This window comes from Scyliorhinus canicula, chromosome 15 (assembly GCF_902713615.1).
Source record: "Scyliorhinus canicula chromosome 15, sScyCan1.1, whole genome shotgun sequence".
Lineage (NCBI taxonomy): Eukaryota > Metazoa > Chordata > Chondrichthyes > Carcharhiniformes > Scyliorhinidae > Scyliorhinus > Scyliorhinus canicula.
In genome coordinates, this window is record NC_052160.1 from 113,167,379 (window position 1) to 113,311,557 (window position 144,179).

General features: G+C 43.7%; 1 protein-coding gene across 4 annotated transcripts; it reads left to right on the forward strand.

Moving 5' to 3' along the window:
• Window positions 1-21,571: 21,571 nt before the first annotated feature.
• On the forward strand, window positions 21,572-110,607 carry brpf3b (bromodomain and PHD finger containing, 3b). Of its 4 annotated transcripts, none has more exons than XM_038819442.1 (14): window positions 21,572-22,165; window positions 29,905-29,969; window positions 30,514-31,909; window positions 68,933-69,089; window positions 71,213-71,344; window positions 74,613-74,741; window positions 78,439-78,751; window positions 86,406-86,672; window positions 96,048-96,578; window positions 96,814-96,922; window positions 103,993-104,099; window positions 105,511-105,608; window positions 106,578-106,732; window positions 107,547-110,607. In XM_038819442.1, exons 3-14 carry the CDS (start codon window positions 30,525-30,527, stop codon window positions 107,728-107,730), a joined length of 3,567 nt encoding a protein of 1,188 aa, XP_038675370.1. In that variant the 5' UTR covers window positions 21,572-22,165; window positions 29,905-29,969; window positions 30,514-30,524; the 3' UTR covers window positions 107,731-110,607. The 4 variants fall into 4 exon arrangements, with proteins under 4 accessions (XP_038675370.1, XP_038675368.1, XP_038675371.1 ...); XM_038819443.1 differs by lacking the exon at window positions 21,572-22,165 and adding an exon at window positions 22,738-22,896; XM_038819440.1 differs by lacking the exon at window positions 29,905-29,969 and having other exon boundaries at window positions 21,573-22,165.
• The last annotated feature ends 33,572 nt before the right edge of the window (window positions 110,608-144,179 follow it).

Sequence of the window (144,179 nt, forward strand, 5' to 3'; positions counted from 1 at the left end):
GAATCTTGTGGTGTGGGAGAGCAATAAATTGATGTCCATGCCTTTACCTTATGTGGTTGAAGGTCCAGGTGCCATATATAACATGTACCCGGACAACCTGCACTGTTCCACCTTTTCCTGGCCACTGATCCATCCTTCCATGCTAACCCTTCCTCCCTTGGTCATCCTCCATGTAACTTGCACTGCCACCACCAAGCATAGGCTTATATTTCCTGTCCTCAAAGAGGACAATGCAGTGGCAACTCACTATATAGAATTTACAGTGCAGAAGGAGGCCATTCGGCCCATCGAGTCTGCACCGGCTCCTGGAAAGAGCACTCTACCCAAGGTTAACACCTCCACCCTATCCCCATAACCCAGTAACCCCACCCAACACTAAGGGCAATTTTGGACACTAAGGGCAATTTATCATGGCCAATCCACCTAACCTGCACATCTTTGGACTGTGGTAGGAAACCGGAGCACCCGGAGGAAACCCACGCACACACAGGGAGGATGTGCAGACTCCGCACAGACAGTGACCCAAGCCGGAATCGAACCTGGGACCCTGGAACTGTGAAGTGATTGTGCTATCCACAATGTCTACCTTGCCAGCTGCACACCACATATGTACAGTCATAACAGTGAATATTTTAATATCATCATGCTGGCTTGGAACTTAATTTGGTGAGGGAGCGTAATTCCGATGAGGTCGCCTATTAATAAGCATGCCTGACTTGCAAATGTGTGCAAAAGGCCTTCCCGACATTGTTTGCCATTAAAGTCCCAAAATCATATTGCTAAAGTTCAATCTGCTGTCGGGGACTGTTTTACTTTTTTATTTTTATTTTTTAAGAAATTCAGAGTACCCAATTAATTTTTCCAATTCAGGGGCAATTTAGTGAGGCCAATCCACCTATCCTGCACATATTTTTGGGTTGTGGGGGCGAAACCCACGCAAACACGGGCAGAATGTGCAAACTCCACACGGCCAGTGACCCAGAGCCGGAATCGAACCTGGGACTTCAGCGCCGTGAGACTGCAGTGCTACTCACTGCGCCACCATGCTGCCCTCGGCGGGGTGTTGGGAAGGGGGGGGGGGACTGTTTTATTGGCCTCACAACAAATTAAGTACCTCTGTCCAGCAAGCTTCTCATTGCTGATGATGAAGATTTTATCTATCATATGTGTCGCTTATGCTAAGGAAGTAGTAGTGAATTCTGTGAACCATGTGATCCTTCTACCCTCGATCTCCTTCCCCCATTCTACAGCATAACACAAACGGTCAAGGTTCAATGAATGTAGTAATTTCCTATCCAATTTTTGACATTGCCTTCTCTAATCTCTGCTACTGTCATAAAACGACAGCTACTCCATTGAATCCCTAAGGATATGATCAAGTTCTGAAGTTTGATCATTAGTTTCAGCCATGTATTTTCAATTCAGTCCTCAAAACAAAAATATAGCTCTTCATCGTTGGATAGAAATACCTGGAACACACAACACAGAAATAGACCCTTTGACCCAACTGATTTGTGCTGGTGTTTGTGCTCCACATGAATCTCCTCACATTCTGTCTGCCACTTGCAGCATATCTTCCTATACTCTTTATTCTCATGTACTTGTCTTGTTTCCTATTGAAACATCAAGCCAGGGGCAGCGGCGTGCAGAGGTCTGGTGATGCCCGGGGCAAATCTTGATTATATGCCCCAAAGACTCAAGAATAAGGCCTAATATACTGAGAAATATTATGAGAAAGGAAAACATTTTGAATATATAAACACAGATGAAACATGAAATAAACGCTTTATTCGATTTTAATATTAATCAATCAAATTTATTACGTTCTTTTCCCCAAATGATACCTCCTGTCACAAAACACCTGAACTACTTCACTTTTTACATCAGCTGTGAGAAATTTTTTTTCAATGCTTATTAAAGCCAGGTTGGTCAGTCGCTCCTGTGACATAGAAGACCTCAGATATGTTTTTATTAATTTCAGTTTTGAAAATGACCTTTCACAGCTTGCGACTGAAAATGCGATTGTAAGCAGTAATCTGTATGAAGCACACAGTGTCGGAAAGATATCCCTCCCATACTGCAGTAAACACTCCAGAGCATCTTTAGGATCAGGGGGAACTCTATTCCCTCCAGCTCGAAGGAGCATTACAAAATCAATAATTTCATCATATAACTGAATTGCAACCACATCATTGTCATAATAATTTGCAAAGTCTGAACATTCCTTTTTTAATTTCTCTCTTTCTTGTTCATCTTCAATCACTACTGAATTCAAGTTCAGAAGAAAAGAAAATCGGTCACTGAGTCTTTGAAGACGGACACTGCGGTCTTCAATTTCAGTTTTTAATCTGTTCACAATCTCTACCATTACTCTATTCATTTCTTCTTGTGCCGTCAGTCCACTATCTCTTGCTGACTCTCCAGGCATTCTTCTTCTTCTCCTTGTTCGTGCAATTGGTATTCCCCAATTATCACAATATTCATTGGCTAAATCTATTGCATTGTGGATAATTTCGTCATTCTTCAAATTCAAGATATGAATAAGTCCTCTCAGATCACAAGAAGCTTCATGGAACCCCATTTTCGGATCCTGCAAACGTTTTGAGACTTTCTCCACTGATGATAAAACTGAGTACCAAAAATTTAATAAAGCTATAAACGGGAACTGTTGAATAGAGTTAAGTAGCGATCCTGCATCAGATTTAGTTTCCCTTGAAAATTCTCCTTCCAGCAGGTGTTGAAGGCTTGCAATAACATTGTCACATTCTTCGTGGATTACTTGCACAGCATCATGGCTGGAACTCCATCTTGTGTCACACTGTCTTTTCACAGTCCGAGTGACAAATGATTTTAACACTTCCCAACGAGAAGTAGATGAAGAAAAAAAAGTAAAGAGTTTTTCTAGAATGCCAAAAAATGTAATAACAACAGGTTGCACCTCACTTGCATGGACACAGGCCAAATTGAGGCTGTGGTTCTCGCAGTTTACAAACACAGCTTTTGGGTTAACTTCAAGAATTTTTTGTTGAACACCTCCTCTCAATCCAGCCATAACTGCTGCATTATCATATGCTTGACCACGACAGTCATTCATGGAAATTTTGTCTTCTTCCAATTTTTCCTGAATTTTATTTACCAGGCTGACTGCATCTTTCTTGTTGACTTGAAAAAATCCCAGAAATGTCTCCTTTATTTCTACTTTTCTGTTTTCATCAATATGAACGTAACGCAGAATTTCAGAAACCTGATCTTCATGGGCAATATCTGGAGTTGAATCCAGCATTATGCTAAACTATTTTGCGTCCTTAATTTCAGAAATTATATTTTTCTTGACAGTTTCACCAAGAAGATTGATTATTTTGTTTTGAATTCTGTTGGACAAGTACGTGACACTTTTTGGTTTCTCTTTCCCTCTCTGCAAGTGTTTTGCTAAGATGTCATCATATTTGGCCAAAAGTCTGATTGTTGCTAGAAAGTTTCCTGTATTTTCACTGACTGTCTCCCCTGGCTCTGATTACCCAGATATTCCTTCTCCTCGATGTCCACGATAGGCCAGATTCTGTTTTGCCAGAAAGGATATAACCTCGACAATCCGTTCAGTTATAGCTTTCCATCTTTTCTTTTCAGCAGACATTTGCTGTTGAAGTTCAGCATCTATCATAGTTGAATGATGGAGTCGAACTACAAGGTTCAGGTATTCCCTCATGTGAGCTCTATGAGAAGGGCTTTTCTCATGGTCAGGTATTGTTGGATTTAATTTTCTCCAAGTGGAGAAACCGTCTTCCTTTCCAAAGTTTGACACAGACGACAAATGCTCCTTTGAAAACAAAAAGCAAACAAAACAGTAGCATGCTTTCCGATATGGAGAGTATAACAACCATTTTCTCTCCACAATTTCTCCGTTTGTGGAAACTTTATCAAACCACTGTTTGGAAAATGATCTCCCATCCTTCTCAGCAAATGGACCACTTTTATTCTGATATCTTTCAGGGCCATGTTGTAATATTGTCATCTTCAAATGATCTGGAATCGGTTTCTTCAAACAGCCAAAATCGCTTCTTTGCAAAAATATGCAAATATCTTCTTTATTTTCTTCACATGGATCATCATCCTGACAACGAGACTGAGGAGAGAGAGTATTATGTTCTGACCGAGCTGAATCCGTATCAGAAAAATCCTTCTCTGCACCCACATCATCTTTTACTTCTCCAGGTTCTCCTACTTCTTCTTTACTTCTTTTTATCCATGCATCTAATGCCCCTCTTTAATGGGACTCTTCTTCGACTCTGGCCCTCTTTTTTTTCCTGTTCTGTGCTCCACTCGGTTGTACACGAAATACTCGTAACATTTCATTTTCTATCTCAAAAACCGTAAGATGCATGAGAAAATGGGAAGAAAATGGTAAACAATCGGTCAGTTGCAGACGGATAAACCATATTTCATTTCTTTGTTCCTTCGTATCAAATTATTTCACACTGATTCTCCACTGATAATTTTGTGCAATTTATATCATAGACTTGCAAATTAGTGGTATCTGTATTCGAATATTAGCATGTTAAGGAATAAATGTCATAGCAGTCCTCTGATCATCCAGGCTTCACTCTTACTACATCCCACGTAAATATTTCATTAAATATCGCCAAAAAACCTATACAAAATCGTAGTTGCACCTGTTCTAGAGCTATTCACTGACCTGAGTAGGTAAAAGAACTAATCTAGATGCACAAAAAGCTGAAGAAGAGACGAGTTATGACTCGAGGAAACACAGGAACGAACAGCCACGTCTGCTTGTTGTTTTTGATGGTTGCACCACGTACATCATCCGCATGCGTGTGGGGGGATGAGGAGAAGGACCATTTTCTCTAGACAGAAAGGGTACACCATGTTAAAGGAATAAAGGGCTAACAACTGTCTCTGCAGTGTGGTGAGCCTCCAAAAATTGATTTATCACCGCTGAAATTTTAAAATTACTATCTTATTTCCTTCTCTGGGGCAGCACGGTGGCCTAGTGGTTAGCACAACCGCCTCACGGAACTGAGGTCCCAGGTTCGATCCCGGCTCTGGGTCAATGTCCGTGTGGAGTTTGCACATTCTCCCTGTGTCTGCGTTGGTTTCGCCCCCACAACCCAAAAAATGTGCAGAGTAGGTGGATTGGCCACGCTAAATTGCCCCTTAATTGAAAAAAATAATTGGGTAATCTAAATTTAAAAAAAACATTTAAAAAAAAAAACAAAAATTTTTTTTTCCTTCTCTGATTGGATGCCCCCATCCAATGGATGCCCGGGGCCAATGCACCATCGCCCCCCCCCCCCCCCCCCCCCCCCCCCTCTGCACGCCACTGGCCAGGGGTGCATAAACTTTAATGAAGATCTACTTTTTCGACAGTCACCCTAACACTATCTAGAACAGAGAACAATACAGCACAGGAATCTATCTGTCATGATATTCAGACATGCAGATAATACACACAGGCACAGACAGGCAGCTAATGAACACAGAGAACAGGAGATGACCAATGAGGAGGCAGGACACTCAGGGATGGTATCTCACTATAAAAGGCACGAGGTTCTCACACTCCGCCTCTTTACACTGATAAACATCTACAGAGAGAGTCAGGGTGTATGTACAGTATCACACCTCCAGCACGTGGCTAAGAGCTAGTCTGGTTCAGTCAGACAGAGTAACCACACTTAGGTTAACAGAGAGTCGAACTCATAGAGAACTGTCCTAACTGCGCAACTGGTTCAATAAATCAGATTGAACTAACTTCAAGGTCTGGAGCATCTTTTGGTTAAAGCTGCATCCAGTTGCAGCCTGTGTTGTCCCAGAGTACATAACACGTCATGCTACCAGGAAACTGCTTCATCTAGGTGGTTTACCTCAGTCCGTTCCGTGACGACCAGCAAATGTATCCCGGCACCATGGAGAAGATTCAGGCTCCTCACCAGCTCAGGACCTCCGGCAATCTCAGTGCCAACTGGCGGACATTCAAGCAAAAGTTTCTGCTGTACATCGAAGCTTCAGGGTGCATCTGATGCAAGGAAGATCGCGCTTCTCCTCTCAACAGCAGGTGATCAAGCCATCGAACGCTTCAACTCTTTTCACTTCACCGAAGGCCAGGAAAAGACAAAGTTTCAGACCATCCTGGACAAGTTTGAAGTGGACACCAATGAAATCTTCGAGCACTACATATTCAAACAGCGTCTACAAGGTAAAAATTAATCGTTCAACTCCTTCTTAACTAACCTCTGCCTGCTAGCGCTGTCCTGCAACTTTGGTGATATTACTGACTCCATGATCAGAGACCAAATCGTTTTTGGAGTTCACTCTGATCCTTTGAGAGAGCAGCTACTGAAAATCAAGCTTATGACCCTGTCATCGCGATAGAAACATGCACAGTGCATGAGCACACCAAAAATCGCTATGCCCAGTACAAATCGGCTGAAAATGAGAAACTTGCCTCCCACGAGGCAGAGAGTGTGCAGGCCATCTCCCGGATGCAGCGCCTCAGCATTGATGAAAGCGGCCATTTCGCGCGCTTTTCCCAGGGCCCATGCAAGCGTGATGCGAACGGATAACAAAGCGACCGACACCTGTACTGCGCGTGTACGATGATGCGCGGAGCGTCAGGACGCCGATGTCATGATGTGCTCAAACTGCGGCAACACCCACTTAAAGAAATACTGCCCTGCAAGAGGCAGGCGATGTTTAAACTGGGGAAGCCTGGGCAACATGCAGCCTTGTGCAGGTCTGCACCACCAGTCAGGGGCCAGCGCTCCCAATTCCGACGACGGCACGTTCAGAGTGTGCAACAACGATTACAGGATTCTGATCCTGGCAGCACAACGGCTCCAGAGGAAGAATGCCTGGACTCCGCTTAACGTGTGGGCATCATTACCAAATGTGAATATGCCACATCCAACTCATCACAAATTCAATCCATCCTCGCTGTGGATTCTGCGGACGAATGGCGTGCGGTGATGTAGGTCAACCACTGCTCCATCCATTTTAAGCTGGACACAGGTGCTTCTGCCAACCTCCTCTCACAGGCAGATTTCAAACGCATCAAGAAGCCCTCCAAGGTCCTTCCAGCAACCTGCAGGCACCTGGACTACAACGGAAATGCCATCACGGCACTGGGATCCTGCCATCGACTCGTCTCCAATCGGAGCACCCATGCACGGTTATGTTTTGAAATTGTCAAGCCAGGCAGGGCATCCCTACTTGGCGCACATGCCTGCAAGCAGCTGAACCTCGTGCAGCGGGTTTACACAACGACATTCTCCAATGTGGATCTTCAGGCCGGCATTGACGACATCCTCGCTCAGTATCTGGATGTGTTCGACGGGATGGACACGCTGCCATATCGATACAAGATTCTGCTACGACCTGATGCCAAGCCAGTGGTCCACGCACCACGCCGGGTCCCGGCTCCGCTGAGGGAGCGCCTGAAGGCACAGCTCAAGGATCTTCAGCAACAGGGCATCATTTCCAAGGTAACCGAACCAACTGACTGGGTCAGCTCGATGGTATGTGTTAGAAGGCCTTCGGGAGACCTGCGCATCTGCATTGATCCCAAGGATCTTAATAAGAATATAATGCATGAACACTACCCCATCCCGAAGCAGGAGGAACTCACCAGTGAGATGGCACACTCACGTTTTTTCACCAAGTTAGATGCGTCACATGGATTTTGGCAAATCCAGCTGAATGAGTCCAGCAGAAGGCTCTGCACCTTCAACACACCATTTGGCAGATACTGCTGTAATCGCATGCCATTTTGCATTGTCTCGGCATCGGAGATCTTCCATCGCATCATGGAGCAGATGATGGAGGGCATTGAAAGGGTTCGTGTGTACGTGGATGACATCATCATATGGTCCACGATCCCTGAAAAGCATGTTCCTGTCTCCAGCAGGTATTCCGTCGTGTCCATGCCAATGGCCTGAAGCTGAACAGATCCTAATGTTGCTTTGGCATGTCGACACTCAAGTTCCGAGGTGACCAGATCTCTCAGCAGGGCGTGTGCCCAGACACAGACAAGGTCAAGGCCATCAAAGCCATGAAGGTCCCTGAAGACAAGAAGGTGGTGTTGTGCTTCCTGGGCATGGTCAATTTTCTGGGCAAGTTCATCCCACACCTGGCCTCACACACCACGGCCCTATGAAACCTGGTAAAAAAGTCCACTGCCTTCGAGTGGAAGGCGGCCCATCAGGCAGAGTGGTTTGAGCTGAAAGCCAAGCTCACCACTGCACCCCTCTTGGCATTTTTTGACCCAGACAGGGTTCGAAGATCTCAACAGATGGGAGCCAGGGTGGCATTAATGCTGTGCTGCTTCAATGCGATGACACTTCATCCTGGGCACCGGTAGCCTACGCATCGAGGGCCATGATGCCCACCGAAACAAGGTATGCATAAATAGAGAAGGAATGCCTGGGTCTTCTCACTGGCATTCTCAAGTTTCACGACTATGTCTACAGCCTGCCGACATTCACTGTCGAGACGGATCATAGGCCTCTGGTCCACATTATCCACAAGGATCTGAACGACATGACGCCTCAGTTGCAGCGCATCCTCCTTAAACTCAGAAGGTACGATTTTGACTTAGTGCGCATGCCTGGCAAGCTGCTCATCATCGCTGATGCATCGTCCTGCTCCATCCGGCAAATTGAATCACAGGTTCAGCTGTGTGCTAGCACCCTCCCGGCGTCTGATGAGAAGGTGGTTCGTATCCGTGAGGAGACAGCCAAAGACCCCCTCTTGCAGCATGTCATGCACCACCTCGCCAATGGCTGGCAGAAAGGGCAGTGCCCTGAATTTTACAATGTAAAGGACGACCTGAGTGTAATTGATGGTATCCTCCTCAAGCTGGACCGGATTGTCATTCCACTCAGTCTCCAGAGCTTGGTGCTCTGCCAAATCCATGAGGGACACCTGGGCGTCGAGAAGTGCAGACGCAGAGCCAGGCAGGCTGTCTACTGGCCCGGTATTAGCCAAGACATCTCGAACATGGTCCTTAACTGTGCGGCCTCGTGAAGCTCTCAGACCTCACATCTCGGACCGTCATCAAGGTCTGTAAGGAGACGTTCTCCAGGCATGGTATCCCATTCACTGTCATGAGTGATGATGGCCCGTGCTTCAACAGCGAGTGGTCTATGTTTGCCAAGTCATACCATTTCAAACATGTTACTTCCAGCCCACACTATCCGAAGTCCAATGGGAAGATTGAAAAAGGGGTGCACGTTGTGAAACAGCTCATTTGCAAGGCCGCGGATTCTGCTTCTGACATCTACCTCACGCTGCTTGCGTACAGGGCGACCTCACTGTCCACTGGCATGTCACCGGCTCAACTCCTGATGAACAGGGACCTGCGGATGACACTTCCAGCCTTACACTTGCCCAACCTGGATCACCCCCCAGTGCTACAGAAGGTGCAGCAGCTCCGAAACCAGCAAAAGCAGGGCTATGATGCTCGTGCCACCGATTTGCCCGCGTTATTCCCAGCAGACACTGTCAGGATCAAAATACCGGATGGAGGCTGGTCTGCTCCAGCTGTCGCTGTTCGATAGGTTGCGCCCCGCTCGTATGTTGTACGTATGGCTGATGGTTCTGTTGTGCGACCAAGCAGACGGGCACTGCGTAAAGTTGCCTGCCCGCAACCGCTTTCTTCTCCGTTTCCATCCGTCGTTTTGCCACCTCCTGATACCTCGATCAATGAGGCCACCAGTCAGGCTTCCATCCCGACTGTCAAGGCGCTGTCATCCCCACCACCACGTCTCCGGCAGTCGGCAAGGATCAGACGCAAGCCCCAGAGACTGGACTTATGAACATTTGTTTTGTCTGCTATGTTCTGTTTTCTCACATTAGACAGCTGTGTCTTCACATATAAATACGTTCACATATGCCACTACTTGTAAATATGTTAATATATGCCATCATATGTGCCAAAAAAATTTTTTTTTAAGGGAGATGTCATGATACGCAGACATGCAGATAATGATATACAGACAGGCAGCTAATGAACACAGAGAACAGGACATGACCAATGAGCAGGCATGACACTCAGGGGTGGTATCACACTATAAAAGCCACGAGGCACTCACACTCCGCCTTTTTCCACTGATGAACATCTACAGAGTGAGTCAGGGTGTATGTACAGTATCACACCTCCAGCACGTGGCTAAGAGCTAGTCTGGTTCAGTCAGACAGAGTAACCACACTTAGGTTACTCTGATAGGTTGATCTGAGGAAGGAGCAGTGCTCCAAAAGCTAGTGTTTGAAACAAACATGTTGGACTTTAACCTGGTGTTGGAAGACTTCTTACTGTGCTCACCCCAGTCCGCCAGCATCTCCACATCACACTTAGGTTAGCAGAAAGTTGAACTCATAGAGAACTGTGCTAACTGTGCTCCTGGTTCAATAAATCAGATTGAACTAACTTCAAGGTCTGGAGTATCTTTTGGTTAAAGCTGCATCCAGTTGCAGCCTGTGTTATCCCAGAGTACATAACACATCACTATCAGCGTGGTATTCCCAGCCCCTCCCACGCGAACATTCAAACATGTTGCACAATATATGGTGTGATCCAATGGCCGTGCTGAGCCGGAAAAGCAGCTCGCTGTGGTGCAATGTGGCTGATAAAAGTTGGGTGACCCCACTCCTGGGATCTACCTGGCTAACAATGCCTTGCGAGATCCAATGTGATCTTGCGACATGTTGCGATGTAAATCCCACCCAATGTGGGAGGGATCACTTTTTGGCAAATCTGCATATTAGAGCGAGACAGCTAGCCTCACTGTAATGTACAGATTGACGAGGTACCTGAGGCTTTGGGATTTATCCCCTTCACCTCAGAGACCTCGGGTGACCTTCAGATGGGAGAGCATTCATGGGGGTCTTTCAGGGGATCGGAGACCCCCATCTGCACTGCTGGCACCACCTGGACACCCTGACTGTGCCAGCCAGGTACATTGGCAGTACCACCTGGGGATCAGCCTTGCACTATCCAGGTGGCACTGCCAGTTAGCATAGGCCAAGATGCCAAGCTGGCATTTTGTACATGTGTGTGATTGGGCCAGGGGTGCCCTATTTGGGTGCAGGGGATCGCTTTGGGGGCCTTTGAGATCTCTCGCTACATGGGAGTTTCGGCGAGCGGAGCTCCCCACTGTACAAAACGGGGTTATGTGCGGCCTCAGCTGCGTGTTCCCTGTTCAGGCCCCTTATACAACACGAGTTGCATTGAATAGCCATGTGTTTCTTGGCACTGCGAGCGCTGGGAAACACATGGCTTAACACGCTCTCTATGAGACGTTGTCCCCTTTTGGGAAGATACTGCCTATTGTCTTATACTGCCTCTCTATGGATAAAAAGCACCAACACTCTTTGCACACTATTATGCAAAGACATCCTCCCCTAAAGGGCATTAGAGAAACTTGTTCTGCCATTCAGAGAGATCATGGCTGACCTTCTATTTCTTTTTTTAAAAAATATTTTTATTCTCCTTTTTCACATTTTCTCCCAAATTTATATGCACCAATAATAAACAATAAGGAGTAACGAATATAATGTTAATCCCCATATCAATAACAACGATCCCATCCTCCCACCAAACCCCCAAACATTAGCCCGCATGTTAGCATAAACAAATGACAAAAAGGAATCAGAAATCACTCATAGTCACCGTTAACATATACAGTCCCCCTCCCCCCAAACCCCCCCCCCCCCCCCCCCCCCAAACTAATGTTCGCTGTTAGCCAGTTCTTGAAAGTGCATAATGAATAATGGCCATGATTGTAGAACCCTTCCATCCTTCCCCTCAGTTCAAATTTAACCTTCTCAAGAATCAAGAATTCCAGTAGGTCCCCCCGCCACGCCAGGGCAAAGGGTGGAGAGGTTGCTCTCCATCTCATCAGGATCCGGCTTGGGGCGATCAATGAGGCGAAGGCTACAACATCTGCCTCTGCACCTGTTTCCAACCCCGGCTGGTCTGACACCCTGAAAATGGCCTCCCGAGGGTCCGGGTCCAGTTTCAAGTGCACCACTTCAGAGATTACCCTAAAAACTTACTTCCGTAATCCTCCAGCTATGGACAGAACTTAAACATATGAACATGATTTGCGGGCCCCGCCTGCAATGTTCACACGCATCATCTACCCCTTCAAAGAGCTGGCTCATCCTTGCCCTTGTGAGGTGTGCTCGATATACCACCTTCAGCTGTATCAGTCCCAACCTCGCGCACGAGGTGGTGGCGTTCACTCTCTGGAGCACCTCTGGAGTCCCTCCTCCATACCCTCTCCCAACTCTTCCTCCCACATTGCTTTGATCCCTTCCAGTGTTGCCTTCTCTTCTTCCAAAATAGCCCCGTAAACTGCCGACACTACCCCCTGTCGTCAGCACCTCCTCCAGCAATGTGGAGGCCGGCTCCACCGGAAAGCTCTGTACCTCCTTTCTGGCAAAATCTCGAACCTGTATGTACCCAAACATTTCCCCCTGCTCCAGCCCATACTTCGCTTCCAGCTCCTTCAATCCTGCAAACTGACCCCCAAGAAACAAATCTTTTAGTTTCTTAGTCCCCCTTCTCCTCCCATTTCCGAAAGTTTCCATCCCACTTCCCTGGCTCAAATCTGTGGTTCCCCTGAATCGGCATGTTAGTGAAACTGCCTCCAAATTCTCAATGAAGCTATTATTACCAGACTCCCTGAGTACTTCCCCGGGGCCATCGGGAGCAGCACTGTTGCTAGGGCCTTCAATCCCGACCCCCTGCACAAACTCTCCTCCATTTTGACCCACTGGGAATCAACCCCTCTGACCCAGCTCCGCACCTTCTCCACATTTGCCGCCCAGTAATAATACATCAGGTTCCGAAGACCCAAACCCCCTGCCTGCCTTCCCCTCTGTAACAGCACCTCTCTAACTCTGGCCACCTTCCCTCCGCACATGAACGAGCTAATCATTCCTTCAATCTCTCTGAAAAATGTCTTTGGCAGGAAAATCGGCAGGCATTGGAAAATAAACAGAAATCGCGGCAACACATTCATTTTAACCGCCTGTTACCGACCCGCCAGTGACAGAGGGAGGACCTTCTATTTCAATGCCATTTCCTCTCTCTCTCTCTCACAACTCTACTCCCACCTTAGAACTCAATAGACTAAGGTCAATTTTATATCTCTTACCACTACCCTGGTTGAAACTCTCTAAGTCAGCACAGCTCCTGATATTTCCTCCTTGGTTTGTTTATTTTTGTCTGATTAATTTGATATCTTAAATATGCTACCTAAATTAAAGTTGTTGAGTGTTTTCTGTATGTTGTACTTCATACATTGGATCTGGTTGTTAACCATTACTCCGTTTTCCACATTTAATAATTCTCTCATATTTGAAGGACAAACTGTACATGCTTGGAGTTCGCGGTGCACAGAAAGTGCGTTTCGACTGGAAACTAATTCCTGATCCATCGGTCGACCGCGATCGACATTTTGGCCTCAACCATTACCTGTGAGAATGAATTCCACATTCTAACCACACTGTACAAATAAATTTCTCCTTATTTCCTTACTGGATTTGTTAGTAACTATCTTACAATAGTTATTAACTATCTGTTAATAACCATCTTGTGATCATGGTTAGAGTACTTCCTTTTGTTTTCTCTTTGTTCCCATTCTGTTTGTTTTATTTTAATACTTTTGGTCCATGAACGCATAATCGGAATGCGCCTTTAATCAGTGGACTTAAGCTGAGGCAACCTGCTGGTCAAGACAGTGTGTTCCAAGATTTGTTTTTGGATAGTACAGACTCGTTGGTGCCGAGGGAATCTTAAGAACCAGCTTTGAAGAAAGTTGGTTCTATTGGTTGATTGTCAACCTGTGGGTTGGCCAGGGACAGTGTTCTGGCTGACGACAGTCAGTGATTGGCTCCTGCTGGATGCTTCTGAGAGAGCTGGTGAGAAGTGATTAGACCTCGCAGAAGAAGGAACTCTCTGCTGAAGTAATTCATGGCTTTATTGTTCGTCAGAATCATAGAATACCTACAGTGCAGAAGGGGGCCATTCGGCACCAACCCTCTGAAAGAGCACCCTAACCAGGCTCACTACCCCACCTTATCCCCATAATGCTATATAACCATTAGATAATTTATCATGGCCAATCCACCTAACCTGCACATCTTTGGACTGTGGAAGGAAACCGGAGCACCCGGAGGAAACCCATGCAGACACAGGGAGAATGTGCTAATTCCACACTGTCACCTAAGTCCGGAATTGAATCTGGATCATTAGCACTGTGAGGCAGCAGTGCTAACCACTGTGCCACCATGCCACCACAATAACCATGACCAGTGTGCCGCCCCAATAACTATAACAAGTGAGTGCCTGGCACATCCTTACAAAAAGTTGAAATAATCTTGAGTCTACAAAGAAAGTAGACAGTTTTGCCAGAGAAAACGCTATCAAGCTAGGAAGGAAGAAGCATTGAAGCGAAAGCTTGAACTCCTGAAAGACATTAACTGACAGCTATCATGCTGCATCAGAGATCTTTTATCGTTTTTACCTTATGATTTTTCAACCCACTTCACCATCCTTTCTGTCTGTGTTGTCTGTGTGTGCGTGTGTGTGCGCGCAGAGTGGGGCAGGTTGGAACGGGGTGGTTTGGGGAAGGGACATTAGATAGTCAGTTACTATTTAGTCAGTTTAATTATATTACTATTAAATAATAAAAGGTTATTGTGTTAAATTTACCAACCTGGTTTATTGGGCTCAGCCAAGGTCTTCAGGTATTTTTAAAATAACATCAAATTTCACTTGTGTTATGACTCCGGGTCAAGTGGGGCTGGAATTGACCATGCATTAGCCCAGGGGGCTGTGACATGGCCCTTAGTTTTGGATTCTCCCACACGTGAAAACATTCTCCACACATCTACCCTGCTAGATGATCGCCTTTAAATAGTCTCTTTTCTAAAATAAAATTGACAAATCTGTTTAATCTTTCCCAATAGCTGCAATCTCACAGTTCTCGGGTCACCTTTGTGAATTTTTGTTAACCTTCTCCAGTGCTTCCAGGGGCTGGATTTATCAAGATGGCTAAAAGGCTGGGGAGATGGAGCCTGCCCGGGGCAGTCCTGGTCACCATACTATTAAAAAAAGACATAAAGCTGGATCTAACATCCAACATCTGTTTAACGGCCATTTGGCCATTAATAGACTGGAGGTGAAACTTCCATTGTCAAGAAGAGGAGGTCGCGCCTCAGGAAACTGCTGGCCAATCACAGGCCGTTAAGGTGCCCTCCAACCACCAGTACCCGACAAAATGTTCCCCCCGTGTGAGGCAATCTAGAGTGAGAGGTCACAGATATAAGTTGAGAGGCGGTAGATTTAGAACTGAGATTTTTGTTTTAAATTTTAAAGTAGCCAATTTTTTTTTTCCAATTAAGGGGCAATTTAACATGGCTAATCCACCTACCCTGCACATCTTTGGGTTGTGGGGGTAAGATCCACGCAGACATGGGCAGAATGTGCAAACTCCACACGGACAGTGACCCGGGGCTGGAATCGAACCCAGGTCCTCGGTGCCATGAGGCAGCAGTGCTAACCATCGCACCACCGTGCCGCCCTCAATTTAGAACTGAGATGAGGAGGAACTCATCTGCTGGCCAATCACAGGCCGTAATGGCTTTGCCACCAATATTGGTGGAGGGGACATGTTGTGCTGGATCCTTTCGAGGTGAGTGCTGGGAATCTCGCCAGTCCAAGCTAGCAGGGCTTAGAAAGGGGTGGGTGGAGCTGGCAGGTGGGTGTAGGGAGCCTGGTGGATGGGAGGTGTCTGTGTTACAGTTTGGCAGGGTCAGCCACTAGCACAAGAGACTCATTAAGGAGGGGTGCCCCACTTGCCACCAGCCTGCACAGGAAAACCTGCCTGGCTGAGAACTTGGCATGCATCTTTCCTGCCACCAATCAAATCCCAGCAATGGTGGGATGACGCCCTTAACTGGAATTAAGTTTAGAATATAGATTCAGTATGAAGACAAAAGCGAAAAACAATAGCAGTTAGAAATAATACATTAGACAAAACTAGATGGAAGATTAAAATGAATGATGATACACTGGTACAAGTAGATACGTTTGTCTACTTTGGACATCATCTGCCCCCCAGTGGGAATTCACACCGGTCCAAATCACGGCCAGACCAAATTGGTGTAGAGGACTTCCTGCTCCACATGAAGCAAAGGTATGCAATGACCAAGATGTTGGGGAGGAGTGTGTGTGTGTGTGTGTGTGTGTGTGTGTGGGGGGGGGGGGGGGGGGGGGGAGAGAAGAGGAGAAGACAAAACATAACTTGCTGGAATACAAGAGAAGGTTGGAAGACAAAACTGAGGGGGTGCAGGAACACAGGGGTGGGGTGGGAAGGCAAAAAATGGAGTGGAGAAGAAACCATGGAGACATGTCGGGGGCTGGTGGGGATGAGAAAATTAGGGAGCAGTGCGGAGGCTGTGGGAAACGAGGGAGCATTGAAGGTAGGGGAAGTTCAAAGGGAGGGGTCTGTGATGTAGAATCTTGTCAGATAAACCAAGGGTAGGAACATAGGAATTAGGAGAAATAGGCAATTTAGCCCTTTGAGCTTGCTCCGTCATTCAATCAGATCATGGATGATCTTTTCCTGGTCTCAAAACCACATCCCTGCCTTATCCCCATGTCCCTTTAACCCATTTTAAAATCAGAAATATATTTATCTCCTTCTTAAAACCATTTAATGACTCAGAATCTAATGCACTATGGGGCAGCGACTTCCACAAATTCACCATCCTCTGCTCCCCACACCCACCTGCCAGCTCCTGGATATAGCTTTCATCTTCTTCGGTCAGCCTGTACTACACCACTGGGATCTGCAATCTAAGCTTGGATGGCTCTATGTCCTTTTATTTGCTGTCAACCAGTTTCAGTTCACAAGAGGTTTTGGTTTCCAATCCCAGTTTCAGTCTTATTTTGGTCAGAAACAAAAAAGTTTAGTTTCACTTTTCAAATTTCCATTGTTTAGTTAGGGTCTGTCTCAAAAAATGCAAGTTTTGAAGCTATGGATTCCATCAAAGGTTGTATAATTGTTGTGCATTCAATTGATAGTCATTACCGTAATGGATATGTTATCATGTTGATGTTTGTTAATTTACTTTTAAAATGTATTCATTCATGAGTGGTCATCATTGGCAAGGCCAAAATTTATTACTCATCCCCGACTGCCCTTGAGAAGGTGGTGGTAGTCATACAGCTGTAAATACTGTGCATCCAGAAATTTGAAATAAGGAAATCTTGGAAATATGCAGCAGGACTCCGTGGAGAGAGAGACAGAATTAATGTTTCAGGTCCAGGCTGGAGAGCCATCTTCTTGAACCTCTGAAGACTGTGCGGTGAAAGTACTCCAACAGCATTGTTGGAAAGTCCAGGATTTGGACCTAGTGATGATGAAGAAATGGCCATGTACTTCCAAGTTAGGATGTTGTATGGCTTGGAGAAGAACGTGCAGGTGATGGTGTTCCCATGCACCTAATGTCAAACTTTGCAATGTGTTAGAGGTCACAGACTTAGGAGATTCTGTCAAAGAAGCATTGGTGAGTTGCCATAATGCATTATGTAGATGGCACACTGCAGGCACATTGTCCTGATGTTGGATAGGGTACTGATCAAACAGGCTGTTTTGTCCTGGATAATGCCAGTTTTTTTTCAGTATTGTGAGAGTTGTATTTATTAAGGCAAGTAGAAAGTATTCCATCAAACATGTGCCTTGTGCCCAGTTGGTGGGATGGGGAAGTTTTGGGGAGTCACGAAATGAGTAATTTTTGACAAAACACCCAGCCTCTGACCTGCTCTTGCAGTCACAGTATTTAAAGTTCTGGTCAATAGTGAACCCCAGTATGTTGTCGTCACACTCAAAGCGTTAGCTCTTTTCTCTCCCTACAGATGCTGCCAGACCTGCTGAGATTTTCCAGCATTTTCTCTTTTGTATCAGATTCCAGCATCCGCAGTAATTTGCTTTTACCCAGTATGTTGCTGATGGGGAATTTGATGATGGTCAAGCTGTTGAACGCTAAGTAGTTTAGAATCTCTCATTGGAGATAATCATTACCTGTCACTTGCGTGGCATAAATGTTACTTATCACTTAGCAGCCCAAGCCTGACTGTTGTTCAAATTTTGCCGCATGTGGACACAGACGGCTTCATTATTTGAGGAGCACCAAATGGTACACTGTGCAATCATCAGCAAACATCCCGAGTTAATGAAGCAGTTGAGGGTGATTGAGCCTAGGACACTGCTCTAAGAAACTCCTACAATGATCACCTGGCCTGAGGTCATTAGCCTTTGCCAACTACAGCTATCTTTCTTCATGTTAGGTATGACTTCAGCTTGTGGAGAATCTTTCCCCTGATTTTATTAGGGCTCCTTGATTCCACAATCAAATGCTACCTTTATGTTAAGGGCAGTCACCCCTACCTCTGGAATGCAGCTTTTTATCCATTTGTGAAACATGGGGGAATATTGATTAGAGGATGAGAAGGGAGATTTAATAATGGGAGATGAGGAAATGGCTGAGGAACTGAACAGGTTTTTTGGGTCGGTCTTCACAGTGGAAGACACAAATAACATGCCAGTGACTGATAGAAATGAGGCTATGACAGGTGAGGACCTTGAGATGATTGCTATCACTAAGGAGGTAGTGATGGGCAAGCTAATGGGGCTAAAAGTAGACAAGTCTCCTGGCCCTGATGGAATGCATCCCAGAGTACTAAAAGAGATTGCTAGGGAAATTGCAAATGCACTAGTGATAATTTACCAAATTTCACGAGACTCTGGGGTGGTCCCGGCGGATTGGAAATTGGCAAACGTGACACCACTGTTTAAAAAAGGAGGTAGGCAGAAAGCGGGTAATTATAGGCCAGTGAGCTTAACTTCGGTAGTAGGGAAGATGCTGGAATCTATCATCAAGGAAGAACTGGCGCGGCATCTGGATGGAAATTGTCCCATTGGGCAGACGCAGCATGGGTTCACAAAGGGCAGGTCGTGCCTAACTAATTTAGTGAATTTTTGGGGGACATTACCAGTGCGGTAGATAATGGGGAGCCAATGGATGTGGTATATCTGGATTTCCAGAAAGCTTGTTTCAAGGTAACACACAAAAGGTTTCTGCATAAGATAAAGATGCATGGCATTAAGGGTAAAGTAGTAGCATGGATAGAGGATTGGTTAATTAATAGAAAGCAAAGAGTGGGGATTAATAGGTGTTTCTCTGTTTGGCATTCAGTAGCTAGTGGTGTCCCTCAGGGATCAGTGTTGGGCTCACAATTGTTCACAATTTACAGAGATGATTTGGAGTTGGGGACCAAGTGCAATGTGTCCAAGTTTGCAGACGACACTAAGATGAGTGGTAAAGCGAAAAGTGCAGAGGATACTGGAAGTCTGCAGGGGGATTTGGATAGGTTAAGTGAATGGGCTAGGGTCTGGCAGATGGAATACAATGTTGACAAATGTGAGGTTATCCATTTTGGTAGGAATAACAGCAAAAGAGATTATTATTTAAATGATAAAATATTAAAACATGCTGCTGTGCAGAGACCTGGGTGTGCTAGTGCATGAGTTGCAAAACTTTGGTTTACAGGTGCAACAGGTGATTAAGAAGGCAAATTGAATTTTGTCCTTCATTGCTAGAGGGATGGAGTTTAAGACTAGGGAGGTTATGCTGCAATTGTATAAATGTTAGTGAGGCCACACCTGGAGTATTGTGTTCAGTTTTGGTCTCCTTACTTGAGAAAGGACGTACTGGAGCTGGAGGGTGTGCAGAGGAGATTCACTAGGTTAATCCCAGACCTGAAGGGGTTGGATTACGGGGAGAGGTTGAGTAGACTGGGACTGTACTCATTGGAATTTAGAAGGATGAGGGGGGATCTTATAGAAACATATAAAATTATGAAGGGAATAGATATGATAGATGCGGGCAGGTTGTTTCCACTGGCGGGTGAAACCAGAACTAGGGGACATAGCCTGAAAATAAGGGGAAGGAGATTTAGGAGAGTTTAGGAGGAACTTCTTCGCCCAAAGGGTTGTGAATCTATGGAATTCCTTGCCCAATGAAGCAGTTGAGGCGCCTTCATTAAATGTTTTCAAGATAGAGATAGATAGTTTTTTGAAGAATAACAGGATTAAGGGTAATGGTGTTCGGGCCGAAAAGTGGAGCTGAGTCCACAAAAGATCAGCCATGATCTCATTGAATGGCAGAGCAGGCACAAGGGGCCAGATGGCCTACTCCTGCTCCTAGTTCTTATGTTCTAAAGTGCCTGAGGCTAAGTGTAGTAAATGTCAAATGAATTCTAAAGGATTGCATATATCAAATTTTTATTGAAAATGAATAAGATTGAGAAGCAAAAAAAATTGAAAGTACACATCTGAACTCCAGTCTGTACTTTGTGCATGCAAATCTAAGTGTACTGAAATTAGGTGGATTAACTGTGAACTGTATCTTCAATAACATGGCAGCTAGGAAGAGTGGCCTGGGCCCTCGTCAATAACATGGCAGCTTGATAGGAAGACTAATCAGTTTTCAGGTTATATACAGCAACGCTCGATGTAGGTGTAGTCGGGTCTGTTTCAACTAACAAAGCAATATTTCTTTTATCATTCACATAATTTTGATAGAGACAAAAGTTTAATCAGGCAGTTGCATTAATGCACTGAACACAGACCCTGCAAATGTCAATTTGAAAAGCTAAAAGTTTCTGAAATAGTGTTCTATACCTAGGTATAGTCGACGTCTATAGACTGGTTCTTTTTTACACCTTCAAAGAGCCAATGGGATTTTTTGTCCGCTCATTGGACAATAGGAATCACATGTTCACTGACAATACTCTCATTGGCCAATTGTAATCATGTAGCTGATTATCCCGCGTCTTATTCATCATGATCGTTGCCCAGTCAACAGCATGCCGTGAAGTGAGACTGAGAACCTGCGAGGCCGGTTACCAACTGCAGCATTTTTTTCCCCACCCCGTTGCTACCACAATGCACTCCCGCCAAGAGCAATTTTGACGGGGACCAGGCAAGACTCACTCCCTGCCCTCCACAGCTACTAGTTTGCACTGCAGCAAATTGCTGGTTCTCGAGCACGCTTCAAATGGCAAAACAACGACTGGATTGATTCAACGTTGATCTTCAAACGGAAAAAAAAACCAAGGGCGAGGATAAAATATATAAACCATGGTTAATGCATCTTGCTGGATGTCCCGGGGGCGGGGGCTTTGCTAAAACCCCAGTCTGGGGAGGGGGCAGCTTGGCTAAATCCTGTCTCCGCGGGGGGCGGTCAGCTTGGCTAAATCCTCAGTCGGGGGTGGCTAAAACCCCCGTCTTGGGTTGGTATTTGGGGGGGGGGGGGACGGGTCAAAAAAGTAACTTATTTTCCAGGGACGTGAGAAAACGGCTCCTTGGTTTTAAACTTGGGGGATCCTTATTGCTGACATGAGTTAATTACGAAGACCAGTCGGGAGAAGAGATTGAAGACTTCTTTTGCAAAAGCGGGTTTGTGCAGTAAAGTTGCCGACGGCCAGCCCGTTACTCGAAGCCTCGCACAAGGATTCCACCGGCGGCTCCTTCTGCGGCAGAGGTGCCGCGGCGGTGCTTGCTGGCCGGGGATGTTGGCGCTTTGTAAAGGGGGGTGGGGGCGGCGAATGCGAATGCAGCCTGTGGGCTCTGCCGGCCGGCCCCCCACTCACGCACGGGCTCTCTGGCTGCCGCTCCTGCCGCACGGGATTTCCGCCATCGCTCGGGTCATGCGCAGGGGCGTGTCCGGCCTGTGATTGAAAAGAGCATTTTTTTTCTCTCACTTCTTACCCCCTTCCCCCTCCTCCTTCCCCTCCCCCACCAGCGGCAAAGGGTTCGCGTTCCTACCGCTATCTTACGTACTCTCCCTCGCACTAAAATCTCCATTAAAAGTCCGCCTTTTGTCGCCCCGCGACATCCACGGGCGCACCATGAAGCCCTCCGAACCGACAGGACGACCTATTAAGCGTTGAACGACAGCAGATACCGGGCGGCTCCGGGTGCCATTTAGCAATTGCCGTGTCCCGGAGGGTGTTTTTTAAACCCCCCCCGCCTCCCCTTCCCTGTTCTCTCCGACTTGGCTCGGATTTACATACAAGGTAAATGGCGGGGTTCTCTTTTTTAAAAAAATAACGCGTTTGTCTGTTTTTTTTTCTTCCCGGCCCCGCGGAAAGTGAAGCCGTGAAGGTTTTGGTGCTGCGCTGGCCGCCGGCGAGTGAAAGGCACTCCGCCATTTATCCGTCGGAGGGCTGTAATTAATATGCGTTGGGGGGGTCGCTTGTTGTGGAAATAGCCGCCATCTTGTTCTACAGTAAATTCTCTCCGTCCGGCCGGACCTATTGGAGGGGGAGGGGCGGAAGCTGCAGGGCCCGCCCTCGCGCCGTACCTATTGGTCAGCGGAGAGAATACGCTCCCCTGATTGGCGCCTGGCCGATACGATGGCCGCCGTCCATTGGCCGGCGCTCCTGTCCATCAGCCGATCGGCCGCTGTGGGCGTCCGTTAACAGGGTCGGTCGAGACGTTGCCCGGTGTTGTTTTTGTGGGAGTAAGGGGGGTGGTGGGGAAAGGTGTTCGAGGGGAAAATTCTGGAAAGTTCTTGGTTAAAGAAAACGGGCTCAGTAATGGTGGACGTAGGAGTGGAGACGGTGATTTGTCAATCATGATTTCAGTTGGGTGAGGGAGGGGGGTGGGACGTTCTATGGTGGCCTGGGTGGGCGGCTCGTGCCGACAGGAGGTAGATTCAAACGCGCCGGGAAAATGATTTGCTGCAGTGACGTCAGCCACCTTTTGACCCCCGGTGTCCGCGACGTCATCGAACAGCTGAGCTGGCGTGAGTATCCAGTTGTTTTTCGGGCGGTGTGTGGGGGTGGGGGTCAGTCAGAGCCGAGTCCGTGCGGCGGGAGGGGGGGGGGGGGTCAGTCCGAGCCCGTGCAGCGGGAGGACAAAGGACTGAGCCCGGGACCTCGGGCCACGTCAACAATGTCCGGCACTTAGTAATATGACAACGGGGTGGAACCTTTTGGAATAAAGTACACCATTATTATATAATGTGCACACACCGGTCGCCCTCTGTGGCTAAACTGCCTAAAATCGCTTCCCTGCCGTGTCTCGCTCCGAAGGACTTGTTGTGGTGTTTGGCTTGAGCGCTTGGGGCATTGGCCCATCTCTGTTCGTCGCCTTTTCATTGATTTATTTTTCTTATTGAACGCTGTTGACGAGGTAAACCAGCATTCTTGTTGGCGAGTTTAGAACATACACAAGGCTCGTATCTATGTGGAAGTCACCTGTGTCCCGGGTGATACAGTTAGAGTTAGTCACCTAAAGTAAATTTGAAGTCGTAAATCGAAATAGAACCCTACTATTACGAATGTCACAAACAATTGGATCTTACTAGTGATTTGTATTGACGGAAACCAATGTATTGTGGAAGGTATTCCAAATGATATAAAGTCATTCCAAGTGCTCTAAACTGGAGCCTTCCCTTTTGCCCGTTGCTTTTAATGAAAGCATCTATGTTATTACCATGTACATAATTATATTTCAAATAATTTATTTTGATCTGATTAAAATTTGTGTCTTGGTTATTAAATGCTGATTTGGCACTTAACTGTATTGTGTAGACATCCTGTATATTTAGGAGCCTACGTTTTTCTTCGACATTTTTGGTAGGAAGTAAAACCTTTGCATTTGAATAGTGGATCCAATGATAGGACAAGGGGTGTGAGCTGAGGTGCAATTACTTCCCAAATTATAAAAAAAAATCCCATAAGTGACCTACTGGGATGCATTGTCTGTTTTAAATGTAACATTGAACATTTGTATTTCTCACGGATTATGGGTGAAAAATAAACTTTTTGTTTAAATGGCCTCTGCCAAATTATTCATGTAATCCGTATGGCTTTCCGCATGTTTCCGACATCAACAAATTATCTCTAGTATTCCAGAACTAGTTGTTCTTATTTTGAAAAAATAGGGGACATTTGTGGAAATAAATGTGCAAAAATTCACAATTCAATAATTGATTTATGGTGTTAGTGATATCAGTATGTTCTTACCAGATCATAAATGCCAGGACAGGTACAGTACAGTTGGTGCAACAACAAAAACATTCCCCTCTTTGCTTTCCTGCTCAGGGAACTATTTGGTTCCGATTATTAGAAATGTAAAGGTACAGTTGGAATTTCTGCTTGTCTTTTCAGTCTGACCTATGACATGTTCAGCTTCTTTGGGATAGGAAGAAGCAGAAAGATTTAATTAAAAATTGATTTGATTTGTTTATAAAACAGTAATTAGCTGTTGTACTGATACGTTTGCTTATGATAGAGAAGTGGAAACCTTCGTTCAATTTGAAATTTTCAGTTTAAACAAGAAAAATGTGATAACTTTGTTAACTTAGTGATTTGCGATACAATATGTTTTAGCATACAATATGAAGTCATATTAATAGGAATTTTGCATTCTTGTAACAACTATTCAAAAAACTTTTGATAGCAAGTCAATGAACACTTTACATATGTGTTGAGAGCTTTGAAAGCAGTTGCATGTGGCAACTCCTCATTTATTTCTCATTCTCACAAATGCTGAAGACATTTTATTTTCAATTCAAAGTATTTTTCAATGAACAGAAGGGGGAAAGCACTCTAGAGCATTATTATTACCTAATGCTGAAGTTTCAAACTTTAGAAGCTGTGAGCTGTGCTAAGGATTGTGTGCACCAATGCAGCATTCTAGTTGCTGGAATGCTTTTTGCCTTTACGATAAACAGAAATCACTACTTCTGTTATTTATTATAGGATTTAAAAAAAAGTTTGGAACCATTTTTAAATGTAGGATAGATGCAAGAAAGCTTGATCTGGATACCTTATCAGATAGGTCTGGGAGGTGAAGAGTAATGGGGCAGGTACTCCTTTTGTGTTGCTGGGATGGTGGTGAGAGGTATTGAGGAGAGGGGCTCGCCTGTAGGCTTCTCTGAAGGGGTTTGAAGTTGAGGTGTAAATCAGGTGTGTTAAATTATTCATGCAATTTCCATAGATCAACAAAGATGCCTGGAAAACAGAGGTTTTCAAGTATCTATATACTTTTCAGGTCCAGGAAAAAAGTTAAAGATAATTCTGCATTTCTATCGGGTGAATGGATTATATGCGTCACATTGCCAGAGGGATGGACTGTGAGGGTTAGGAAGATTTTTATTGTTTTGGTATATCTCTACATTTTGCACTGTCTGTGAGGCAGTTGGTCTGGGACCACTTTTGAGACAGGCAGAGAGAGGGATTCTGTCAGTAACTGGAACAAATATGAGAGAACTATAAGGGACTAAGGATGTTTCTGATTTGCAGCCACTACGCAAGGGTGCAAGTCACTCCCATGCTCAGTCTGGGGAAATCCAAATTTGTGAGGTATTGAAGTAGTGCTAGAGGATTCATCTAGCTGGATGCTAGTGAGAGAATCTCCATGAAATCATCGTAGAATCCATACAGTGCAGAAGGAGACCATTTGGCCCATCGAGTAAGCACCGACTCTTCGAAAGACCCCCTTACTTAGGTCCAAATTCCCCGCCCTATTTCTGCAACCACAACCTAAGGGGCAATTTAGCATGAAATTAAAGGAAAATGAAATGAAAATGGCTTATTGTCACGAGTAGGTTTCCATGAAGTTACTGTGAACAGCCCACTTAACCTGCACATCTTTCGACTGGGAGAAAACCGGAGCACCAGGAGGAAATCCACGCAGACACTGGGAGAAAGTGCAAACTCCACACATGGTCATCCGAGGCCGGAATTGAACCCGGGTCCCTGGCGATGTGAGGCAGCAGTGCTAACGAATGTGTCATCCTAAACTCCTCACCTTGGAAGATAACTAGGGAAAGGAGAAAAACCACAGTAAATCTATTGGGAGCTAACAAGCACGTTAATTTATTTCTGGGATATTGGAATTGACACTCAACACTTTTGTTTTTTTAAAAAAAAAGGGATTTTTAGTTTAAAAAGTGGAATGGGGAGAGCCCTGTTAGAAATTTTGAAATTAAAATATAAATGCTTACGAGATGCACTTTATGCTTTGTCAGTAAAACCTTTTCCTTTAAAACTTACTTTACAAAGTGAAATCTTGTTGCATGTTTTTTTTAGTGAATTATTTGAGAATTCAAAGTTTTTGTTCAATATTTACTGGTCTCTACTGAGGTCATAATACTTTATTGAACTAAGGTTTAATTTCCAGTTTAAAAAAAAATCTTGAGAGCATTTCACTTCATTCTCTTTTCTGTTGTCTGGGCCTTTTGTACTTTCCTTTTCATCTCTATCTTGATTCATTGCAACCTAGATATTATACCATATAAAGTCCTTGCCTGAAGTGGACGGGCAATGACCAAAAATATTTCTTTCTTCAGTAACTTATGTGTTAATTTTACAGATTTGTTCAGCTTGTGTGCTCGTAACATGCCTACAATTGGACAAATGTGAAAGCTCTGATTTTAGTGTGTCCCAGTTTGTTTAGTAAAAATAAAATCCCTAAACTCTCATTGATGTATTCTGGGAAGGCTCCCTGATGCTGAATGAGTTTATTGAATGAGTAACTGAGTTATACAGATGAGTCTGTGCAGAATTATTTGATTGCAAGTTTTAAGTGCACATGTTGACTTCAGTCCCCTGGGTTCGTCACAAGAAAATTGGTCAGAATTCTAGTTTTTGATTGCTATCTGAAGGAAGATCAGATATGGCCCTTTGTGGAATTCCTTAGGTTGAATTGTCTGTTGACACTGTTGCGGCACATGCACACTTCATGGATTTTTGATCAAGGAGCAAAGTGGGTGCTCGTATCTTTGCAATAATTGATGCCTACAGGGAAGGAGGCACTATTGACTAGAAAAAAAGTAAAGAACTTTGGTATTGATGTAATTTTGTCCCCATTGCATAAATCTTTAGTTTTGGGATATGATAATGTAAGATTGAAACATTATGTTTAGGAGTACAATAAATTGGTAAATATGAGGTCATCCATTTTGGTAGGAATAACAGCAAAATGGACTATTATTTAAATGGTAAAAAATTGCAGCATGCTGCTGAGCAGAGGGACCTGGGTGTCCTTGTGCATGAACCGCAAAACGTTGGTTTGCAGGTGCAGCAGGTAATCATGAAGGCAAATGGAATTTTGTCCTTCGTTGCTAGAGGGATGGAGTTCAAAAACAGGGAGGTTATGTTGCAGCTGCATAGAGTGCTGGTAAAGCTACACCTGGAATACTGTACAGTTTCGTTCTCCTTACTCGAGAAAGGATGTACTGGAGGGGGTGCAGAGGAGATTCACTAGGTTGATTTCAGAGCTGAGAGAATTGGCTTATGAGGAGAGACTGAATAAACTGGGACTATACTCATTGAAATTTAGAAGAATGAGGGGTGATCTTCTAGAAACGTATAAAATTATAAAGGGAATAGTTAAGATAGAAGCAGGGAGGTTGTTTCCACTGGCTGATGAAACTGGAACTAGAGGGCAAGGGGGAGGAGATTTAAGGACTGAGTTGAGGAGGAACTTCTTCACCCAAAGTGTTGTAAATCTGTGCAATTCCCTGCCCAGTGAAGCAGTCGAGGCTACCTCATTGAATGTTTTTAAGGAAAAGATAAAGGTTTGAACAGTACAGGAATTAAGGGTTATGGTGAGCAGGTGGATAAGTGGAGCTGAGTCCACAAGAGAGTCAGCCATGATCTTGTTGAATGGTGGAGCAGGCTCGAGGGGAATGATGGCCTATACCTGCTCCTGGTTCTTATGTTCTTGTGCAAACAGAACTTTACTGGCATTTGGTATGAAATATCTTACTAACGCTAATCACAGGTCCGGATATGACAGAATATTTAACAGTCGATGCATAGTACGCAGACCTCATTTATTAAAGCCGATATCCTATTGCGCGACAGACCTCTGTGCAGAAAGTTTTCATTAATTGTCTCTGGTAGGCTTAAATTGAGTGCGTGTATTGTGATCCTGAATTAAAGGCTAACATCACACCAAAAAGCTACCCATTGGCAGAAAATGCTTTTAAGAACTCTGTTAATTATCGTAAATGTGATTTTTAAATCCTTTTTGTGCTACTCTGCTTGATTTTAAGTTTCCTTTTCCTTTTATTTAATGTCTTTTTTTTTGCATCTTTAAGGGCTAATGGAAAAAAAATGTGTTTTAAAAAAAGCTAAACCTTGATTGGCTTGGAAAAGCATTCAAAGGTTATTTTTAAAGAAAATTTGAAATTGTGAATAGTTAAAATTGCATCAGAGGTTTTTGTTTGCATTCTTATGCATTGTAATAGAAAGGGGTGATGATAAGGCACACCTGCTTGTTAGAAGTTTATAGGAGTGAGCACAATACTTATTTGATGAATATTCAAGTAAATATTTATAATATTTATCTATACTTTGCAGCAATTTTTTCAACACCTAAGCTGTTGATTGCTGCTGAGAGTTCCACAGACCTTGGCAAGGGTCCAGAGGAGGTTCACAAGAATGACCCCTGGAATGAAGAGCTTGTCGTATGAGGAACGGTTGAGGACTCTGGGTCGAGAGAACATAGAACAGCACAGTACAGGCCCTTCGGCCCACGATGTTGTGCCACCCATTTATCCTAATCTAAGATCAACCTAACCTACACCCCTTCAATTTACTGCTGTCCATGTGCCTGTCCAGGAGTCGCTTAAAGTCCCTAATTGACTTTACCACCTTAGAAGAATGAGGGGGTATCTTATTGAAACTTACAGGATACTGCGTGGCCTGGATAGACTGGACGTGGAGAGAACGTTTCCACTTGTAGGAAAAACTCATTGTATTTTGATGTAGGATTTTAATCAGTTAAAGGGCTACTTTGAAACATAGTCATTTCTAAATCTCTACATCCACAAAATCTAAACCTGTCAAATCAACAAAAAGTGCAAATAGAGCACAAGTGTTTTGATGACAGATAAGGGCATGGAAACTGGATATCTTTGTAGTTTTGATCTTATTGATGTGGTACAGTTACATACTAGACCCTTAATTTACCAATGAAAACGGAAAATGCAGGACATACTCAGAAGGTCATCAACCTGAAACATTCCCTGTTTCTCTTTCCATATATGGTGCCTGATCTCAGAATTTCCAGCATTTTCTGTTTTTATTTCAGATATCTAGCATCTGCAGTATTTTGCTTAGAGTTAATTGGGCAATTAGCTTACTGAGGGAGTTTTATCCATACTTTCAAATAGACTTATCTGAAATTTTGCTCTTGGTGTTTTTCTAATTTGGAACTTTTTTCTGTGGAGGTAGTAAATAGAAAATAATATGGCTTTATAATTTATGATAAACTGAACACCATCCATTGTGTATGGTTCTAAAGCATCAGTTTCACCAAACACGTCATGTTCTGCTGCTGACCTTAAAAAAAATAAAAAAATAAAAAAAATAATCTTGGGCTTCCGTGAAGATCAGTAGAAGTTCTTCTGCCAAGTTTGAAAAGCTTGAGGCAAGGAGTCCAGACTGTCATTGCCTCCCCCCAGCGTTCCCAATTTCATGGGGAATGCAAGAGTTACCAGACATAGGAAAGGCAATAATAGCCAAAAGGCTACATTTGTTCCAAAGTGTCTTCTGAACGATGAGGAACATCTTTTTGAGGTAAACGAATCAATACACTTGATTGTAAGCCTCTATATAACAATGACTGCTTGGCTTCTGACATTAAATTTTAAATTGGCTTATTCCAAATATATTGAATGATACCACACTTTAGACATCCAGGGTGACGGGTCTTGATACTAGGATCATGAGGTAATGCTGAAGTGTTTCTATAAACTATTATTTTGAAATTGGAAGTCCCTTTGTGTTTTCAGATTTGGATGTCTGCAAATGATTGAAACAAGATGTTTTGGCAAATAATCATACGTTCCTTTTACCAGTAAGTGAAGTTTGTCGATGACAATGCTGCAGAAGTTTGCCATTTAGATTGTTATGGTATTCCTTTTTAATATCTCATAATATGTAAAGACATAAAAATTAAGAAGAAAATATTATGGCGCTGGAGATCTGTCCTCTACCAGTTTCTAACAACATTATGGGTCAGTTTTGAAAAGACTGGAGGTGTATGCATTCAATGTTGCCTGTTATAAAACACAATACAAAAAAGTATGCAGAAAATTATCTCCTGAGATTCTCTCACACTGCTCAAAATTCCAGTTAAGTTGCCCTTCAATTATTTCTAGTTGTGTTTAAAGTGACTTAATTTAATTTTCTAATTTCAGTACAGGATGGTGGAAGTGAAATATACTATGGTCACACAAAATAATAAAAAAATAAAAAATTTAATTGTAATTTCTTGGGAATGGTTTGCTTTGTACACAGCTGCAGAAGATCATATTGTGCATTCAGAATTTAAAAAAAATGTTACGGTGATATCTCTAAATGAAAATTTCTGTTCTGATACAGTTGTTACTCCTTCACAGATTGCCAGTAGATGATGCGAAAACCACAAAGGAAGATGAGAAATAGCTGTGGAGGTCGTCGTTCCCCATCTCCCTATGGACTTAAATGCTCACCAAGCAGAGAGACATTGACGTATGCTCAAGCGCAGCGGATGGTTGAGGTAGACATTGATGGGAGACTGCACAGATTTAGCATATTTGATACGTTAAAGATTATCACTGAAGATGACTTGACTGCCCAAGAGATTACAGAATGTAATAGTAACAAAGAAAACAGTGAACAACCTCTCTTTCCATCAAAATCAAAAAAAACAATTTGCAAAGACAAAAGGAAAGAGTCAGCCTCTAAACATGCCGCTGGGGGATCTGTTGAATTACCTCAACCTTCTTTTAGAATTATTGACTATAATCCGCCTGATGCCCCACCCCTACCATCAGCATATTACAGATATATTGAAAAATCAGTGGAAGAACTGGATGTTGAAGTTGAATACGATATGGATGAGGAGGATTATGCATGGCTAGAAATGATCAATGAAAAGCGCAAGGGTGACATGCTTGGTATAGTCTCCCAAGAGACATTTGAGTGCCTCATGGACAAATTGGAAAAGGAGTCTTACTTTGAAAGTCGGAATAAAGGTGATCCTCAGTCACTAATTGATGAAGATGCTGTTTGTTGTATTTGTATGGATGGTGAATGTCAGAATAGCAATGTGATCTTATTTTGTGATATCTGCAATCTTGCTGTACATCAGGAGTGCTACGGAGTGCCATATATTCCAGAGGGACAATGGCTTTGCCGGTGCTGCCTACAATCTCCTTCCAGGCCTGTTGATTGCGCTTTGTGTCCAAATAATGGTGGTGCTTTTAAACAAACAGATGATGGCCGATGGGCGCATGTAGTGTGTGCTCTGTGGATACCAGAGGTCTGCTTTGCTAATACTGTGTTCTTGGAGCCAATAGACAGCATAGAGAACATTCCTTCTGCTAGGTGGAAGTTAATATGCTATATTTGCAAACAGAAAGGTGCTGGAGCATCTATCCAGTGTCATAAAGCTAATTGCTACACGGCATTCCATGTGACCTGTGCTCAGAGGACTGGTTTGTACATGAAGATGGAACCGGTACGAGAAACTAGTGCCAATGGGACAACTTTCAGTGTCCGAAAAACAGCATATTGTGATATCCACTCCCCACCAGGGTCAGTGAAAAAAATTCTTGCATTGGGTGATAATGAGGCTGAGGAAGATGAAGAGGACCAAGAAAAAGATGTTGGGGATGGTGAGAGTCCGAAGAAAGTATCACCTAAAAAGACCAAAGTCAAATGTAAACAAAAAAATAAAAAGATTAGAAATTTTCTGGAAGAGCGGCGCGCAACAGTACCAGTGGTTACTGTGCCACAGATACCTACTCACAGGTGAGTTCTTAAAAAATGAGATGGCTAAGATACGTCATTAGCTTCTGCAAAATGTATGAGAGAAATGCCGAATTTAATTATATTCTTTTAAGATTTTTAGCAACAACTTCCAACCTAGTTCTAGAGCTGCAACATATTTTTGTATTGTGGCTCACATGTGTTCATAGTTTCTTTCACTATAGAAACCTTTTGTGGATATGTGTAATAAACAGTTGGGGGGAAAAAGCTTCTTCATGAAAGCTCCTATATAACTGGTAAAACACCATGATTGTCTTTAGCACATCAGTTTATTTTCTTTCAAACTTGTAAAAGAAAGATTGTAAAACCAGTACAACACAAGTCTGTTACAGAGTATCTTTCAAAACTCACCTTAAAGTATTTCTGATATTTTGTAGTCAGTTTTCTATTGCAGTTTACAGTTATCAAATATGAAGCGAAACTGTTATTTTAAAGAAATATTGGTTTGGCAATTTGCATTGGTCTACCATGATCATGGAAGAATTTGGAAGCTAAACTACCTCCGTGAGTTCCCTCAACGGTAAGTTCCTGGTCTTATTTGGGTCATTGATGGAAAGTGAAGATAAAATCCCTTCACACAGGATAAGTGAAACTGAATGGTAAGTCAGACTGGACTGCAGCTATGCAAATCTGCTGACTTAATATGATATTGACACCGGCCAGCAAAATCACTTATGGGAGCAGTGGGGAATAGCGTGGAAAAGAGGAAAATCTGACTTTTTAAGGTAAATAGATGGACCTCCTGCACTGTATAAACCACTTTCTAGCTTCTGCAAGTCTCTGAAAAGTGATTTGAATAAGACCAGATTTCAGATAGTTGTAGACACCATCGGAGCAGTGTTATTTATTCTGCAGTCTCCAGAACTGATCAAGTTGACTCTAATTTAAAAAAAAAAGAAATACTGGGACTGGCCCTTATTTGTGTTGGGCGGGGTTACTGGGTGACGGGGACAGGGTGGAGGTGTGGACATGGGTCGGGTGCTCTTTCCAAGAGCTGGTGCAGACTCGATGGGCCGAATGGCCTCCTTCTGCACTGTAAATTCTATGAATCTCTATGATCTATGGTCCTCTGTCTCTGTTATCAGTGTCTGGATACTTGAGGGAAGTTTCCATCTGTGAACAGTGATCGTTTTTAAGGACCTACTTTGACGAGCACCTCTTTTGCTGAGCATTGAATTTAAGAATGCATTTGACTGAAAAATCTTCTGGAAAGAAACAAAATAGGTTAAAATTCACTGCACTCGTTGGGGAGATGATAGACTGCAGTTGTGTTCAATATGTATAATGTTGTTAGTATAGATAGCTGCAGGTATTACAATCCGTGTCAGGACCATGATCTCTACCAATAGCCATGTTCACTGTCATACCAGTTAATTTTGCAGCTGACAAAAACCTAAAACACTTGTACCTAAGTATTAAGCATGGTGCTTTACTTAAGATGATACTAATTGGCAACATCAGACCAGCTGAGCCTTCTTAAATGGTTCAGTTAATTTCCAGAAAGATGAACTTACACTTTTCCTAATCCCTCCAACTGAATATGAGCTAGATTGGGACCATATTCTTGGATAAGCAAAGATGTCACCTGTTTCTATAAGGTCCAGTTTCCAGATATCTGATGTAACATGACTTCACTGCTTCATATCTACTACAAAAACAATTGGCATTCATACACAACTATGCCATAATAAAACGTTCCAAGGTATTGTTAAACCAAATTTGACACTGAGTGACATACCCAGAACAAATGACAGCTAAGATTCTTACAAATGTCAGTCAAAATATTTGTAGAAGAACAGCAGGACTACCTCTCCCATCCATTATATAAGAACAAAAGAACTAGGAGCAGGAGTAGGCCATCTGGCCCTTCGAGCCTGCTCCGCCATTCAGTGAGATCATGGCTGATCTTTTGTGAATTCAGCTCCACTTTCCCGCCCGAACACCATAACCCTTTATTCTTCAAGAAACATCTTTATCTTGAAAACATGTAATGAAAGTGCCCCAACTGTTTGACTGCGCAGGCAATTCCATAGATTCACAATCCTTTGGCTAAAGATGTTCCTCCTAAGCTCGGACCTAAATCCACTTCCCCTTATTTTGAGGCTATGCCCCCGAGTTATTCTTTCACCTGCAAGTGGAAACAACCTCCCCACATCTATCCTATCTATTCCCTTCATAATTTTATCTGTTTCTATAAGATCCCCCCTCATCCTTCTAAATTCCAACGTGTACAGTCCCAGTCTACTTGACCTCTCCTTGTAATCCAACCCCTTCAACTCTGGGATTAACCTAGTGAATCTCCTCTGCACTCCCTTCAGCCCCAGTACTTCCTTTCTCTGGTAAGGAGACCAAAACTGAACACAATACTCCAGATGTGGCCTCACTAACACCTTATACAGTTGCAGCATAACCTCCATACTCTTAAACTCCATCCCTCTAACAATGAAGGAAAAAACTCAAATCGCCGCCTTAATCACCTGTTGCACCTGTAAACCAACTTTTTGTGACTCCTGCACTAGCACACCCAGGCCCCTCTGCACAGCAGCATGTTTTAATATTTTATCATTTACATAATCCCTTTTGCTGTTATTCCTACCAAAATGGATAACCTCACATTTGTCAACATTGCCAGACCCGAGCCCATTCACTTAGACTATCCAAATCCCACTGCAAACTACCAGTATCCTCTGCACTTTTTGCTTTACCACTCATCTTTAGTGTCGTCTGCAAACTTGGACACATTGCACTTGGTCCCCAACTCCAAATCATCTATGTAATTTGTGAACAAATGTGGGTCCACCACTAAGCCCTGAGGGACACCACTAACTACTGATTGCCAACCAGAGAAACACCCATTAATCCCTACTCTTTGCTTTCTATTAATTAACCAATACTCTATCCATGCTACTACTTTACCCTTAAGGCCATGCATCTTTATCTTATGCAGCAACCTTTTGTGTGTCACCTTGAAACAAGCTTTCTGGAAATCCAGATATACCACATCCATTGGCTCCCTGTTGTCTATCGCACTGGTAATGTCCTCAAAAAATTCCACTAAATTAGTTAGGCACGACCTGCCCTTTATATGAACCCATGCTGCGTCTGTCCAATGGGACAATTTCTGTCCAGATGCCTCGCTATTTCTTTCTTGATGATAGATTCCCGCATCTTCCCTACTACCAATGTTGAGCTAACTGGCCTATAATTACCCACTTTCTGACTACGTCCTTTCTTAAACAGTGATGTCACATAAGCTAATTTCCAATCCACTGGGACCACCCCGGAGTCTAGTGAATTTTGGTAAATTATCACGAGTGCATTTGCAATTTCCTGAGCCATCACTTTTAGTACCCTGGGATGCATTCCATCAGGGCCAGGAGACTTGTCTCCCTTTAGCCCCATTAGCTTTCCCATCACTACCTCCTTAGTGATAACAATCGTCTCCAGGTCCTCAACGGTGATAGCTTCATTTTATCAGGGCTGGTTTAGCTCAGTGGGCTAGATAGCTGGTTTGTGATGCAGAACAAGGCCAGCAGCGCGGGTTCAATTCCTGTACCAGCTTACCCGAACAGGTGCTGGAATGTGGCGACTAAGGGCTTTTCACAGTAACTTCATACTTGTGACAATAAAGGTTATTATTATTCCATCAGTGACTGGCATGTTATTTGTGTCTTCCAGTGTGAAGACCAACTCAAAAAACCTGTTCCGTTCCTCAGCCTACCATTATTAAATCTCCCTTCTCATCCTCTAAAGGACCAATATTTACCTTGGCCACTATCTTTTGTTTCATATAATTGTAGAAACTTTTATTATCTGTTTTTATATTCTGAGCAAGTTTACTCTCATAATCTATCTTGCTCCTCTTTATAGCTGTTTTAGTAGCTTTCTGTTGCCCCCTAAAGATTTCCCAGTCCTCTAGTCTCCCACCAATCTTTGTACTTTGTATGCTTTTTCCTTCAATTTGATACTTTCCCTTATTTCCTTAGATATCCACTGTCGATTTCCCCCCTTATTTCCTCAGATATCCACTGTCGATTTTCCCTCTTTCTACCGTCCTTTTTTGTTGGTATAAACATTTGCTGAGCACTGTGAAAAATTGCTTGGAAGGTTCTCCACTGTTCCTCAACTGTTTCACCATAAGTGTTTGCTCCCAGTCTATATTAGCCAGCTCTTCTCTCATCCCATTGTAATCTCTTTTGTCTTTCATCCCATTGTAATCTTGTTTGTTTAAGCACAAAACACTAGTGTTTGATTTTACCTTCTCACCCTCCAGCTGCATTTTAAATTCCACCATATTGTGATCGCTCCTTCCGAGAGGATCCCTAACTATGAGATCATTAATCAATCCTGTGTCATTACACAGGACCAGATCTAGCATTGCTTGTTCCCTCGTAGGTTCCATTACATACTGTTCTCAGACACTATTGTCAATACATTCTATGAACTCCTTTTCAAGACTCTTGACCGACCTGGTTAAACCAATCGACATGTAGATTAAAATCTCCCATGATAACTGCTGTACCATTTCTACATGCATCAGTTAATTCTTTGTTTATTGCCCGCCCCATCATAGTGTTACTATTTGGTGGCCTATAGACTACTCCTATCAGTGACTTTTTCGCCTTACTATTCCTGATTTCCACCCAAATGGAACCATGTACTCCATAGCACTGATGTCATCCTTCACTACCGGCCGGATGCCATTCTTAAATAACAGAGCTACACCACCTCCCTTACCATCCACTCTGTCATTCCGAATAGTTTGATACATTTGGATATTTAACTCCCAGTCGTGACCATCCTTTAACCATGTTTCAGTAATGGCCACTAAATCATAGTCATTGACGATGATTTGCGCCATCAACTCATTTACCTTATTCCAAATACTGCGAGCATTCAGGTAAAGTACCTTTTATGTTGACTTTTATACCTCTGGTTTGAACCTTAACACCTCTATCAATAAACTCCCCAGTTATTTTTCCTTATAACGTTTCTCTTAACTTTTCAACTAATTTTCCTTATCGTTGAACCATTGGTTCCAGTCCTGCCCAGGTGCAGACTGTCCGATTTGTACTAGCCCCACCTCACCCAGAACCAGTTCCAATATTTGTCAGATTCATTGAAGTAAACTAGTGAGCATGTATGTTTTTTTTTTATATAGCTCAACTTCTGGAGAACACCCAGGAATGTAATTATTAGGTTTTGGCCTTCCAAACTTAACACTCAAGACAAAAGTATATTTTAAGCTATATATTACTATGAAGTATATGATGGGAATAATTTGAAGAATATGATAAGACATGCTTTGCAAAATTTTTAAGTGTGTTGGCTGGTCAAATTCCATTTCCTTACAGTAATTGGTGCTAATTCATTAGTCAGAGTAGTAAAATATCTTCCCTTTTCCTTTTTCTAGATTTTGCTTACTTTAAGCATTTTAGTTTTTATCCCTATTAATGTTGAAAATCTGCTCAGCTGAGAGACTCCGTGCTGTGTTAATTAAGGCTATAAAAGCAAGTAGGAGTTTTTAATACAAGAAGAATGGGAGTTCACAAATCTTATGTACGGTCAGTGGTGAAATTGTCTATGCCTTTTAATCTTTTGCACATGTTAGTAATTATACTCCGATTCTTCAAAGCTGTTTTTAAACATTCATTCATGGAGTGTGGGCATCACTGTCTAGGCCAGCAGTTATTGCGCACCCCGAATGGCCTTTGAGAAGGTGGTGATAAGCTGCCTCCTTGAACAACTGCAATCCATGTGATTTAGGTACACCCACAGTGCTGGTAGGGAGGAACTTCCAGGAATTTGACCCTGAGACAGTGAAGGAATGAATATATTTCCAAGTCCGGGTGGTGAGTAGGTTGTGGGTATTCCCACGTGTCTGCTGACCTTGTACTTCTAGATGGTAGTGGTTGTGGGTTGGAAGGTGCTGTCTGAGGAGCTTTGGTGCGTTCCTGCCGTGTATTTTGTGGATGATGCACACTGCTGCTGCTGTGTATTGGTGATGGAGGGAGTGAATGTTTGTGATGGGATGCCCATCAAGCAGGATGCTTTGTCCTGGATGGTGTCAAGCTTCTTAGTGTTGTTATAGCTGCACTCATCCAGGCAAATGGAGAGTATTCCATCACAGTCCTCACTTGTGGTTTGTAGATTGTGGACAGGCTTTGGGAGTCAGGAGGTGAGTAACTCATCACAGAATTCCTAGCCTCTGACCAGCTCTTGTAGCTACAATATTTATAAGAAAGTCCAATTCAGTTTCTGCTCAATGGTAACCCCGAGGATGTTGATAGTGGAGGATTCAGTGATGGTAATGCCATTGAATGTCAAGGGGACGATGGCTAGATTTTCCCTTGTTGGAGATGGTCATTGCCTGGTACTTGTGTGGCATGTATGTCACTTTCCATTTATCAGCCCAAGCCTGGCTATTGTGCAGGTCTTACTGCATTTGTGCTTGGACTGCTTCTGTAGCTGAGGAGTGACAAATGGTGCTGAACACACAGCAAACATCCCCACTACTGACCTTGTGATTGAATGAAGGTCATGGATGGAGCAGCTGAAGTCGTTTGGGGCTAGGATATTGAGGAACTCCTGCGGTGCTGTCCTGGAACTGAGATGATTGACTTCTAACGGAGAACTCGACCATCTTCCTTTGTGCTAGGTATGACGCCATCCAGCAGAGAATTTTCTTTTTTGATGCCATACACTGTCAAAATGCTGCCTTGATGCCAAGGGTAGTCACTCTCTTCTCTGGTGCACTAATTGGTCAAGTTGAATGTGTTTTACTTTTTGTGTACAAGACATATCTGGGCATTCCAGATTGTCGGAAAGATGCCAGTGTTGTAGCTGTATTTGAACAGCTTGGCTTGGGGCGCAGTGTTCTGGAACGCAAATCTTCCGTACTATAGCTGGAATGTTCATCCGGGCCCATGGCCTTTGCAGTATCCAGTGCCTTCAGTGGTTTCTCATGTCACACAAAATGAATCAAATTGGCTGAAGACTGGCATTGGTGGCTCTGGGGATCATCCATTCTGCATTTTTGGCTGAAGATTGTTGTGAATGCTTCAGCCTTAACTTTTGCACTGATGTGCTGGGCTCCCCCATTATTGAGGATGGGGGTATTTGTGGAGCTACCTCCGCCCAATGAGTTTAATTATCCATCACCATTATGACTGAATGTGACAGGACTGTAGAGCTTAGATCAGAACCGCTGGTTGTGGAATCGCTTAGCTCTGTCTATTGCTTGCTGTTTAACATGCAAGTAGTCCTGTGTTGTAGCTTTACCAGGTTGACATCTCATTTTTAGGTATGCCTGGTGCTGCTCCTGGCATGTTCTCCAGCGCTCTTCGCTGAACCAGTGTTGATTTCCTGGCTTGGTAGTAACCTACCCAGAGTACATTCTGCCCCCCCGCCACCCTCAATGTTTCCTGCAAGTGGTGTTCATCATGGAGGAGTGTTGATTCATCAGCTGAGGGAGAGAAGTGGGGAGTGGTATGTAGTAATCAGCAGGAGGTTTCCGTACCCATGTTTGACCTGTAGGCTGACTTCCTGGGTCTGAGTTGATGTTGAGGACTCTCAGGACGGCTCCATCCCATCTGTTTGCCACTCCTCTGTCTCCATCTCTGCTGGGTCAGTCCAGCTGGTGGAACATGACAAACCCAGGGATGTTGATCACTGTGCCCGGGACACAATCTATAAGGTATGATTTTGAGAGTATGACTGTGTGAGGCTGTTGTCGGAGACCTCTCTTCCAATTTTGGCACTAGCCCCCTAGATGTTAGTATTGTGCACTTTGCAGAGTCGACGGGGCTGAGCTTGCCATTATTGTTTCCTGTGCCTAATTTGATTGTAAAGTCAGCAGATTTTCTTCCCTGAAGGACATTGGTGAACCAGGTGGGGTTTTACGACAATCGATAATGGTTTCATGGTCGTCATTCGACTTTCAATTCCAGATTTTTATTGAATTAGAATTTTGGCATCTGCCATGTTGGGATTCGAGCTCGGGTTCCCAGAAATTACCTGGGTCTCTGGATTACTAGTCCAGTGACTGTGCCACTGTCTCCCCAAAACACTTACTGTCTTGTTTTTCCTAAATTCTTTGGCTTCTCCCCTCAATTTATAGTTTCTGCCTGTGTTTAGTAATTGAAAGTTTCAGGAGCATGAAAATGGGTGAAAGTTGCTGCCCTGTCATTAACCTGCATGTTTGTACCCCAAACAATTTTTGGTCAGCACAAGCAGTGAAGGTGGAAACACCAGCCTTCACGTTATCACATGTATTTTTTTTAGTCCTGCATGCCATTTGACTTTTGTGGCATGTGCAGATCAAATGATATTCTGATCCATGTGACCTGAATGTCTAGGGTTGCTAATTGGCAGGGTAGAAAGAGCACAGTAATTTAAGTATATTTGAACATAGAACAGTACAGCACAGAACAGGCCCTTCGGCCCTCAATGTTGTGCCGAGCCATGATCACCCTACTCAAACCCACGTATCCACCCTATACCCGTAACCCAACAACCCCCCCCTTAACCTTACTTTTATTAGGACACTACGGGCAATTTAGCATGGCCAATCCACCTAACCCGCACATCTTTGGACTGTGGGAGGAAACCGGAGCACCCGGAGGAAACCCACGCACACAGGGGGAGGACGTGCAGACTCCACACAGACAGTGACCCAGCCGGGAATCGAACTTGGGACCCTGGAGCTGTGAAGCATTTATGCTAACCACCATGCTACCCTGCTGCCCTGACTAGAATCTAAGAATTGACTATTCTTACTTTGTTTTTCTTGAGTTATTATGCCAATTTTGCATTAATGGTCCTGGGTGAAAAATGTAAATATCACCAGTTTTTTTAATAGGAATGCGACACCTAAAAAAACGCACAGCAGCAGACCATACTCTCCAATGAGCAGGTGATGAGTGTTGGTGAAAGGTTTATTTTTCCCAAGAAGCCTGGGTCAGCAGGTATAATGGCACCACAAAAGTGCCTTACTAGTTATAATATTGGATGTTTCTGTGGTAAAAGCCCAATTTTGGTGTGCCAATTTTTCATTGGTATTCCATGAAATGGAGTATCCAGAGGAAAATAGGATTTTCTTGGCAGTAGTTATTTTACATAAATTACTCTATAAACCATGATGTTAATCCAGGCTTTATGATTCACACTAAAAACCAAATAGATCAATGTAGTGTATAGAATTGCTGGGAGTTATATATTATTTATTTTTTGCTTTGATCTTGGGGAAAAGTGCAATTTTAAATTCTAGTCCTAGTTGTCGGCTAAATAATTCTAGGACTGGGAGTTCAGAACTTTTCACATTTCTTTTAGGTCTTGCTGATTGGGAGGTAGTTGTATTTAACCCAAACAGTGAATGGGCGAGTTACTGTGTGGAGACCACATCCTGCCTCATGTCATGTTGGCATTTGTGCTTTATATGTGTGCTGGTGCTGTGAAATGAAGATATGCTTGATTATATAAACCAGGCTGGGAGAAAAAAAACTATCCTCATTGTCGCTGTTCTTGGAATTGAAGGAAGTGAGCAGTTGCTTTTGGTGGGTGAATGGACGTTGAGGAAAACCCCCATTATTGCCGCCTTTTGATTTTTTTTCCGGTCAAATATGGCTTTCCTGGTATTACTGTATTTATTGTCTGTTTTGCATCCAGTCATTAACCAAGGAGCAACAGTTCCCCTCAACATTCTGGTTAAAATGTATCTATTCAACCATTTGCCATCGGCCTCATCTACTGCACGTAACTGACCGAAGACATGCTTCTATGTGAAGGGTGTTATATGAATCTTAAGTTGTTCTGGAATTGAGGTTTTTTTTTGTGAGTGCACATGCAAGTGCTATTCTGAAATTACAGATAGCTGTGCTATATGGATTGCCTCACTTCCGCACCATATATCAATCCAGGACCAGTACAATTATCTAGTTCAGTTTTCACCAACACATGGTTGTGTTTTTGTGTGAGCCCCCTCTTAAATTAGGATAACATTTTCACTCCTTTCAATAAGAATGGGTTAGAATTTCAAGAATTGATTGTCAATAGATCTATCTTCTCCCCTTCTGGAACACATTGCCCAAGAGCATAATGGAAGCAAATTCATTGGTGGTTTTCAGAAAGGAATTGGATAATTATATATGAAGAGATTTGCAGGACTACTGGGAAAAGGTAAGAGATTGGCACTAAGTGAATTGAGCTGGCACGAGCACAACATGTTGAATGGTTGCTTCCTGTGCTGTAACTATTCCTTAGAGAATCCATCGATTCCCTGCAGTGCAGAAGGAGGCTATTTGGCCCATCATGTCTGCACTGATCCTCCAAATGAGCACTTACCTAGGCCAATCCATCTAACCTGCACATCTTTGGACTGTGGGAGGAAAGCAGAGCACCCAGAGGAATTGCCCATCGGCACGGGGGATCATCCAAACAGAGACACAGACAGTCACCCAAAGTTGGAATCGAGCCAGAGTCCTTGGCGTTGTGAGGCAACAGTGCTAACCACTGTGCTACCGTGCCATTCTGTGATTCAATTCCGAGGTTTTGTTATCTTGGAATTCGAGGAACTCGGTGAATGCCCATTGAAGGGAACCTTTATTAGGATAAACTTATAAGAAACAATGTAAAATAAATTCTAAGACTGTACTTAGCCCAAGAAAATAGCAAAATGTGCTTTTTAGATTGAATGATAAATCGTTGATCAATTGTACATTTCAAACTCATTAAGTAAATGAAGCTGAATCAAAATAAACAAAATACCTCTGCAATGCGAATGATCATCTTTGCAATAATTGGGCAACAGCTTTTTAAAAATCCCCTGCAAAATAGAGTTGTTTGTAAGATGTTTGTTCCAAAAATATAAAATCACAACTTAATGCTTTGCCTCTGATGCACTCTAAACACAGTAGCACATGACCAGTGTTGTGACTGGCAAGGATTCAGTAGAAGTGCCAATTGATAATTGGGGCTCATGCCACCAGTTAGGAACTGACATTGAACAGCAATATCACATAAATGCTACAAGGTCCATCAGTTAAGGACTTCATAACTATTATGTTTGGATCATTAGGATCATGTGTTTATTTGGAATTTGTGTCCAATTATGCCCCTCCTAACTTTAACTCAGTTTTTCACAACCTAAGGATATGTTTGAACCTTTTGAATTGAGGTAATCCTGTGTACTGAGGAGCTACCCTTGCTCAGGGTGTGTGAATCCAAGAATTGGGACTACTGTTGAAATTAGCTTTTGCATGTGGAATTGGTGAAGAGTAAACCTTCATTGCAGATCAGAAGTTTTTGAGTGACATAGTTCTTATCTGGGGTGCACTGTCTAAAATTGTTTTTTTAAAATATCCGAGCAGATTTGTTATTTGCATGCCTGAGGATATTGCATCTTAAAAGGAGCAATTGCTGAAGTGTCCACAGTAACTTATTTCCTACAATGCAAATGATCAGGGTGGGTTTAAGGCTTTTGCAGGCAGTTTAAGTTTCTGATTAGAATAATTTTTCATTTAACTGTGAATACTAGCTTGTCATTGTATGACACAAATTTTGTACATCTGGTTTTAATACCCAGATCATGAAATTTCATTTTCAGGATAATTTGTTACAATAAGTTTACTTGTTAAGAATTATACACTGAACTCTTAATTATTCATGTTTCTGAGCAGCATTTTGTTCCATGCAGAAATACGGCTAGCTAACATAATATAACATAAAATCATACTGTTGTTATTTATACTCTCATTTTCCAGGAATCTGAGATTGTGCTTTTTCATTGTTTGACCTGAGCCAGAGGTCAATGAATGTGATCTGTTTGCATTCTGTGGGAACAAATAAAAACTTTGTACTCGCATGGAGTAATAATTCATGAGTGGAAAAGTTACTACATGCAAATCCCTGCTTATTCATACAACCTGCTTATTCATACAACCGTCACAGAAAATTAGGATACTGTTGTTATTCCTGAAGAGGAAATCTCCATAACACTTGTTGAAGCATGTGTCATTTTGTTATGTTAAGTATTACCATCATGGACTCTGACTTTGGAGGTAACCCTGTGATCCGGGAGCATTGTGGCGAGGGGTGCTGGAAGCATTAGGGAAAGTTCTGATGTCACTAGAAAATAGTTAATTGGATTTGGGAGCATTGAAGAGGAAGGATTACAGAATTGTTAAGGGAGGTCTTTCAGTTTGGAATGAACGTTTAGCTATTTGATTTGTATCATGGGATTTGGGAGCAGGGAGAACTGGAGCTTGAAGTTCAAAGTCTGATCGTAATGAACGGGGTGGGATCTTTCTAGATCCAAAAGTATGAAGAGGACAATGTCTGAAAACCTTGAAAGTGAGAAAGCAGTGCAGAAAACTAACCAAATTATTCATAGGCTCTTTCAGTTTGCCGAGAGGTACTTTTCCATATTCCCACATGTTAGCTTACTGTCCAAGCTGTTTTGGCCCTCTTTAGACCATCAGCATCCTTACCTTTCCAGCACTTTCCTTGCTGTCAACTGGCTCCTACTGTTTTTGTTTCTGGCTTTGAGCACTTCATACATTGGTGTATAAATCAACTAGTGTGGTCTTCAATAAACTAATGACCTAAAATCAAAGACTGCCTTTTCTAAGTTTAAACACAAAAGTATGCGGTTCTCTTGGAAGGAAATAATTTTGTACTAATTTGGAACTAAAATAAGCAACTGAAAATCAGGTGAGACCAGCAATGTAACTTCATTTTCTGCTGTCCTTAAATCATCTGGGGATGGGAACAAACTGAAATCTTCAAAGAATACATTTTGAATGAAGTTATTGGTTTTAAATAGTAAATGAAGTATTGAGAAGAATACATTTTTAATGTAGGGCGGCACGCGCAGTGTTTAGCACGCTGTCTAAAGCCGCTGAGGACCCAGGTTCAATCCTGGCCCCGGGTCACTGCCCATGTGGAGTTTGCACATTCCTCTGTGTTTGCGTGGGTCTTAGCCCCACAACCCAAAAATGTGCAGGCTAAGTGGATTGGCCATGCTAGATTGCCCCTTAATTGGAAAATATGATTGGGTACTCTAAATGAAGAAAATAGAATACATTTTGAAAGAAGTTTGTGGTTTTAAATAGTAAATGAAGAAGCCTCAGTTACTGTTAAGCACAGAATCATAAAATCCCTACAGTGCAGAAGGAGGCCATTTGGCTCATTGAGTCTGCACCGTCCCCCCAAAAGGGAAAACACTAAGGGGAAATTTAGCATGGCCAATCCACTAACCTGCACACCTTTGGACTGTGGAAGAAAACTATAGCACCTGGAGGAAACCAACACAGACACAGAGAATTTGTAAACTCCACACAGTCACCCAAGGCCAGAATTGAACCCAGTCCCCTGCCGCTGTGAGGCAGCAGTGCTAGCCATTGTGCCACTGTGCCACCCCCAAAATGATCGAACAGCCTATAAAGTAAGAATGAACAGTAAATACTTTATTTTTAAAAAAGAGTGCTTGTAAATAAAAAAGAAAGTATAGGGCTTCTTACCGGACCCCTCTCAGCACTTTGCAGCCAGTAAACTACATTTTGAAGAGTAGTCAATGTTTTAATGTAAAAATGTGAAACATGCCGAGAATCATAGAATCCCTCAGTACAAAAGGAGGCCATTTGGCCTTTGAGCCTGCACCAACCCTCGGAAAGAGTTCTCGACTGAGTCCCTATCCCCCAATGTACCTCCGTAACCCCACCTAACCATTGGATACTTAAGGTGAAAATTAGCATAGCCAATTCACCTAACCTGCACACTTTGGCAGTAGGAGGAAACCCGAGCATCTGGAGGAAACCTACACAGACACTGGAAGAATTGTGCAAATCCCTGAGGTCAAAGCTGAACCCGGGTCCCTGGCACTGAGGCAACAGTGCTAACCACTTTGCCACCCTAAATAAAGCTTTGTGAATTCAATCTCCAGATTAGAGTGCCCTTTTTCTTTTTATTTGGAAAATGATTTTCTCAGGAAGAGGGATGAGACCTTCCTACTCTGCTAAACCTATTGAGGCATGTCTGGAAATTTTGAAATCATGCAGTGGGCAAGTAGGCCTGTATCATCATCTTTCAACGAGTCAAACGTTTTTGGGACCTTATTGTTATAAAGTATTTTTTTTTAAAGTCAAAAGACTGTTTAAATTGCTGTTAATAACAAATGAGCAGTATTTGTTTTCAATTTTATTTAAATCCTTGGTTTAGCTCAGTGGGCTAGGCAGCTGGTTTGTGATGCAGAACAATGCCAGCACCGCGGGTTCAATTCCCGTTTCAGCTTACCCGAACAGGTGCCGGAATGCGACTCGGGGCTTTTCACAGGAACTTCATACTTGTGACAATAAAGGTTATTATTATGTTTCCCAGTAAAAATTTCAGTTGCTGATTGGTTGGGGAAGGTTGGATTTTTTTTTTCTCTAGAAACCTTGAGTGATATTAGTAAGTTCCCATCACTGATCTGTCAACATTGGTACTTTACGCAAGTGCTTAGTAATTTTTCCAGTATAATGTTCTAGCCACATTCTGATTTCTAATTTGAATATTCATTATTTCTCCTTTTGGCTTAAAGTAAAGCAGCGGCAATCAGTAGCATAATGCTGGAAGTGTCTAGTGACTGTACATTTGTACTATCCAAAGGCATAACACCTATATAAAACTTTTTTGTCACACTGAGCATTGCCACAGGTCATGTATCAAGCCTCATGGCTTACTTATCCAAATTTCTCGAAGCTAATTTGTGGAAATTTTTAGATTCATGAAACAGCAACTAATTAGCAACAAAGAACAAACCTAGATTTTTAAAATTCCCGCCACAGCCATGGGGACATCCCAGAGCAGTTTACAATTAATAAATTACTTTTTGAAGTGTATTCACTGTTACATGAATGGCAGTCTTGTTTGTTCACAAGTTTCCCCCAACAAGAAATGTTGGTTGACGGCCGGGCAAGTGTTGGCCAGGACATTGAGGAGGCTGTTGTCATGCCTGGATTGTTCAGCACCTTTCTGTGGAATGTTTAGCAGGGGTACACTATTGTTACAGTAATTGGATTGTCAGCTTGGAACACCATGTACCATGTTCGTTACATTGAAACAATGTATGACAGTGCTCAGCTGGGTGCCCCTCCAGAAATCGTTTTCATTCACTTGCACTTTTCCTGTACCCTTTCCATAAAGGGAGATGCAATTTTAAAGTGCCTCCATCCGGACAGTTGGTCCAGCACACAGCTTCTCTATGTTGTAACAAGGTGGCAGTATTCTCCACGAACAGTGTGCTGCCGTGAACCAAAAAGACGTTCTGCCTCTCGTAAATGAGTAATGTGGTGTCTGAATTTCCTGGCTGCTGTAATGCCAGGTATGTCGGCTGCACCTCCTAATGACTGATGGATTGTATCAAACAGCATGTCCCTTCAGCTGTTCACGACAGGGCCATACCCAACCAGTCCATGCTTGCAAAACTCAAAACGGTGCCCAACATTAGATGTGATTCCATGATTGGACAACTTGCTAAACAATTGCACTGAAATCCAATTTAAGGTTCAGTCTGGTTCTCCGTGTGGCCCACTTACGCATTCTAGAAAACACATATATTCACACACTAGGCTCTATTCTTTGCAGTCAGAAGGAGCAAGTCAATGCATTGCGCCTTTTCCAATTAAACAAAAGCTTGGGGTGTCAGCCATTCCCTGGTTCATTCCCCATGGCCAATGCTGCGACCAATCGGAGTCCACGTGCCTGGTTTGAATTTGAACAAAACATGGAAGTTAACAGTTATCTGCTGAATTCTCTGTGGCAATGCTTCATCAGAGTCCACATGTCAACCAATCAGCACAGTCTTCTCATGCAGTGTAAATTGTTATTCCCTTTATTCTGGAGGTGACTCATGTAGGGGGCTGGTGGGAGAGCAACAAGCGGATTCCACAGTGTCCTGGAGTTTATAACCACCATCAGTCCGAAAACACTTTGATCTACATTGTGTCTGAATCTCAGTGCCGGCTGGTGCGATGCCAGGCAATGTAATGGAGATCCGACAGGTGCAAAGCCTGTTTCACCAGGCCCCAGCCTATGTGAGCAGCACATCTTTCAAATCCGGGCCTGTCCTCCAGATGTCCTGGAATTCCTGACCACACATTTCCAGGACTGTGACAGCAAAGAAGAAGGAGGTGTCCACTCAAGCTTATCAACAGCTATTGCTGCAGTACAGATAGGAAATGCTGGATTTTCTCTGTAGAGGGCAATAACGGTAGACCAACTTTAAACAGCCCAACAGAGGTGGTGTGTTTGCTGACAGCTCATTCCCAGCCCTGGCCAGTGTCAACACAGAAGTAGGACATGTACACAGCATCCATCTTGTCCACACCCTCTTGCTGTGCTGTTGGGGAAGTGCTGGTTTTCATAGAATTTACAGTGCAGAAGGAGGCCATTCGGCCCATCGAGTCTGCCCCGGCTCTTGGAAAGAGCGCCCTATTCAAGGTCAACACCTCCACCCTATCCCCATAACCCAGTAATCCCACCCAACACTAAGGGCAATTTTGGACACTGATGGCAATTTATCATGGCCAATCCACCTAACCCGCACATCTTTGGACTGTGGGAGGAAACCGGAGCACATGGAGGAAACCCACGCACACGGGGAGGATGATGCCGTGATCACGGCAGCTTTGTTGGATCAAATAGTCGCTCAAAGTGAAAGAAGATGAAGGACAGGATCAGAAAATGTACGGCTTTGAAGAACTGGATTCTAAAAAAAAATGGGAATCTCCACTAAATCCAGATGAACTTGCACGAGGCCTGCCACATTCCTGTCCCAAAGGAATTGGAACAGCACAAAGACAACTAGCACAGGCGTATTAAACAGTGGGAAGATGTGAATTATAAATATGGGATGAAATTTGACCCTGAAGGAAAGAAAAAGAAACTAGGTGCCGATTGTAATAATTCGGACATTGAAGTTCTAATGTGTTGCGTCCTGGACTGGACAACTTTTCCCACTTTCATATGATCCACCTTCCCATTGCTGTTTATGGAGTGGCTCAGCCCCCATTAGATGGGTTTACAGTCAATCTAAGCATTTGTTCTTAATACCCAATCTGTTGAAATTTAGTTGATCATAAGAGTCCCCTCCCCAGAGCCGACCAATGTAGAGACACTGGTCAACGCTGAATCACTGAGTACATTTGTAGAGATAATTTTCCCCTCTTATCCCTCACCCAGATCTCTATGGAGACATGAGGGACAACTCCTGGTCCCCTTCAGTCACCATTCCAGTTATTGCTGACCCTGACGGGGGAAGCTGAGGCCCTGTCTCTCTGAACTACTTTGATGACATCGCCATAGCTCTGGAAAGCTTCATCTGACTGATGTAGAGTCCAGTCTCTCGTACTTCATGTGTGGGAGGTCAATCCCTCGAATGGACCGACACTGCCCATGTGTCTGTTTTTCTCAGCAGCAGGACATCCCTCCTGGATCAAAAACCAGGATGACCTTCCTGATTGCTGATTCGGACACTTTAGGAACTTTCAAGCGGTTATTGGATAGGCACATGGAGCCCACCAGAGTGACAGGGAGTGGGATAGCTTGATCTTGGTTTTGGACAAAGCTCGGCACAACATCGAGGGCCGAAAGGCCTATTCTGTACTGTACTGTTCTATGTTTTACTGTTGGCTTATCTTGCTGGCTGTTCTGATGCATGCAAGCCAAAAAGCTTTGATATAACATCTATTTTTTTTCAGCAATACTGAGTTCTCTGCTACGATAGGTAGTTTATGTTTAACAGCTTTGCTTGAATGTGGCGATACGAGGAAGACTGAACAAAGATGTTACAAAGGCTGTCTTTCAGGCATAAAAATAGACATGACAAAAATGCAGCATTCCAGTAGGTTATGCAGATTGAGTGTTCACAACTGCAGCTTGAGGACCATATATTCCCACTGAAGTAGGAATTATCTCAACCCACAGAAGCAGAATTAAGTTACTTTGTCATGAAGCAAATTGGTAAGAACTGCACAGTAACTGGATGTAGAAGCAGTCTAGCCTCGAATACAATTGGCGATAGTAGGTGACCTTTAAACAACTGACAATTAGACAGAACACTTTGGGGCTGACGGGATGCTGAAACCCCTGCAGAGGAGAGTTCATTGTCCAGGCATGGCGAGTGGTATCAAGAGTACTCTGGTACTCTTTTTGATCTGGAAATGGGATTAGTGTCAATTGACAAAAGGGGCTAAATTATATTAGCAGCAGAATTTATGCCTACAGCATTACAGTGAAGTAGGCTGCACAACAATCAGCGATTTTGGAGCTGAAGTCCAGAGTGTAAATATGCTATATGGTGCTGGCGAGGTGGGGTGTAAGAATTGAGAGCGATGTCGGAGTCAGTACCAGACATAGTATTCAAATGGCCCAGTCGACCTAATATTTGTGATTGGGTCTAAAAGATGCCCAGTTGCAGATGTAGTATTCTGCTTAGAAACGTGTTGTGTCCCTCTGCTTTTCTTCCTAAACAGGTCAATCCAATGCCATGAACAGGCATAAGACTGCAAGGATTTGCTGAGTCCAGAGATCAACAATGGGGTATTGGTTTAAAGACAGGGCAGTTGAGCCGGGGCACCTGGAAGCTGTATTTTGGGATGTCTGTGAATCCAGGGCAAGCAAAGAGCATGTCCAGCATCATACAAGGCTGATCTGATATGGTGGACATGAGACTGTCCAAGAGAGATCGATAGAATCCAAGGTGGGACTATGGAGATCCGTCCATTTTGCTGACATTACATTCACGGAGCATGGACAGTACTCAATGCACTGAGTTTGGAGTGATCTATGCCATTATTTTGGTGGACCAGAAATTGTTCTCTGTCAACAACTACACCACATGGAAGATGGACTATATTTTTAGATGTATGCATGCAGGCAATTTGCAAATCTGTGCTTCTGCAACATCAAATTAATGAGATGTATAAACGGAAGGACACTTTATTCTTCAGCAGGGACAATGATGTAAGGCTGGTATAGTTCAGCCTTGTTTTTATAGTATGCAATTTTGAGTTTAAAAAAAAAAATGGTATTTAGTCCCATTTCTATTAACAATACCATAAGGCGGGCAGCACGGTGGCACAGTGGTTAGCATTACAGCCTACGGCGCTGAGGACCCGGGTTCGAATCCCGGCCCTGGGTCACTGTCCGTGTGGAGTTTGCACGTTCTCCCCGTGTTTGTGTGGGTTTCACCCCCACAACCCAAAGATGTGCAGGTTAGGTGGATTGGCCACGCTAAAATTGCCCCTTAATTGGAAAAAATAATTGGGTACTCTAAATTTATAAAAAAAACAATACCATAAGGCTTGAACAATTTATCCCTCGTTACTGGTAATGTTATGAAAAATAACTGTAGCAGTCCCTTTTCTTCCTCCACCCAATGAAGGAGGTGCTGCTCTCTTTCCAGCTCCGACTGCACACACCCTCTCTACCCTCCTCGCATAATCATAATAGTTTTACTGCTTGAAAAGGATCTACTTGCCAATTCAGTGAGTACTTAACTATTTCTGCACTATAATCATTTAAAAAAAAGACCGAAAGATTAGCTTCATTATACTTGAATTAAGTTGTTATCGAAGTAAAATAATAAAATACCCATTGGTTTCCGCACACTCCGTTCATGCACCTACACATGCGCGCATGGGGCTGGTTTGGCACAGTAGGCTAAACAGCTGGCTTATAATGCAGAACAAGACCAGCAGCGCGGGTTCAATTCCTGTACCGGCCTTCCCGAGCAGGCGCCAGAATGTGGCGACTACGGGCTTTTCGCCGTAACTTAATTGAAGCCTACTTGTGACGATAAGTGATTATTAAAGGGGCTGGTTTAGCACAGTGGGCTTAAACAAAGAAAGAACAAAGAAAAGGAACAGGCCCTTCGGCCCTCCAAGCCTGCGCCGACCATGCTGCTCGTCTAAACTATAATCTTCTACACTTCCGGGGTCCGTATCTCTCTATTCCCATCCTATTCATGTATTTGTGAAGATGCCCCTTAAACATCACTATCATCCCTGCTTCCACCACCTCCTCCGGCAGTGAGTTCCAGGCACCCACTACTCTGTGTTTAAAAAAAAACTTGCTTCGTACATCTCCTCTAAACCTTGCCTCTCGCACCTTAAACCTATGCCCCCTAGTAATTGACCCCTCTAACCTGGGAAAAAGTCTCTGCCTATCCACTCTGTCTATGCCCCTCATAATTTTGTAATGCAGAATAAGGCCAGCAGCATGGGTTCAACTCCCATACTGGCCTCCCCGTACAGGTGGCGGAATGTGGCGACTGGGGGCTTTTCACAGTAACTTCATTGAAGCCTGCTTGTGACAATCGATTGATGCCCGGTGGTTCCTCACTGATCTGTTTACGGCCACCCCAGTCATCTCTGGGGCACGCTCCTCGATTTATATACAGATTACAGAGTGGGGAAGGATAGCGTAGTCAAATAGTGCATGTAAAGGAATTCACTGTCTATAATGTGGTGACTCTGCTGGCTTCAGGCTGAATTTGGTGGTCTTGTTCTTTTTCAGTTTTGAGGTGGTGTAAAATTGCAGGTGGGTGATTTTTCTGCAGACAAAGCTGTGGAGTTAAGGTCTAATCTCGGTCTACTCCATATGGGAAGAGAGAAAGAGGGAATCTAACATTAGCAGCCAGTGCCTGAAAGCTTGTGGGGGCACAACATCAAGGGCCTGTTCTGTGCTGTACTGTTCTATGTTCTATGTTTTAGAGAGAGGGAGGCTCTCTCTCAGCTGCTTGTCCTCCGTTCTGTGATTACATGTGCTTAAAACAAAGAGGTGTCACATGACCAGCAATTCAAACATGATCATATATTCCAATTATAAGTTGATTAGTTCAAGTCTGGGAATTCCTACTTTTAGTCAGAGTACTATTGCTCACCACCCAGTTGAGTATCTGGATGTTGTGCTAATGGAATAGGCAATATGGTTCATTCGCATTCCTTCTAAGATCTTTGGTTTTTGCAGACATGCTATCTCAATAATCATAATCTTTATTATTGTCACAAGTAGGCGTACATTAACACTGTAATGAATTTTCTGTGAAAATCCCCTAGTCTCCACACTCCAGCACCTGTTCGGGTACACTGAGGGAGAATTCAGAATGTCCAATTCACCTACCAGGAACATCTTTGCGGACTGTGGGAGGAAACCGGAGCACCGAGGGAAAAAACCCACGCAGGCACGGGGAGAATGTGCAGACTCCGCACAGACAGTGACCCAAGTGGGAATTGAACCTGGGGCCGTGAAGCAGCGGTGCTAACCACTGCGCTACCAATGTGGTTAGAATATGGAATGTACGATAATGTAAATTCATCTTAGCTGAGTGATCTAGTCACTTTGGTCTGTGATTTAAAAAAGTTAATTTAATGGGTGCACTCTACCGGCCATGTTGTGTCTAATCGCGAGCACAGCGTGGTTGGTAGATCCTGGATGAAGTGCCCCATGGACTTTCCGACAGTCACGATGCTTTGTGGAATCAGGAACCCCCGCAATGGGCGGGACCAAGTTGCGCTCTTGTAAGTAGATCGAAGCCTACTTTCCGGTATCTACCGACCTCCCAGGATCTATCAGCCTCCCCAGGGAGGCTGCGACCGGGTGCCATTCAGTACTTGTCCACCCAAATGTGGACCAGGTGGAACGGCATGTTGGGGAGGGGGCGGGACGACAGTGGCATGGCATTGGAGGCCCATGGCTGATCAGGGATAGTGGAGTGTGGCACCCTGGTCCTGTCACTGGAACGTGGGAGGATGGCAGTGCCAGCCAGCAGGAGCAGTGCCAGGGTGGTACTGCCAAGTGTCAGGGACCCAGGGGGTCCTTCCCCATGAAAGGCTGGAGGGGGGGGGGGGGAAGGGATGCTGGGCAGGTAAGAAGGGGCCTCTGAGAGTTGGGGATGACGGGCTGGGTTCCTGGAAGGGGGTGCTGGACCCCATAACGACGTGCCCTCACTTGGCGGTGGGGGAGGGTGGTGTAGTGCCCATGGTGTGGAGTGTGACATGTCCCATGGGTGGGGGGGGGGGGGGGACCCACAAGCTCATTTGGAGATCGGGGTGGGGCACCCATTCAAAATGGCGACCCGATCGGAGTTCAGATCCTCAGTGATGAAAAAAATTCTAAATGTGGGCTAAACCAGTGGGAACCTCCCCAGGGCCCAAAGGAGTGACGAAATGTTGTTATATAGCGGTGGGGAACCCGCCGGCAGGAAACTCCCAGCAAAACCCGTCATAAATGACACTTGGAAACCTTTTTGTTAAATCACACCCCATGTTTCTAGATGATGGATTGAAATCATTATTTGGCACAAAGCAAATCTTCATGACACAGATTTTGTTAAAGCCCAGAAACTCATTTACTTTATTAGCTGTTTTGTGAATCTTACTTTTCACCTTCGAATATTTGTGCACAAACTTTTCTGCAAATATTTCAGTCTTGTTATTTCAGCAACCTCTCCCTTTCTGCTGTTATTTCCATGTCCAGGTTAGGTGGATTGGCCATGATACATTGCCCTTAGCGTCCAAATATTGCCCTTAGCGTTGGGTGGGGTTACTGGGTTATAGGGAAAGGGTGGAGGTGTTGACCTTGGGTAGGGTGCTCTTTCCAAGAGCTGGTGCAGACTCGATGGGCTGAATGGCCTCCTTCTGCACTGTAAATTCTATATTTTAAAAAAAATGTCCCATGAATTATCCACCCCGAATGGTATAAAGTACCCATTATACGGACCACCATGATCTGCAATTGGTGACACATTAACCTCCCCGACCAAACCCTGCTAATATTGCTTTGAGGAAACTGCAGCTGAAGGAGGACTCATGGAGACCATTTGGCTCATTTAGTCTGCATGACCCTCTAAAAGAGCATCCCCCATGCCCACTCCCCCGGCCTATCTCCGCAACCCCACCTAACCTGCACAACTTTTGACTGTGCGAGGAAACCGGCGCACTCCGAGGAAACCCACGCAGACATTAGGAGAACGTGCAAACTCCACACAGTCACCCAAGGCCAGAATTTAACCTGGGTCTCTGGTGCTGAGGCAGCAGTGCTAACCACTGTGCCACCGTGCCCTACATCATCTGATATTTTTAGTTTTAGTAATTTCATCTACAAGTGTCAAAGAAACAAAAAGAGCAGTAGAGGATGAGAAAGAAGGGCTTTGTTGAAAATGACTGCATGAAATGGGTCCATCTAGAAAAAAAGCTTGGAGTCCTAAACTTCATTGTGAATGTCCTGAACTGTATGGTATAGGGTAGAACTGTAGCTTCCTCCTTTAATCATCAGCTGGTGGAAGCTCCTTACCTGGGCTTTATTGGCCCACATTGCTCTGGCCAGTCTTATGCCAGGTCCTTTAGAACATAGAACATAGAACGATACAGCGCAGTACAGGCCCTTCGGCCCTCGATATTGCACCGACATGGAAAAAAAAACTAAAGGCCATCTAACCTACACTATGCCCTTATCATCCATATGCTTATCCAATAAACTTTTAAATGCCCTCAATGTTGGCGAGCTCACTACTGTTGCAGGTAGGGCATTCCACGGCCTCGCCACTCTTTGCGTAAAAAAACCACCTCTGACCTCTCCTATATCTATTACCCCTCAATTTAAGGCTATGTCCCCTCGTGCTAGCCACCTCCATCCGCGGGAGAAGGTTCTCGCTATCCACCCTATCTAACCCTCTGATCATTTTGTATGCCTCTATTAAGTCACCTCTTAACCTTCTTCTCTCTAACGAAAACAACCTCAAGTCCATCAGCCTTTCCTCATAAGATTTTCCCTCCATACCAGGCAACATCCTGGTAAATCTCCTCTGCACCCGTTCCAAAGCTTCCACGTCCTTCCTATAATGAGGCGACCAGAACTGTACGCAATACTCCAAATGCGGCCGTACTAGAGTTTTGTACAACTGCAACATGACCTCATGGCTCCGGAACTCAATTACTCTACCAATAAAGGCCAACACACCATAGGCCTTCTTCACAACCCTATCAACCTGGGTGGCAACTTTCAGGGATCTATGTACATGGACACCGAGATCCCTCTGCTCATCCACACTACCAAGAATTTTACCATTAGCCAAATATTCCGCATTCCTGTTATTCTTTCCAAAGTGAATCACCTCACACTTCTCCACATTAAACTCCATTTGCCACCTCTCAGCCCAGCTCTGCAGCTTATCTATGTCCCTCTGTAACCTGCAACATCCTTCCGCACTGTCTACAACTCCACCGACTTTTGTGTCGTCTGCAAATTTACTCACCCATCCTTCTGCGCCCTCCTCTAGGTCATTTATAAAAATGACAAACAGCAACGGCCCCAGAACAGATCCTTGTGGTACGCCACTCGTAACTGAACTCCATTCTGAACATTTCCCATCAACTACCACTCTCTGTCTTCTTTCAACTAGCCAATTTCTGATCCACATCTCTAAATCACCCTCAATCCCCAGCCTCCGTATTTTCTGCAATAGCCGACCGTGGGGAACCTTATCAAACGCTTTACTGAAATCCATATACACCACATCAACTGCTCTACCCTCGTCTACCTGTTCAGTCACCTTCTCAAAGAACTCGATAAGGTTTGTGAGGCATGACCTACCCTTCACAAAACCATGCTGACTATCCCTAATCATATTATTCCTATCTAGATGATTATAAATCGTATCTTTTATAATCCTCTCCAAGACTTTACCCACCACAGACGTTAGGCTCACCGGCCTATAGTTACCGGGGTTATCTCTACTCCCCTTCTTGAACAAAGGGACCACATTTGCTATCCTCCAGTCCTCTGGCACTATTCCTGTAGCCAATGATGACCTAAAAATCAAAGCCAAAGGCTCAGCAATCTCTTCCCTGGCTTCCCAGAGAATCCTAGGATAAATCCCATCCGGCCCCGGGGACTTATCTATTTTCACCTTGTCCAGAATTGCCAACACTTCTTCCCTACGCACCTCAATGCCATCTATTCTAATAGCCTGGGTCTCAGCATTCTCCTCCACAATATTATCTTTTTCTTGAGTGAATACTGACGAAAAGTATTCATTTAGTATCTCGCTTATCTCCTCAGCCTCCACACACAACTTCCCACCACTGTCCTTGACTGGCCCTACTCTTACCCTAGTCATTCTTTTATTCCTGACATACCTATAGAAAGCTTTTGGGTTTTCCTTGATCCTACCTGCCAAAGACTTCTCATGTCCCCTCCTTGCTCGTCTCAGCTCTCTCTTTAGATCCTTCCTCGCTTCCTTGTAACTATCAAGCGCCCCAACTGAAACTTCATGCCTCATCTTCACGTAGGCCTCCTTCTTCCTCTTAACAAGAGATTCCACTTCTTTGGTAAACCACGGTTCCCTCGCTTGACCCCTTCCTCCCTGCCTGACTGGTACGTACTTATCAAGAACATGCAATAGCTGTTCCTTGAACAAGCTCCACATATCCAGTGTGCCCAACCCTTGCAGCCTACTTCTCCAACCAACACATCCTAAGTCATGTCTAATGGCATCATAATTGCCCTTCCCCCAGCTATAACTCTTGCCCTGCGGGGTATACTTATCCCTTTCCATCACTAACGTAAAGGTCACCGAATTGTGGTCACTGTTTCCAAAGTGCTCACCTACCTCCAGATCTAACACCTGGCCTGGTTCATTACCCAAAACCAAATCCAATGTGGCCTCGCCTCTTGTTGGCCTGTCAACATATTGTGTCAGGAAACCCTCCTGCACACATTGTACAAAGAACGACCCATCTAATGTACTCGAACTATATCTTTTCCAGTCAATATTTGGAAAGTTAAAGTCTCCCATAACAACTACCCTGTTACTTTCGCTCTTTTCCAGAATCATCTTTGCCATCCTTTCCTCTATATCCCTAGAACTATTAGGTGGCCTATAGAAAACTCCCAACAGGGTGACCTCTCCTTTCCTGTTTCTAACCTCAGCCCATACTACCTCAGAAGAAGAGTCCCCATCTAGCATCCTTTCCGCCACCGTAATACTGTCCTTGACTAGCAGCGCCACACCTCCCCCTCTTGTGCCCCCTTCTCTGAGCTTACTAAAACACCTAAACCCCGGAACCTGCAACAACCATTCCTATCCCTGCTCTATCCATGTCTCTGAAATGGCCACAACGTCGAAGTCCCAGGTACCCACCCATGCTGCCAGTTCCCCTACCTTATTTCGTATACTCCTGGCATTGAAGTAGACACACTTCAAACCACCTACCTGAACACTGGCACCCTCCTGCGAAGTCAAATCTGTGCTCCTGACATCTATACTCTCAATCTCCTGTACCCCAAAACTACAATCCAGGTTCCCATGCCCCTGCTGAATTAGTTTAAACTCTCCCAAAGAGTACTAACAAATCTCCCCCCCAGGATATTGGTGCCCCTCAGGTTCAGATGTAGACCATCCTGTCTATAGAGGTCCCATCTTCCCCAGAAAGAGCCCCAGTTATCCAGAAATCTGAATCCCTCCCGCCTGCACCATCCCTGTAGCCACGTGTTTAATTGCTCTCTCTCCCTATTCCTCATCTCACTATCACGTGGCACGGGCAACAACCCAGAGATAACAACTCTGTTTATTCTCGCTCTGAGCTTCCATCCTAGCTCCCTAAAGGCCTGCCTGACATCCTTGTCCCCTTTCCTACCTATGTCGTTAGTGCCAATGTGGACTACGACTTGGGGCTGATTTTCCTCCCCCTTAAGGACCCGGAAAACACGATCCGAGACATCACTTACCCTTGCACCTGGGAGGCAACATACCAAACGTGAGTCTCTCTCGCTCCCACAAAATCTCCTATCTGTGCCCCTGACTATTGAGTCCCCAATTACTAATGTTCTACTCCTTTGCCCCCTTCCCTTCTGAGCAACAGGGACAGACTCCGTGCCAGAGGCCCGTACCCCATGGCTTACCCCTGGTAAGTCCCCCCCCCCCCACAAGTATCCAAAACGGTATACTTGTTACTCAGGGGAACAACCGCAGGGGGTCCCTGCACTGACTGCTTCTTCCCAGTCCCTCTTACAGTTACCCATCTATCTCCAGTCTTTGGTGTAACTACTTCCCTGAAGCTCCTATCTCTGACCCCCTCTGCCTCCCGAATGATCCGAAGTTCATCCAGCTCAAGCTCCAGGTCCCTAACACGGTTTTTCAGGAGCTGGAGTTGGGTGCACTTCCCACAGATGAAATCAGCAGGGACACTGACGGCGTCCCTCACCTCAAACATTCTGCAGGAGGAGCATTGTACTGCCTTCCCTGACATCACGTCTAGATTAAAAAAAAACAAGAAAAGGAAAACGAAAGGAAGAGCTTACCTGATATTACCTCAAACCCTGCTCCCGCTGAAAGTTAAGCAAATTTAAAGGCACTCACTCACCTTCACGACAGGTCCCTGCTCCCGCTTCCCAACCACCGTGGGGTGGGGGGGTTGGTTAGAGGAGGAGGTAGGGTGGGAAACACTCACGAAGTGTTTCGGGTTTAACTGTCACTTGTCAACAGCCCTTCCACAAACCACCTTCAACTTAGGCTGACCGCACTGCACGTATGCAAATTCCCCCAGAACAGCTGATCAGTAGCTTTGCTCTGCTGCCCTCTGCTGGATGCTTGCTTTCACTCCAACTCCTTGGGTCTCCTTCGCCGGTTCACCTTCAACTTAGACTGACCGCACTGCACGTATGCAAATTCCCCCAGAACAGCTGATCAGTAGCTTTGCTCTGCTGCCCTCTGCTGGATGCTTGCTTTCACTCCAACTCCTTGGGTCTCCTTCGCCGGTTCACCTTCAACTTAGACTGACCGCACTGCACGTATGCAAATTCCCCCAGAACAGCTGATCAGTAGCGTTGCTCTGCTGCCCTCTGCTGGATGCTTGCTTTCACTCCAACTCCTTGGGTCTCCTTCGCCGGTTCACCTTCAACTTAGACTGACCGCACTGCACGTATGCAAATTCCCCCAGAACAGCTGATCAGTAGCTTTGCTCTGCTGCCCTCTGCTGGATGCTTGCTTTCACTCCAACTCCTTGGGTCTCCTTCGCCGGTTCACCTTCAACTTAGACTGACCGCACTGCACGTATGCAAATTCCCCCAGAACAGCTGATCAGTAGCTTTGCTCTGCTGCCCTCTGCTGGATGCTTGCTTTCACTCCAACTCCTTGGGTCTCCTTCGCCGGTTCACCTTCAACTTAGACTGACCGCACTGCACGTATGCAAATTCCCCCAGAACAGCTGATCAGTAGCTTTGCTCTGCTGCCCTCTGCTGGATGCTTGCTTTCACTCAAACTCCTTGGGTCTCCTTCGCCGGTTCACCTTCAACTTAGACTGACCGCACTGCACGTATGCAAATTCCCCCAGAACAGCTGATCAGTAGCTTTGCTCTGCTGCCCTCTGCTGGATGCTTGCTTTCACTCCAACTCCTTGGGTCTCCTTCGCCGGTTCACCTTCAACTTAGACTGACCGCACTGCACGTATGCAAATTCCCCCAGAACAGCTGATCAGTAGCTTTGCTCTGCTGCCCTCTGCTGGATGCTTGCTTTCACTCCAACTCCTTGGGTCTCCTTCGCCGGTTCACCTTCAACTTAGACTGACCGCACTGCACGTATGCAAATTCCCCCAGAACAGCTGATCAGTAGCGTTGCTCTGCTGCCCTCTGCTGGATGCTTGCTTTCACTCCAACTCCTTGGGTCTCCTTCGCCGGTTCACCTTCAACTTAGACTGACCGCACTGCACGTATGCAAATTCCCCCAGAACAGCTGATCAGTAGCTTTGCTCTGCTGCCCTCTGCTGGATGCTTGCTTTCACTCCAACTCCTTGGGTCTCCTTCGCCGGTTCACCTTCAACTTAGACTGACCGCACTGCACGTATGCAAATTCCCCCAGAACAGCTGATCAGTAGCTTTGCTCTGCTGCCCTCTGCTGGATGCTTGCTTTCACTCCAACTCCTTGGGTCTCCTTCGCCGGTTCACCTTCAACTTAGACTGACCGCACTGCACGTATGCAAATTCCCCCAGAACAGCTGATCAGTAGCTTTGCTCTGCTGCCCTCTGCTGGATGCTTGCTTTCACTCAAACTCCTTGGGTCTCCTTCGCCGGTTCACCTTCAACTTAGACTGACCGCACTGCACGTATGCAAATTCCCCCAGAACAGCTGATCAGTAGCTTTGCTCTGCTGCCCTCTGCTGGATGGTTGCTTTCACTCCAACTCCTTGGGTCTCCTTCGCCGGTTCACCTTCAACTTAGACTGACCGCACTGCACGTATGCAAATTCCCCCAGAACAGCTGATCAGTAGCTTTGCTCTGCTGCCCTCTGCTGGATGCTTGCTTTCACTCAAACTCCTTGGGTCTCCTTCGCCGGTTCACCTTCAACTTAGACTGACCGCACTGCACGTATGCAAATTCCCCCAGAACAGCTGATCAGTAGCTTTGCTCTGCTGCCCTCTGCTGGATGCTTGCTTTCACTCAAACTCCTTGGGTCTCCTTCGCCGGTTCACCTTCAACTTAGACTGACCGCACTGCACGTATGCAAATTCCCCCAGAACAGCTGATCAGTAGCGTTGCTCTGCTGCCCTCTGCTGGATGCTTGCTTTCACTCAAACTCCTTGGGTCTCCTTCGCCGGTTCACCTTCAACTTAGACTGACCGCACTGCACGTATGCAAATTCCCCCAGAACAGCTGATCAGTAGCTTTGCTCTGCTGCCCTCTGCTGGATGCTTGCTTTCACTCAAACTCCTTGGGTCTCCTTCGCCGGTTCACCTTCAACTTAGACTGACCGCACTGCACGTATGCAAATTCCCCCAGAACAGCTGATCAGTAGCTTTGCTCTGCTGCCCTCTGCTGGATGCTTGCTTTCACTCAAACTCCTTGGGTCTCCTTCGCCGGTTCACCTTCAACTTAGACTGACCGCACTGCACGTATGCAAATTCCCCCAGAACAGCTGATCAGTAGCTTTGCTCTGCTGCCCTCTGCTGGATGCTTGCTTTCACTCAAACTCCTTGGGTCTCCTTCGCCGGTTCACCTTCAACTTAGACTGACCGCACTGCACGTATGCAAATTCCCCCAGAACAGCTGATCAGTAGCTTTGCTCTGCTGCCCTCTGCTGGATGCTTGCTTTCACTCAAACTCCTTGGGTCTCCTTCGCCGGTTCACCTTCAACTTAGACTGACCGCACTGCACGTATGCAAATTCCCCCAGAACAGCTGATCAGTAGCTTTGCTCTGCTGCCCTCTGCTGGATGCTTGCTTTCACTCAAACTCCTTGGGTCTCCTTCGCCGGTTCACCTTCAACTTAGACTGACCGCACTGCACGTATGCAAATTCCCCCAGAACAGCTGATCAGTAGCTTTGCTCTGCTGCCCTCTGCTGGATGCTTGCTTTCACTCAAACTCCTTGGGTCTCCTTCGCCGGTTCACCTTCAATTTAGACTGACCGCACTGCACGTATGCAAATTCCCCCAGAACAGCTGATCAGTAGCTTTGCTCTGCTGCCCTCTGCTGGATGCTTGCTTTCACTCAAACTCCTTGGGTCTCCTTCGCCGGTTCACCTTCAACTTAGACTGACCGCACTGCACGTATGCAAATTCCCCCAGAACAGCTGATCAGTAGCTTTGCTCTGCTGCCCTCAGCTGGATTCTTGTTCAAATTGTTCAAATTGCACATTATACTAAAAATGACCTGTTATGTATTGTTAACTTGGAGCAAACTATAGTTCCAAAGCCACTGCATAGTCATAGAACATAGAACAGAACAGGCCCTTCGGCCCTCGATGTTGTGCCGAGCCATGATCACCCTACTCAAACCCACGTATCCACCCTATACCCGTAACCCAACAACCCCCCACTTAACCTTACTTTTTTAGGACACTACGGGCAATTTAGAATGGCCAATCCACCTAACCCGCACACCGTTGGACTGTGGGAGGAAACCGGAGCACCTGGAGGAAACCCACGCGCACACTGGGAGAACGTGCAGACTCCGCACAGTGACCCAAGCGGGAATCGAACCTGGGACCCTGGCGCTGTGAAGCCATAGTGCTAACCACTATGCTGTCCCTTATAATATTATTGGCTTTGTCTTCTATTTGGCATCTTTTGCTTATTGTCTGTCAATTCTGTACTGTTATCGCCACTACTTTTATTTGGTATTTATATTGTGCTTCCAAATGATGTATTTGCTGTTATGTCTGGTCACTAAGAACCAGTGCTTACACTTGTTTTTCATATTCAGACCTCGCATGGCATTTTACATCCCATAGATTACTTTTGAAGTACCCCGTTAATAGGAAAACAATGCTCAAGTCTGTGCATACAGTTTAGTGTTTCTCCTATAGATCCTGACTAAGAGAAGTTCATTTGTGTAGTTTATTTTCCCATTTTTCTTTGGTGTATGTCACAGCATTACATGATGCACCCCAAGTGTATTACATCAATATGTTGCTGTCCCCCACACATTTTCTCTCAGAATTGTTACAGTGCAGAAGAGGCAATTTGACGCATTGTGTCTGCACCTGCCCTATGAATGAGCATTTAATCTGGTTCTCTATTTGCCCCCTCCCTCCTCCCTGTAACCCTGCACATTCTTTTCAAATAGAAGTCTCTGTTTTGAATGCCTCGATTGAACCTGACTCCACCACATCTTCGGGCAGTGTACTCCAAAACTTAATCACTCTTGCTTTTGCTTGTTTGCCAATTACTTTAAATCTGTGTCCCTTTTTGTTTTTGTTTTGATCCATTCACAAGTGTGTACGGTTTCTCTATGTCTACCCTGTCCAGACCCTCATGATTTTGAATGCTATATCTCCTTCCAACCTTCTGTTCAAGAAAAACAGTCCTAACTTCTCCAATCTCTCTTCATAATTGACATTTCTCACCCTTGGAACCGTTTTTGTGAATCCTAAACTGAGAATTCCGGCCATGATGTCCATTGTACATTCTATACCACTCTGATTCACCTGGCCTGAAACAGGGCCATTAGGTTAAAACAAACCAGGGACCTAAGGGATATGTGATTGACATAATCTCATCTACTGTGAATTTTATTTTTGAAATGTTAGATTTTAAAGGGAAAAGGAATGGAAAAACAACTTTTAAACAAGTAAATAATTAGTGTACACAGTAATTGTTTAAATAACAAGCATTTTAAAGTATATTTTGAATGTGGAACCTGAGTTGCTGAACGAATCCTTCATGGGATTAATGTTAAGTAAAGTAACTTGCTTCTTATTGCGATTTTAAAAAAAAAGTCTCAAACAAGTTCTTGTATATATGATTCCCAGTGTGGAAATGATACCTCCTTGAGCTGTGGAAAGGAGGTGTGTTAGTTGCAGCATAATGCACTCAGTATATTAACTTGCAAGCTGAATAACTCTTGTTAAAAACTATGCTTGAGTGACTTGCATACAAGTGAAGCTGCTAACACCCCACCAATCTACTCTGGCCTCATCCTCATTGTCTGCCTCTGCTAAGATACAAAGATAGAACAGTTGTCCTTTCAGGAAAGAATCCCCCATGGCATGGCATGTGGATAAATCACTTGTAGAGAGCTGTAAACATTGATTTATGAATTTGACTTTTAACATCTATTATAGGAGTTTGTTAAACTTAAACTACACCATAAATGGTTTCCTTCATAATTTTCTAGGATGTAAATAAAAAGTGACATTGAAACATGTTTGCTTGTTTTATATCCAGTATTGTGCACATAATTCAATATATTGTTGGAAATTGTCTCTTGGTGGCCAATACATGTATTTTCTAATTCTTTTTTTCTAATTAAGGGGCAATTTAGTGTGGCTAATCCACCTACCCTGCGTATCTTTTGGGTTGTGGGGGTGAGGCTTATGCAGACACGGGGAGAATGTGCAAACTCTACGCGGATAGTGACCCCGGGCCCTCGGCGGCATGAGGCAGCAGTGCTAACTACTGCGCCACCGTGCTGCCGTTTGAAGATATTAGTTCTAAGGGGGTACTTGCGTTTAATCACAAGACACAAATCCCCAAAATCCAGCACAGAATGATCATAAACATAGAGAAGGCCAACAAATATTCAAACAATTGGTTACAATTGTCAATCATTATAATTGTTGCAGGCGTCTCCTTACATACGGAAGGATAAAAGGATACCAAAAAAAGCAGGGGGGTTTCTGAATAAGACACCGGTCAACCTAACCAAGAAAATGTACTTTTCCCCAATATAATTGCATTTGGGGAAAAAAAGCAGCTAAGTACTGCATAACCGTTATACAGCCATCACATCATGATTTTCACAGTATAACAGGTGACAAGTGTTCATACATCATACACCCGTGTCAGGATAAAAGACAGTAACACAAAATTAGAAGTGACATCATAAGGGAACAAAGTTGAGGGTTAATGGTAAAAGGGCACGACAGGATCGTCAAGCATCAGTAATTGGGATCCTTCCAGCGTTTCACCAAAGCCCCTGTTGTTGTCCTGAAGCCCTGGTGTCAGCGGGTGCTGAAGACCCATCATGTCTAGCCACCTCTAACCCTTCTCAATGAATACCGAGGACAAGTCAAAAGTAAGACCTATCACCAAAATGTAACCAGGAACATAGCACAGATTTTATACATCAGGATCAAATAAGTATGGGTTGTGCACAGGATTAAAAAAAGGATTAAAAGATGAGTAGCGCCAGAGCTCACGAAAACAATCGCTCTTGCATTTAATCACATGATCCCTGCGAGGGTATTTTGACGCCATTGGAAATTGGAAGGATGGAAAAGGAGATTGTTAGGCTGACTAAAGAGTGAGAAGGAGGTTCTCACTGAATTGAGTGGAGAGAGAGCGAGCAGACCTAACATGATGTGAGTGGACGGGAGAAAATTACAAACATGAACCGTGTGGAAGAGGAAATAGAAGCGTGGCAGCTATTATTAAGAATGAAGAAAAGTACTGTATGAACTAATGGGGTAGTAGGGTACTGCAGTGACCTGAAATGGAAAAGTGTCTCTGAATCACAGTGAGAACTATATCAACTATTCATAAACGTTTGGTACCAATCTGATGTATTGCAATTATACTAGTACATACGTAAAGTAGCCCATAGTTTATGTGCAGGAATAAGAAAACTTTGCAGTTTGACACAATCTTCTGCTTTACAAGTGACGAAGAGGTATAAAGTGGAATCATAGAATAATTCAGGACAGGGTAGCCAGTGGTCCATGCTTGTGCCTGCTCTTTGATAGAGCTATTCAGTCAGCGCACCCCATACTCCCCTGGTCTTTCCCCATAGTCATGCAATTTATTTTACCTTCCAGTATTCATTCAATTTCTTTTTTTAGCAGCCTGGGGTGGCTGGGTGTCACAGTGGTTAGCGCTGCTTCATCACTGCACCAAGAACCCGGGTTCGATATGACCTTGATTGACTGTGTGGAGTTTTTCCATACTCTCTCCGCGTTTGAGTGGGTTTCCTCCGGGTGCTCCGGTTTCCTCTTAACAGTCAAAATATGTGGAGGTTAGATGAATTGGCCATGCTAAAACTGCCCCTTGGTGTCCAAAATGTTAGGTGGAGTTATGGGGTTAGGGTGGGGGCATGGGCCTGGGTGGAGTGCTTTTTAGGAGGGTTGGTGCAGACTAGATGGGCCGAGTGGCCTCCTGCGCTGTAGGATTCTATAATTCTGAAAAATTACTATTTGAGCACATAAGAAACAGGAGCAGGGGTGGACCACATGGCTGGTCGCGTCTGCTCCACCATTCAGTGCAGTTGTGGTTGATCTCTGCCTTTAACTCTGCTTTCTCACCTGCTCCCATATCCCTTGACTGCCCAAGACAAAAATCTGTCCAACCCGGCCTTAAATGTGTAAATTGATCAGGCATCCAGAACCCTCTGGAGTAGAGAATTCCAAAGATTCACAACTCTGAGGAAAGTAATTTCTCATTTTATTTTATTTAAAAAAAATAAATTTAGTGCCCAATTCATTTTTTCCAATTAAGGGGCAATTTAGTGTAGCCAATCCACCTACCCTGCACATCTTTGGGTTGTGGGGGCGAAACCCACGCAAGCACGGGGAGAATGTGCAAACTCCACAGAGACAGTGACCCAGAATCGAACCTGGAACCTCGGCGTCGTGAGGCATCAGAGCTAACCTACTGTGCCACCGTGCTGCCCAATTTCTCCTTATCTTGGTCCGAAATCATTGGCCCATTATCCTGAGACTAAACTGCTTCTACCAGCATTTTGAGCAATGCATTTCCAGTTCACAACCAATTGGGTAAAAGAAATCTTGTAACGTAAGGGTCCAATCTTAAAATCTGTGTCCACTGTTCAGCAACTCTTCTGCCACTGGATACAGTTTCTTCTTATTTACTCTTATCAAAACTTTTCATGACTTTTACGCCTCTATGACGTCCATGATCTTTTCTGCAGCATTCACATAACCTCCATGACCTTTTCTGCAGCATCCTCATAACCGACTATCCGTAATACAATTCCAGTAAATCGCTTTTGCAACCAAGGCTTTGAAAGTATGATGCTCAGAATTGAACACTCTATTTCAGCTGAGACCTAACCAGTGTTTTATAAAAATGTAAAGTGTGCCTTACACAATTCAATTTAATAAAATGCTGGAAATAGCCAGTGGGTCTGGCAGCATCAGTGGAGGGAGAAGCACGAGTTAACACTTCAAATTTGTGACCTTTCACCTGAACTGGCCGTAGGTCACAGACCTGAAACATCAGTGTTTCGTTCTCCACAGATGCTGCCAGACATGCTGAATAATTTCTGCATTTTCTGTTTTTATTTCAGATTTCCAGCATCGGCGGCATTTTAAAACTTTTTTGTCCATCCATTTTCCATGTACCCTGTTGGTCAAGACCTATAATCAGGAGTATATATAATCACTTCTGTTTCTGAAGCACTACAGTATATAATATATTTTTCCACATCTTATAACATCCAACCTAACGCTAAGATTGGCAAATTACAAGTTGTTCTGTGCAATGGGCTCACTCAGTCGGAAGCTAATAGAGATGGGCCAGTCCGTGTCCCTGTAGATTAAGTGAGGTACCAAGGAATTGCATTGGAAATATTATATTTGTCAACTGGTCATCCTTTAAACTGTTTCCTGATATGCATGGTGTTCATATGGAATGCATTACTGTTTGACAATCTGCTGTAATCAATTATCTGAAGAAACAAAGTATTCAAAGCTACAGAATATGATTTGTACGTGAATGAAATAATCTGACCACTCTTCCTGGATAACCTGTAAGGTGTCTGGTACCTTTTACTTACATCGGTTCACTTTTCATGTGCAAATAGCTGACATTCAAATGATTGAAATATATTGATGTCCTACAGGGGCCAAATTAACCGTAAAGCTCTTTTTCAGTGTGTATGTATTTTTTTTCATACAGATTTAGAGTACCCAATTATTTTTTTCCAATTAAGGGGCAATTTAACATGGCCAGTCCACCTAACCTGCTCATCTTTTGTGTTGTGGGCGTTAAACCAATGCAGACATGGGGAGAATGTGCAAACTCCACACAGTGACCCAGGGCCGGGATTCGAACCCGGGTCCTCAGCGCGGCAGTCCTATTGCTATCCACTGCGCCACATGCTGCCCTTTTCAGTGTGTATGTATAATGTATAAAGCTTGCACCTTGAGTAATAATTTTATTTCCCCTTTGCCATAGTACTAATAATGGCAGTTTTAATCATCCCTGAAATCAAATAGTTTATTATTTCTTTAAACTCTTTATTGGCTGTTGGCCGAGTTGAAAAGTAGCAAGCCACATAACTGAAATAATACATTTGAGCAAAGACCTAAACTTGAATTTTACTGTTCAAATGCTTGAACCACCTCTGTATTTCTTTGTCATTTAATATATTGCATAGAAAGACAAAATTGGATATTTCTCATCATGCTGAAGATTTCTTTTCAAATAAATGCTAGTTTTGTAAATGTCTTAATTTTGATTTTTATGAAGAATGCCATCTGTCATATTTGTAATTAAAAATCCCTGCTTTCTTATCAGGTTAAATAAAATCTGCAGTCGGTCATCAATTCAGAGGAAAACCCAGTTCATGCAAAGGCTGCACAATTACTGGATGTTGAAAAGGCAGTCACGGAATGGTGTTCCTCTGCTTCGGCGATTGCACTCACATTTACAGACTCAAAGAAATGCAGAACAGGTAAAAGGTTCTTTTACTGAGTTACTGATTTACATTTAATTTTCTGTCTTACGGAGTGGATTTGTTCCTGATAAACGTAGATACATAATGTTTGACAGTAAATATATGCATTTTTTATTCTACTAATGTGTATTGTGGGGAAAATGTGTCATGTAGCCCATATTAAGTAACCTGTCTGTGCCTATCATTGTACTATAAACATTGCAGTGAGACTATTAATCGCTAATATTGTATAATATAGCTGACTTCAGTTAGCTTCCTGAGAATGGTTAATAATATGTCAAAACTATTAAAATGTAAAAATTCCTAAAGCAGTAAAAATAAATGGATTGCGCAAAAAATAGGTATGAGTAGGTTATTGTTTATAGAATTCCATTTTAATAGAGCTTGATTTATAATTTTCTTAACAGTTTAATTTTTGCTTAGTCTTTTTTTGTGGGATTAATCAGAACAACTTGAAAAGATGTGCGGTGATATGTGTACAGCAGTGCATTGTTTTCTCATCCCTGATGGATAATCAATTTTACTGGTGAATCTAATGATGCAACCGGCAAATGGAATCTGGGAATTTTCAGGTCCTGGTTAGTCGTATGACAATAAACATTCTTTCAGGAAGACAAGTGGCTTTCAAACCATAAGTGGCTTTCAGTAGTGAAATGTTCAATCATCAGTGCCACCCACCAGAAGGTTAACAGAATTTGGTTTGAAGAAATGCACATTGCAACAGATGAAACTGGCCACTTTACTTGCTGTGCTATGTACTACATGCCATGCATGGTTGAGCCACCTACATCCATAACAAGATGTTAGATACAATGTGTATCTTATTCATTACTCATTGCAATGTTATACAGATGGTTTCAAAACATTTACAAACTACCATTTAAAACTTGAGGAAACAATATACTCCTGTCTCTTTCTTAACCCTGTTATCAGCATTGGTTACTTTAATAGCCACCATACAGACTGGGGCAACTTGCAATTCAGGAAGAGAGTGATTAAAGTTTGGCAGCCAATAATCTCACCCTGACGCAACCTTGAACAGCATGGTGTCTTTTGTTCAGTGAAATGGGTGTCAAGACTGCATCCCTACATTTGTTTGGTCACAACAACTTGTCACCCACAACCCAATATCATGGATTGAGCAACGTTCCACACAATGAATACCAACCATTATTTAATCATGTCTGCCTACAACTACTGTTCATCAAAAGATGAGGACAGCCTGATGGGTCTTTAGGAAAGCTAATTGGGCTTTGTTCACAGAGATTATTGAACCAGTCATGGTTACTATCGCAAAGCATAACATCTCAAAGAACCTTATACACGTTTTTGTGGAATTCTCTATAAAGCTGTAAATTCCAAAATCCTTTTCGCGCCTTGTACATGCTTTGTGCTGTACAAACTTCTAACTACATTCAGTGAAAATTGCTTGGAGGTAAACCTGAAGACTAATTTTGTCTTTCTCTATATTACCTATGATGCTGTCTAGCATATTGGTTTTCCAGTCAAAATATGGAGTCCTGCTATTTTGTGCCATCTGCTTGGTTGAATTAATGCTAAGGGGCTTTACTGGTACAGGCCTGACATTTCTGAGTACACATGGCTGATTGAACCACATCACTGACCTTCCTCGGTTCAGTTCTAGTACTATTCCATGCATAAATGGTCTGTTTGCTACTGATTGCAAAAACTTGTTCCTGCTCATGGTGATACTGTTGCTGCTCGAGCTTTTGCACCCTGGAAGTGACATCTATTAATTAAATCTATGGCGAAGTATTACCTGACATTGTCTTTCCCCATCCTTTCACTTGCACAAGGCTAGTGCCTCGATTAACCAAATATACTCCTAATTGGTCAACTTAAAGAAAATGCTCAATCTTCAAATATTTTACCTTGCATCGATATTTTTACATGTTCTTTGGAATCTGACATATTTCCAACCTTCACAAATATACTATAAATTTCAAGTTTAATGATTGACATTTCCTCACTTTAGTTACCTAAATTTCATCCAAGTCCTTATATTTACTGATCACCTTGTTGATGTATTTTAGAGTGGTAATGATCAGTCACTGATTTAGCAAACTGCACGTGGTAATAATATTAAACTCCCTTCACAGAAGGAACAGGATGAAAAGCACAGTGCAGTAAAAGAACAGTTGAAGTACTGGCAGAAACTACGCCATGATTTGGAAAGGGCTCGGTTACTTGTTGAATTGATTCGCAAAAGAGAGAAGCTCAAAAGGGAGGAGGTAATTGTTTTATGGTTGATTATTGGGATGCCAATAGCGGCACTTGCCTTACTTGGTATTTCTTCTACATGCAACCCCTACGATTGGGGAAAGATTTTACTTGTGCACTAGATGTAAATATGTTCATATAGATCACGTTTCTGATTTCATTCCAGCTTGCACACAGACTCTTACCCATGATGACATGACTAATTGTTTGTTTTAAAATAGCATTTTAAAAGAAAATACTCTTGTCAATCATATCATCAATGTATGGCCTGAGATTGCAGCTGCATTTTACCATCTACCTGTAGTCTCCCTGTTTTGTATACTATAGTAACAGATGAAATACGTTCTTTTTAAAATCTATCAATGATGACTGCAAAAAGGGAGAGACTTGCTGGACTGGGGAATCAATTTTCTGAACATTTGAATATGAAATGAATTGAGGAATTTGCTGTACATCTTTAATTGAAGTGCATGATTCCTTTAATGAACAGTGTTTGATTTGGGCAGCACGGTAGCATGGTGGTTAGCATAAATACTTCACAGCTCCAGGGTCCCAGGTTCGATTCCCGGCTGGGTCACTATCTGTGCGGAGTCTGCACGTCCTCCCCGTGTGTGCGTGGGTTTCCTCCGGGTGCTCCGGTTTCCTCCCACAGTCCAAAGATGTGCGGGTTAGGTGGATTGGCCATTCTAAATTGCCCGTAGTGTCCTAAAAAAGTAAGGTTAAGTGGGGGGTTGTTGGGTTACGGGTATAGGGTGGATACGTGGGTTTGAGTAGGGTGATCATGGCTCGGCACAACATCGAGGGCCGAAGGGCCTGTTCTGTGCTGTACTGTTCTATGTTCTATGACTATGCAGTGGCTTTGGAACTATAGTTTGGTTCCAAGTTAACAATACATAACAGGTCATTTTTAGTATAATGTGCAATTTGAACAATTTTACTTGCTCTAGTTAGTTCCTTTCTCCAAAAAATGTTTTTTGTTTCACAGTAGTAGATTGATCAAGCTTAGCACAATTTCACATCACTGATGATCTTAACTTTCCTGGTCTGACATTGTACAACAGAACTACATGATTTTCTTTCCCACCAGTTTTCTATTCCCATGTGATAGTAAATATTTATTGTATTTGGCTATTATAGCGAGAAAAAAATAGTTTTTTGTGTTCATTAGTCCAGATGAAACGAATTATTCTTTTTGAGCTCTTTCCCTAATAAAGCACAGCTGCAATTTCCTCCAAGAATCATTTTTGGATTTTGTATTATGCATAGCAAAATATAAGATCAGAAAATCTGCAGTTTATCAAAACATCTTAAACATTGAGTCCTTTCGATTGGCTGCTCCTCAATTCTTCTAACTTTTTCCGTGCTTTCTGCCCCTGTTTATTTTAGGAGAATTGAAAGGGGTCTGTTTCTGTGATGTCCAAGTGGACTGTAATTTGTTTCTAGTTTTGTATTGTCTTGTATATCATACTAAATTTGGAAACTAATATTGGAGGAAAGTGTGGCTGTTCTTCATAGGAATGGAATTTCAAGGATTGATTTACGTGATCATCATTCTCTGTGCAATGTCTAAACTATTATTTTTAAGTTTGAGCAGGGGCTGGTTTAGCACAGTAGGCTAAACAGCTGGCTTGTAATGCAGAGCAAGGCCAGCAGCGCGGGTTCAATTCCCGTGCCAGCCTCCCTGAACAGGCGCCGGAATGGGACGACGAGGGGCTTTTCATAGTAACTTCATTGAAGCCTACTTGTGACAATAAGTGATTATTACTATGTAATTTGGACCTAGAGTATTTTGCAATCAAACTACTATCGGATTATCAATCCCCTTAATAAGTAACAATTTGGTTTTCCTTTTATTGACTGCCTCCAACACTTTATGACAAGTTGTCAGCACGGTAGCAGAGTGGTTAGCACAGCCGATTCACAAGCTCCAGGGTCCCAGGTTCGATTCCCGGCTTGGGTCACTATCTGTGCGGAGTCTGCACGTTCCCCTCGTATCTGCGTGGGTTTCCTGCGGGTGCTCCGGTTTCCTCCCACAGTCAAAGATGTGCAGGTTAGGTGGATTGGCCATGTTAAATTGCCCTTGGTGTCCAAAGAGGTTAGTTGGGGTGACGAGATAGGGTGGAGGCATGGGCTTAAGTAGGGTGCTCGAGCCGGTGCAGACTCGATGGGCCTGATGTCCTCCTTCTGCACTGTAAATTCTGTGATCTTCACCATTTCTACTTATCACCTGATATGAATGTCAGAGTGAGGGACATTTTGAATTATAGAATTTACAGTGCACAAGGAGGCCACCCTTGTTTTATGATCTGATTGAATGTATATGATAGATGTAAATGAGTTGACATATTGCGTATCGAAACAATATTCTCTTTGTAATGATTCAATTCCATTCTAGTTTTCATCAAAGATGGACACCAATATGTGATATTTGGAACTGAACTTCAGGGTAATTAGGATGATTCATTGGAAGTTAGTGGGGGGGTGGGGGGGGGGGGGGGGGTGGGGGGGGGGGGGGGGGGGGAGAACAATTTAATAGGAAAATAGTGTGATAAGAATGCAGCCAATAATCCTTTTTAAAAAAAAAAAATGGATATGTCACTAAGGACTGGCAAGATTCAAAACTAGTAAAACCATGGCAACGGTTGTTACGGATGCGTCCTAGACCTAGTGCATTACGACTGTTATCAGGATCGGAGAGAAGCAAAAGTGAACTCCCGACTTATTTATTTTCCTTTGTCTGGTCATCCTTTTGATAGCATTTCCATACAGTTGATTACAATGGGATATGATTAAAGTTTAGTTCATTTCATATTTCTTTTAAAAAAAAATTAAAGTACCCAATTCATTTTTTCCAATGAAGGGGCAATTTAGCGTGTCGAATCCACCGACACTGCACATCTTTGTGTTGTGGGGGTGAAACCCACGAAAACACGGGGAGAATGTGCAAACTCCGCCCGGATAGTGACTCAGAGCCGGGATCGAACCTGGGACCTCGGCGCCATGGGTCTACAGTGCTAACCACTGCACCGCTGTGCTGCCCCATTTCATATTTCTGTTCCTGAACATTACTGTGATGAATTTAAATAATTCAAAGTGTGTGTTACAATGCAGTTTTTGTAAATTTGCCATTGCAAAACATCTTGCAGTTTTATGAGATTGCTGAAGAATTAAATAAAGCTAAAGCTTGTTTGTTTTTAATTCATTTGAATTTAGATCAACTTTGTCACATCATTGTATACCAGTATTGTGAAAGTTCTTGTATTCTTTAACATTCTGCAGGTTAAAGTTCAACAAGTTGCCTTGGAATTGCAGCTTACACCATTTATTGTGTTTTTAAGACAAATTTTGGATCAACTTCAGGAAAGAGATCAAGCAAATATATTTGCACAACCTGTAAGCCTAAAAGAGGTAAGGCTTGAAACATCGAAGATCTTGAAAGTGCTTGACACAGAAGAGACTGGTTCCCCTGGCTGGGAAGGCTCTGACAGAGGGCAGAGATTCAGGATATGGGGCTGAACATTTGGCAATGAGGATAAATGTATTGGTTGTGAATCTTTGGAATTATCTACTCCAGTGGGTTGTGGATGCTCCATCGCTAATTATATTCAAGACTGAGGTGTATAGATTTTTTGCTCTCTCAGGGAATGAAGGAGTAAGGGGAATGGCCAGGAAAGTGGAGTTGAAGTAGAAGATCAGCAGGATCTTATTGAATGGTGGAGCAGGCTCGATCAGCAGAATAGTCGACATATATTTTATGTTCTTAGCCAGTCTGTAGGTAATGGGTGCGATTCAGTGGATTTGAGTTTCGGTCCGCTGAATGGTGCGTTTAGCGGGGTGTTTCTTGGCGCTGCAGGTTTTTCAATGGCACTTTGCTCGCCAACAGGAAAGCTCTGCGCAGCCCTGATCCATTCTTGCCCCCCCCCGCCCGAAACCGTCGGGAGGTCCCAGGGAAACCCACCTTCGCCCCCTCTACCTCATAATGCCAACCAGGCCCAAGTCCTGACAGTGCTACCTGGGCATCCTGGCAGTGCCAAAGTTCACAGGTGCCAAGGTTCCTGTTCTGTCACCCAACCACTCAGCGTCTCCAATGGTCTGGGAGAACCGCCCACCCCCCCGCTGCCAGGTGCAGTTATGACCGGTCTACTTTTGTGTGGACCAGTACTAAATGGCACCCTGGCGAGGTCTCCCAGACATGGCTCATTTAATTTTGCTGATCTGGATCACGCCCAGTTAGGGGGAGATCCAAATCACGACGTCCCCTGAGATTCCATTGAATCTTGGAAGACCCTTTGAGCGTCGCAAGAGGCCTATTGCTTGATTCAACAGCCTCATTCCGACACCGTCGGGCGTGACGAGGCTGCTGAATCACACCCAATATAGAATTATCACTAATGACAATATCAAGTATTTTAGTTAAACTTTCAAATGTAAGCAATTAGTTGTCTGTTGCAAATTTAAACTCTGCTTAATTATTTTGTATTGAGTAACTAGATTATACAGTACCTCAGCCTCTTGTCATTTACACCTGCATCGTCCACTGTTCATCCCTAACCCTCCATGGGTTTGTGCTCATTGAGTGAGTTTACATAAACAGCATAGCCTAGACTATTTGTTTTAGTAAAATTTGGATACATATCTTTCATATGGTTGGATTTCTGTCCACCTAAAGAATGCCCAAACCTTTATTGATTTTTCTGGCCATGCATAACATGTACATAAACAGACTCCATGTGAGGTGGTTATGTGGAATAACTGCAGTACACCCTGAAGTCCTGTTTGACATATGCCAGCAGGTTTCCTGTTGCTGGTATAAATTAATGACAAATGTTGTTTTGAACAACTCTGATGGCCAAATCCAATCAGCCACGAACAGCAAAGGCTTTTGGGACGTGAATTAAATTTTGGAAATGTGTTTGAGTGACCTATTTTGGTTGTTTGGATTATTTATATTTGTAGACTGTGGACGCTGCTGGAAAGACCAGCATCGTCCTTAATTGCCCATGAGAAGGTGCTGGTGAGCTGCCTTGTTGAACTGCTGCAGTCTGTATTGTGCAGATAGACCCACAAGTGCTGTTAGGTAGGGAATAGACAATGGGTTGGATTCTTCCATCTAAAGGTCCGCTGGCGGGAAATTCCAGCCGTCGGGCGGATGCGGCCGGAGAATCTCACTCAATGCACTTCTTGCTGTGAAATCTAATTGGTAGGAGTGCATCTTTGCCCAAATTCCTCTCCCACCCATTGCACTTCCAGGAAATAATTTCCTTATTTAATTGATTTTGCTCAGAATATTATGTATGGTTTTGCATTTTATATTTAGGAGCAGAAATAGGCAATTCAGTCCTTCGATCCGGCTCTGCCATTCAATCAGATCATGGCTGATCTCTTCCAGGTCTTAAATCCACCTCCCTACCTGCTCCCTATATCTCTTTAATCCGTTTTTAAAACCAGAAATATATCTGTCTCCTTCTTGAAACCATTTAATGATTCCGACACGGCCGCACTACGAGGCAGTGAGTTCCACAAATTCACCGCCCTCTGCGAGAAGTTGTGCCTCCTCATCTCAGCTCTAAATCTATCGTCTTTCAACCTATATCTGTGACCTCTCATTACAGATTGCCTTACAAGGGGACCATTTGGTCTGTATTTACTTTTATCAATCCCTTTTAGTATTTTATATACCTCGATTAGATCCCCTCTCATCCTTTTAAACTCCAGCGAGTATAAGGCCAAACTTTTAGTTTCTCCTCACACATAACCCTTTCACCCCGGGAATCAATCTGGTGAACCTCTTCTGAACTGCCTCCAATTCCACCACATCCTTCCTCAAATAAGGAGACCAAAACTGAACACAATACTCCAGATATGTTCTTACCAACACCTTCAACAATTGCAACAGCACTTTTCTACTTTTACACTAAATGCTAAAATTCCATTTGCCTTTTTTATTACATGTTGTACTTGCATACCAACTTCCTGCGATTCATGAACGAAGACACCCAGATCCCTCTGCTCAGACCATTTTGAATCTGCTTTCTATTCAGATAACAAAAAAGAAAATGCTGGAAAATCTCAGCAGGTCTTGCAGCATCTGTCGGGAGAGAAAAGACCTAAGATCCTTTGGGATCATCTGGGCTCGAAACGTTAGATTTTTCTCTCCCAGATGCTGCCAGACCTGCTGAGATTTTCCAGCACTTTCTTTTTGGTTTCAGATTCCTGCATCCACAGCTTTTATCTTCTATTTAGATAACATGCCTTTCTATTCTTTTTGAAGAAAATGGATACCCTCACACTTATCCGCATTAACTCCACCTGCCAAATTTTGGCCGTTTCTCCTCGCCTATCTGTATCCATCTGTAAACTCTTTATCTTCTCTTCACTGCCTGCTTTCCCACCTATTGCAGTATCATCTGCAAATTTTGCTATGTTACACTCTGTCCCTGCTTGGAGATCATTTATATAGATTGTAAACAGTTGAGGTCCGAGGACTGACCCCTGTGGCAGCCCACTGGTTACTGTTCGCCAGCCAGAGAAGGACCCATTTATCCTGACCCTCTGCTTTCTGTCAATCAGCCAATCTTCAATTCAATCTAGTTCTCTATCCCCATTCCCCTGCGATCTCCCCTTCCAGATCAGTCTGTAATGCAACATCTTGCCAAACAATATTGGTGCATTTTAATTTTGTGCATGCATCAGAATCATGCTGAAGTTAGGTAGGCATGGATTCAGTCATTCCACATGATGTAGAATCTGTCGAGAAACCACTGCATATATTACCTCTGTTTGAAGAGAGAGTTTCATCTTTGGTACCTATGAAACAATTACAAAATATGATTAACTCAACATCATCTTGCTTGTCAATTTGTTGAAAACTACTGTAGAAATGAAATAGCTGATAACTACACAAAACGCTATTGAGTACACTAATTTGGAAGGTTTTTATCCCAGTAAGTTCACTGCTTAAAATTTAATGGAAATCTACAAATAAGACACACAGGATTCCATTATTAAAAGAGGTCTTAATGGTGAGACTCGCTCTTTAGCATAGAGTATTTTTGGGAGGCATGAAAGAGGACTGCTCATTATTAATGCTTTTGTTTTTTTCAAGGTTCCAGATTATTTAGAATTTATTACACATCCTATGGACTTTTCCACCATGAGGAAAAAGCTAGAAACTCACTGTTACAAAACCCTTGATGAGTTTGAAACGGATTTTAACCTGGTCATAAACAACTGTATGAAGTATAATGCTAAGGAAACTATATTCTACCGGGCAGCAGTGCGATTGAGAGACATAGGAGGTTCCATATTAAGGTGTGCTCGACGCCAAGCTGAAAATATTGGGTATGACTATGAAACTGGAATGCATCTACCTGAATCACCAAATCTGGCAAACTTCTACCGCTTCTCCTGGGAGGATGGTAGGTATACTGACAGTACAGATTGGTGGTGGGAGAATAATATTTACTTTCGTTATTTCACTGAAAAGTGGGCGGAACCAAGAACCAAGTTGATGGATTCGAAAAAATTACATAAATTGTCCCAAATTTAAACTTTTTGTAAAGATGGTTAATATTCAAAAATAAAATTCCATTATTATATTTTTATGAAACCTTTAATCGAATAATGTACTTTCAGTTAATGTTGCTAATAGCAAACCGCACATTAAATGTGTGGGGTTGCATAATTAATCAATTTTTACAGGGATAAACATTTCTGACTCGAATGGTTATCCTATTTTTGATTATATAGAACAAATGTTAGAACAGGATTAGGTTCGCAGATTTATTTTAATTTTATTGCAATGTACAAATTATGGGCATTTATTTAGTCATACATGTCCCAGGCAATGACCATCTCTTGCAAGAGAGGATCTTTGCCCCTTGACATTCAATAGCATTACCATCGCTGACACCCCCATAATCTACATCCTGGGGTTACCATTGATCAGAAACTGAACTGGATTAGCCACATTAATACTGTGGCTACCAGGGCATGTCAAAGTTTAGGAATCCTACCCAGAGTAACTCACCACCTGACCCCCCCCCCAAAGCCTGTCCACCATCTACAAGGCACAAGTCAGGAGTGTAATGGAATACCCTCCATTTGCCTGGGTGAGTGCAGCTCCAATAGCACTCAAACGAAGCTCGACACCATCCAGGACAAAGCAGCCTGCTTGATTGCTCCCTCTTCCACAAACGTTCAAACCTTCCACCACCGATGAACGTTGGCAATCGTGTGTGCCATCTACAAGATGCACTGCCGTAGCTCACTAAGTTTCCTTAGACAGAACCTTCCAAATCCACGACCACTACAATCTAGAAGGATAAGAGCAGCAGATACCACCTGGAGGTTCCCCTCCAAGTCACTCACCACTCTGACTTTGAAATATATTGCTGCTCCTTCACTGTCACTGGGGCAACATCCTGGAACTCCCTCCCTAAATAATACAGTGGGTGTACCTACATCTCAAGGACTGCAGCAATTCAAGAAGGCAATTTACTAACACCTTCTGAAGGGCAACTAGGGATGGGCAATAAATGCTGGCCTAACTAGCGACGCCCACATCCCGTAAATGAATTTTAAAAAGTAACAGGTATATGAAGGACAGAACTTTATTGCATAAAACATGAGGTGTGCTACAGGAAATTTGTTTTAAATTATCTTTTTAATGTCATGTGTTCCCAAAGTTCTCTTTTTTGCAATGATTTGGCCACCTTTTTTTCACATTATCCTCAGAAAGAAGAACTGTATCCAAAGAAACATAAGCAGAGTAGAGAATATTTTGAATAGGCACCAAATTAGGTGGTATAACCATGCAAAAGACATTTCCACAAAGTGGTCTATGAGCTAAGAATTTGTATGTGTATTTAGTTCCCTTTATTAATTTGAATGATTCATTTCAAAAATTATTTAGCAGGTGAGCTTTAATCTTAAACAAAGATAATGATTAGTTCAATACAAAGCTATTGATGAAAGTGACAAGTAAAAATAATAAAGTTATTACCGTAACTAAAATACAGATCCAAGAATCAAAACGCGGCTAAAGGAAAAAAATTGCTTTAAAGATGAGATTTCAAATCAGTCTCTGAGATATCATTGTGTACACGTTGCTTGAATTCCTTTCTACAGTGAAGGGTTGAAACTTTGAGGTTCCGTTTAGCAGTTGCAGTGGCTTCTGCAGTCGACTAGTTCATTTCTGCCTTTCCAGGTGGCCTTAGCAGGTCAAGCTGGTTTTGAGAGAGAGAGAGAAGGTTTCTTGGCTCCTCATTAGTTCTACAGTTATGCTACCTGAAGATTGCCTAGATTTACTCTCAGCAGAACAGCAGTTGATTCCTGGATAATCTTCCTGTTTTATTCAGAGAGAACTCCTCTCAGATGTCTCTGAGTTCTTCCTGGGGGTTCTGCACCCTGCTTCCCCAAGATGGCGCAGCCTCCTTTATACAGTTCAAAAACACAAAAATGGCTGCTATCTGAATTTTAAAGGAGTCTTTGTTTCATGAGGCAAAGAAGTGCATAGAATTCCTACAGTGCAGAAGGAAGCCATTCGCCCATTGAGCACTGACCCTTTGAAGGAACGCTCTCTACCCATGTTCAGTCCGCTATCCACCCCGCCCTAGCCTCGTAACCCCATAACCTAACCTGCACATCCCTGGTCATTACGAGGCATCCGATCATAGCCAATCCACTTAAACTGCACATCTTTGGCCTGTGGGAGGAAACAGGAGCACCTGGAGGAAATCCATGCAGGCACGGGAGAAGGTGCAAACTCTACACAGGCATCGCCCGAGGCCGGAATTGAACCCCTGTCCCTGGTGCTGTGAGGCAGCAGTGCTAACTACTGTGCCACCGTGCCACCCTTAATTGTGTTGTGATCCTTCCTATTTCCTGTTCCCTCAGAAGTAAAAGGGATTTTCACACTTTTTAGAAGATTCAGTAGACATCCCTGGAGGAGTCTTTTGCATTCTAATGCCTCTTCATAGCCAGCTTTAGAGATATGAGTCTGACATGTTTGAACTAACACAGAATGGTGCCATGCCTCTCCATACTTCTATTTTGAAAAAAAAATTAAACTCCATCTAAAGCTTTGCAAACAGGAATGTACCGTTGAAACAATTGTTCTTAAAATCTGAATATAATTAACATAAGACAAAAGAATCTTTAATGTAATAAATATCCAAAGTGCTTCTTAAGTTACAGGCTGATACAAAATAGGAATTAGAAGAAATAACTGGGACATGGTCAAAGTAATTTGTGTGGTGGAAGCTTTTGAAGACTGGGTGAGAGATAGCAAAGGAAAGTGATTGAGGAAAAATGTTCTCGACTGGAGAACCAAACTGGATGAAGTATGTGCCTTTGATGTAGAAGTGGGGATGAGGGAGAGGAGGTCTGTGTCAGAGGAATAGAAAGTATAAGTTACCAGTATGGTCAGAGGAACTTGCAGAGGTAGGAGTGGATGATGGCTTGGAGTGATTTGGAAATGACACAAGGGCTTTAAGTTCCATATGTTAAATTTCTTGCTTATTAACATATATATATATTTGGTATAAATGAGTTGATGTCAGACTATGGGGAATGGAGTTTAAAATGTACTGAATATAAGGCACATTGTATTAAAATTGCATTAAAACTAAAGCAAAATTAATTTAAAAATGTGTAAGTTAAGAAGTAAATGTTTGAAACAATTAGTTTTTTGCAGTAAAATGAGAGAATTAGAAACAGGTCTGGTTGTCAGGGCTGTGGAGTGTACCCATTTATATCATAGAATTATAGAATTTATAGTGCAGAAGGAGGCCATTCGGCCCATCGAGTCTGCACAGGCCCTTTCAAAGACCATTCTACTGAAGCCTACGTATCTCCCCTGTCCCAGTAACCCCCACTTAACATGTTTTTCAAATTCCTAGCATTGGAGGTAAAACAAAAACATGAGCTTAGAGGGTTTATACAAGTCAGTACTATAATGTCCTGAAAGAATAGCAGCTCTATGTACACTGTAAAATATGCTCTGCTGGTTCTAACAACAAAATAAATGTTTAATTGCTTATGCTACTTAAGACAGAGGCTAGAGTACTTCAAAATATTACATATCAAGTTTTTAAATAATAGCATGCTTAAAATTAACTTTACTTCGAGATAAAATGAGCCATTATGTTTAATCATTAATATATATAAATAGTTGCAGTTGATTTTCTGAAAATGGACACCTTGGATGAATGTGACACCATGTGCTTGTTAATCTCCAACTCTCGTCATCAATTGAACCTACTGCATTGAATGTGATGAAATTATATTTAATTTAAACATCCCATGTTTTCAATCATTTGGTGTTTACATTGATATACTTTGCGTGGTGCTTACAATTTGAAACTGAAATGTATTAATGTTATAGAGTTTTGCATGTAATGCCATTAAATATTAGCTGTATCCTCATTCGTGCATTTACTGATTGGAGCTGAAATTTTTGTCAAATGTTCATTAAATTATTGTGATTTGAAATTTTAATTCACTTAAAAATCAAACATAATGACTATGATTTAGTGGCCATTACTGAAACATGGTTAAAGGATGGTCACGACTGGGAGTTAAATATCCGAGGGTATCAAACTATTCGGAAGGACAGAGTGGATGGTAAGGGAGGTGGTGTTGCTCTGTTATTTAAGGATGACATCCGGGCAATAGTAAGGGATGACATCGGTGCTATGGAGAATAAGGTTGAATCCATTTGGGTGGAAATAAGGAATAGTAAGGCGAAAAAGTCACTGATAGGAGTAGTCTATTGGTCACCAAATAGTAACGTTATGGTGGGGCAGGCAATAAACAAAGAAATAACTGATGCATGTAGAAATGGTACAGCAGTTATCATGGGGGATTTTAATCTACATGTCGATTGGTTTAACCAGGTCGGTCAAGGCAACCTTGAGGAGGAGTTTATAGAATGTATCCGCGATAGTTTCCGAGAACAGTATGTAATGGAACCTACGAGGGAAAAAGCGGTCCTAGATCTTGTCCTGTGTAATGAGACAGGATTGATTCATGATCTCATAGTTAGGGATCCTCTTGGAAGGAGCGATCACAATATGGTGGAATTTAAAATACAGATGGAGGGTGAGAAAGTAAAATCAAATACTAGTGTTTTGTGTTTAAACAAAGGAGATTACAATGGGATGAGAGAAGAACTAGCTAAAGTAGACTGGGAGCAAAGACTTTATGGTGGAACAGTTGAGGCACAGTGGAGAACCTTCCAAGTGATTTTTCACAGTGCTCAGCAAAGGTTTATACCAACAAAAAGGAAGGACGGTAGAAAGAGGGAAAATCGACCATGGATATCTAAGGAAATAAGGGAGAATATCAAATTGAAGGAAAAAGCATATAAAGTGGCAAAGTTTGGTGGGAGACTAGAGGACTGGGAAATCTTTAGGGGGCAACAGAAAGCTACAAAGAAGAGTAAGATAGAGTATGAGAGTAAACTTGCTCAGAATATAAAAACAGACAGTAAAGGTTTTTACAAATATATAAAACAAAGAAGAGTGGCCAAGGTAAATATTGGTCCTTTTAGAGGATGAGAAGGGAGTTTTAATAATGGGAGATGAGGAAATGGCTGAGGAACTGAACAGGTTTTTTGGGTCACAAATAACATGCCAGCGACTGATAGAAATGAGGCTATGACAGGTGAGGACCTTGAGAGGATTGTTATCACTAAGGAGGTAGTGATGGGAAAGCTAATGGGGCTAAAGGTAGACAAGTCTCCTGGCCCTGATGGAATGCATCCCAGAGTGCTAAAAGAGATGGCTAGGGAAATTGCAGATGCACTAATGATGATTTACCAAAATTCACTAGACTCTGGGGTGGTCCCGGTGGATTGGAAATTAGCAAACGTGACACCACTGTTTAAAAAAGGAGTTAGGCAGAGAGCAGGAAATTATAGGCCAGTGAGCTTAACTTCGGTAGTAGGGAAGATGCTGGAATCTATCATCAAGGAAGAAATAGCGAGGCATCTGGATAGAAATTGTCCCATTGGGCAGACGCAGCATGGGTTCATAAAGGGCAGGTCGTGCCTAACTAATTTAGTGGAATTTTTTTGTGGACATTACCAGTGCAGTAGATAACGGGGAGCCAATGGATGTGGTATATCTGGATTTCCAGAAAGCCTTTGACAAGGTGCCACACAAAAGGTTGCTGCATAAGATAAAGATGCATGGCATTAAGGGTAAAGTAGTAGCATGGATAGAGGATTGGTTAATTAATAGAAAGCAAAGAGTGGGGATTAATGGGTGTTTCTCTGGTTGGCAATCAGTAGCTAGTGGTGTCCCTCAGGGATCAGTGTTGGGCCCACAATTGTTCACAATTTACATAGATGATTTGGAGTTGGGGACCAAGGGCAATGTGTCCAAGTTTGCAGATGACAGTAAGATGAGTGGTAAAGCGAAAAGTGCAGAGGATACTGGAAGTCTGCAGAGGGATTTGGATAGGTTAAGCGAATGGGCTAGGGTCTGGCAGATGGAATACAATGTTGACAAATGTGAGGTTATCCATTTTGGTAGGAATAACAGCAAGCGGGATTATTATTTAAACGATAAAATATTAAAGCATGCCGCTGTGCAGAGAGACCTGGGTGTGCTAGTGCATGAGTCACAAAGTTGGTTTACAGGTGCAACAGGTGATTAAGAAGGCAAATGGAATTTTGTCCTTCATTGCTAGAGGGATGGAGTTTAAGACTAGGGAGGTTATGTTGCAATTGTATAAGGTGTTAGTGAGACCACACCTGGGGTATTGTGTTCAGTTTTGGTCTCCTTACTTGAGAAAGGACATACTGGCACTGGAGGGTGTGTAGAGGAGATTCACTAGGTTAATCCCAGAGCTGAAGGGGTTGGATTATGAGGAGAGGTTGAGTAGACTGGGACTGTACTCGTTGGAATTTAGAAGGATGAGGGGGAATCTTATAGAAACATTTAAAATTATGAAGGATAGATGTGGATAGATGGAGGTTATCCATTTTGGTAGGAATTTAGAAGGATGAGGGGGGATCTTATAGAAACAGATAGGATAGATGCGGGCAGGTTGTTTCCACTGGCGGGTGAAAGCAGAACTAGGGGACATAGCCTCAAAATAAGGGGAAGTAGATTTAGGACTGAGTTTAGGGGGAACTTCTTCACCCAAAGGGTTGTGAATCTATGGAATCCCTTGCCCAGTGAAGCAGTTGAGTCTCCTTCATTAAATATTTTTAAGGTAAAGATAGATAGTTTTTTGAAGAATAAAGGGATTAAGGGTTATGGTGTTCAGGCCGGAAAGTGGAGCTGAGTCCACAAAAGATCAGCCATGATCTCATTAAATGGTGGAGCAGGCTCGAGGGGCCAGATGGCCTACTCTTGCTCCAGTTCTTATGTTCTTATAATGGGGGCGGCATGGTGACATAGTGGTTAGCACTGCTGCCTATGGCGCTGAGGACCCAGGTTCGATCCTGGCCAGGGCCATTCGCTTGGAAAGAAATAATTGGGTACTCTTAAGTTTATTTTTAAAAATCAAACATAATTTTTAAATTTTAGAGTACCCAATTATTTTTATTTTCCAATTAAAGGGCAATTTAGCATGGCCAATCCACCTAACCTGCACATCTCTGGGTTGTGTGGGTGAATCCCACGCAGACATGGGGCGAACGTGCAAACTCCACACAGATAGTGACCTCGGGCCAGGATCGAACCCAGGTCCTCAGCGCGTAGGCAGCAATGCTAACCACCGCCACCGTGCTGCCCAAAAACATAGTAATTATAACTTCAGTTTGTGGATCAAAATAAGTTTTACAATGCAGTGGGATTTATTGTTCTAAGATTCGTATAACTTGCTTAATATCGCATTACTGATCATTCACATGTGGTAAACAAGTCCACTAACTGTGGCTAATGTGGCAAATTCATATTTGTGAATGTCAATACTTTGTTGGTTTCAATATTTCCATAATCCTTTCATGTACTAATCCTAATGCAAACCAGACCAAGAAAACTAAAAGCACCAAGAAAACATCAATTGATGACTATGGGGAATTTTTGGATTCAATTTATGTTTTGATTTGTTCTTCAGTGGATAACATGCTGATACCAGAGAACAGAACCCATATGTCGCTGGAGGACCAGCTCAAAGAGCTGCTGGATAAATTGGACATAACATGCACCATGAAGTCAAGTGGAGCTAGATCAAAGCGAGTAAGATTATTGAGGAGAGAAATCAACAGCATCAGGCATAAACTGGCACAACAACAGCATCTGCATAATGGCAACTACTCTGAATTGTCGAAGGAAGACGATGGAAAACCACTGACTGAAAGCCACGATGATAGTGCTGAGAGAGGTTTGTGATATTTAACTTTATATAATCTCTATGGTGCAGATCTTGTGGTGACTGACAAAGTGACGTTGCTCACTGGCGATCTCGAAGAAAGATGTCCACATAAATTTAGTGATCTCTGTATGGTGTGGAATTCCCCATTCTTGATCATTTAAATCTAGCATCAAGTCAAAGAGATCTCCAGGCGTCCAGCGACAGTGATTTCATTGGTCAGGGTAAGCAGCCAATCACAATTAAGAATTCTTGCAAGCCAGAATGAACTGATTACTCTTCACTTTTAATTACAAATTTACAGGGAAGTAAACAAATGATTCGGACATACAAATAGGATTACGGTAAAACTGAAATATGATCAAACTTTATGATTTAAAAAAAGTTCCAATAATTTTTTTCTTTCAATGGAGGAATGAGAGATTTCACAAATGCAATTTTTTTTTTCAGACCGTAGAAGTTTTTCAGCAGTAATTATGCACTTGGTGCACACTTTAAAAACCCTGGGCTTAATTGTATGCTCCCCGCCTGTGGATTTGAAGACAGGGGGCATGTAAAATCCTGTGAATGGTCTTGCTGCCTACCTTCCAGTCCCCCACTCTTCTGAAATTTTACAGGGGTTAGGATAAGCATCAGGTCGCTTGCCCGCCTGCCTTTGGGCCAATTTGGATCCTTAAGAGGCCACCACACCCGATCGCCGCTGTTTTTCTTACCCAGGGTAGGGGTAGGCCCAAACCTGTTGGAAGCCCAACAGCTTTAGCTCCACGGGTTGGTGTCAGGCAAGTGGTGGGGACCTAATTTGTGAGACCCCTGAGCTGCAACTGGCCCCTTGAATCCAGCCCCTTCATCTTCCTAGTTCCAAGACCCCAGAACCCAGGCTTATCTGGGCTTCTCTGCATTGGTGACTGCCTGTAGTTCCAGCTGTGGCCACTGTTCCTGATGATGCTGATGGGACTACAGAGCCTCTGGCCTTTAGGTAGTCCCCAGCTCCCTAAGGAGAGACTTTCTCCCAAGAAAAGGGTGGAAGTAATAATAATCTTTATTAATGTCACAAGTAGGCTTACATTACCACCAATGAAGTTGCTGTGAAAATCCCCTAGTTGTCACACTCCGGCGCCTGTTCGGGTACACTGAGGGAGAATTGAGAATGTCCAATTCACCTAACAAGAGCGTCTTTTGGGACTTGTGGGAGGAAACCGGAACACCTGGAGGAAACCCACACAGACACATGGAGAACCTGCAGACTCCGCACAGACAGTGACCCAAGCCGGGAATCGAACCTGGGTCCCTGGCGCTGTGAAGCAACAGTGCTAACCACTGTGCTACCATGCCACTCGTCTCGCCTTAAAAACAATTAACGCTGCTCTCAACCACCACCACCACCATCCACCTCCCCCACACCCTCAACCTCAATCTCTGAGATATATAGCATCCAGTAAAATCCAGCTCCAGTTAAACCTCATTTGGTAAGGTGTAACATTTTCAAGGATTTTTTTTACATTGAGACTAGTAGTGTGCAAGCTAAAATTCTCATAGATTCTGTGATTTCTAATTGACTGTAGTCTGGGGGGTCATTAGTACACCCTATGGTAAAGCTTAGAATCACTGGCAGCAACTTCTGAATTTCAATGTTTAATTCTGCAAGTGCGGATTCCAGGTTGCTGTCAGTTTTGAGGTTAAATGACAGCAAATCCTGTTTTGCTGTTCATATTCCACAGAATCCGGGTATCGTGTCTTCAAAGCTTTAGAACTCGAAGAAAAGGGGGTGATTACAAACAAATAAGAGGGTTGATGTCAGACAGCGCTTTTAATGTAGCAATTGGTTAACACTTCTGAATATAAAGTATAATAAGAGGCAGAGAGATGCTGCCTGTTTCAGGGGATTATGCTGAGCTAGCATTTGTTGACCACCAAATTGTCCTTGAACTGAGTGGCTTGCTAGGCTGTTTCGGAGGGCATTTAACAGTCAACCACATTGTTGTGGACCTGGAGTCACCTGTAGATGAGGCAGTCAGATTTCCTTCCCTAAAAGTTTTTATGACAATCGACAATTGTTTCATGATCATCATTGGACATTTTTTAACTCCAGATTTTTATTGAATTCAAATTTCACCATCTGCCATGGTGGGATTGGAAACCGGGTCCCCAGATCATTACCTGAGTCTCTGTCCAGTGACAATGCCACTGCCTCCCCAACTCGTTGTTAAAATTAGATCGAATTGGTCTACACAATGCATTCAATATAATAAAGAGGGAAGGATGTTTAGAGTCGAGTAGGAGGGATAAAATGGCGGGTAGTACCGGTGGGAGTAGAGTAGGAGGGATAAAATGGCGGGTAGTACCGGTGGGAAAGGAGCGGGCTTGTGCAGTATGTTACGATTGAAGTATTGAATGTATGTGGATGTTTGCACATTTTTGCCTTTTTTGCTTTCTTTCTGTTGATGTCTGTAACTGTTTACAAAGCCAAAAACTACCTCAATAAAATTGTTTATTAAAAAAAGAGGGAAGGATGTTTAATAATTTGACCACAATATATATTCATCCATGTGTTTAAAATAGATTTATACGTTAAATAATTTGAAAATAGCACTTTTTAGAGATCCCCTTAGTGATGGTCAGATATAGGGCGGCTTGTGGCGTAGTGGATAGCACTGGGACTGCGGCGCTGAGGACCCGGGTTCGAATCTCGGCCCTGGGTCACTGTCCATGTGGAGTTTGCACTTTCCCCCCATGTCTGCGTAGGTCTCACCCCCACAACCCAAAGATATGCAGGTTAGGTGGATTGGCCATGCTAAATTGCCCCTTAATTGGAAAAAAAATTGGGAACTCTAAATTTAAAAAAAAAGAGATGGTCAGAAAAGAGGACATCCGGTGGCGGCATGTAGGTGGAGATGGCACGTCCGATGGCTCCTGCTGAAGTCTCTAGTTTTTGGACTTTTTTGGCCGCTTTCGGGAGTAGTTTGTGGATGAGTTTGTGTAGGAAGTCATAAAGAAGACGAGGAATGTTGAAAACCCAGAAGAAAAGTGCTGGAAAGAAGGAGGTGGGAAAACGTCCGCTGGCGAGTGATGCTGAGAGTCCTGCAGGACGAAACATGGCAGGGGCTGGGTCGTTGGGTGGGGCTACTCCCCTCACAGTAGAAACTCTGACTCAGCTGATGTCGATGGAGTTTGAGAGGCAGTTTGCTAAACATATGGAAGTACTTCGGGGGAAGATGATGGCTTCACTGAAAGAGTGTGTGGCCGAGGTGATTGTCCCAGTAAAGGCGGTAGTGATGAAGACATCGCTCAAGGAGCGGGCGCAAGAAGAGAAGTTGAAGGGGGTGGAGGAGGCATTGTTGCAACACAGCAATCAGTTCACCTTGATTTGTGAGGAGCTGGGGAGGGTGGCGGAGGCCAACAAAGGCCTGAGAGCTAAGGTGGAAGACCTGGAGAACAGGTTGAGGAGGCAAAAAGTGAGAATTGTGGGCTTGCCCGAGAGGGTGGAGGGCCCGAGGCCTACCGAGGGTGGGTAGGTCCCAGCTGTGCTCGCTGACCCAGTCAGTTGGGAGGGGCTGTGTACAAAGGCGATAGCAGGGCTTATGAGGGAGATGGAGGAAGTGGACCAGTGGAGATTTTTGCACCCAGGGGTCGGAAATATTTACTTTTCTCCCCAGTGCACAAGGTTCTTTCGAGAATTTACTCTTCTGTGGTGGGAAAGGCGCTCTTGGCCGGAGTTAAGAAGTCTGAGTCTACGGAAATTGTGATCTCGGACCACTCTCCGCATTGGATGAATGTGGTATTGGAGAAAAAGGTAACTCAGAGGCCGGGGTAGAGAATGGGCGTGGGGATACTGGCGGATCGGAGCTTGTATGACAAGATGGGCAAGGTAATTGAGGAGTATGTGAGGTTTAATTGCGTGGGGAGGTCTCATGGTCCATGGCCTGGGAGTCTCTAAAGCCGGTGGTGAGGGGGGAGGTGATCTTGTTTAAGGCTAAGATGGAAAGGGAGGAATGGCAATGACTGATAGTAGAGATTATGGAGGTGGATGGGAGGTATACGGGGGACCCGGTCTCCTGGGAGAGAGGACGGAGTTGCAGGCGAGGTTTGACCTATTGTCCACATGCGAAAGTGGTGCGTCAGTTGAGAAGGGCGAGAGGGGGCTGTTTATGAGTACGGAGAGAAATAGGGCATGTGTTGGCAGGCCATCTACGTAGGGAAGCTATGGCGAGGGAGATAGTTTGGCTGCGGGTCAAGATGGAGTTGGTGGTGACTCAGGAACAGATTAATAATGTGTTTGAGGGGTCTATAGGGATTTGTACAAGTTGGAGCCACCGGACGAGGAGCGAGAGATGAGGGAGTTTTTGGGTGGGCTAGAGTGTCCCAGGTTGGGGGAGGTGGAGAGGGAGGAAGTGAAGGTGGCGATTGAGAGGACGCAAGTACAGAAGGCGAAATGGTCCCATGGGTTCCCGGACAAATTATATAAAATTTGTAAGGATAGGTTGGCGCTGTTGATGGTGGGAATGTTTGAGGATGGACTGGGGTGTCTTGCCGCAGACGATGGGACAGGACTCCATCTCGTTGTTGCTTGAGAAGGACAAGGATCCGGTGGAGTGTGGGTGGTTTTGGCCCATATCTGCCCCGTGGGCAGCACGGAGCACAAGTGGCTAACACTGTGGCTTCACAGTGCCAGGGTCCCAGGTTCGATTCCCCACTGGGTCACTGTCTGCACATTCTCCCCGTGTCTGCGTGGGTTTTCTCCGGGTGCTCCAATTTCCTCCCACAGTCCAAAGACGTGCAGGTTAGGTGGATTGCCAGGCTAAATTACCCTTGGTGTCCAAAGAAGGGTAGGAGGGTGTTATTGGGTTACGGGGGTAGGGTGGAAGTGAGGGCTTAAGTGGGTCGGTGCAGACTCGATGGCCGCATGGCCTCCTTCTGCACTGTATGTTCTATGTTCTATCTCTGCTGAATGTAGATGTCAAGATATTGGCATAGGTAATCGTGTTAAGGTTGGAGGGGTGCCCTCCATAGGTGATTGGGGAGAACTAGACAGGGTTTGAAAAGGGAAGAAAGTTGTCCTCGAATCTGAGGAGATGTTGAATGTGATGCTTTCTCCGGCAGTGGGTAGGGTAGGGAGGTGGAGGAGGAGGTGGTGGTGGCGTTTGACGTGGAGAAGGCGTTTGATCGGGAGGAGTGGAGTTATTTGATGGCGATATTGGAGAAACTTGGGATTTGGCCGAAGTTTGTGGCATGGGTGCAGCTGCTGAAGAAGGAGCCGATGGCAAGCGTGTGGGACGAAGACCTGGGGGTGGCGCTGGCGGAGGGACTGTGGTGTGAGGTGCTGTGGAAGGTAAATACCTCGACTTTGTATGCAAGGCAGGGGCTGATGTAGCTGAAGGTAGCGTCTTACAAAGTCTAGGCCTAGCCTGCTATTTGAAGAGGTGAAGGGCATCTGTGAGCGATTTGGCAGTGACCCTGCGAAGCATGTGCATATGTATTGGTCCTGCCTGAAGCTGGAAGGTGCTTAGGAGAATGTTCAGCACCATCTTTGGGGTCTTGCATGTGGATGTGAAGTCCGGTCCCTTGAAGCCAAACTGGCTGGAGTTGCAGGGGCAAATGTTCTAGCCCTCTCCTCGCGGATTGGTCATAGACGGGCCTTGTTGGGGTCGAGGTCAGCTTCTCCACCCTGTGCCTCGGAGTGGTGGGGGGACCTTCTGGAGTTTTTGACCCTGGAAAAGGTGAAATTTGCTCTAAGGTGATGGTTCAATTAAAAAAAAAAAAAAATCGTACCCTATTTTTTTTTCTGATTTTAAGGGGCAATTTAGTGTGGCCAATTCACCTACCCTGCATATCTTTTTGGGTTGTGGTGGTGAGACCCACGCAAACTTGGGGAAAATGTGCAAACTCCACATGGACAGTGACCCGGGGCCAGGATCGAACCTGGGCCCTCAGCACCGTGAGGCAGCAGTGCTGACCACTGCACCACCGTGCCGTCCTGTGATGCGTCATACAATTTGTGGGGTTTGTTAATCATGCATTTTCGGGAGTTGGTTACTGTTGAGGGGGTTGGGGTGGGTTGGTGTGTTGGGGGTTGTCCTGGGACTGTTGTGAATTGTAAAACTGTTGGTCAGATAAATGTTTTTGGTTGATTCATGGAAAATAAATAGTTCTTTGATCCGAGTTTACAGGGCCCAAGACTTTGTAATGGCAAAGGACAGGAAATATATAAACTTAAGTGTTTTTGTGCCAGTATATATTTGTACCAGTATGCCGTGTGCTTCGAGCAAAAAAAAATTGGATAAATACTTTAAATTCAGAACTTTATTTAGACCCTTCTTCCAAACATAATTAATAAACAGTCCTCGCAGAGGTTGTTGCTATTGAAATGAACAACCATTATTTATCAGGCAAACACAAATTGAAAGAAGGCAGTTGCTTCAGTGTTCAGGATATATTGTGTAAAATTAAATCAATTTTTGTAATTATTTTAAGTTTTATGTGTCATACAATGTAAGGAACTAACTAATGTCCAGTTTTTTAAAATTGAAATTACTTCAGAAAAAGTGCAGTTTATACTTTTATCTTTGATATTTGACCCAAAAAATTACATTTTTGGTTTCGCTGTTGTAAAAATAGTTTTCTTGTGAATTTCTTTCTCAGTAAATGTTCTATTGATGTACCAGATTGTGGAGAGAGAGAGGGTATAACCAGTGAGCCCTGGCAGGCGCAATGCATATCAATGTTGTGTCAATTGTAAGCATTTCCAAAAGCTGAAAGCACAAGTCCAGGCTAGGAATTGTAGCCTGGCAACTTGCATATTTCAGCTGACAATGATTTGTCTGGGAAGCTGTAGAAATTCAGTGTAAACACTTTTCATGTAGAATGGCTGCCAATGGAAACCATCATCTTTTTCTGATTCTAAGTTTATCTTTTCTCGTACAAACTTCATTTCAAGCGCTACTGCTTAGCTTAGTGCGCAAACTAAGATGAGCACCTGCACAAAGTAGTTCAAAAATATTTGGAGCAATATGTTTGTTTTGGCCTAACTTGTAAATGTAAGTGATTGGTCGTGACTGGTTGTTTTTTTTCTTTCCCTCTACTACATCCTTGTTTGGCTAAAATTCCACATTTGCAAATCAGTTTTAAGTGTTGTAGACAAAATAAGTGCACAGATCCAGTACTTGTATAGCGAATATAAAAAACACAGTAGAATCTCCAGTAGAATTGCACGCGCTATATAAGAGATATGATGTTTCCTAGGCTTGGGGCATGTATTACGGTCATGTACTGTCATGTACTACGGAATGTATTTTTTTTACTCGTAAAACTGATCAGATTAAAAAGTGCACTTGTTAATAGAACCTCAGATCACATGTTTGATCGTGAGAGTTAGCAAATTGGAATATGCTCGACTGTTTCAGGTTTCAGCTTAGAAGCATATGGCATATTAAGATTAGTTTGCATTTGTAGTACAGCATGCAGATGTTTTGTATCAGTGAATGTTCTATGTGTGCTGTCCACGTTCAGACAGAGGATGTAGCTATGATGCCCTCGTAATAGAATGTAGATGTGCCCTTTTACGAAGTGGTAATTGCTCTACATTCTTGAAATGAATGGTGGATTGATTTACTGACCAGGGTTGTAGATGTTAATCCTGGGTTTTTTGACTGACTGGTCAATTAACAATTGGAGGCTGCCTAAAACAAAAATAGTTTTGGACAGTGGAACTGAAATAGTAAAAATGCAAAAGTAAATTTACAACATGATGTGAATAAATAATCATATTTGTAAAGAAAGACTGACTTATATTTATAAATCACTTCTCACGACTATCAAATGTCTCAAAGCACTCTACAGCAAATGGGGTGGGACTTTCTGACCATTCATGCTGTCTGGATCTTACAATCCCACCGGCAGCAGACCCCTGGTACAGGTTTCACGATGGCGAGGGGTGTGTTCAACAGGAAACCTTGTTGATAACTGCAGGACCGGAAGATCCAGCCGCCCTCCGCCATTGCAAAACACGACGCAGAAGGGGAGGAAAATCCCGTCCAGTGAAGTGCTGTTGAAGAGCACATGCACCATGTTTGCGGCTTTTTGTTGTTCTTTAAATAGCCTATTTTTCAAAAGTAGCATTGCATTTTAAAGCCCCAATAAAATGTATTCTTGACGGGAAATGTCAACATACTGATCCTCTTTTCAGAGACACAGGTTGAGAGGAATGGAGTGAGGGCCACATAGACAGTGGCTTTCTTTTTCCTAATTTCCTAATAAGGGGGTCACGGTGATTAGCACTGTTGCTTCACAGCTCCAGGGCCCCAGGTTCTATTCCTGGTTTGGGTCACTGTCTGAGTGGAGTCAGCACGTTCTCCATAGTGTCTGAGTGGGTTTCCCCGGGTGCTCCGATTTCCTCCCACAGTCCAAAGATGTGTAGGTTAGGTGGATTGGCCATGCTAAATTGCCCTTGGTGTCCAGAAAAGGTTAGCTGGCGTTACTGGGTTACGGGGATGGGGTGGAGGTGTGGGCTCAGGTAGGGTGCTCTTTCCAAAGGTCAATGGGCCGAATGGCCCCCTTCTGCACTGCAAATTCTATAATTTAACTTAAAAAATGAGTCTTGGAAGCACACATCGCTCTTGAGGTGATTGGACAGGAGGGGAAAGATGAAAACAAGGTGAAAATGAGCAGGCCTCCAGCCTCTTCTCTTGCCAGTCACTCTGGAACAGAGTAAAGGGGTAGTGAATGTCGAGTTATGTCGGGGAAAGGGTTCAGGGGCTCAATGCATAGATAAAAACAGAAGAGGTAGAAGCAGTGAGGGGAGCGAGGGATGGTTGGAAAAAGCATAGATAAATGGGGATAGGACTGAGAATGGAAAAGCTTTGGGATGGGGCGGGGTTGAAGAGAGACACATGAAGATAATAAATGGGTAAAAGAGTGTGTATGGAGTAGATTTGAAACTGTGGATTAGCTGCGTGTTAATCCACAAGTTTGTATTTTGGTTTCTGTAATCCATCTGCCATTCCAGTTATATGCCTAGGCCGCAAGTTTTAAATCTACTGGTATATTCTTTGACTTGTATGTACATTGGTGGAAGATCCTCTACTGTTCTTTGAAGTTTACATGCTCAGTTGCATACCATAATGACCGTCTCTGCAAAGATGATAGAAAATTTAATATGGAAGAAAACATTTCTATAAGAACAACTTTTAAATTAATACTTTAGATGCATGTTTTTCCAAGATTGCACTAATTCATTATTTTAAATAATCAGAGTCATTTAATACTGCTGAGAAAACAAAGTTAGTTTAATGAAGTAACCCAAATACTGTACTTGGACTTGAATAAACTGGAGTGAATATAAATTTGGGGGAAAAATGGTTTAATTTGTTTTTTCTGTTCCCCTCTTCCCCATAGATGATTCAAAATCGTCACTTCCACCTACATTAGAACCTACTGGACCTGCACCTTCACCCTCAGACTCTGAAACCCACACAGACCCTCCTACCCTCAAACCTGTGAGTGAGAGCAGAGCACACAGCAGACTGCACAAACGAATTAAATCTGACAGCGATGTCCTCAACAGAAAAACACTACAAAAGGAAGCCCTTGGCACTCATACTCTCCAGCGTCTCCTCAGTGACAGTGGTGTTAATGGTCTCGCGCTCTCTACCTCAGACACAACAGCTCAGTCAGTCAATGAAGTGGGCAGGCGTACATCTGTTCTCTTTAGAAAGGCAAAAAATGGCATGAAGTTACAGAAGGGTTCTGGTCAGCCTGTGGAGAATGGAGACGGCCAGCATCAAACAGAGCAACTGGCACTGAATACTTCACCAGGGACACTCTCAAAACTGCATAGTCGACGCCAGTCAAGGAAACGACCTCAAAGTCTGAGCTGTAGCTCAGACAGTGAAAGTGAGAAATCTCCTTGCACGCCTACAGAACTAGGTAATCCTTCTGTGTTACCTTTATTAGAAGTGCTGTTTGTCAACAGCTGTGAACTTCCTTCTTTAGATAGCTTATAAGTCTTGCCCATGGATTTCTTTGCTGTTACTTTGCGTGCTGCTCTGTGGTCAGTCAACAGCTGTTATTTAGCAGGGCGAGTCAGTCTCTTGGATTTTCTTTCACATGTTTTATATTTGAGGGCTATGCTTTGCTGAAACCTTGTATATTTTTTGCACAGGGCTTTCAAATGGATTTGGAAAACATCCCCAGTTGTTAAATGCAGAGAGCTACTCCGATTCGGAGTGCAGTTCTAGTCTTGGGAGCAATGGGGCATTCGACAATAACAGGTAATTTTTAAAACCTAAGAAAAAGCTAACGTTCTGATTTTCATGCATGGATGAAGCCATGTGATAATAAAGGTTAATTAAATGTGTATATTTGTTTGGGAGTTGAGTAGAATAGTGGATTTAGAAAGCTGTTTTTTCACTCCTGTGGTGCTATTGAAATTCTGCCCAGAGTTGTGTGCATTTGTTTCTCTTAATGACTGTACAAAATTTACAATCAAAACTGCCGGAAATAAGATGACTTGTAATGCTATACAGAACGGCTGGTGCAGGAAATGAAAATGTTAAATTTCAGCATTTGCGGATGAGGTAAATGTTAAGATGTTCTATAAAGACCTGAATCCTCTGCTGCACCTGATCTTGTTGTCTCTCTGGGACGTGGTTGGTTTGAGATGGAGTTGAACAGAAACAATGCTACATCGTAGCTGGAATATTTGATGCCAACACTTGGGACATGATTCAAAAGTCTCGTTGCGGGATGTGAATGGAGTCCGATGCCCGTGGCACCCGACACAATCTGATTCACGCCCTTGCTGGGCATGAACCGGACATGCAGATTTAAATGAGTCTTCAAACTCATTTAAATATGCTCAGCCGGTTTGAGTCCAAAGTCTGCCAGCTTCCAGGATCCACCGCCCCTTTGGTGTAGTGTGAAGCTGACAAGAATCCGTATCAACGTGATGGCCATGCTGTGTGTCTCTTGAGGCATTGGAGGCCCTGGATGGTCAGGGACAGGGCAGTGACCCTTGGCAGTGCAAGATTGGCATTCCAGGGTGCAAAGGGGCACAGCCAAGGGGCAGGGTGTGAGTGGGGTGGGGATGTGGTCATGAAAGGGGGGGCCTGAAGGGGGTGCATGGAGGGGGAGAGAGTGCCCTCAGTAGCCTCATGGCAGAGTATCCCTCTCTTGATGGGGGTGGGGGTAACATGGACATTTATTACTGGGGGGGCTCCAGAGTCAAGGATTGGTGTTGCCCATGTCTGCGGGGTGGTCACGGTGTCCATCAAAGCAAGGTGTGGGGGACCTTCAACCTAACTTTGAGATTAGGGCTGATCTCTGAGGAGCTGGTCTTGCCAGGGTCTTTAGGTTCCCACTCCAGAAAAAAATCTAAGTGCGGAAGAAATCAAGTGAGAATCTCCCCAAACTCTTAAAAAAATGACAAAGCATGAGCGTGGGTGGATTGTGATGGGAATAGCACTGGGACAGCCAGTGGGATTCTCACCAGTTTTCCCACCCAAAATGACACTTAGTCATGTTTTGGGAGAATCATTCCCTTAATTTCAGCAAGTAAGAAAAATCTTTAATTCTCCAACACTAACATCTTTGATTCCAAAATTCCCCAGCAGATTAAATTAGAATGTGTTAATGTTTTTTTTCTCAAAACATTGCCATAGAAATTGTGGCCATTCACAACCCTATGTTTAAAATATATGACTTGTTTAGCAAAGGATATGTACTGTCTTCTGACAAGTGTAGGTGATCTGCTTATTGATTTCAATCCACCTGTTCATAAGCTGATGGATAAGTAAGAGTGGCTTAAAGATTTAGTCCTGCTTTAGTTTTTGTTTTACCTTTTCGACCTCCATTCCCAGTAGAGAAGTACCTGACATCTTATTGGTGCCTCCCCATCATGACTGTGGTGAGACCAGAAACTCGTTTGTTAAGGGACAGACATTGCATCATGTTTTGCTATTCCAGTATGTTGTAATGTCTTGTATATAGGTAGTTCAGTAAGCTACAGTACACATTTTGCTCTAGTTTTACGGTGAAATCTATGTACTGAAAATATCTCATTAGCTTTTAACTTTTTAAAACAAAGCTTGCAGTGTCTGGATATATGATAGAAAGGATCTACAATTTGAGTATAACATTCAATATATTAAAAATAAAGGGAAAGCTAACCCAGATTTAAATGCATTTGATAGAAGTTCCATTTCTTAACTTAATTATTTTTTGTGATAACGTCTGCAAAAACTACTTGAAGAGGCTTAGTGGGTTCCCATGTATTGATAAAACATACTTTTTTTTTTTGGAAATGTTTTTTATTGAGTTTTCATATCTTATATCCAACAAATTATTAGAAAAAAAACACGCAAAAATTAACATGTATATTTACAGGGAAGCATCTTCATAATAACAACTGTGGCCACCCCCTTTAACCGGCATACATATTTTACATTCCCCAATATGGCCGAGGCACATGTTTATAGGCATTTATTTACAATTTGGTTTTGGGCCTTAGCTTGCCATCAGACTGTCTCTTGCGGCTTTGTCCTTCCTTTTCTTTTGGGAATAATTTTTATTCAAGTTTTCAACAACAAATTTTATCACAACAGAGAAAAACAGTAACCCCTCCCCTCCAATACAAAAACAATAAATTAACAAAAAAAAGAAATAAGCATAAAACCATGAGAACAAACCCCCATAACGAACCCGTAGCCCCCCCCCCGGCTACCTTCCACCGATTCCCGTCCATTTTCCCCTGATTCTTGGCCACCCGACTATTCTTCCTCTTGTTCGTTGGTCACAAACAGGTCCCGGAACAATCGGATGAATGGCTCCCACGTTCTGTGGAAGCCGTCGTCTGACCCTCGGATGGCGAATTTGATTTTCTCCATTTGGAGAGATTCCGAGAGGTCGGACAGCCAGTCTGCAGCTCTGGATGGTGCTGCTGACCGCCAGCCAAACAGGATTCTACGGCGGGCGATCAGGGAGGCAAAGGCAAGGGCGTCCGCCCTCCTCCCCAGGAATAGATCTGGCTGGTCTGAAACCCCGAAGACCGCCACTATCGGGCATGGCTCCACCCTCCCTCACCACTTTGGACATAGCCTCGAAGAAGGCTGTCCAGTACTCCACAAGTCTGGGGCAGGACCAGAACATGTGGGCGTGGTTGGCCGGGCCTCTTTGGCACCGTTCACATCTGTCCTCCACCTCCGGGAAGAACCTACTCATACGGTTTCTTGTTAAGTGGGCTCTATGTGCCACTTTTAGTTGCGCCAGGCTGAGCCTTGCGCACGTGGAGGTGGAGTTGACCCTATGCAGTGCTTCGCTTCAGAGTCCCCACCCTAACTCAATCCCCAGGTCATCCTCCCATTTCTTTCTTGTTGCGTCCAGTACGGTGTCGGCCCTTTCTACCAGTCGGTCATACCTGTCGCTACAGTTCCCTTTATCTAGGATACTTGCGTCCAGTAGGTCTTCCAGTAGTGTCTGTCGTGGCGGTTGTGGGTACGTCCTTGTCTCCTTTCGTATGAAGTTTTTGAGCTGCAGATACCGTAGCTCGTTCCCCCTGGCTAGCCAAAATTTCTCTGTCAGTTCGTCCAGTGTTGCGATCCTGCCGTCCGTGTATAGGTCCCTGACTGTCAGTGTCCCTCCGTCCTGCCTCCACCTTTTGAAGGTGGCGTCAGTCAGTGCTGGTGTGAACCTATGGTTGTTGCAGATGGGAGCCTTGTCCGACATTTTGGTCAGGCCAAATTGCTGCCGCAGTTGGTTCCAGGATTGGAGGGTGGCTGTCACCACTAGGCTGCTGGAGTGTTTTTTGGGTGGGATGGGAGTGCTGCCGTGGCGAGGGCCTGGAGGGAGGTCCCCAGGCAGGAGGCCTCCTCTGCACGCACCCACTCGGCCTCTGGCTCCTGGATCCATCCCCTTACTCGCTCGGCTGTTGCAGCCCAGTGGTAGAATTGTAGGTTTGGGAGGGCTAGCCCCCCCTGGATTTTGTTTTTTGTAGGACCTTCTTTGGGATCCTAGCATTTTTATCTCCCCCATACGAACGCCATGATTAGTTTGTCCAGCGCTTTGAAAAAGGCCTTGGGGATGTAGATCGGAATAGATCTAAACAGGAAGAGGAACCTGGGCAGTACGTTCATTTTGATCATCTGGACTCTCCCCGCGAGGGAGAGTGGGAGTGTGTTCCATCTTTGCAGGTCCTTTGTTACTTCCTCCGACAGACTGGTGAGGTTCCATTTGTGGATCCCTTTCCAGTCATGGGCTATTTGGATCCCCAGGTAGCGGAATTTGTGTCGGGCTTGTTTGAACGGCAGCCCCTTTAGTGCCCCCCCCCCCCCCCCCCCCCCCCCCCCCCCCGCCCCTTGCGGGTGTACTGGGAAGATCTTGCTTTTGCTCATGTTGAGTTTGTAGCCCGAGAAGGCTCCAAACTCTTTCAGGAGCGCAATGATTCCGTCCATGCTGCTCTGTGGGTCCGAGATGTAGAGGAGCAGGTCATCTGCATAGAGTGAGACTCTGTGCTCTCTGCCTTCCCTTCGGATCCCTCTCCAATTTTTTGCTGCCCTGAGCGCGTTTGCTAGCGGTTCGATTGCTAGTGCGAACAGCAGCGGGCATCCTTGTCTGGTGCCCCGTGCAGCTGGAAGTATTGGGAGTTGGTATTGTTGGTCCGTACGCTCGCCATGGTAGCGTTGTGTAGGAGCTTTACCCAAGCGGTGAACCCTGTTCCAAGCCTGAACCGCTCCAGTACCTCTGAGGTATTTCCATTCGACTCTGTCGAAGGCCTTTTCTGCGTCCAGGGAGACGATCACCTCTTGTGTTCTCTCCCCGGAGTGGGTCATTATCAGCAGGCGCCTGATGTTCGAGGTAAGCTGTCTACCTTTGACGAAGCCCGTCTGGCCCTCTGCGACCACTTCGGGTACACAGTCTTCTAGCCTTTTGGCCAGTATTTTGGCGTCTGCGTTCAGCAGAGAGATGGGTCTGTATGACCCACATTCCGTTGGGTCTTTGTCTGTCTTCGGTATCAGCGAGATTGAGGCCTGTGCTTAACGTGGGTGGCAGTGTGCCCCTAGCTAGCGAGTCTGTGAACATCTCCCGCAGGTGCGGGGACCAGCGCTGTTGCGAATTATTTGTAGAAGTCCGCCGGGAATCTGTCTGGTCCCGGCGCCTTCCCCGTCTGCATGGAGCTAATGCTGTCCATGATCTCTCCCAGTGCTAGTGGTGCTTCCAGGTCCCGTTTTCTGCCCTCTCCCACGACTGGTATGTCCAGTCCATCAAGGAACCGGTTCATCCCACCCTTCCCCGTTGGGGGCTCTGAGGTGTACAGCTCTTGGTAGAAGGCCTTGAAGGTTTTGTTAATCCTCTCTGGTTCTGTTTCCAACGTGCCTCCGGTACGCCTGATTTGCGCAATTTCTCTGGTGGCTGCCTGCTTTCTCAGTTGGTGTGCCAACAGGCGGCTGGCTTTGTCTCCGTGTTCATACAGGGTCCCGTGCGCCTGGCGGAGTTGGTGCACTGCTTTCCTGGTGGAGAGCAGGTCAAAGTTCCTTTTGTAGTTCTTTCCTCTCCGCCAGGAGCTCTATGGTCGGGGCCTCGGAGTATTTACGGTCTACCTCCAGTATGGAGTCGACCAGCTTCTGCCTAGCCACCCTTTCCTCCCTATCTCTTTGCGCTTTGAAGGCAATGATTTCCCCTCTTAGTACGGCCTTAAGTGCTTCCCAGAACTTGGAGGGTGAGACCTCCCCGTTTTGGTTGTTCTCCGTGTACTCTGCTATGGCCCGCGCTATCCTTTCGCTGAAGGCCTTGTCAGCTAGTAAGGCACCGTTCAACCTCCATGTGGGACGCTGGGCCCTTCCCGTCTCTAGCCGCACGTCCATGTAGTGTGGAGCGTGGTCTGATATCACAATTGCGGAGTATTCCACTTTGTCTATCCCTGGAAGCACCGTTTTCCCCACCACAAAGAAGTCAATTCTGATGTACACGTTGTGTACTGGGGAGAAGAAGGAGAATTCTTTCTCCCCCGGGTGGGCGAACCTCCAGGGGTCCACTGCTCCCATCTGCTCCAGAAAGTGACTGAGTTCCCTTGCCATGCTTGAGGTTTTCCCCGTTTTGGGGTTTGATTTGTCCGTCTTTGGATCCTGTACACAGTTGAAGACCCCCCCCCCCATGATTAGTCGATGCGTCGCTATGTCCGGGATTTCTGCCATGGTCTTTTTGATGAAACTCGTGTCGTCCCAGTTGGGTGCGTACACGTTGACTAGAACTACCGGTGCCCCATCCAGGGCCCCGCTGACCATGACATACCGCCCCCCTGGGTCTGTAACCGCCTTTGTCGCCCTAAACATTGTCCTCTTGCCGATCAGGATCGCCACCCCCCCTGGCCCTTGTCCCATAACAAGAATGGTAGGTTTGTCCCACCCAACCCTTTCTTACCCGCAGTTGGTCCTGCTCCCTCAGGTGCGTCTCTTGGAGGAAGACTATGTCGGCCCTCATATTTCTGAGGTGGGTGAGGACTCTAGATCTCTTCACTGGGCCGTTAAGTCCCCTTGCGTTCCAGGTGATTATCCTGGTGGGGGGCTTCTGCCCCCTCGTTCCTGTGGGATTAACCATACTTATCTGGTGGACGCGCCCCTGCCCTCCGGGGTTTCCCCTTGTCCGGGGGGCACCCGCCATGGTCGTCCACTGTGTGTCCGCCACGCGGGTAGTCCCCTGCACTCTGGGGGCCCCCTTCGCCCACAGACCGTGCTGGGTGGGTGCTTGCAGCAGTTCCTTGTTTCGAGCCCTTGGTTGTGGCACTTTGTAGCCCTGTTCCTTTTCTGGCCTCTTTTGTCCCTCCGTCCCTGCATTTCCCCTCGAGATTTTAAAATTCTCATTTTGCTTTCAAATCACTCATGGCTTCACCCCTCCCTATCTCTATAACCTCCCCTATCCCCACAATCATCTAATTTTGACCTCCTCATTTTCCATAATTGTAATCATTTCACCATTGGTCCTATGCCTTCAGCTGCCTAGGCCCTAAACTTTGGAATTCCCTCCATGCACCTCTACTTCTCTCTTCATTTCTGATGCTCCTTAAAAACTACCTCTTTGACCAAGCTTTTTGACATCTGATTTCATATCTCCTTATGTGACTTGGTGTCACATTTTGTAACAGCCCTGTGAAGCATCTTAGGGCATTTTGTTATGTTAAATATATAAATATTTTTTGTTGACTATGACAATTTTTCTCCCATGCCGATCAATTACTATTGCATACTACCTCCTATTTGTGATTGTCTTCAAAAGTAAGTGTTTGAAGCAGGATTGCATTAATTTGCTTTATAAATACCATCACTAAGTAATATTATATGTTCTCTTTTAGTGGCCTGTCTCCACCCAAACGGAGTCGAGGGAAGCCAGCTCTTGTTCGAGCGCACTATCTTGACAATGGCAATGGGGATGTATCTTGCGGCGATTACAGTGCAACAGGTACTTATACAGCATAAGAGCTTCCGAAGCATTAATTGGTTGCAAAAAGTCAAATTACAAGAAATAGTTGACTCTAAAATAAATATTACTAATGAAGCAGTGTAAAGCCAGCGAAAAGACTAAGGGAAATTATCCCTATAATTCTACCAATGTTTGGTTAGCCTGTTATTATGCCTTGGCAGGATACGTTTGTAAAACAACTTGGTGAATATAAGCAGGGCAATATTTTATATTCTTCATAATCTTTCACAGAATTCATGCAGTGATGCAAGTTCACTGAAACACAACAGTGCATTGTGTAAAAACAGAAGAAGTTTTTACACAAGAAGGCAAATGGAATTTTGTCCTTCATTGCTAGAGGGATGGAGTTTAAGACTAGGGAGGTTATGTTGCAATTGTATAAGGTGTTAGTGCGGCCACACCTGGAGTATTGTGTTCAGTTTTGGTCTCCTTACTTGAGAAAGGACGTACTGGCGCTGGAGGGTGTGCAGAGGAGATTCACTAGGTTAATCCCAGAGCTGAAGGGGTTGGATTATGAGGAGAGGTTGAGTAGACTGGGACTGTACTCGTTGGAATTTAGAAGGATGAGGGGGGATCTTATAGAAACATTTAAAATTATGAAGGGAATAGATAGGATAGATGCGGGCAGGTTGTTTCCACTGGCGGATGACAGCAGAACTAGGGGACATAGCCTCAAAATAAGGGGAAGTAGATTTAGGACTGAGTTTAGGAGGAACTTCTTCACCCAAAGGGTTGTGAATCTATGGAATTCCTTGCCCAGTGAAGCAGTTGAGGCTCCTTCATTACATGTTTTTAAGGTAAAGATAGATAGTTTTTTGAAGAATAAAGGGATTAAGGGTTATGGTGTTCGTGCCGGAAAGTGGAGCTGAGTCCACAAAAGATCAGCCATGATCTAATTGAATGGCGGAGCAGGCTCGAGGGGCCAGATGGCCTACTCCTGCTCCTAGTTCTTATGTTCTTATGTAAGTTTTGCCAAATTCAGTTTTTCATTAAACAAATGGTACCGCCTACTATTTGGAATTGGAAAATTTCAGTTGTAGCTGATTGGATAATTTATTTCCTTTTTTTAAAAAGACAAGGAAAAAAGGCAGAACATTTGACTTGTTTTGAACATCAGACCATTGGCCTATCTTTCCAGCAATAAAAAATTTAAACAAATATTAGTTCCCAGAGGCATTAACATCAGGCAAAGAAAGAGTGCCTTTTAATTAAAACAAAGGAAATTGAAGTAAATGAGTGTTTGTCAAATACATTGGTTCAGTTCAAGGTTTCTCTGAAGAGAACTGTATTTTGCAAAATGGCTGGGTACTTATTTTTAGAATAATTGCGGAATTTACACCATAACGAACATCATTTTTTTAACATTTTGTTGTTCTGTTTTTGTTAATAGGGCGAGGGGTCTGGACGCCCTTTGAGAATGATGCTATTTTAGAGCCTCTGGAATTAGTTTGGGCCAAATGCAGAGGATACCCTTCGTACCCAGCACTAGTAAGTCAAATGTGTTCCACCGTTAAGTAAAATGACCAAAACTCCATAACGTAACCAAAATAATTGGCAGATTCTAGGTTGTAATTTAACATTTGGAAATAATTCCACTTATTTTAATTAATTTGACTTACAATAATACAGTTCAAGATTTTATTTTCATTTTGTTCAGTACAGTTGAGTCTGTAATTTTTGTTAATTGATTCGGATGATTATTGGTTGCATTAAAACAAAACTGCATGAAACAATGCTGAGAACTGGTCCAATCTGTGGCACAGTAATGCTTATTGCCTCAAATTTGTATACATTTTCATTACAATTGAATATTTTACTTGGAAGACATCAGACTTAACTCCATGTTAGTAGTCTGAGGCAGCTGCTGTGATTCTATTGCAAAGTCTTGAGGCTAAGTTAGTTGATGTTTCAGTACAGTACTTTGTAAGTGCTGTACGGGTGCTCCAGTTTCCTCCCACAAGTCCTGAAAGATGTGCTGTTAGGTAATTTGGACATCCTGAATTCTCCCTCAATGTACCCAAACAGGCGCCGGAGTGTGGTGACTAGGATTTTCACAGTAACATCATCACAATGTTAATGTAAGCCTACTTGTGACAATAAAGATTATTATTATTGCTGTTTGAGGTGATTGCTGTATTTTATGAGACTTTTAACCAACACCCTATCTATGCCTTGAGGTCGATGTCAAAGATCCCATAGTACTGTTTTAAAGAAGAGCAGGGCAATTCTCCTGATGTCCTGGCCAATGTTTATTCCTTGACCAACAAACGCCATGAAAAATATGATTAATTGGCCAGTTAGCTTAATGTGTTTGTGGAATCTTACTGTTTGTAAACTTGTTACAACAGTGACTGCACCTCAGAGGTACTTCATTGGCTGTGAAGCACTTGCAATGTCCTGAGATCATAACCTATACAAAATAGTTTCCTTTATTCTCTGTAATATTTTACTTTGTAGATCATAGATCCTAACATGCCACGAGATGGCTTGTACCACAATGGTGTCCCAATACCAGTACCTCCATTGGATGTAGTTAAATTAGGAGAACAGATGCACGCTGAAGCTGGAGAGAAACTTTACCTAGTGTTGTTTTTTGACAACAAAAGAACGTGGTAAGTGGAATAAGAAATATGATTCCTGAACTATGTATTTGTGTGTAGTTGTATTGCTTTAACTCTATTCTGTTTCTATTGATTTTGTAAAATGCACTGGAATATTCAGTGTAAAAGTCCTTTTTGTCTGTAAAATTGATTTTGATGTCTGAAATATCTGCATGTGCATTTTTGTTAAGAACCCTGTTTGGAGTTTGAATTTTGCTGCATTCCCCAAATTATTGAAAGGGAAGAGCCTCAATCAAGTAGCTGGTACAATGGTGACTTCTGTCAAATGTGTATGCCTCTGCTAAGCTTCCATTTTCTCTTCATCTTAATGCAGGACTGGAAATAATGGAAAGGGCTTACAAACACGCATTGATCTGTGAATGATCAATCCTGCTAGTCATACACAAAAGTCCACAATTTAAAAGATACATTCTGATTCTCTGAAGGAGGGAGGGGGGGGGGAGGAGGGTACTTGCTACACAGTTAAGGTTATAAAAAAAACTGCATGTAAAGTTGAATAATTATAGTATGAAGCAAGTTTTTCCATATGCACACTTGGTTTTAGCTCCTATTACGTATGATATCTGTCTGCGCAAACGGAATCAAGTTCTAAGCCACATTAGCAGATGGTCTTGATGCACATATCGGCCAATGGCTATTGTACAAGCAATACGATTCGTATCTGGCGTACTATTTTGCTCTTAATTTTTCAAAATCTAATCGTGCAATTTCAAGCCTTGCTATATTCGGGCATCTTAGTGCTGAACTGACACTTGATCTATAATTCCTGTCTGATATGTTTGTGTACTTTGTAACCTCCCAACAGGCAGTGGCTTCCCCGTTCAAAATTACTTCCTCTTGGTATTGATGATACAGTGGACAAACTGAAAATGATGGAAGGGCGTAAATCAAGCATTCGAAAATCTGTTCAAATTGCTTATGACCGAGCAATGATCCATTTGAGCAGAGTACGTGGAGAACATGGCTTTCTCACCTCAAACTACATGTGACTGTTATAAAACATAACCAAAGTTGCAGAAGGAGATTGTATGATGTGACATCAGGCATCAAAGACCTTAATTTCTGCTCATTGTAAAAACTAAATTTCCTTTCTTTATTTTTTCATAATTTTAAGCAGATTGACACACGGCCTCTGTCACTGCCAATTCTTATATGGCCTTTCTTTGGCTTATTTCTTGCCATGTTTACTTCATTTAAACATAGATCATGCTTTAAATTTACAAATACAAATCCTGTTCATAGTGTTTATAATGCCTTTTGTGTGGACGCCAAGGGGAAGAAAAACCATGTATATAATTGTATTATATTGTTACACACTAAATTATTCAAGGCTGCAGATCTGAATCTTTAGCTTCTCTGTGATGGTAATGGATTTTGTACGCACACACTGTAATTTATTTGAGAAACAATACCATTTGACGTTTGAAAGTATTTGTTCTGTTAAAATGCAGTGGACTTGTGACCTGTGTATACTGTGTAGTACAAGTTTAAAACATTTTTTATTACATTTTATGATTTTGGTTTTTAATGTATTCAGGCTAATATATCAATGATGTTGACTTACCTAGGGACCTAAAATTAGCAGAGTGTCCACTGTGAAACACAGGATGTTCATGTTGTATTTATTGTAGAAAGTAAGATTATTTGCTTTCTAGTACTGTTTATAAGAAACTGCAATGGTTGAGACAATTGAGAATTGACACTTGCAAAATTGTACTTTTACCTCTGATCTATTACAATCCAACTGTCTGAGGCTATATTTTCTCCTGAGAATTAAATGTGATGAACTAGAAATTAACAGTTCTTAATTTTAATTGCTGAGCTTCCTTTGTTAGCATTCAGTGTAATATCTTGGAGTAAGTTTCTTCACTCATGTTGAAACCTAGTTGCTCCAATCAGTGTCGCTGTGATTCTAGTCATCGAAGGAAAGCTACTGTGACAAAATATAACGGTAACAAAAAAAATCCCTGTTAATCCCTTCAAGCAAGACCTGGGCCTCCTTCTGGCTGGGCTGGAAATGACCTTGTAGAAGAGATAGGTCTTATGACATCAGTCAGGACCCAAGTGCTTTCTTGGACTAGTTTTGAACGCATAAGTGCATAAGATTGGAATTTTCCAGATTCCCTTTTCCTTAATTGGACAGTGTTTTTTTACCTCTCCAGAATAGATGGCTTCCAAGTATGGCTGGGAGTGCATGTATCATGAAGGATAAGACATCACAACTGTGTGGAACAGGCTGTATGGACCAGTGAATCAGTTCCTGCCCATCATTTTTTTACATGTTTAAAATTAGGTCACTACAGAACTATTATTTACTGGACCAAAAACTTAAACTGGATATTAATTTTCAGTTTCATCTCATTTGTTGAAGAAAATAAATGGGACTGTGACCCTCAAGCTAAAATATACACGTTTCAAATGACATCCAACTTTGATCTCTTTGGCAAAACCAATTAGGGACTGACAGCCAAAGATTCTTAGTCTATTAATCTTTGCTTATAAATTTTCAATTTAGGGGAGGTTGTGGTAAGGTCACTGGACTAGTAATCCAGAGACCCAGAGTCCTGCTCTGGGAACCCGTGTTCAAATCCCGCCATGGTAGATGGTGAAATTTGAATTGCATAGAAATCTGGAATTAAAAGTCTAAACGTGACCATTGTCACAAAAACACAGGTGGTGCACTTATGTCCTTTAGGGAAGGAAATCGGTCTTCCTGACCTTAAAATCCATACAGCAAATCTAGGAATAAATGGCAAATGTTATATTGTTTGTTCTGTATGGCAGTCATATACAGTGTTTGAGGAGGTTTCTCTAATTTAAGCAGGCCAAAAATTTGTAACATTTTAATCAAAATATGAAATCATTATTCGTAGTTTATTGTTTTATAGCATAGTGAAAATAATTGGTTTCTGTGTGTTGGTGCATTCTCTTCAAATTCTCCTCAACAGCAAAGTTTCTGACCTTAGTTTCTGACTGCCACAGAACACAAAGGGGGTGGGACCCTATTATATCCGATCATTGTTACCTTTACTCCAGAATTTCTGGTGCTTCTTCAGAGAGGCAGACCTGGGACTGTGCCTTCCAATAGGTGCAAAACAAAGGCTACCATTGAAAAGACAGCATAGAGGTCTTCCTGGGACTCTTGCTACAATTTGCTCTCTATGCTAAGAGAAGGATGATCAATTTGAGGGATGTCAGGAGAAGCTGCTGCTACTGTTTGCACCAGATGTAGCCTGATATTAAGACACTGCGTCCTGATGTATGTGCTACCTTCTTTGCAGTCTCTCAATTATCTTCTGGTCTTACCTTCTTGCTTCTGTTCTCCAACAGCAGACAGAAGGCTCAGAACCATTGGGCAGATCTGTAATTATAGACTTTTTGGGCTTGCAGTTGTATTTCCACCTTTTTTCTAGTTACACTTCCCACTCAGTGGATAAACCTGTAGATGAGGTGTAAGAAATGGGTGACCAATGAACGTGCAAATGATCCAGCCCACCAAATGTACAAGTTTAGTACTCTGGACAGGTGAAGCATACTTGACCATACTGCACCTATTCAGAACCTCTGTATTTGTGAAAACTGGTGTGTGAATGCACTAGAGGTGCAAATGTCATTCAATTCATTTCATAGCATTGGGAACACAGCCAAAACCCAAGTATTGTAACTCCAAAAAGGTTTAACGCAAAGTGTGCTCTCCATAATAGCAATGAAAACAGTAGTTTAAATGTCAATGCAATATATGTATTTTTGTACAAGGAATCTGATTTGGAGGAGAAGAATAAATGCTTTCAACAAAGCACACTCAATATGTATACCATGTATGCAGTAAGGGTTTATGATGACCACATTAAAATTAATGCCATTTCTATAACTGGTTTTAATGATTTACCCTTAGTGCAGAATTTGTTTTAATGTCCAAATGTCAAGCTTGACAAACTCATTGTCCGATACAATCTCAGTTATTTGTTTTTAGACTGGGCTGACCCATTCTTTGCAGTTAAGTTATGGTTGACTTTTTTTTACCATGCAATCTTTGAACAGATTTTCTTTGAATTCTAACCACTAGATTCTAGTCTTTTACTAGCTTATACATTGGACTGTCCAACAGGCTGATCTTTAGAAAAATTCTAGCAAGTGAATTTTATCTTTGACTTGCAGTGGTGTCTTGACCTGTAGTCTCATGACAGGAGTGAGGGATAACCCTGATAATGAAAGGTAACATACGGACATTGAGGATGGATCTGGTTCAGGAAATCAGGAGGTAGAATTAGTGTAGGAGAAAATTAGTAATAGCAAGGGTCAGAAAATGCTGGTGGCAGTCATTATAGGCCTCCTTGCAGTAGTTATATTGTTAGACCGAGCATTAAACAAAAAATTATTGGGAGCTTGTAACAAATGTTGTGAGGAACTTAAATCTTCATATAGACTGCAAATCTGCAAAGGTGGTCTGAAAGATGTTTTTGTAGATGATGTTGTAGAATGTAGCACAGTGTTTAGCACTGCTGCCTCTCGGCTCCTGGGTTCAATTCTTGCCTCGTGTGACTGTGTTTGGAGTTTGCAATTTCTCCCCTTGTCTGAGTGTGTTTTCGCCGGGTGCTATGGTTTCCTCCCACAGTCCAAAAGTGTGCAGGTTAGATGGGCCATGCTAAATTGCTCCTCAAAAGGTTGGGTGGGGTTACAGGGTTAGGGTGGAGGCGTGTGCTTAAGTGGGGTGCTCTTTCCAAGGGTTGGTGCAGACTCGATGGGCTGAATGGCCTTCTTCATTGTAAATTCTATGAAACTGAATGATTTAGTTACAGTTTCTAAAGTAATATGTTGTGGAGCAATCTAGAGATGAAGTTATTTTTACATCAAATATTGGCAATAATGTAGGGTTAATTAGCAATGTCAGAGTAAAAGATCCACAGGGAAATAGTGATCATAATACAACTGCACATTACGTTTGAAAACTGCATACTTCACAAATAAAGTTTCTGGACTTAAAAATCAATTACCTCGTAGGAGGGGAGAGTTGGCTACGGTTGACTGGGTAAATAAACTAAAGGTCATGGCACCAAATAAACATTGGGAAACATTTAAAGAAACAATTTAAAATGTTCAATGAAAGTACATTCCATTGAATAGTTCAGCAAGACAGAACCATCGCTGGCTTGATGAGGTTGGGGATAGTAGATTAAAAGCAGAGTTATAATGTTGCAAAGAAAAGTAATAAATTTGAGGAATGGGAGCGTTTTAGAAACCAGCAAAGGGCCACTAAAAAGTTGATAAAGGGCAGAAAAAGATAGAATATGGAAGTAAGCTATCCAGGAACGTAAAAGCTTTTAACAAGTATATAAAAAGAAAGTGGATAGCTTAAGTAAACGTTGGTCCCTTGGGAGCAGGGGCAAGAGAAATTATCATGATTTCAGAGTAAATAACACATTACTTAACAGAATTAGAGGGTAAACTAGGGATTAATAAAAATGTGGAAATTAGGGTAATTAATATCAGCAAAGGAAAAGGTACTGGAGAAGCTCAAAGATTTAAAGTCTGACAAATCCCTAGTACTCAGTGGCCTTCACCTAGGAATGTAGATAAGAAAGAGAATACTGCAGAGATAGTAGATGTGCTCGCTATAACTTTACAAAATTATCTAATTCTGGGCTGATCCCAGCAGATTGGAAGTCAACAAATGTAACACTGTTATTCAAGAAAGGAGGGAGAGATAAAACGGGTAATTACAGGCAGTTAGCCTGACCAGTCATCAGAAAATTGCTGAAATCTAATATTAAGGAAATTGTAACAATGCCCTGAAAAGCATAGTATAGAGCAAGTCAACATGGTTTTCGAAAAGGGAAATCCTGTTTGAAAAATCTGTTTTAAGGGTAGATAAAGGGGAACCATTAGATGTAATATGAGTGGATTACCAAAAGGAATTCTATAAGGTGCCAGACAAAGGTTAATACCCAAGAGAAGGGCTTAAAAATGAAAATCGCTTATTGTCACAAGTAGACGTCAAATAAAGTTACTGTGGAAAGCCCCTTGTTGCCATAGTCCGCCGCCTGTTCGGGGAGGCTGGGATGGGAATTGAACCCGCGCTGCTAGCCTGCCTTGGTCTGCTTTAAAAGCCAGCTATTTAGGCCCGTGCTAGGGGGCTAAGGAGTTAGGTTGATAAATTAGCATGGATAGCGGATCGATTAAAGGACAACGCAGAGAGTAGAAATAAAGAAGGTATTTTCAAGTTTGCAGGTTGTGACTAGTGGATTGTCTCATGGATCATTGCTGGGGTGTCCGCTATTTACAACCTATATTAATGACTTGGATGAAGAAACAGAGTAATATTTCTAAGTTTGTTGACTATACAAAGCTGTGTGGGAATGCAAGCTGAGGAGGGCACAGGCTGCAGAGATATTAACAGTTTAAGTGAATGGGCAACAAGGTGGCAGATGGTGCTTAATGTGGGGAAGTTTGAGGTCATTAACTTTGGTCATAAGAATAGAAAAACAATATTTTTTAATGGCATGAAACTTCTAACTCAATGTTTCGAGAACCTTTCTCTTTATCTTCAGCATTCACACCTGGTATGATGTGATGTTCTTTGCTTTCTGAATGAGGATGGCTTTGAAGTGTAGTGTCTCACAAAGAACATCAAGCTAAGGTTTGAAAAAAACTAATTTATTTGCACTACAACTAAATAGATTTGACTTGCTTGCTATGATGAAGAATATTACAGATTCACTAAAACTATGATTCCAATTACAGAGCTCCTGATAACACGACTTCTCTATCGTGCCTATCAACCTTCTCCCCCCAATCAAGAGTATCAAGTGATCAACATGTCTGTGCTCGATCGCCATCTAGTGGTTGGATGGGGTTACAGTAAATTGTTAACCCTTCATTATTCTTACAATATACATATTGCCACAGGATATTCGTGCCTTGAAGGCAGTTTTGTAAATGTTCACTAGATTGGTCTCCAGAATGAGAGGACGAGAGCTGATCTCAAACATCCGGATAGATACGTAAGAGGTTGTTTACCTGGCTGTGGAATCTAGAACAAGGGCGTAGTTTCAGGATAATGGGCTGATTATTTTTACTGAAATGAGAAATTTCTTCTCTCCAGGCTTGTGAAATTTCAGAATTCAGGGTAATGGTTGTGCTCGCATTGTCTACCTGACCCTTAAATATATTCAGAGTATGGTCCCTCAGTGGGAAGTGAAGTTGAATAGATGGTGAGCGGTGCAGCAGGCTCTATGATCTACTGTTTCTTATGTTTGTATGTACTGTAATAGCTTTTGGATTCCACTGTCAATGCAAAAATTCTTCAATCGAGTTCAAAAATAGCGCAAGAAATACTACTTCACAGACATCTATCTCTGGACAGCCATAAAGATCTTAACACCTCCTGGTTTATGTATTTGCTGTTGCTTAGCATCAGCAACATTGCACATGTGGATTCCAAATCCCATTGACCTGTAAGAGAAGCAAATCCTTAAGTGACTATTGCTGGACTCTAAACTGCAACTTCCTGACACTTCATTGCAGGATGTGTCCAGTGTCTGGTAATCCTAGTGACCCACTGACAAAGATGTGGTCTGTACTTCCAGAATGCTAACACACACAATGTGGAGAACAGTCCACAATCATATTCTAACACATGCTGATACTGTCTTACTGCACCCTGACACTCTCAACCGTCCTAACGTTTGAGAAGCAGCCCAAAACAGCCAAGATAACCCAACACTTTAGTTCTTTAAATAAAGACTCATAATAGCAATCCTAAAGCTTAATGAAAGCTTTAAATGGCTGTTCAAAAAATTACCACAGAGATAACCTGTGTGTGATTACAAAGTTGAGAACATACACCACAAGCCCAGGTAGCTTGGATAAATGGAAAGACAACCATTAAAATGGATATGTAGGTATGTACACATCTCTTTTCAATTTCAGTAACTTGCATTTATATCTGACTTTTAACGTGGACTGACAGGTAAGAGACCAAAATACCCAGACAGTCACCTCAAAGTCTCTTTCAAAACATCCAGGACTGCTGGTTATGGTTCGGTACTTATGGAGAGCTTTGAAGATGGGAGTGTGACAACTTTCAAACTTGAATTAAATCTGTGAAGTGTGTCCAATGGTAGCCACTTAGCAGTAAATATAAGATACGTAACATCTTGTGGTATGCATTGTCGGACATACTGGCCTAGAGTTTCTGCTAGTTTGTGCTGATTTGCAATCTGGCTGACATTTGCTAAATCAGTGCAGAGCATCTCAGAATTTTAAATACCAGTTACCTCATGCCTAACTAAGTGATTTTAAATGCTGGGTTGAAAAATATTGCACCGGAAGTTGGCCCTCCCCACAAATCGTATCATAACTCTAGATCAGAATAATAAGCAGAGCAAGTTTGTGCCATAGCTTGAGCGTAAAAATAGTGCAATTACATAGAATATACAGCATGGTATCAAGCCATGCCAATGTTTCTGTTCCACTTGAATCTCCACCCTTCCTCATCTGTCAACATGACCCTCCTACGCTTGTCAATTTTTCTCTTAACTGTGTCTATGTTAATTGCTACAATCATTTCCTATATTAGTAAATTCCACATTCTCACCACGGATCACGCTAGGACCTCAACTATTTACAATTTATATAAATGGCTTGGATGAAGGGATGGAATGGATGGTTGCCAAATTTGTTGATAGGAAAGATAAATTGTGACGAGGACATAAGGGGGCTACAAAAAGATGGAGACAGGTTAAGTGAATGGGCAAAGATCTGACAAATGGTCTATAATGTGTGAAAATGTGAAATTGTCCATTTTGGCAGGAAGAATAAAATATATTATCTAACTGGTGAGAAATTGCAAAACTCTGAGTCGCAGAGGGATCTGGGTGTCTTAGTGCATAAATCGCAAAAGGCTGGTATGCAGGTCCAGCAAGTAATACAAAAGTAGAGGGGTTGTGCTTCAGTTACACAGAACACTAGTGAGACTACATCTAGAGTACTGTGTACAGTATTAATCACTTTATTTAAGGAAGGATGTAAATGCATTGGAAGCAGCTCAGAGAAGGTTTGAACATCGAACAGTACAGCACAGTACAGGCCCTTCAGCCCACGATGTTGTGCAGACCATTTATCTTAATCTAAGATCAATTTAACCTACACCCCTTCAAATTGATTCACCAGACTAATCCCTTGAATGGATGGATTGATGGATGAGGAAAGGTTGGACAGGCTCGGCTTTTATCTACTGGAGTTTAGAAGAGTAAGAGGTGACTTGCTTGAAATATGAATTCCTGAGGGACCTTGACAGTTGGAAATGGAGAGGATGTTTCCTTATGTGTGAGAATCTAGAACTAGGGGTCACTGTTTAAAAATAAGGGCTCGCCCATTTAATAGAGGCAAAAGTCTCTGAGGGTTGAGAGTCTTTGGAACTCTTCCTGAAAAGGCCATCAAAGCAGAGTCTTGAAAATTTTAAAGACAGACGTGGATAGATTCTTGGTAACAAAGGGGCTGACAGGTTATCAGGGGTAGACGTGATGAAAATTCTAGATTACTATCAGAGCAGCCATGATCTTATTAAATGGCAGAGCAGGCGTGAGGGGCCAAATGGCTTACTCCTGCTCTTTGTTCGTAAAAATGTTTCTTCTGAATTCCCTATTTGATTTTTTGGTGACAAGCATGCACCAGGGTGTCAGTGCCAAGGTGCCCACATTCTAGAGGGAGGGCTCGGGGCCACCTTGCGCTGTCCCTGACCACCCAGGGACCTCCGATGGGCAGGGGGACCCCCCCCCCCGGGCCGTTGCGCCTGGTTCAAGTTTATGTGGACCAGTGCAGAGCGGCTCGCTTCTGCGACCTTGCTGGGGAGGCCAATAGATCCTGGGAGGCCGGTGGATAGCGAGTGTGTTAGCCAGAGTCGGTTTTAAACCGACTTTGGCGCACAACCATTGGTCCCGCCCCTTTTAGGTGGGATCCTGACTCCGATACCTCGGGAGACTTGGGTGGATCCCATGAGTCATTAGGGCTGCAAGGAAACCCTCAAGAGGCCTCTCTCAGGATTCATCGGCTGCACCACGCTCGAGTGAGAGCACAACGTGGCTGGTGGATCATGCCCTCTGTCTTTTTTACGCCCTTCAAGTGTCTCTATATCCATCTTTAATATGATGACCTGAACTGTATACAATACTCCCAAGTATGGTATAAGTAATGTTTGATGAAAGTTCTGCATAATTTAGTTTTCAAATTTATCCCATTAAAAATAAAACTCAAGAGCTTTATTTGTTTTAATTACCTTATTAATTTATGTCATTACTTTTAGTGGTTTGTTTATTTTAATTCCTGGATTCCTCTGTTCCTATACTCCATTCAGATTTGTTTTATTCATTCATGGGTTGTGGGCATCACTGTCCAGGCCAGCGTTTATTGCGCATCCCTAATTGCCCTGGAAAAGGTGGTGGTATGCTGCCTTTTTGAACTGCGACACTCCATGTGTTGTATGAGTTCAGGATTCTGACCCGGCGACAGTGAAGGAACAGCGATATAGTTCCAAGTCAGCATGGTGTGTAGCTTAGAGGGGAACGTGTAGGTGGCAGTGATCCCTTCCATCTGCTGCCCTTGTCCTTCTGGGTGGTAGAGGTTGTGGGTTTGGAACGTGCCATCAAAGGAGCATTGTTGAGCTGTTGTAGTGAATCTTGTACATCGTACACGCTGATGCCACTGCGTAGGTTGTGGAAGGAACGAATGTTGATTGGAGTGCCATTTAAGTGGGCTACTTTGTCTTGGATGGCATTGAGCTTCTTGAGTATTGTTGGAGCAGCACTCATCTAGGCAAGTGGAGAGTGTTCCATCACACTCCTGACTTATGCTTTGTAGATGGTGAACAGACTTTGGGCAGACAGGGAGGTATTTACTCTGCAGAAATTTGAACCTGTGACCTGCTCTTGCAGCCACCATGTTTATATGGCTGATCCAGTTCAGTTTCTGGTCAATGAATATTGATCCAGGGTATTCAGCGATGGTTAGGCCGTTGAATGTCAAGGGAAGATGGTTAGATTTCCTCTTGAAAAAGATGGTCACTGGCTGACCCTTGTGTGATTTAATATTTATTCGCCCAAGCCTGAATATTGTCAAGGTTTTGCAGCATTTGGATATGGACTGCTTCAATTTCTGAGGAGTCACACATGGTGCTAAACATTGTGTAATGATCAACAAACCCTCATGAGGTTTCTGACCTTATGATAAAGAGAATGTCATTGATGAAACAGTTGAAGGTGTTTGGGTCGAGGACACTACCCTGAGAAACCCCTGCAGCGATAATCTGACTCTGGATGATTGATCGCCAACAACCGTAACCAGCCTTCATTAAATTAGATTTAAAGTCGGTTTTTAGATTCTGAGTAATATATCCTACCAAACTGTTAATGCCTTGCACTTACCTATGTTGAAATTAAGTTGCCAATTATAAGCCTATTCTACAAGTTTATCAATATCTTCTCATAACTTGTTGCAGTCCTCCTCAGTATTGACGGTTCCCCACAATTTGGTGTCTTTTTTTTCTTTCGGTGCTTTTGATTCCCAAGTTTAAATAAGTTGTGAATCCCCAAGCTGTGAATAACATTGGTCCCAGCAATGATACTTGTGGGATCCCATTCCCACTTTTTACCATTCTACATAGCTCTCCTTTCTCTCCACTATTTTGCAGGCATCTCGCTCTTCATCATGCTGCTTGTTCCCCGAGTCTGCACACTCTGACTCTTTAGTTTGTCATTATTCATTATCAAAGGCCTTTGGAAAACTAAATAAATCATATCTATTTTATTACCCCTTTCTACTACACCTCTTCAAATAATTCACAGGTTGATCAAGCAAGACCTTTCCCTTATGTACCTCCATTCAGTCTGCGAGCGTGACCCCACGGAAGCTTCCAGCAGCTGCTTTTAATTCTCCACTTTGTTCCCACTTGGAATTTTCTGTCCTTGGCCTCCTTCAGGTGTTGTAATGAAACTCAATGATAGCTTGAAGAACAGCACATCATCACTTTACTGCCTTCAGAACTCAAGTTCAACAATTTCTGATTGTAAACTTTGCCTCCATCCGACAGGCAATGGAAAGGTCACCATACTACCTTCTTTATAGCAAACCTCTTTGTTGAGCTGAAGACTTGCTGTTGTTCATCAGTCCAAATAAATCAATCTTTAATTAAGTAATTTGTTATATTTATAGAACTGACCACAGATTTAACAGTAGATTGAGTACTTTTAGCCAGCTGCTTTCCAGTTTTTCTTCAATTGATTTTTTTCTTTATCGTTTTTTTTTCTCTTCCACATACTACATAAATGAATTCATTCACCTTAATGGATTTGTCTACTCCTGTTATCAGTGAGTATCAAGAAGAACTGGGCTGCAGATAGTTGTATAGTGATTTCCAATGTTACTTTGGCAGAATTGCACCTTGCTGGTCAAATCTGCAAAGCATGCTGAAAGTGCAATTGTGGATTGAACTTTTGAGTATTAGTTTTGTTGGGGGTAGGGAAAAGGTGGGAAAATGGATGAAAAATCCTATTCAGACACAAATTTTAATCTCAGATCATTTGCTCATGAAAGGTTACATGGGGATGGTTCAATGAGTTTAATTTGATGGTATCATCACTTGACATTGGATAGTTTGAATGCATTCTGAAAACTGAAATTTCCAGTCCTAACTTTTAACAAAACACATTTTCTATATATCAGTATATAACTTTTTAAAACATGATTGCTGGGAATTTCTTATAGAGTTTTTCTGAAAAACTTTGGGCAGGATTTAACGGGCCCCTCAGCCGTGTGCTCAAATCTCATCATGACTTCAAAATATTGCGCGAGGCCAAGCACCGGAACGTGGCGACAAGGGGCTTTTCACAGTAACTTCATTGAAGCCTACTTGTGACTATAAGCAATTATTATTATTATGGGATTTGCGCCAGCAAGATTTCCGATTGCGATTCTCCCAGGCCCTTACCGATGACGTGATCAAGTTCACACCAGGGAGGGTAGGAACTTGATTTGTATCAATTTGAATGCATGATAATGTACTTCGCGAGGTAAAAGATGTATCTTCACACCTCATTGTATCTGCCCACCCAGCAGGCATGATGTCACACAAGCGCAAATTACTGCTGGGCAGCACGGTAGCATTCTGGATAGCACAATTGCTTCATAGCTCCAGAGACCCAGGTTCGATTCCCGGCTTGGGTCACTGTCTGCGGAGTCTGCACATTCTCCCCGTGTGTGCCTGGGTTTCCTCCGGGTGCTCCGGTTTCCTCCCACAGTCCAAAGATGTGCAGGTTAGGTGGATTGGCCATGCTAAATTGCCCTTAGTGTCCAAAATTGCCCTTAGTGTTAGGTGGGGTTACTGGGTTGTGGGGATGGTGTGGAGGTGTGGACGTTGAGTGGGGTGCTCTTTCCAGGAGCTGGTGCGGGCTCGATGGGCCGAATGGCCTCCTTCTGCTCTGTAAATTCTATGATACAATGGAAGCCAGGTGCCATGACCGCCAAGAGGCAGGAATGAGGCGAACACCCCTGTCCACGTGGTACCAGGGAGTCCAAGGGGTCAAAGCCTGTGGTCCAGTTTCAGGAGGGGGTTCAAAGGTACTGGGGAGGCTGGGGATAGAGTGCTCGGGATGGGGGTTGCTGCTGGTGTATGTAGAACTGCTGCCTGTGTTGTTTAAACATTTATTAGATCAGTGTCAGTCTGATGCCTGTGTTGTTAGTAAAGTTTAATGAGCGCTGAGTTAGTCATCTGTTAGTGGCATGGGGGTATCGAGTGCCTGTGGGTGTGAAGCTCATGAGGTGGAAATGGTTGTGATGAGACAGAAGGAGGTGGGCATAAGGGGCTGGTTGGATGAGACCGTGAAAGAGAAGGCAACACTGTGCCCTAGCCTGTTGGAGGAGAAGGGGGAAATTGCTAAAAAATCAATGGAATGTCTGTCCAGGAGCCTTACGTCTAAAGACCTGACAGAAATTAGATCTCAGGATGATACAGCCAGAGTAAGAACGGTGCCTATTAATCTTGCCTACCCCTGATGCAGAAAATATTGTGCCATCTAACACTTCTGAGACTCATGCTAACCAAACTTATGAGTTAACCCAGAACAATGTCAGGTACCCAAAGTAGTTCAAAGTCAAGGAGAGGTAAAATAACTCATGGTTCAAGAATAAATGACCCAGCACCTGCCATTGAAGATCCATTAGCCCACAAGGTGGACAGAATCATCCAGTTGACCCTGCCCAAGAGGGATGGGTGACCATTGAAACCTCCTGACAGAACCCCCAGTGATGTAGAGCTTAACGTACCGATTGGGATCCAGATGGGACCACTGGAGCTGGCTATTGTGGTAATTATAGCACTGGAGGTGCACAGACTCCAGCGCAAGGGTGGCAACACTCAGCACCAGGGGGGCGGAGACAGCAGGGTAGGCTGAAGGGTGGGAGGCAGCAGCAGCCGAATAGGGAGAGCAAAGGGGAAGAAGCAGACAGAGGGTATCATGGAGCTGTTGGAAAACGTGCCGCAGGAAACTCCACCTCACCAGGGTGACAGTGCGGTACATGTGTCACATTCTGACCAACCTGGCGCCAAGTGGGGGCGGAGGACATCCCGTCCCTGTGGTCGTGAAGGGCATGGCAGTTCCTAGCTCTAAGAGACGGGTTCATTCCAGGGCTCCAATGGTGATCTGCGTGGCATTTCGCAATCATACGCCCACTCAATGGGGGGGACATTGGATTTCATCCATTTTGACTTGGACCAGGCACAGCTGCAGGATTCGTTATCCTAGCTGGTCTGCCACAGGCCCAGGGGCTGATCAACTGCACTCATATTCCTCTACACATCCCACGGTATCCGGGAGTCCCATTTATCAATAGGAAGGGATTCCACTCCCTTAAATGTCCAGCTGGTTTGTGACCACCAAATGATGTTCATGCACGTGAGTGCATGTTTTCCAGGGAATCTGCATGATAGTTTCATCCTTGAGCAATCGCAAATCCCTGGAATATTTGAGGGTCAGCAAGGCTGTAGGGATGGCTTGTTGGGGGACAAAGGACACTTGCTGAGATCTTGGTTGATGACACCAGTACGGCGGCCTGAGACCGAAACAGAGGCCCCCCGCAATAGTACCACACGGTTTCTGATTGAGCGGTGCATTGAGCTCCTTCAGATGTGCTTCTGCTGCTTCGGCAGGTGCAGTGGGGCCTACAGTACAGTCCGCAAAGATCTCCCGCATCATGGTAGTCTGCTGTGCCCTAAATAACTTGTCACAGCAACGGAGCACCACCTTAATGATAAAGACCTACAGGAGCGGAATGTCTCCTCAGATAAGGAGGAAGACCTGGAGAGTGTGGAGAAAGAGGCCGAAGAGGAGATGGAGGACAGGGGCGGGGGTGGGGGGTGAGGTGAGGGTTGACAAGGGCAGACCAGGGCTGATCTCATCACTGTCTGATTCACACTATAGGAACACCATGTTGTCCAATAGGGCAAAAGGCTCCCCCCCTACTCCCCCAAAAGGCCGTGCTAATCCTTCCGCTACCATTGAAGGAGGGTCGCAGTAAATCTCAGTCATCATGGTGCTGGGCCTGGGGTGTGCTTGTGCCTGTAAATCAGAAAATGCAGGATGGTGACGATGACTCACAGTGAGGATATCTCTGTGATGCTTCTCAAATATTGCTTATGTCTGACTTCTGTCTGTTGCCAGCAGACTGACTCCCCGGTTCATGTGCGAGAGAATTTCAGTGCTAGATCCCTTTGTTGCATGGTACCAGAGTAGGATAAGGGGCAAGCCTCTAGGGGTCACTGATTAATGCCTGAGTCCTTTCAGAATTTTTACTTTGCGTGCGCCTAACCATTTGCCTGACTTTGAGGGCCTGTGAGAAGAATGTGTCCAGGTGGGAGGAGGGTTAATGACAGTGAGACCTTAAGGTTGTGAAGAACAAGACTTTTTAATGTGGTTACATGTGCATTTGTGACATTCGATAAAGATCACCAGCTATCTGTGACTAACTTCACCCATGCCCACTCTGTGCCCCTATAATTCCTTAGCTTTGTGAATGCTCCCACCGCATCTCGGTGTATTTTCAGGATGTACGTTAGAAGTGGAGGCAGATCGCTGCCTTCCATGCCCTCTTGCCAGCGATACCCTAGACAGGCGTCCTTTGGAGGGCCAGGACCTGGTGGGCCCTAGCCTACTTTCAGATGGCACTGGTATTGCTGCATCACCCTGTTCAGCCCGCTGCCCCTGAGGTGTGTTGGTATCAGGAAGGGGGTGTTGACAACACCAGCACCAGACCCATTCGTGTATTGCCCTCTGTAATTGTTTCTCCGGCACCCAAATGTATATCTACCTCCCCAGTTCCCTCCCCCCCCACCCCCCAAACACATGCCTACTTATGCGTTAAAAATAATATTGCCAATTGTACAGAGTTGCTGCTGTTGAGCGAGTGCATAATACCCTTCCAGTTATTTTATTTTATTTATTCTTTTTTTGGTATGTTTGTGTGTGCTCTTCTCTTCTATATATAAATATATCTTATTCTGTGTACATAACAGTAAATATACTTTGTTCAAAAACCCAATAAAAATAATTTATTAAAAAAAAGGAAGGGGTATTCAGAAGGGCGGGTCACTCCCAGTCTCTCCTGGTAGAAGGCCCCAGGAGGTCTCCAGTGGTTTTTCCTCCCTCTCAGTGCTCGTGAGCCCCTGGGTAACCCCATTGGATGGAGGGACTGTTGGAGTGAGTTCCTGAAGCCTCAGTGTCACCAGCCCTAGAGGCTCGCCATGGTGTCAGAATCCTCAGCCATGTTCCTCAGGGAGTGAGCCAGGCCTCGGAGTTCAGCAGTCATGGACCTGACATCTTGCCCCAGGCATTTCACTGTGGTTACCACCCTTGCAACGCTGACCAGTGTGCCACGCACCGCTGGCAACATCCCCTGTGACATGGGCCTTTGGGACTTCTCCATTCAGCCTAGCAGTCACAGGAATGTCCCTGACAACTCCTGGTATCCCAGCACTGCCTTTGCATCTCAAGCAACTGAGTGATGAACGTGTCCAGAGGCATGGCACCTGGCTGGGGTAAGGCTGTCTCATGGGATCCAGCAGACTTTCGACTGTCCGATCCCTGGGATGTTCCTGCCTCCTCCTGATGTTCATCAGAAGCTCACTAAAAAGTGACCCAGAAGCCTGCCTGCTAAGTGGATGGTGCTCGTGATATCTGTGACGCTTCATCAATGTCCTTTTCTGACATCTCCTCCGAGGTGCTTTCGAGGGTGGGCAGTGAAGCACTGCTGGTTGAGGGACCAGGGTCTTCCGTTGATGTTCCTGCAAGGCAAAGGACATGATTTTAGTTTATGGCCTGGACAACAAAGCACTCACTTGAGACTGATCATCTGGAGGAAGGTGCAGTGATTCCTCCCTTTTCTCCCACAGGCCAAACTCGCTCTCAGTGCAGGCCAGGTCCTCCCCTGCGAGCTCCACCGCCCTCTGAAATGGAGTCAGGATGCTCAGCCCGGGCAATCCACTGCCCATTTTCTCTCTCTCTCTCTCTCTCTCTCGTCGTGGGCTATCTTCTTCTTTCAGGGACACAAAAGGGGATCATGTGAGCTGGACACTTGGCGGGCCATAGACCGATGACAACTGTCATTTGTGGGCACTATAGGGCCAGCATGGTGGTGCAGTGGTTAGCACTGCAGTCTTACGCTGCCGAGGTCCCAGGTTTGATCCCGGCTCTGGGTCATTGTCCGTGCGGAGTTTGCACATTCTCCCCGTGTGGATTGAACATGCTAAATTGCCCCTTAATTAGAAAAAATGAATTGGGCACTGTGCTAAGGAGGAATGGGTTCTGATGAGGAGTGCTGGGGGAGTTTGAGGATGATGCTAGGAGGTCGGGTGCTGGGAACCTGTGGGTGGTGGCTTGTGGGTTCCAGATGACATTCTGGGGTGATTGAAGGGTGTAGTGCCATAGAACAGAATGGCTACAGCGCAGAAGGAGGCCATTCGGACCATCGAGCCTGCACTGACCCTCTAAAAGTACCCAACTTAGGCCCACTCTCCTGGCCTTTCCCCGTAAACTCGTAATCCCACCTAACCTGCACAACCCTGGACACCAGCGTACACCAGGGTAAGGGCCCCCTTCATAAATCGTGGAGCTGGTTTCCTTGCTGCCAGCCTCCTGGCTTGAATCAGATCAAGTGCTGTGGAGCCACTGAAATGCAGCTCCCCCTTGACTGAAGTGTTGAGATGACACAGGGCGGGCAAATCAGGCGTTTTATTCCTTGGGCGTGATAGTTATCACGTGGGGACATTTTTTTCAGTGCCTAAAGATTGCGATCCGGATCACGCCTCCGGGGCCGACGGGAATCGCACTGATTTTCTTGCCGAAAATTCTGCCCTTTACCCTTCTACTCTGCATTTTCATCGCATAACGAGGCTCAGGAGGAAGTTGATTAAAGAGGAGGAAGACTTGGGGAACACCTTACTTCTTCATTGCTCTTGACAGTGATGGGGAAATGAATAAGAAGCTTGGACGTCTTTTTGGCAGAATCTTTTCATCTTGCCCTGTTTTTTTTGTCGCAACGGTTGCTTGCTAACCACCTGGAACATTTGCTTCCTCAATCCCAGGCACTAGCTCCAATTCTTTCACCCAAGGGCAGTTAGATAGTAGTGGTGATGTTGTGACGCTGGGTAATTGATATGGCACAGGAGTGGATGAGGTTGTACCACCTCTGTGGAGACTGCGAAGAAGGGTGACAATGACTTTCAGAGTTTTGTCACCCAAAGCTCTGAGAATAATAGAGTTATAGAGTCATACAGCACAGATGTCTATGCTGACTATCAAATACCAATCTATACTAATCCCATTTACCAGCACTTGGCCCATAGTATACTATGCCTTGGCAATTTAAGTGCTTGTCCAGATGCTTCTTAAATGTTGTCTCCACCACCCTCTGGGTGAAAAGAATGTTTCCTCTGGTCCCCTCTAAACCACTTACTCCTGTTGCTATATTTATCTGGTTATAAAAACAGCGGTCAATATGGTCGCCTTCCTTAATCCTAATTATGTTTGCTCTAGAGTCGCCAGGTATCTTTCGATACCGCCACAAGGTTCAAACCCGAATACTGATCAAAGAACCAATACGCCAGTTAGTTAGTTCAAAGTTAATACTATTTATTTACACACACAGTAATATCTACTCATGCACAAAATACCACAAACTAAACTATCTCTAACGCTAACGCCTATACTTAACTTCGGGTGCCCACTCAGTCAGAGGAACAATGGCCGTTATTCGGATCTGAGGTTGTTGGGTTTGAAGAGGTACAGGAGAACAGCTAAGGTCAGCCGTCTGATGGCGAACGTTGACCTTGGACTTATTTGCTTCTGGTGCAGCTGGTGGACGGGTCTCTCCGCTTTGAGAGCCGAGTCCAAGAGAACGATTCTCTCTCGGGGATTTCTTCTTATACTCAAAAGGGCTTCGCGTGCTTTTGGGCGGGCCTTGAACTTGGCCCCGATTAATTGGGCCACATCTTGATCACTCGTATTGATCTTGACCAATGAAGGGGTCCGTGCCCTGATGGCTGGGCATGTCTTTTGTGGACGTTTGGCCTTGCTTTGTGTCTTTTTGGTGCCGGGATGTCTGCTATAGTATTGGTTACTTGAGTGTCATTCCTTTGTTCCCGGAGATGGGCCATCAATATGCTAATTGCCTTACAGTTTCAGTCTCCTCTGGGGGCTGAGGTTCCAATACGCATACAGGCTCTGTGCCTGCTTGCTTTCTTAGCATTGCCCATAGTTCCCTATAGTCTTTGCAGACATCCATTTTGTATTCTGGAAGTGGCCATCTCAGATGGCTACACTCCTCACCTTAAACCTATCCTCTCTGGTCTTAGACACCTCTGCTATGGGGAAAAGCATCTTACAATCTACCCTATCTATGCCTCTATACTCTGTACTCCTGAAGGGCCTTCCACATTTTTAGTGCTCTATACCAAACATACGCTTTCTTTTTCTTTGTCAAATCCTTGATATCCCTTGACGTCCAGCGTTCCCTGGACTTGCCACACTTGAATTCTTACTATTTCACTTTTAAAAGACTCCCACTTTCAGAATGTAGATTTACCAGCAAGTAGCTCTTCCCAGTTTACATTTGCCAGATCCTATCTAATAGTATTGGGCTGCACCGTAGCCCAGTTGCTTCACAGCTCCAGGCTCGCAGGTTCAATTCCCGGCTTGGGTCTCTGCCTGTGTGGAGTCTGCACGTTCTCCCTGTTTCTGCCTAGATTTTCTCCGGGTGCTCCGGTTTCCTCCCACAGTCCAAAGATGTGCAGGTTAAGTGGATTGGCCATAATAAATTGCCCTTAGTGTCCAAAAGGGTTAGGTTGGTTTACAGAGTTATGGGGATAGGGTGGAAGTGTGGGCTTGGGTAGCGTGCTCTTTCCAAAGGTGGGTGCAGACATGATGGCCCAAACAACCTCCTTCTGCACTGTAAATTCTATGATTCTATGATTCTATGATATTGAAATCGGCCTTCCCACAATTCAGACACTTGAAGCTGGATTCTCCGCTGTCGGGATTCTCTGTTTCACCGACAGCCCGGGGATTTCCCGACGGTGTGGGGCTTCCCGCAATAGGAAATCCCATTGGCCGGCTGGCAAGACGGAGAATCCTGGGGCGCGCCGCAGCAGATTTCTGGCGGGACGGAGAATCCCGCCCTTGATTTCCGAACTATCCCTGTTGTCATGTGAGAGTACCTTTTAAGAAATAGGTGTTTATTAAATAGCTGTAGTGGGTACCTTTAGGAAATGGGTGTTTATCGATTAACTGCAGTGATGTCAGAGGGTGGGTGGAGCTGGGCTGTCTGTCTTTCACTTTCGTTTTTGAGCAGGCAGCTACAGTGGGTTTTAGTTTTGTTTTAGGAGCTGGATAGCTGCAGGAAAAGCAAGCAGCTGTATAAGGATCTCTCTGCAATCTAAAGAATGTCTCCAGATCATTTGGGTGATTTCAAAGTGATAACTGCTCTCAGTAGTGAATTTAAACCTGCTCTCTGTGTTAAAAAAGGTATTTTGTCTTATGAATCATGCAAGGAAAGGTTAAGGGTTACTTATAGAATATTGTATCTGTGGGGATGATTGGTGTTGATAGTTGTTAAGATGTTTTCTGTGGGTTTATAAAGTGTTAACTGGTTTCATATATAAACATTGTTTTAATTTAAAAGTACTTTAGTTCTCTGTTGCATCACATCTGTAAAGTGGGCCCTTGTGCTCCCCATAACCCCAATCTATGAAAAGTTGTGGGTCAGGTGAACTCAATGATACACTTTGGGGTTTTCTAACCCTGGCCCATAACACTATTCCTTTCCATAATAACTTTGCAATTTACAAAATTATGGTCACTATCCCTAAAATGCTCACCCACTGACACTTTGACCACCTTCCTGGCTTCATTAGGTCCAGCACTTTCCGGTCCCAAGTAGGACTATCTACGTACCGGCATAAAAAGCTCTCCTGGATGCACTTAAAAATTCCACTCCATCTAATCCTTTCACACTAGGGCGATTCCAGTTAATATTGGCAAAGTTGAAATCCCCTACTGCTATAACTATAACCCTTGAGGACGTTTGCTAATTAACAAGTCTAGAGTCTACAGCTTTCCCTTGTGGCAACACATTCGGAAGCCTTGACTTCCTTGCAAGCACAAAAAGTGACTAAAGGTTTGACTCTAATCTGCAGCAGAGCACTGTAAAAAGTAACCAGAGACCAGTCGGTGTTGTTTCTCCACAGGAGTACAGACTGTAACTCCTTAGGCACTAAGAGGAAAAAGGGGCACAGCATGAATGACTGCTTCCAGACGGTAACGACTGCGGAGTCTCAAGGCATTTAAGATCTGATAACTACCATTATTGTGTCAACAAACCTAGGTCCTAGAGAAATAGTGATAGCTGGAGCCCATCTTCCTGATACTGTTGTCTTTCAGGACAGCAGCTCTTGTTAAGACTCTGGCCTTCCTGTAAAGTGCAATGCCAATAGAATATGAGAAGCGATACTAGAATTTTCAGGACCATCATCCAGAAATGCAGCCAGCAGCGACTTTCTGCCATCAGCCAGTTGCCAGGAGATGAGGACCACTTCAGTTCCATAGCCCTCCTGCATTGTGTAAGGAGTCACCCTCTCCTCTGATCACAGGTGGGATCAGCTCAACAATGGAAGTAGCACCAGAATAGATAATAGAAAGTAATGCATCAGCATCCGGGGCGGTATGATGTTCAGAAAGGGTAAGGTGAGTGTCTTCACTGTATTAAAGCAGAATATGTAATAGCATGGCACATTGTTAATCGTGGAGGTTATACATACAGGAAATAGTGCACTCATTTGATGCTGGCTTACTACTCAAGTGCTAATTTCCAGCACAGTCAGGTCAACATGGACTGAGGCATTTTTGTGGAAATATGAGTATGGGAATGAGGACATGACTTTTTACTTGAAACTGTGAGAGATGTAGATCTGGCTGCATTGTTCAAGGTTATACTGTTACATTATAAAGGCTTTCATGAATGGGCAGCAGGGTAGCATGGTGGTTAGCATACATGCTTCACAGCTCCAGGGTCCCAGGTTCGATTCCCGGCTGGGTCACTGTCTGTGTGGAGTCTGCACATCCTCCCCCTGTGTGCGTGGGTTTCCTCCGGGTGCTCCGGTTTCCTCCCACAGTCCAAAGATGTGCGGGTTAGGTGGATTGGCCATGCTAAATTGCCCGTAGTGTCCTAAAAAAAGTAAGGTTAAGGGGGGGGGGGTTGTTGGGTTACGGGTATAGGGTGGATGCGTGGGTTTGAGTAGGGTGATCATGGCTTGGCACAACATTGAGGGCCGAAGGTCCTGTTCTGTGCTGTACTGTTCTATAGCTGTCCTCTGAAGATCCTTGCAGCTTTCAGCAAGGACTCCTCTGAGTGGATTCATTATAATGTTCTGTCCCATGTAGTATTGGAGCTGGCACCTCTTCCTCAGCCATACCAAGCCACAAATCTACCAGACTCGTGTCATGGCCAGTGATGGCATTTCATACACATGACTTCAAACATGGACTTTGTTGCTATGCAAGTTCTGGAACTGTCTTTTATGTTTTTAAAAAAGGTTGCTAAGCTGGCTGCCAAAGGGTCAAATGACTGTTGCAACTTCAACAGATAATATCTCAAACTTCCAGAAAATTCCAAATTGATTCATACTAGGTGGAGGTCTCTCCTTTGAATGGATATGCCCAGACAGCAACCCTCTCTGGAATTCACAACTGAATATTCAGAATCAAAATATCTCTATGTTCTATGGCCCAGAGTTTTGCCACAACATAGGGACAGAAATGCCCGAGCATTGTAGGTCCTGGCTCAAACATGATATTTCCCACTTTTACAGGGATAGGAACGGGGGTCATTTGTGTTTCATGCATGGGGCAGCACGGTGGCACAGTGGTTAGTGCTGCTGCCTCACGGCGCCACGGTCCCAGGCTCGATCCCGGCTCTGGGTCACTGTTCGTGTGGGGTTTGCACATTCTCCCTCTGTTTGCATGGGTTTCGCCACCACAACCCAAAAGATGTGTAGGGTAGGTGGATTGGACATGCTAAATTACCCCTTAATTGGAAAAAATTAATTGGGTACTCTAAATTTATTTTTAAAACGTTTGTGTTTCATGCATGTGTGGTTTACAGAGATAGCTGGCCATTTAAATCATCAGCTTCCAATACTCAACTTGGTATTTGGTCGGCCAGGAGTGTGAAACCAAATGTGTGCAGAGTAAACCTGATAAGAACAGATCTGAACTTTGTGGATTTGTTTGGAAAGCCAGAGTACCCATTTGGAGTGGTAAATTGTTAAACAGCGACACGAATGTGAGTAAAAGGTGCATACAGTCTAACTGTTAAGCTCATTAACTGTCAACAGACCTGCAAAAAGCTGTCCAGAGGACTTGTCAAAAGCACCTGTTAAATGGAACTGTCAGGTTGTCAAAGCATTTACAGTCTTGACCTTTAGATCTTAGACAAACTGTCCTGAGTATGGAAGAAAGATCATTGCTTGCTGTTTCACTCTGTCTGTCGACATAAGCCTGAGGGTTTCCATTAGTGGATTGCTGCTGCATGAGGTATTTCACAACCATCCATGACCACAGTTGGGTACATGCCATGTTACACTTTGATTGACAACTACAAGTGATTGTAGACTATTTGAAGTTGGATTATGAATTCCGATGCTTGCTGTAATAAGGGATTGTACACTTGAATGAAATGTTTGTTGTTATGAGGTCTTATGCAGTTGAAAGAATGTAAATGTAGTAAATGGGTTTTTAGTTGTTTTCAATATAATGAAGTTTGCAATAAACACCTAGAACTTAGATCTTTATTTTATCAAATTTCTACTTGGGTTTTGAGGTCTGCCTAAGGAACATAATGGGTGAGTTGGCATGGTAGGTGTCGGGACAAAGACTAGCGAATGGGAGCATGGGTTTCCATGAGTTGGCAATAAGTTGGCCTGGGGCTATACAGGGGCATAGCTGGCATGGAGAGTACGAAGGGTGATGGAGGTGGGTACAGGGCAGAGGATGGCATGGATGGGGGTGGGGAGTGTGTGGGTTTTTAAAAATAAATTTAAAGCACCTAATTATATATTTTTCCCAATTAAGGGGCAATTTAGCGTGGCCAATTCACCTACCCTGCATATCTTTGGGTTGTGGGGGTGAGACCCACGCAGACACACGGAGAATGTAAAAACTCCACATGGACAGTGACCCGGAGCCGGGATTAAACCCGGGTCCTCAGCGTCATGAGGCAGCGGTGCTAACCACTGCATCACTGTGCCACCCTGTGTGTGTGTGGCGGGAGGGGGGGGGGGGGGGGGGGGGGGGGGAGAGTTAAGGGGATGTGAGAGGTGAGGGCTGGAGAGACATTTTATGTTTCTTTTTTCATTTTTGCACACAGTGCCACAGCCCTGAGGTGGGCCTTCTGCCCAACCCGCTCTTGATTCTGGCATTTCTCTCACTACTTCTGGGGTGGCACGCCCTGGTTTCTAATTTACTCCGCAGCCCTCAAACTGGGTTTGATATAACGAGTTCTATCTAAAGACCCAGAGACAATCCTAATATGTACTAAATAAAAATAGGATGCAGTAAAAAGGATATACACATAAGGGGCGGAATTCTCCGACCCCTCGCAGGGTCGGGGAATCGCCCGGGGCCTTCGTAAATCCCGCCCCTGCTGTTGCCGGAATTCTCCGCCACCCGGGAATCGGCGGGGACGGGAATCACGCCGTGCCAGTCGGCGGGCCCACCGCGGCCATTCTCCGGCCCGCGATGGGCCGAAGTCCCGCCGCTGTCAGGCCTCTCCCGCCGACGTGGTTTAAACCACCTCTGGTGCTGGCGGGAGCAAGTGGCGCGAGCGGGCCCCGGGGTCCTGGGGGGGCGCGGGGCGATCTGACCCCGGGGGGTGCCCCCACGGTGGCCTGGCCCGCGATCGGGGCCCACTGATCGGCGGGCGGGCCTGTGCCGTGGGGGCACGCTTTTTCTTCCGCCGCCACCACGGCCTCCACCATGGCGGAGGCGATAGAGACCCCCTCCACCACGCATGCGCCGGGGTGACGTCAGCGGCTGCTGACGCTCCGGCACATGCGCGGACTCACGCCGACTGGCGAAGGCCTTTCGGCCAGCCCAGACGCCGGTCGGCCTGGCGCCAAAGGCCATTGGCGCCGGTCGGCGGAGCGGGAGCCACTCCGGCGCGGGCCTAGCCCCTAGTGGTTCTTACCACTCTGGTACGCCGGGACCCCCCGCCCTGCCGGGTAGGGGAGAATCTCGGCCCAGATTCCAAATAAAGATACTTCTAATACTGCAACGCTCTATCTTTATATACCAGATCACTAGTCATACTGTTTGTTGCCAGGAGATGGCTGTGTTATCCTATGACATAATTCAATGGAATAATTCAAGCTACATCATATTGTATTTTTCATTAAAGAAACACATATTGAATATTGCTCAGTTAAAGAGATTACAAAGTGGACTGCAATTAAGCATGTTTTTCATACAATAAGTGAACTCAACAATGTATGGATGATGTTAGCAAAAACATGTCATTGGATCCTTTGGGAAGTAACTCTATCAAATTCCATTTCAATATTCAGTTGTTTTGGAAAACTGAAAATCGCATTGACTTGAAAGCGTAGACCAGTGGTTCCCAACCTTTTTTTGGCCATGCCCCACCTAATCACCTCTAAAATCCTGATGCCCCCCCCCCCCAATGTGGTGATATATAATTCTTATCATTTAAAAAGTGAACTCCGTTTCAGCTGAAGAAGCTTAAAACGCCAATACCTTGGTTTAAACAAGCTTCAAAAGAACATGGCATCCATGAAAAAGAAAAATGAAATAAACAAAAGACAGTTAAAGTTCTGAGCAAGAAATTACTAAAAAATTGTTTAAAAAAAGAAAAAACATTAAGTGGTATTAAAATAATAATAATGATAAATATGATAATAAAAGAGTATTCACAGGTAATAAAGAGAGAGAAAATTTCTATATTAGAATATTGAAATATTTGTGGATTGTCTCATACGAAAACAGCAAATAAAGTTTCAAAACATATAATAGAGAACTGAAATGTTATACAACACAAACTAATTTGAATGGAAGCTTTTTCTGTAATACTTCGATCATTTTAATTACTGTACAATAAAGTAAAGGTACCTATCAAATGCAAAATACCATTTGAGCTCACCTCAAGGTAATTAGAATAAAGTTAGTGAGACCCTTGTGCTTCATCCCTGATGCAAAGAGATTTTATATTAGGCACTAATTTAGTCAGCTTCAGTCTCAAATCTCCTCGTTTAGTGATATCCAGTCGATTTCTTTTCTTCAGTAGCAAATCATTTACAGCACTAAAACCAAATTCAGCTAAATATGAAGATGGGAACGGTAACAACAGTTTTCTTGCAAACCTGGTTGAATTTGGGTATTTAGTTTCTGTCTCATCACAAAGCCATGCCATCGCTCCTTTTATGTTGAAAAAAGTTTTAACTGACTCATCATTTTGTATTTCCGAGAGTTCTTCTTGGTACTGCATTGAAACATCAGATAGATCCACTAGCACTGGCTGCATCACCCATGTTGGAAAATCAATCTGTTTTAAATCAGAAAATCTTTCTTTCAAATCAGAGGCCAATATTTTCAGATGATCCACAATGACAAGTACAGCAGCATCAGTCGGCTCACATTTCTTTAGCCAATGAAACTGGTCAAAATTTTTGTCAGAAATATGTTTTTGGCATAACTCGATAAATGAAATAAAGCCAAATATCTTCACCTTTGCATCAACAAGAGTTTTATTTGTTCCTTGAAGTTGTTTATTCAACACATTCAGTTTTTCAAAAATATCTGCTAAATAACTCACAAACGCTTTTCCATCAACGGTTAGCAGGTGCTTCATTTCAGGCTTTTCACTTAAAAAGTCACTAAGCTCATCAAATAGTTCCATGAATCTTTTCAAACAATTCCCCTTCGAAAGCCACCGTACCTCAGTGTGAAGTAAAAGTTTCACATAGTCTGCATTGTTATCTTCACAAAATTGCATGAATAGACGCTCACATTTGGCATTAGCTTTGATAGCATTGATAGATTTTATAACTGATTTCAGTACCTCATTAAGTACAGGAGAAATATTTTTCGACACTAAGTTCTCTCTATGAATAACACAGTGCACAAGAAGCATTTCCGGATTCTCATCTTTCATCAATTTTAAGCAGACATTTTTCTTGCCCATCATAACAGGAGCACCATCAGCTGCACAAGATGTTATGTTTTCCATTGGTATATTATTGACATCTAAGTAGTGTTTTAGCAAAAGCTCTTTGAATCGCATTTCTAAATCCAATTCAATAAATAAGGTTCTCCCATGACCTCGCGCGCTTCGTGCGATGTGCATGAAGAGCGATGGCGCGGTGATTATGTAATAACTACACAATAAAGACCTTTTTTACCCCAAAAAAATTATTTACTCAAAATAACATCTGAAACATAAACTACATATGTTTACCTGATGGAAAATACAAAAAAATAAAAATCGAAAATTTGGACCCAGACCTCCTCAGTCGCGCTCAATTGCCCCCCTTAAAAATCAAATTGCCCCCCTGTGGGGCGTACGCCCCACGTTGAGAACCACTGACGTAGACCCTTAAGCCAAATCATGAACCGTAATTCATTGCGTGTTTCTTAGTCCAATGGGGCAAATAGGCTTTACGTATCCAAAATCAAAATACTCTGGTTGCTGAAAATTCGAAATAAAAACAGAAGATGCTGCAAATACTCAGCAGAAGTGACATCAGTGGAGAAAGATACACAGCCAAGCTTTCAGATCTGTGACTTTCATCAGAATTTTATACATTGTAAAATTGTAAACAGTTTCACTGGGTGGAGTCGCTTTATAAGTGGCAGAATCGGTGGCATGAATTGTACTAAATTATTACGTAGATCCTTCTCTGTTCATGGAATTTTATGAACCCTGGACAAGTTAAGTAACTGCAATAAGGTAAACTAGAGGAAAAATTAAGATGTTTGTGCTGAAACCCACAAATCCTTCCTTTAAAATATCCTTTACGGCTACCAGTCTAACCAATACCTTCAAACTCTTCACCGAATATCAAACACAATCGTATCTACTCCACCATGTGAGAGGAGTTAGCTTTGGAGTGTCAAACTTTGTTTATTTGATTATTTTATACCAGAATCTACTGTTAGTTCATTTGTTGTAATAAAAAACTGGTAGCCACAGAGGATTTCTGGTAACTTAGCTAAATGTTACCAAATACTAAGAGTTGTACAGGCAACAAGGCAAAGTTCAGAAAATAAAAAGTCTTCCTCCCACCATTGGAACAAAAAGTTTACTCATGCTGATTTTTCACAGTAACTTCATTGCAGTGTTAATGTAAGCCTACTTGTGATATCATGTCAGTGCCTCATTAAGAAAGGTTTGGTCTCTTATCATGTGGCCTGTAGCACAGCTTCTGTGATGTCACTTTGTGGGTGGAGCTGGGCTGTGGCTGTCACGCGAGAGGTTTTTTTGGGGGTTTCAGTTTTTGTTTGGTTGCTTTGGACTGCAGAAGGAAGAAGAAGTATTTTCTACTCCTCCTACCACTTTTGGTGGCAATAGGAGAACGGTGATTTTAAAGATAGAGTTGCTTTCCAGAAGGAGTTTCAAACTCTGGATCAGAGTCTCAGGGGAAGGATCAGTCATTCTCAAGTGAGAATACAGTGTGCTGGGCCACGCCTTTGAAAGGGGTTTGTTGGATTTTATTATTGAATTGGAACAGCTAAGGGGGAATTCATTAAGTGTTATATACATAGATTACTGTAGCTGTTGTGTTGTCTTTATGTTTGTAATTGATAAAAAAAATTCTTGCTCTGTCTATATATATATATATTAACTACATTGTTAGAATAAACCTTGCTTTGATTAAAGCACCGAGGAAGTCTGATGAATCACACCTGAAGTGAAGCTTTTGTGCTCATCCTAGCTAAATTCAAAGGTGCTAAAGGTAAATAAAGGTACTAGGTCAGGTGAACTTCATAATACAATTTGGAGTTTCTAAGCCCTGGCCCATAACAAATTGGCGGCTCGTTGGATAAACATCCATCTGTCGTGATTTGGTTGGCTTAGTGAATTTATTGACAGTGAGGGTTGAACATCTTTGTGTTTGCTTTTCAGGTGTTGTATCCCAGCAGTTTAAATAGGGAGTGTGCTGTGGACAATGGCTCTTTCAGTGGCTCAGACGTTTTCGGGGAGGAGAGGGTCATGCGCGGTAGTTTACAAATGGTGAATAAAACAAGGCTTTTAGAATTAGCCAAAACATTGTAGTTAACATTGCCTGACAAAGTACGTAAAGAAGAGGTAATTACGGTGCTAGCTGAGCATTTAAAATTGCCTGAGACACAGTCAGAATCATTGGAACTGGCAAGAATTCAATTACAGATGAAACAGCTTGAACATGAAAAAGAATTAAAGCTGCTTGAATTACAGATCAAGGCACAAGAAAAGGAGAGAGAGGAAAAGGAGAAGGAATGAAGAGCCCGAGCAGAACAAAAAGAGAGAGAAAGGGAGGCACAGATCAGGGAAAACGAAAAGGAGAGGGAGAGGGAAAAAGACAATGAGAGAGACTTTGAACTTCGGAAATTGGCCTTGAAAAATGAACATCAGTTAAAATGGTCGGAGGTAAAGAGGAAAGTACAGTCTAAGGATAGTGAAGAGATAGTGAGAAAGAGCAAGAGCTTCGTAGTCGAAGGTTTGGTGGGGATCTATTTAAATATGTCCAAGCATTGCCAAGGTTTGATGAGAAGGATGTCAAAGTCTTTTTCATTTCATTTGAGAAGGAGGCTAAACAAATTAAATGGCCACAGGACATGAGGGTATTACTGATTCAAACAAAGTTAGTAGATAGAGCTATTGAAGTGTTTGCATCACTATCAGAGGAGGTATCTGGAATGTATAAGGAAGTGAAAAAATCCAACTTAGGTGCATATGAAATAGAGCCTGAAGCACAGACAAAGGTTTAGAAATTTAAGGAAAGTACCTGGTCAAACATACATAGAGTTTGAAAGGATCAAACTGTACTTTTGATAGGTGGATAAGGACTTTGAAAATAGACCAAACATATGAAGCTCTTAGAAAATTATAGTTTTGGAGGAGTTTAAAAATGCAATTCCTGATGTAGTGAGAACACATGTGGAAGAGCAGAGGATTAAAACTGTGAGATTAGCAGCATAAATGGCGGATGATTATGACATAGTTCATAACTGAAAGTTTGGTTTCTGACATCATTTTCAGCCTTTGAGGGATAGAAACTCGGGAAAAGAGAAATACTCAAGTAGTAAAGAAAAAGGAGATCTGATGGGAGATAATAAGGATAGTGCACCTCAGATTAAAAAAGAAATCCAGGAGAGTGGAAGAGAAATGAAAAATGTAGATGTTTTTACTGTAATAAACTAGGCCATGTAAACTCACAGTGCTGGGGGTTTAAGAAAAGGACTGGGAAGGCTGATGTGATAAAACAGGATAGGCCAGTGGGGTTTGTTAAAGGGGTGAAGGAAAGCCCAATTGAAGCGAAGGAGGTGCAAAAGAATGCACAGCCTGATCAAGAGGTGATTGATAAGAAGGTGCCAGATCTCTTTAAAGAATTTACTTGTGTGGGTAAAGTTTACTCATGTGTACCAGGAGGAGTAGGTAAAGAAGTCAAAATTTTGAGAGATACAGGAGCTAGTAAATCTTTGATGGTAAGAGATGAGGAGTTATGTAGTTTAGGAGGAATATTGCCAGAAAAGGTGGTAATATGTGGAATTCCGGGTGAGAAGAGTAGTGTTGTGTTATATAAAGGTAAGGTTGGAGAGTCCAGTGAAGAGCGGTGAAGTGGTAGTAGGAGTAACAGAGAAATTATCTTGTCCAGGAATACAGTTTATCTTGGGTAATGACTTAGCTGGATTTCAGGTGGGACTACTGCATTTGATAAGCCGTGGAAAATCAAACAACTGAATTGTTGAAGGACAAATATGCTGGGATTCTTTCCTGATTGTGTAGTAACAAGGTCGCAAAGTCACAGGTTAAGACAAGAGAAGAAATAGTGAAGATAAAGTTGAAGTTCAATTATCAGAAACGGTTTTTGATCAAATGGTTGGAAAAGAGCAAGAACAGGTGGAGGATGAAGAGTTACAACAGAAAGATGTAGAAATAAAACAGATGTATCAGAAAGCAAACACGGAAGAGGAATGTGAGTGTATCGAATGTTATTACCTTAGAGATGATGTCTTAATGAGTAAATAGAGACCTTTACATATGCAGGCGGATGAACAGCGGGCAGAAGTTCAAGTAGTATTGCCGGTTGGGTGTAGAAAGGAGGTGTTGCGAGTAGCACATGAGATACCAGTAGGAGGTCATTTGGGAATAAGGAAAACGCAAGCTAAAATACAATAACATTTTCATTAACCTGGACTACTTAAAGATATAGTTACATTTTGTTGATCATGTCACACATGTCAAGTGATAGGGAAACCTCAAGTAGTGATAAAACCAGTGCCCTTAATACCCATTCCAGCATTTGAGGAACATTTTACAAGAGTCCTAATTGATTTCGGAGGACTGCTTCCTAAACCGAAAAGTGGAAATCAATATTTTTTTAACTATAATTGATGTGTCCACTAGGTTTTCAGAGGCTATTCCAATATGCAATATTACAGCTAAAACAATTGTGGAGGAGTTACTTAAATTTTTTACTAGATATGGACCACCCACAGAAATACAATCGGATCAAGAATCAAATATTACCTCAAGGTTATTCAAGGAGGTTATGGATAGCTTAGGAGTAAAACCATTGAAATCAACTGCGTACCATCCAGAATCGCAGGGAGCGTTAGAACGGTAGCATCAAACGTTAAAGGCAATGTTGAGGTCATAGTGCAGTTTCCCTCTTAATCGGCATTCCACGAGAGCAGCACTCACATTGGTTTCAAGTTTGGCAGCAAAAGTCCCTTGGCAGAAGGAATTGTTGTTCTGGTGAGCCTGGAGAATAATCACTGTGCTGACAAGGACAGGCACTGTTGTGACAGGTTTTGCAGGTTGAGGAGTGGAGCATCTCTCTATGTGATCCTGGGCATGCGTCTCTCGAAAATGCGTAGCTGAACATATCAACTGTTCCGCCAGGCCATTGGACTGTGGGTATAGGTGGATACTCATGTATGTGCAAAGTTTCTAGATTCAGTGGAGACGAATTGGTGAGCATTGTCTGCCGTGAATCACTGAGGGGTGCCATATGTGACTAAGTGTCTGTTGAGCTTGATGAATACTGCGTTTGGCAGGTAGGTAAGTTTAAACCATCTAAAGTACGAGTCGATTAAGACCAACAGCGGGATCCTCCATCGGCGGGATGCTCCGCTTCGCCGGATGCGCACCCATGTCTGCAGTTTTCCTGACCGCGTGGGGGTGTCCACAATGGGAAATCCTATTGGTCGGCTGCGGGAATGGAGAATCCGGCTGCTGGTGGGGCACACCGGAAAATGGATCTGGCGGGATGGAGAATCCCGCTCCAAATGTTTCGCTGGATTCTCCAGTTCCCCAGCCGCGTGTTTCTTGGCGGCGCACCATTTGCTGGGGGCGGTGAGATTCTCTACTCCCCCTTGGCAATGGAATTTCCCATTTAACCACGACACGTCACTGGGAAACTAGCCAGGGGGAACAGAGAACCTCAAAGGCTAGAGAATTCCACATCTGATCCGTTTTGACTGCAGTGCATGGTGCACATCTGGAGACTTCCCTCTCCATGTTGGCGTACATGGAGAGCCAGTATATTAATTCCTTGGCTCTGTATTTAGAACATAGAACAGTACAGCACAGAACAGGCCCTTCAGCCCTCGATGTTGTGCCGAGCAATGATCACCCTACTCAAACCCACGTAACCACCCTATACCCGTAACCCAACAACCCCCCCCCCCCCAACCTTACATTTTTAGGACACTACGGGCAATTTTAGCATGGCCAATCCACCTAACCCGCACATCTTTGGACTGTGGGAGGAAACCGGAGCACCCGGAGGAAACCCACGCACACATGGGGAGGATGTGCAGACTCCGCACAGACAGTGACCCAGCCGGGAACCGAACCTGGGACCCTGGAGCTGTGAAGCATTTATGCTAACCACCATGCTACCGTGCTGCCTTACTGGATCTGGCTGCTTAAAACCAAGGATGAAGTTTCTGGGTGTAGTACCTCTGAAGTAGGAATGACGAATCACTGGCCATGCAGAATCAGTCCATCCTGTACAGTTAGTTCATCTCTAATGGTGAAGAATGTGCGGAGCCCATGGAAATCCTCCCTTGTGGAACCAGACCAGCCCCTCAAGATGATCTTGTGCAGTTGTTTACATATGATGTCTGCCTGCAGCGCATCTTTGAGTTCCTGGATTCTATGAGAAATAGCACCTCTATTGTCATGATATCTATGTATTCCACACTATCTGCCTGGCCTGTAGTGGGTAGTAAGGTTCGCAAAGGGCATCAGCCAAGTACAGCTTCTTACCACGTTTGTAGCAGTTATTGAGATTGCAACATTGCAGATTTAGCATCATGCACTGCAGTTATGCAGTCGCAATGTGAAGAAGCTCTTTTAAGATTGTTATGAGTGGTTGCTGATCTGTTTCAACAGTTGCAGTACGATCACATATGAGCCGGAATTCTCTATCCATTGCGAGTCACTCTTCCTGCCGGGAGCGCATTCCTGCCCATGGGTTTCCCGGCAGCGTGGGGTGGCTTCAATGGGAAATTCCATTGACAAGTGGCGGGAGTAGTGGATCCCACAGCCAGGGAACGGCTGAATTCAAGAAATTTCTGACAGGACTTTCAGACTAGAGCGAGGAGTTCCTTTTCGACCTGAGCATAATGAATCTCAGTGTCAGTGACGCAAAGGCTTTTGCTTTTCCATTTTGGATACAGACTGCACCAAATCTGTGCTGGGAGGCATCAGCTGATATAAATACAGGGGCTCGAATGTCAAAGTATTGTAATGCTGGTGTGGCTGTGAATGCCTGTTTGAGTCTGTTGAAGACTGCGTTGTCGTGCTCCTGCCAACACCATTCAACATCCAGTGGCCTGACTATAATAAGGAATAACCTGAGAAAGAGAATTTGTCTAATCAAGGAAGAGTTGTAAAGCATGCGTATCCACAGGGATGGCCATCTGGCGTATAGCTGTTACCTTGTCTCGATCTGGCTTCACGCCACCGGCTGGACGTAAGTGACCCACATTAGTAACCTGGGTGACCCTGAATCTGCATTGCACAGGGTTAAGTTTCAGCTGTATGATCCTGATTCTGCCAAGGACAAGGCGAAGATGTGCATCATGTCCTTGCATAGTACAGCAAAAACCAGGATGTCATCAGCGATGATCGCACAAAACTAGCCTGCAAAACGTTGCTCCATGCACTGCTGGGAGACCTCGCTGCTGGTGGAGATCCCATAGGACATATGAAGAAAACAATATCTGCCTACTGGGGACATAAATATGGCAAGTTTAGAAGATTCTTAATCTAGCGGGATCTGCCAGAACCTGCATTTCACATCCAGGATGCTGAAAACCTTAGCGTTAGGCATGTCTGCTAACACCTGTTCCACTTTCTTCATTGTGTGCTGAGAATTGCCTTGTTTAAGTGCACTGGGTCAATGCATATCCTGACTGTACCATCTTTCATTACTGCGTCCACCCTTTCTGTGGCCCTGTCTATGGGAGTTATGACACTCAGTGTCATCATCTGATGCAGCTCATTGCCTACTTACTGCTTCATGGCTGTTGATACTCTTCGCGAAGCACAAACTGTTGGTGGTACCGAGTCATCTGGTATATTACAGGTAGCGTACCAATGATGGCACAGTTGAAGGGGCCTTTGTATGCAATCATTTCAGGGGCTTGATGTTGCAGAGCATGTGCCTCTGGACCAAATTGGATGAGCCCCAGTGTGATGCTGTCCCGAAATTCTAACGCATTACCTTACATTCTGGTAGGCTATATGGAACTTAAAACTGCAATGTGTGCAATGGAGGGTGGCCATACCTTCAGTCCTGACAGTTTGTCCACCACCATAGGCCATGAGGTCCACCTGAGTGTATCTGGTGCAGTTGATCTGTCTGGTTCCTGTAGTATTTGGTTGGGCATTACATTAGACTTTGCTCCAATGTCAATCTTTATCTTCAGCCTTGCATTTCTGAAAATCATATTGAGAGTGGTAAAGATCTTCCCCTTTTCTGTGATGGTGCCGACACTCTCACAGTAGGGTATTGCTAGAGGCTCATTGGTTTTGTTGCTCTGGCTGAGCTCCAGTTCATTTACTTTGTTGACGCTCTTAAGCGACCTGACTGCAATGTGGCTCTTGTCAAAGGAAAACAGCTGTGATTTCGATCTGCAGCATTTTACGGAAGGATACCACTTTCCACCTCTACTGCAGCATTTACCATACACCAAACATGCTGTTCTGTTCTGAGGGTTATGGCCACCACAGTTGGGGCAGGGCATGCCCTGTATTGCAAAATCTTGTGTTTTCTACTTAACCCCCTTGCTTTTTATTTTCCAGATTGTTCCTTCAGCATGCAAATGCTGATGGCTATTTATAGTGTTAAATCTTTCAATCGCAGCAGCTGCTTGCAAACTAGGTCATTGTGGACCCCACAGACTATTCGATTTCTGACTAACTCTTCAGTAAGAGTGCCAAACGCACATTCTTTTGCTAAGGTTGTCCAAGTTGCCATGTATGGTTTTTTTGATTCGTCAGATCTTTGGTTTATAGACTTAAACTTGTGCTTGTTGAGTATTATGTTCTTCACTGGCAGGCAAAAGGAAACTTTTTCAAACTTTTAAAGGATTATTTCAGGCCCTTGTTGTCTTTCTCTATTTGAAATACAAATGATTCAAACTTCTCGATGGCCTCGGGGCTTGCTAGATTTAATAAGGTGTAAGCTGGTACCTTTTTTGATTTGTCAAAATATTGCATCGCAATATGTCAGCCACTCCTTTTCAAACTTGTCCAGTTACGCACAATGTTTTCATTGAATATGAGCGGGTCGATGCGGCAAAGTTCTTGTGCCACACTGCCAGCTCCTGACACCATGTAGAAATGTTGGGTTCCAAAGACTGGCGACCAAGGACTTATAACAAACAATAGTTTATTCACTAGTCAGAGCAGCTATTACATGCTTTACTTTGCCCGGGCTCCAAGAAGAACTCCCGTGCTTCTGTCAGGTGACCTCTTAAGTAGCCACCTCATCACATGACCACTCGGTCTCCATCCATCTTATGGAAGGCAACCATTTATCACACTGTCACAACTTGCAAACAAGAAAGGAATGAATGGTGAGTTAATTTGCCACTGATGGTATTGGTTTAAAATGTTGGCTAGGATGCCAGGGGAGTTTCTGGCTCTTCACTGAATAAGCAATGAAATTTTAAAGTTCATTTGAACCAGAAGGAACAGGCAGGACTGTAGCTTAAGTATCATCTGAAGATCAATGCTTCCTGCAGTGCAGTACTTCTTTAGTACTGGAACAAAGTGTCGTCCTAGATTGTGTGCACAGATCCTGAAATGGGGATTGAACTTAGTGAATCAGATCTACTCCAGGCCTGAAATTTAATGCCTATAGAAGTCTGACAGGGCCAGTTAGCAGAGTATGTGTTTAATAATGCTGACGGCATGGGTTTGATCTCCATGCTGGCTGAGGTAGCTCTTTAGGGCCTACATCTTCTATTTGATCCATTATAATAGAACATAGAACATAGAACAGTACAGCACAGAACAGGCCCTTCGGCCCTCAATGTTGTGCCGAACAATGATCACCCTACTTAAACCCACGTAACCCGTATACCCGTAACCCAACAATCCCCCCATT

What these genes read in the sequence shown, in the direction of transcription:
- brpf3b (XM_038819442.1), top strand. Translation starts at nt 30,525, where the DNA reads ATGATGCGAAAACCACAAAGGAAGATGAGAAATAGCTGTGGAGGTCGT. An exon ending in CGATGATAGTGCTGAGAGAG is followed by an intron (nt 86,673 to 96,047) that starts GTTTGTGATATT and finishes TCTTCCCCATAG; the next exon opens with ATGATTCAAAATCGTCACTT. An exon ending in TTTGACAACAAAAGAACGTG is followed by an intron (nt 106,733 to 107,546) that starts GTAAGTGGAATA and finishes ACCTCCCAACAG; the next exon opens with GCAGTGGCTTCCCCGTTCAA.